The sequence below is a fragment of the Uloborus diversus genome, chromosome 2 (genome assembly GCF_026930045.1).
Source record: "Uloborus diversus isolate 005 chromosome 2, Udiv.v.3.1, whole genome shotgun sequence".
NCBI lineage: Eukaryota > Metazoa > Arthropoda > Arachnida > Araneae > Uloboridae > Uloborus > Uloborus diversus.
This window is the reverse complement of record NC_072732.1, coordinates 212,999,926-213,120,558: the sequence shown is the minus strand read 5'-3', so window position 1 is coordinate 213,120,558 and position 120,633 is coordinate 212,999,926. Positions and strand designations below refer to the sequence as shown.

At 32.6% G+C, this 120,633-nt stretch overlaps 3 protein-coding genes across 3 annotated transcripts; 2 read left to right on the top strand and 1 right to left on the bottom strand.

Annotated features, from left to right (window-relative positions):
• Positions 1-25,052: 25,052 nt before the first annotated feature.
• Positions 25,053-61,095, top strand: LOC129216264 (ATP-binding cassette sub-family F member 1-like). The gene is made up of 19 exons (XM_054850466.1): positions 25,053-25,269; positions 27,060-27,245; positions 28,394-28,458; positions 30,465-30,584; positions 32,378-32,478; positions 32,616-32,701; positions 34,352-34,491; positions 37,201-37,349; positions 39,147-39,230; positions 43,108-43,232; positions 43,466-43,578; positions 43,732-43,909; positions 46,929-47,003; positions 47,735-47,805; positions 47,943-47,975; positions 50,528-50,599; positions 50,808-50,969; positions 59,788-59,860; positions 60,854-61,095. Exons 1-19 carry the CDS (start codon positions 25,125-25,127, stop codon positions 61,045-61,047), a joined length of 2,172 nt encoding a protein of 723 aa, XP_054706441.1. The 5' UTR covers positions 25,053-25,124; the 3' UTR covers positions 61,048-61,095.
• Positions 61,096-70,017: 8,922 nt separating this feature from the next.
• On the bottom strand, positions 70,018-71,753 carry LOC129217664 (RNA/RNP complex-1-interacting phosphatase-like). Its single transcript, XM_054851992.1, has one exon. It carries the CDS (start codon positions 71,683-71,685, stop codon positions 71,137-71,139), a length of 549 nt encoding a protein of 182 aa, XP_054707967.1. The 5' UTR covers positions 71,686-71,753; the 3' UTR covers positions 70,018-71,136.
• A 261-nt stretch (positions 71,754-72,014) lies between these two features.
• LOC129217663 (cytoplasmic tRNA 2-thiolation protein 1-like) lies at positions 72,015-102,452 on the top strand. The gene is made up of 14 exons (XM_054851991.1): positions 72,015-72,212; positions 75,086-75,209; positions 78,950-79,068; positions 80,664-80,720; positions 81,223-81,280; positions 83,820-83,897; positions 86,960-87,001; positions 88,583-88,632; positions 89,678-89,808; positions 91,921-91,979; positions 94,465-94,524; positions 96,727-96,814; positions 98,510-98,546; positions 102,357-102,452. Exons 1-14 carry the CDS (start codon positions 72,153-72,155, stop codon positions 102,411-102,413), a joined length of 1,020 nt encoding a protein of 339 aa, XP_054707966.1. The 5' UTR covers positions 72,015-72,152; the 3' UTR covers positions 102,414-102,452.
• The last annotated feature ends 18,181 nt before the right edge of the window (positions 102,453-120,633 follow it).

Genomic DNA, 120,633 nt, shown 5'->3' with positions numbered 1-120,633 from the left:
TCGGCCCCTTTAACTTCGCTACAAACGAAGGCGAATGTATGTAAAGCAAATGTCAAATGAATAACTTTTTCTCCCCTCACCACTTTTTCGAACAAATTGAGATTACAGACTCGGCATTACATATGAGAAAGATATATTGGCCCCTTGGGGAAGCTCTCCGTTTCGAGGAAGGAATGTCACCAGATCGTACTGTTATCACGTGCCGAAGGTCACGCCAATCCATCAGCGTGTTTGAAAGAAATTGGAACGCGAGATCAAAAGCGTAGGTGGCTGGTGTTCTATGTGTGCAGAGGACGCAGCTGGGAAGATTCGTGGTCCCTCATGTCGCTTGATGTGAGCAGGCGCAGAAACTTTCTGAACTTAGAAATGAGGTTACTTCATTTTTGAGCATGGTTGCCAGTCGTCCCGGATTTCAAGGGACAGTCCCGTATTTTTTAAAATTGTCCCGCGTCCCGGGGAACTTCCACTTTATCCGTGCTAATCACGGATATCCGTGCGTAGCCGAAAAATCATTTAAGGAATATGCAGGGTAACTATTTAAGGGGAAATTAGAAAAAACTAAATAATATATATATATATATATATATATATATATATATATATATATATATATATATATATATATATATATATATATATATATATACTCACACAAACCAGGAACTTTTTTTCGAAATTTATTGCTTAAAAAAATTGGTGATACATTTTTGTTTTCTTTGTTTGTTTAAATTGTTGCGTATGTCCGTACGAATTTCTCTTACTGCAATTATTTCTCCGTAATCGTAACCTCTTTCACTCATGTAATCCAACAAATGTTTCACAGATTGTAGAGCAGTAGAATGAAATTGTATTTTCTTCATATTCTTCATCTTCGTTTTCGGTATCATCATTTGCGTTTGATTCAGTAACAAGTTCAATGATATTTTCGTCAGTTAGACATTGAAATCCTGATTCACCTTCGTCGCTTTAAAACCACTCTTCGACATTTTCAGCGTCACGTGTCCGATTTGACCTCTGTGCACGGATAGTAGGGTACGCTTCGTATTACCTTGATTTTAGCGCCTGAAAGAAGCTTTAAAAAAGTGTGATTCCGAAATGAGGCACGGATAATCCGCAAACCGGTTAATCCGCACACGGATAATCGGGAGTATACTGTACTCTGTAATCGTCCTCAAGAATATTCGACGGGCGTCGCACCGTCGCGTTGCTTCTGCTATCGGGGTCACATCTACAGAGCCCGAGAGAGAGAAAGGGTTGGGTACCGCTCTATTTTAGAAATGCACTTTTAACCTTTTAATCATGAGCAACGTGTGTCACAACAGAGGGATTGATTTATTCCCCAAATGTGTTGAAACAAGAAGATGCCTTTAACTTCACGGTTTAACTTACGTGAAAAGATCAAGTTTTCAAATTTTTATGTTATAAAAATGATCTATTTAACCCAGTGATGCCCAACCTACGGCCCGTTGAATGGACTGACCCGTATGGCCTGTTCTTCTGTTCAATGTTAAAAAATGAAAACCACCGTTAGTCGCAATGGAATAAGAAGCCAAACGTTTTGAAATTGGATCTGGAAAATAAATGCTGACTTTGCTACAAAAACATAAGTACCAAATAATAATAATAACAAATCTGTTAGAAATTTTCTTTCATTCTCTATTTTTTCCATTGCCACCTAGAACAAATTAAAATTATTTTTTAATTTTCCATGTGTTCTGGCTCGCGAAAATCATCTTAAGGGTTCAACCTTCGGTTAAAAAAGGTTTGACATATTTAATGAAGCTTTTTTTTTAAAAATATCTTTTTCACCCACAGTTTTAGTTGTCTGCATATTTCATAACAGAGTATCTTTCATAACAGAGAAATCCAAGCATCGTCATTTCTTAAATGCGTAACCGTCTAAGTGGAAAAACTCTAGCCAGCAAACCGAAACAAAATTTTGCAGAAGGTTCTGTGGAATCGTCAAAAAAACCGGACTCACGCTTTCTGATGAAAGGAGAAAACTACTACTTGAATAAAATGTTCCACAAAAATCAAGGGTGCCGCCCGAGAAACACAGATAATTTCTTCTCAACCTTGGCCTTCGTCTGCTCGAGTTGTTCCATTCCGTCTAGTTATTGTGTTCCTTTTTTCTTCCCCAAACACAATTTGGCGGATTAAGCTTTTAATTTATTAGCCTTTGATAATTCGGTGGCATTTTACGTCAACTTATCGCCACGTTTGGCTGTTTATGAGCTCATTTGGCGGAGTGATGTTACTCTGGAAATATCAGTTCCATTTTTCCTCTATTCCTTCACTTCCTCTCTCCCCTCCGCCAACTCTCAGAATCCTTGGCGTGAACCTCATTGGCAAATCAAGCATGTTAATATGTCGCTCAATGGAGACAATAGCGACACGTCTTTTTTTTTTAATTTTAAAATCATAAAAAATAAATTTTTGCGACAATGCTCGAACAAAATAGGTTTACACAAATGGTGCATGGTGGCATGCAGGCAGTACCGTCAATAGTGGCACATTTTTAAAATTTCCCAATCAGGAAGAAATGTTTCTGAATTTTAATTTTACATGTTAGTTTATACCATGGATACCATGGATACTAATAAAGAAATCATAGCATGACATAAAATTTTTGAGCATACCATTGTTGCATTTGAGTACTAGCGGTACCCGCACGGCTTTGCAGGTAGTAGAAATTTAAAAGGTCATTTGGTTCGCCTGTATATTTACAAGTAATGGATGATGAATTTCTGACTAATTTGCTATGTTCATTTGCTCGCCCATGTTATGGTAGTTTGCTTGTCCACATTATGATAATTTGCTCGTCTACGTTATGGTAATTTGCTCGTCCATGTTATGATAATTTGCTGGGTAGAATGTTCTTAAAATTGGAATAAAAAAGGAACAAAATCAAATTTTCGAAAAATCGCTTCGAGGTGCACACCCCCATGCTACAAGCTAATTGTGCGCCGAATTTCATAAAAATCGACCGAACGGTCTAGGCGCTGTGCGCGTCACAGATATCCAGACAGAGATCCAGACATTCAGCTTTATTAAACCTTGATTTTTTCTGATGCTACATTTTGACAAATGTACAAATAAGAATTGTTCTGTCTAAACAAACCCCACCAGAAAAAAAAAAGTAATAAAAAAGAGCCGATCTCTCTCTCGCTCTCCCTCTTTCTCTCACTCGGAATAATCTTGAAGAGAACGCGAAGACCTGCCATGTGACAATGAAAGATGTGACAGGTCTTCGCTGCGATTTTTTCGTGATATACCAAAAGGGACAATTATCTGTATTCGTATTACATTCTTTAGTTAAGCTTGAAACAGACACCTCCCCCCCCGCCAAGGTCTTTAAGTGATTCTCAAAGTTTACACATTCAACAATTAACTGAAAATGTTTCAAACTTGCTAGTTCGCTAAAAGCCTCCTGTACTGTCTGACCACGGATTGTATGGAAAGACAAACATCCGTTTTACAGCCGGAAATGGACGAATCTATTATTTTTTTTACCGATGTCAGCTTTTGCAGAAGCAGAGTCTCTTTCAAATGAGCGGAATATGCGTACCAAATTTTTACTTTTACCCCTTATTCACATAGATTCGGCTTATCTGGACGTTTGAAAATTCCATGCAATCCGTGATTGGACAGTATACTTTCTAATAACGTATAACGTCTATTTTTAGATCGAAAAAAAAAAATAATAAAAAATAAAAAACATTGTTGATGAATTTTTTCCCAACAGTATATTTAATTATCAATTTAGATGACGATGATTGAAGTTTTGATTTGATCAGCTGGGATTCTTGCACGCTGATTTTTGCTGATAACTGATTCTCTGCCGGTCTTGTTGATTTTTCTCATCACGTATCGCTTGATCTTGTCAACCACTTCCGTTTGAGGCTTCATTTTACTGTGCGCAAACAGGCTGTTAAAACTCGACACCTTTCACAACAATCGTCTAGGAAGAGAATCGTTCTTTTAATTGCTGTTCCTGCTACTTCCATTGTTATTTCCTGCGACAGGCGCTTTCTTTATTTCAAACTACTGTCGATAAATAAATTAATTTGATTGGTGACAGTATTAAAATGGGTTATTTATTTGTGATCTTTCGATGAATGATAAATTAAATTTCAAATGCAGTATTTTCGAAAATTAGGTCAAATCTAATTTTAAAACTGTAGGTAAACATTTCATAGTCCAGGTTCAAGGCTTAACTTCCAATAGAAAAAGAGCAAGAACAGGGGCGTCTCCAGGTCTAAGCAATCTGGCGACTGCCCAGAAACCCTGCATCAGCTTATTATGTATGACTAGCGTCAGGGGCGTGTACAAGGGGGGGGGGGGAGAAGGGACACCTGTTGGCCCGACACGAGCCTGAAGGGAGCAAAATATTTTCAAAACTAGGCATGAAATATAGGGGTAAAAAATATAGAGGAGGGCTCGGAAAAGCCATTTGTGACCATTGAGCATGTTTGTGATGGGCCCCAAAATTTCTGTGCACGCCCCTGACTAGCGTATTCTATTGAGAAATAGTATTGTTGATTTGTTCGTCTTTAGAAAGTAAATTTGATTTACTTCATAACAAGACTCCATTGAGGACAGAGCTAATTATAAGAGCTGATTTGAATCTTACTACTATATTATATATGCGAATGTTTGTCTGTATGGATGGATGTTTGTTACTCTTTCACGCAAAAACTACTGAATGAATTTTAATGAAACTTTACAATATTATAGCTTACGCATTAGAATAACACATAGGGTAGTTTTCGTCCCGTTATGGGGGGCAAAGCCCCCCATAGGGGGTAATAAAACACGATTTTCATACAAATTCTCTATAATGTGGTGAAAAAATGTTTGCACATAGTACTAACATTATATGTTCATCGAAAGTTCTGATTTTTCTTCTAAAGATGGCACCTGTTCGAAATTTTTAAGTAGAATGAAAAACGAGTTATAAGCTTTTTAGTTCCATGTTCGAAGGCTTTCCTCAACTCAATACAGTATTCAGTGTATCATCTCAACTCCCCGTCGATAGCTACAATAAAGTACGAGTTGTATCGTTGAATATTTTTGCTTTTCGTCTGACTGTTCAAGGCTTTTCTCAAGTTAAATCTTAAACAACATTTTCGCACAAGATTGGCAAATAATAAATAGATTTGGCTGATCATTTTTCATTTTAATGTAACTTTGATGCAGTGTTGATTGGACGCTAACTCATTATCAAAGCGACCAGCAGGAATCTCGCCAAATTTTTTTGCGGACATATTTTAATAGCTAAGGCAGATTTTTTCAACTGTCGCTGTTTTTGAAGCTAAAGATACGTAATACTGTTTCTTGGTTTTCACCATGTAACCAAAATATCGCCATTAAATGAATCTTTAAAACTTTTGTCAAAATGTAAATAATCCGCCAACTAAATTTAGCAAATCCATAAGCAGCACAAAAACTTCCATTCATTTGTCTTTCTGCGCAATTTCAAACAATCGCCAAATTTTACTTCGTATTTTAGAAAAATTTCTGATAAAAATGTTTACTGTCCAGCTCTAGCTTAGACTACAATGTTCAAATAAAAAAATAATAACAATAACTGATAAATCTTTTTCAACATGTGAAGTATAATTTCATATTTTGGAAATTCCTCAAAATTTATGTATGCTCAAATATCGTTTTTTCGTTTCTAAAAGAAAACTATTTTGTTCTTCATACTTATTGCCATTTTACTTTTATGTATGAGAACAAACTCGATTTTAATCATGTCAAAGCGGTATGTTTTGAGTTCTTTCAGTTAAAGCAGAAAACGAAGGAAAGTAGCGATTGTTTCTCATAATTATTACTGACCCCAGGCAACGCCGGGTATTTTTGCTAGTGGCAAATTTTTGTGTTTATTAGAAGCCAATATGGTTAAGTGCATTTTTCGACAATTTTGGTTTTTGAAAATTTTAATGGAATATATTGTAACTGTTAAATCTATCTCACATCGCTAAAAAACTAAATAATCGGTACTAATGATACAAAATTGTTTCGAGCTCGAGAAGTTTGCTCCTTGGAACATTTTAAAAAAAAATTTACTTCAAATCATTTTTTACATCAATTTTTTAAGCTAAAATTTCCCCTAAAGTGCCTTATTAAGGGATTAAAGATTTACCACACTCCATAGGCGGCTCGTACGGGGGGGGGGGGGGTCAAGTGGGAAAACTGTCCCCTCACTCCTAAAAGTAAATGGGCCTTGCCTCTCCCCCCTCACTTTTTAGAGTTAAAAAATAATGATGGATTGAATAATGAATTTTATAGGGTAAATTGATTGATTTCACGAAAGTAAAAACTAAAAATTCCAAATAAATTGCTTTTCTCATCTTATTTCGTATGAATTGCACTTTGAAATGGAAGTGAAAAGTCTACGGTGGCCATCCGTCCCGATTTTGGATGCGATATTCCACATTTTTGAAAGTTATTCAGTCAACAAAAAAAGTCAGTAATATAGCCCAATTTTACAGGAAAAAAAACAGCTTCATGGGCCACGCCCCTTTACCCCCACACTTCTTTGACTCCTTACGTTTTTGGTGCACCAGCCGCCTATGCGCACCCCCCCCTAACATTCTATGTCACTTGAAAGAACTTTTTGCTGCATCAGATTAAGCTTTCTCGAATTTTCTTAAATAATTAGGACAGCGGGCAGCAGATATAACTGTTTCTATTTTAGCAAAAGTACTCTAGGCCTCAATTCGAGCATCGAACAACCAAACAGCAAAATGTTACTGGAGACTATATATTTGAAAAACTATTTTTCAAACGTACAAAACTTACATTTTTCAATGTTCTGACCCTTAGTACCTTAGCTGCGCAAGTTGGTACAAGTTAGTTTAAAACCAGTAACAAAAGGTGCTCTTCTAAGCTTATTTATTATTTTTTTTAATGACTTGGTTATTAAAATTTCCAAAAAGTTCTTGTTGTCTTTGGGTGAGAGCGTGTTTTTTAGATATTATTCCAATTATAATGAGCTCTGTACTTAAAGTCTACTTTCTGTGAAAGAAGGTAGCGGATTTTCCTTTTTACTTTCTTCTATATCTAATGCACAGAAGAAAGTATTGGTGTCGTGCGAATTGTCGAATTTTGACGGATTCAAATACATGAAATATAGAGTATAATACTTTCAAATTAAAAGAATTGGGATTTTTTTGTTTGCGCCTGAGGTCTGAAATTACAACAATAGTAACAATAAGAATAACAAAATCTAACCGACTTTATAATAAGTCGAATTCAAGAAATTGCACACAAAGGGATTCTTCGTTTAGAAAAAATGATAAATGAAAATTACAGTTACAAGAATATCAACAATGAAATTTCGAATTGTTTTCCGACACATTGAAGTGTTTTTGATGGAAGATTGTCTCGCCAAGTGTCGCCAATTGAACTCGATGAATTCTGTAAAAGTTGTTTCCCTGCCTATGTGGTGTTACTGCAGAGAAGAAAAAGTATGGCATCGGTAGAATATGTACCCCATGAACGTTTTATAATATATATTAGCTGATTAAAAAACTGACATTTCTGAAAAGTGTATAATATTTTCTTGTACCGATGTACCTATGCATTGTACAGGTGCAGCAAAGTTTGCAAAAATTTTCTGTATGTAACAATAATTTCCTTTTTTAAATGATATTGAAAATAATATACGTTTTTTTTTTACAGAAAAAATATTAAAATGCATTTTAAAAAAGTTTTGAAATTTTTTGGAGAGGATTTGAAACCTATTCGCAACTCCAACGAACTATAGGGGGCACTGCAGTCACTGTCTAATGGCCGACTTAAAAACTAAAACAAACGCATGTGGTAACGAAGTAAATGCTAAAAGTGTTGTGATTTTTGTTCGTATGTATGATATTTTTCGCTTTATTCTTTTTAAATTAATTTTCAAAGTCTTGTGGATATTCTGGCCCACGTAGAAAGAAATGAGAATTCAAGAAGCATTACTAAACGTCAAAGATTAATGCAAACTACGTAGTTCGTAGTTCTAAGCAGCCATTTCCACGATGTTGAATTCGATATTTATCAATTCTTGATAAAACTAAATAATAATTGTGGCCTGGCAAGAACAACAATTAATGCTAGAAAATTCAATATGACATTACAAATTATTATCGAAAGCAGATGATACTTCTTTGCCTTGCTTGGCTAGCGCTTATTGTTTTGCATTTGTTTCTGAGTTATTTCTCCCGAATTCCCGAATCGGTTAATTTAAAATTTTTCTGTTTCGATTTTTCTAATTTCTGAGTTACGATTTAATTATGTCAAGTTATGCAAATATATCTACAGAAGTCTTACGGATATATGGTGGTAGTTTTCTTTTCAGTTGATTAACCATTATTTCTTTTTACTTATCGAATTCTGTAATCTTACTACCATTTTATTCCACTCATGATAAAAATTAAAAATGGTTTAACTAAAAACGCGAAATCTCGCCAAAGCTACTTTGCTCGCACAATACTAAAACTATAACCCTAAACAAATTTGGCGAAACCTTTCAGCTGAGAATAAAAGGAATAAAGTAAATTCTTTCTCGGTGAAACATTTTTCATTTTGTTCTACGATAATATATTCAAGAAAATATTTTGCATACGTCCATTCCAACTAAATGCTGCTGTAGAAGATGGTTAGTTAAATTAATTTAAGATTAAAAAAAACTCATAGTCTTACAAATTCATACAAAACAATAAATTTTTTTACCTTGTATAACGTTATCCAAGTTTGTTAATCCAGTTTTCGCTTTCACCATTTTCAATCACTCATATTTTAGAAGGAAATAAGAAAAACTAACATTATTTTGAGAAGCTCGAAAATACTACTAAGGGACGAATTAATTTCTGTAGCTGAAAGCAAACTAAGACTCATCGATTGCGTTAATAAATACTCAGAACAAACCGCCTGTGTTTACGTCAACAGACACACGTGGAACGCAACGTGGCAATGTTTTAGTTTCATCGGCAGTTTTGTAAATCACCGCAAGGTAGCGTATTCGAGCGCTGGAGTTCCGAATAATATATTATACCCTTTCATACTGCTCTGAAATAACGATATGTTTAATTCGCAACTCCAGCACTCGAATACGCTACCTTGCGGTGATTTATAAAATTAAAGAAAAAGGAAAAACATTGCGTTCCACGTGTGTCTGTTTGTAAACATAGGCAATTTTTTTACGAGTGTTAATTAACGCATTCGATGTGTCTTAGATTGCTTTCAGCAACAGAAATTGTTTCGTCCCTTACTGGTATTCTCGAGCTTCTTAAAATAATGTTAGTTTTCATTTGTTCCCTCTAAAAAGTGAGTTGATTGTCGTAAATGGCGAAAGCGTACATACAAGAAAACTCTGGATTAACAAACTTTGTATTCGTCTGTTCTATATATATATATATATATATATATATATATATATATATATATATATATATATATATATATATATATATATATATATATATATATATATATATATATATATATATATATATATATATTTTTTTTTTGAAAGAGGACAACGTTATACCGAGTTTTTCTTTCTTTCTTTTTTTTTTTATTGTTTCGTGTGAATTTGTTAGAATATGTTTTTTTTTTTAACTAACCTCGTTTTACTGCAGCATTTAGTTGGAATGGACAGTATGCAAAATATTTTCTTTAATATATTATTGTAGAACGAAATGAAAATGTTTAACGCTGAGAATTTTCATCACCGAAATAGTGCGATTATAGTTTAGGGTTATAGTTTTAGTATTGTGCGAGCAAGAACACTTGGCGAGATTTAGCATGTCAGTTGCAAACCATTTCTATTTATCATATGTGGATTAAAATGGTAGAAAGAACACAGATTTCGATAAATTTAAAGAAATAATGGAAGATCAATGAAAAAGAAAACTACCGCCATGTATCCGTGAAAATTTCATTGATGATGCATGACAGAATTAAATCATAATTCAGAAATGAGAAACATACGAAACAGAAAAAATTAAAATTAACCGATTCGGCAATTTGATAAATAACTCAGCTACAAATGTAAAACAATTAGCGCTAGCCAAACAACACAAAGAAGTACCATCTTCCTCTTTTGATAACACTGGTAAACAAAGGTTTTGTTACATGAAATATTTTTAGTGTTCCTATGGCCACAATGAAAATGTAGTTCCATCAAGAATTGATAAATATCGAATTCAACGGGGAAATGGCTGCTTACAGCTACAAACTGCGAAATTTGCATTAATTTCTAACGTTTAGTAATGTTTCTTGAATTTTCATTTCTTTCAACGTGAGCCAGAATATCCACAAGACTTTAAAAACTTATTTAAAAAGAATAAAACAAAAAAGTCATGCATTCAAACCAAAATTACTAGGCTTATTTGCATTTTCTACGCTACGGCGTGCGTTTGTTTTACCTTTTTCATTCGCCATTAGACGGTGGCTGCTGTGCCCCCTATAGTTTGTTGGAGTTGCGAATTGTGTAGTATAAGCCTGTTGGCTAACAAAATTTAAAATGAACAAACGAACAAGTTGAATACTTTCAGTGAAATAAATTCATGTTTTTTCCCTCTTTTTTTTTTTTGGTTCATTATTTATCTTCATTGCTGCTAACGCTAGCCGATTTTCTTATAAAAACAATTTTTTTAGAGTTTTTTTCCGTTTTTTTCTGGAAATTAATGGACGATTTTCTCGCCAAGTGTCGCCAATTGAACCTCAATGAATTCTGTAAAAGTTGTTTCCCTGCCTATGTAGTGTCGATGCAGAGAAGAAAAAGTACGGCATCGGTACATAATGTATCCCATGAACGTTTTATAATATATAGATATGAAGCGATACATATCGAATTATGATATTGTTTTTAATTTGATAAATAAATATTTTTATAAAAATAAAGGGCTCCTGTTTCCTTAGGATACACCACTCTCATTCGACCATGGGAGGAAGGAGGGGATTTTCATAAAGAAAAGAAACACTACGTCAAATTTTTACCACTCCCAAAAAGGAGTGTATGTATAAAAAAAAACAAATCTTCTAATTTTATTATAGAACCGTTTTGTCTTTTTACCTTAAAAACAATGCATGTTTAGTAATATTAATATCAAACTAATATCAGCCTTATAAGTTAAGATTAAAGGACTTTCGAAGGAAGTATGTTTGACCTAACCTATGATCACTACTTCATGGTTTAGTTTCTAACAAGTGCAGGATCCCTATATAGCCTCATGTTAAAACTTGCACAAAATTTATTTAAAAAAAAAAGGGGGGGGGGGCAAAAGCTCAGCTCCCGTGCGTTCCTAAACGCTACTTTACCTCATCTTACTCAAGTTGTTCTAAAAAAAAATACAGTGTACTGTATAAATAGAGATTTTTTTTTTTGTGTGTGTGTATATCATTCTATACAAATACCCAGCTTAAGTCGGATTTTGCCAAATTTGGCAAAGGAGTTCCTCTCTGCTCAAGAATTGTCAGAGGGAAAAGGGGGGGGGGGGATCGCCTCCCAAAGGGGTATGGAGCGTTTCTTATACAAATCCATTATTCCTCGGATCTTTGCTAAATTTGGTAGTCCTTTGACGCTCTGAAATTCACATAGCGTGTTTTCACCCCCATGGGGAAGAACCCTTCCCTCCAGGTGGTTTTTGTCAGAAAATCCGTGAAACGGACTGTTTATGTCTATTAATAGCAATGACTGAATCTTCAGAATTTTAATGAAATCCATATATGTCTAGTTTTAAATTTTGAGCCATAAAAGGTTACATGCTCTTTTCTACATGTTTATACGTTGATGGGAAATTTTACATGCGCTACTTGGCACAACTTTTATTTTCGAGGTAGCTGCGCAGCGCCGGTTGATGTAGTTACCATTAAAAGAAATGAATCCGGCTTAAATGTTGATAAGAAAGTCTTCTTGAGGTATGTAGAAAGCTTTTTGTGCACATCAATCAATTTTAAAGAACAAAATATCACTGTGACGTTTTTATAAAGGTGCATATATGTTTTTTAAATGTTTCATAGGCAAACGAAACAACTTTTTTTTCAATTAAAATATTTCCGGTGATAAAATTTTGAATTTAAATCTTGATTCTTAATTGTTAAAATCTAAAATAAAAATTTTTTACTCATTCCTTCATTCATTTCAAAAGTATAGCATTTTATCAAACGTTTGACAGGGGTGCTCAACTAATGGGGGGAAAGGTCATGGCGCAGACAGCGCTATTGAACTTTTTAGGGAGGGTTGTTTTGAAGGGTGTTTTTCTCATTTGGGGAGGGGAGCTCTTGCTTTGGGGGTGTGGGTCTCCGTAATATTTGGGGGATACGCCCTTGCCCTTAGGGAGGTGGGCACCCCTGCGTTTGACCATTAAGCATTAACCATTTCACCCCATTGAACACTTTACCCCTTCTGACCCTAAAGCATAAGCATGTATTAGAACACATAAGACGCGTTTATTAGAACAAGCTCAACGAAGGTCTACAGAGTAACATGATTTACTGTAATCGTCGACCACCCTGTAGAAAAGTGAAAAAATACTGCTAAGTTTTCTCTAAGAACATCTATGGATAATATACAGTTTAAGCCTTTTAAATTAATGAATTTATTATTATTATTATTATTATTTTTTTCAAGATAACTAAGAAATAAGTGCATTTATTAAAGCTAAAAGCCGATTTGTTTCACCGGTAATGAAAAGGACATATTCGCCAAATTTCCAGCCAAATATGTCGTTTCCCACCAGAAGACCAATATTATTAATTTTCTCATTGGTTTAAAACAGTCCATGTCTTTTTTGTCCCGAAACCATTTGGTGTTCCAACGAATTCTTCAAATCTAGCGCCATGATAAATGCAGCTCGTGTATACCCTTTCCCTCCCCTTCCTCAGAGAACATATTCGTAACACATTAATAACGCCATAAAAGCTCGATTCAGAAAATGTTCCTGATAGTTCGGGTTAAAAGAGTTGACCTACATAGTAAAAAAATCATTCCAGCTTCATTGTATCCTATTATAGAAGTAGCAACTTTGTACACGAAGCAAAAAAAGAAACGGTGTAGATGTTTAGAAAACGTTAATGGGGGGAAAAAACGCGGAACATGAAAATCTGCTATGTGGGAAAATAGCTTTACTTATGGCCAACTAAAGTCAACCGCTTGTCCCGCACGTGACGGTTCATATATTTCATTGAAAAGTAATAATTTTAAAGAGTAATGTCGAAATTTCTTGCTTAAGTTGTGTATCATATAAGTTTGACATTTGTTAAACAGAAAAAAATTGTTCATTAATATTTTTAAGTATTATTTTTAATGACATTTATGAGGCGTCACGTGCGGCACAAAATGACCGTGTGAACCGTCCGTGTGAATGCCGTGGAATGGCCCCATAACTGAAAATAAATGGAAGTGAATGTTCATCATTGACTTTATACAAAGCTGATATGGAATTTACAAGAAAAAAGGGAGATAGAACAGAAATTCTGGTTCCCTCCCCCACCCCCACAAGTATTAAAATAGTTCTAAAAGTCACAGCGAAAGGATCTTTTTTTTTGAATTTACTGTCTGTGAAAACCACAACGTTAAAACTCCATTAAAAGTTTTTTTTTTAAGTTGAAAAAGAGGTGCCTTGTAACCTTGAAACACGTGTTTGAGTTTCGAATGCTATTCGTACAATTTTAACATACTTGTGGTATATTTAGTCGCACAAAAGTAAATTTTTATGAACTCTGCCTTAATAAGATTGATTAAATTTAGATACCTATTATTTTTAAGAAAAGTATATCTCAACCTCCACACAAAGCAAAAGAAAAAAAAAAAAAATACAGATGAACACAAACTTAAAAAATGTACGTCTAGTGTAGAACTTCTAACAGAAATTAGTTGTAGTAGGGGCAAAGACCATATTATCTTTGGTAGGGGTGCCCACCTCCCAAGGGTGGTGGCGCATCCTTTTTAAATACTGTGGAATACTTCCTAAAAAAAGCCCCCTCCCCTCAAAGAGAAAGAAATTAGAACAAAATGTGATTTACATAACAGTACACAACAATCCGGATATTTGGGGAAAATATATAAAATTGTAGTTTTATTTTGGTATTTATTTGGTACACATGCTTGTAAGTGATGTCGCAGAATTCGGAAGATAATTATGTGACTTAAATATGAATGTGAAGCAAGATGAAAAGCTGACACGTTAGACTACAGATCGTCTTGCTTAAATGGATTGTGGCAGAAATTTGAAACCATAATGCTCTTTCATGAGTGAAGAAAAAGTAATACTTTTCTACTTTTGTTGGAAAACTAAATTTGATATGAAAGATCCTTTTCTTTGCAATGGTGGGCGCCTTGTGAGTAAAAAATAAATTGAACAGTTATATTCGAATAAAAAGTAAGGGCGTAGAATAGGGATATACTGGCGCTTGGCGGCTTGCTTAATTTCTACTTTGGTGAAAGCAAAAAGGTCACTTACGTCGCCGCCAGGTTTGCGCCTCATGCTTTAATTTATATTTTAACGGAACTTTTAATTTCCCTGAATTGCTTGATAGTTATTTGGTGGGTTATTAAAACTTTCTGGGTTGGACGATGAGGCTTTTTAATAAATTAAAGTGGTCTTTTATGAAAAATTTTATGTAAATACTGTAGAATCTATTTTATTATTTTTTAGAAATGGAGAAAAAAGTTGAAAAGCTACTATTTCATGGACTAATAAGAACATAAAGAGATAAAAAGTTACGAAATTTCTTTACGTTGCGTGAGTTTTTATTGCATTAAAATCTTTATTATATTAAAAATAAAAAAGGGCAGAAAATGTTCAACATACATTAACAACAATAAAATACTCGTAATAGTAAAAAATAAGTTGGACATATTTTCCTAATTATATTTTAATATTAAAATCAAACCCCACAATGCTCAAAAATTACCCCCCCCCCCCTCTTTTTATGTACGATATTCCTCGAATTACTGCACGTTTGAGAGTTAATTGACTTTTGGACTGTTCCGTTAAAAAAATTAAAAAAATTAAAAAAAAAAAAAACTCATTTCGTTTGATAAATTTATGTTTTCGGAGTTTAACGCTGAAAATAATGCGATTTCTGAGATTTGTTTCACAATCTTCTGCCGAATGATTCCAGTTATTCCTGTTGTTACTTTCTACGTTTATTAGTTTGTTTCGCAAATATTGATTTAGTCGAAAAATAATTCAAAGAATTTTCAAAGAATTAATTAGTGTACTATTAAATAATTATAGCTGTTTCATAACACTTTTATTAAGAATGTAAGTAAATATTAATAGTGAACTTTAGACTGTTAGAATTTACGTTTATCAAAAACATGTAAATAAACTTTAAAATGATATACATTAAAAAAAATATCTAAACTGATAGTTGAATAGACTAGGTCTATGTCATGCAAATCATTTATTTTCGAAGTGCATGACACTCAATTGATTTCAGATATGCTTAATCTGTATTTTGTGAATTCTGAAAAGTGAAATTTTTATTTTCGGTCCATAAAATAAATAACTAATTTTTTACTTTCTTTCAAAAGAAAAAATGTCAGATGATTTTATTTTTAATACAATTGATTTTTGGAATGTTGCTCTTTCTCTTTTTAGTTTTCAATTTCGCTATAATTGGTTTTTTTTTTTTCCTTTTTAGATTTAGGCTTCTAAAACCATTCACAGAATAAAATAAAATAAAATAAATTATTTTTACTGCTTTTGAATTACGTACGATTCGCAATTCAAATAAACTATAGTTGGCGCTGAAGTCTCTAGTAAATGGCGACTGAAAGAGGTAAACCCTAAGGCGACCCTGACCTGTCCTTACAAGACATTCGCCTTAGTCCACGAAAAATTTAAATGTTTTAATCTCTTCTGCTAATTTCTTAAATCACCGGAAGGAGGCGTATACGAGCTCTAGAACTGTGAATTGAAGTGCATTTAGTTTTTATTTTTGCTTATCCACTTGTTTTTAGATTTTGCTTAATATTTGTATAGAGTGTTGGTACTGAGACTTAAAATTTTACTTTTTGCTTGTATCACTGTTTTCAATACCGAATTTTTCAGTTTTACTCATACAATTAAAAAAAAAAAAAAAAATCCGTCACTTTTTTTTTCCTTATAATTCTTCACATCTTCCTTAAAATTTGCTAGCTAAAACTTTTGCTATAATTCAATGTCTGATTTAGAATTTGATATTTTTGTATTAACTTTTACTTTGTTTAAAAACCTCTATTTTCTTTTTAAAAATTATCTTCGCATGTGATTTAAAAAAAAAAAGAGCTAGGATGTAGGCACACAGAAAGTAGGCTCTCTTTGCTAGATGTTGCTTCCATATCAACGAACTTTTAATGCATCGAAGATGTTGAACTTCAGCTTGAAATGTTGCAAATGTTACGCAAATTTGTATGGAGTTACTCAGACAATCGTCCGAATTATTCATGTTTGTAAACTGTCCGCTGACTTTGTCCATGTTCATAAAAAAATATAAAAAAATCAATAAATAGAATAAAAGAATAAGGTCAGAACGCGACAGACTTTAACATAGTTTGTCTGAACAATCCATTTTGGAATGCGGAATGAAATATTCTTTATGAAAGGACAATAATTCTAACCGCATTTGATCGTCTGCGTCATTGCATGCCCGGATCTGGCAATATCCTGCGAGAGACATGATTACTTCTGCAATAGGGAAATCACGCATCACGAATCTAATATGCATTACTTGCGTTTACTCCGTTGTTGCGGTATATGTACGCTGAGAAATCAATGCCTTAATTAAGCGTGCGTGACATTTTGTTAGATAGAGGGCATATTAAATTGCTTTAGAATTGTAAATTTTGAAATAGAAGATGCTCTTTTGCGACTACTAGTTAGTTTTGCAAGATAAAATGACAAATTCGGGCTACATTCATGGAAAATAGTACTAGAACTTTTCATTTGTACATATTTTTAATAAGAGTAGACATAATGTAAAACCGCATTTACATATTAAAAATGTTAGAATAATTACAATATGTTTTGATGATTTTCATTTAGGGGCTGGCCACAAATGATGTCACGCTTTGAGGAATTCCAGAAATTGGGTTCGCGTCCCTGAAATTGTGACAGTTTTTTTTTGCAAGGATATTTTTATGAAAAATAGCGTGACATGTGACAAAGGAGTAGGGTCAAAAATCTTGAAAAAGATGTGTGGCATCATTTATGGACAGCCCCTTATACAAGGGCGCCCATATGCAAAATTTTAAGGGGCTCAGATATTTTCCCCATGGTTTAGCAGGATAATTTCCCCATAGAAACCGATTTCAGTACAGATTAGAGATATTAAAATTTGACATTTTTAATAACTTATTCATTAATGGCTGTACATTTTTGCAAAGAAAAAAGTACTAAAAGCAAAGAAGTTTTAATTTCAAAAGGGGGGGGGGCTTGAATCCCCCTTCCCTCTGAATGGGTGCTTTTGCCCTTATACAATTGGAGAATTGCAATTGAAAGATTTTTGATTTGTTTGCAATTGAAATGGAAGTTCTGAACTGCCATTTTTTATTTTCTTTATCTTTTTATTTTATTTTATTTTATTAATAATAAAGCTGAAAGTCTCTCTGTCTGGAGGATGTCTGGATCTCTGTTACGCGCACAGCGCCTAGAACGTTCGGCCGATTTTCATGAAATTAAGCACAAAGTTAGTTTGTAGCATGGAGGTGTGCACGTCAGAGCGATTTCTCGAAAATTCGATTTTGTTCCTTTTCTCATCCAGTTTTAAGAACATTTTCCCGAGAAAAATTATCATAAGATGGACGAGTAAATTACCAAGTTATCATAACGTGGAACCGTAACATCGGCAAGCCAATTGGCGAGAAATTCACCATACACTATTTGTAAATATACAGGTGAACCAAAAGACTTTTAATTTTCCTACTACGGGCAAAGCCGTGCGGGTACCTCTAGTGTTTAATAAAACGCGTTTAGAATCAGTTTATAGCCAAAGGAGAAACCGGGACCGGGGACAATCTTATAGCTAATGTTCTTGTTGTTTGATATTGTGTTACTTCAGCTTTCACTCCTAGCATGCGCCAATCCAGCATGCCACCCAGCAAGCTCTCTTTCCTTTTTTCCTTCAAAACGAGCTGATGTGTGCATCACAGGACTTCCTTTTACTCCAACTTAATATCATTTTCCCATTATTGGCAGATTTAATGTGATTTAATAGTTTACTTTCTAAATGTCACCAACAGTGACCAATTGAAACCAGATTAAAAAAAAAAAAAAAATAATAAAAACAATCGCCAAATTTGTCGCCAAGTTGGCGACAAAACTTGGCGACCAAAAGATTGGCGATATATCGCCAAGTGTCCGCCAAATTATAACACCACTTGAGTTTACATCGAAATTAACGATTTCCCCCCAAAAAGGGGCAAAAGATCCCCTTTGGAGCATCCGAATGCAACCAAAAGGGAGGTTCACAACTAAACCCCACTAGGAGTCTAAGTACCAAATTTCAACTTTTTAGGACACTCCGTTCTTGAGTTATGTGACATACATACACACATACACACATATGTACATACGCACATACATACGTACATACAGACGTCACGAGAAAACTCGTCGTAATTAACTCGGGGATCGTTGAAATGGATATTTCGGGTGTCTGTACGTTCCTAGGCATACATCCACGTGTGGTCGGGTTGAAAAATAAACTCAACATTCATTCGGGAGTGAGCAAAATAGAAATTAAGGCCGATTTTTCTTCTTTGGAAGCCAGGAAGAAGGAGAAGAAAAGGGGAAAGAGTAATTGATGTTTATTTGGTTTAATGCCTCTATCATCTTAGAATTACATTGCTTCTAAAATCTTGGAGGGAGGGGAGGCAATAGACCAATGTCCCATTGAAAAGTTAGGTAAAAGAACTTTACTCCTTTCACGGCTGCGAAAATAAAAATTTCTTTTTTTTTTTTCTGCGTTATAAATGAGTGAAGAAGGACGATTGTTACGCGTCAAATACCATTTATTTTTTGAACCAAATGTGTGAAACACCTTTCCGATTGTGGGATAAAATGAATGCCGCCAGATAATGGAAGTTTTTTGTTATTTCGTTTGTGAGGACCGATATGTTGATTATTTTAAACTGACCCATTTTCAGAAAAAAAAATGCTTTTAGAGCTTTTTTTTTTTTTAAAGCCTATCGCAATAACTAACAGACTCACAAAGCATAACAAAACAGGAATGCTACTGTTCTGAGTTTTTTTTTTTTTTTTTGGCATTTATACTTACTGCTTAGAGCAAAAAACGAATTTAAAAAAAAAAGGAACGAAAGAAAGGAAGAAAATAAAATCTACTTTGGAAATGAAAATTAAAAAATAAAAATAAAAATAATAATAATAAATAAATTTATTGAAACATAAATTTTTAAAAATGATTGTATGCGTGTGCATGGTACACGTTTATTTGTCGGAATCCCTGGTGGTCAAACAACTTTTACTCCTTTCTTTCCTTTTTCCCTTTAAAAAAAGGTTTTTTTTACTGCTCAATCTCTGATGTCAGTTAGTGCATCATACAGTTTCGGCAGCGACAAAATTATCGCAAATAGGTTCACCAGCAGGCATATTCGGGGGAGGGGGAGGCAGCTGCATCCCTCCCCTTCCAAAAAAAATTTAAACAAAACCAAGGGAAAAAATCCGTTAAATTGATAGTTGCTTCAATTTCAAAAGTTATCAATGAGTGATTTATCAATGAGTTCGGCTATTGTAAATTTGTCACTGAGTTTTAAAGAACATGTATATCTTCTTTGGCAGCTGGGAAGAAGGGGGAAGTAATTTGGGCTCATTTGGCTTAATAGAATTACATTGCTTCTAAAATCTTGGAGGGTGGGGAGGCAATAAGCTAGTCCCCTAATTGCCCAAATGATGAACCTGCCCAGGGGGTCCCAAACTTAAATTTTTGGGAGACCGGAAACTCTTAATTTTCCTACTAGAACTCCAAATTTCGCCGAATGATGACATTTTTGCAGAATCGTCAGAAAAATATGCTGAATAAGAAAAATTTTGGGATGTCACAGAGACCTCCCGCGACTTCCCATAGGGACTCCCCCTGGGACTGCCCCTTCTTTCCGTGTTGAACTGGATATGCCCTTCGACAGCACTGACTTCATTTTATGGATTCTGTGTGCAGCACCAATAGGGAAGTTGCAACCTATTAAATGTTCATATTTTGGCTATTGGATATTGTTAATTGACCCTCAAAACTAAAAAATTCACCATCGCCGAATTTTAAAACACCGTGGTTGATTTTTAATGAATTTTTAAAAATCCACGCGCAAAAGTGCGTGCTTCTGAAACGTCACTAGCCTATGTCACAGGGCGCGAATGGGCATCCTTCCGCCGAAGATCCCTTGTTTTCGCGAGGAACATTTTGAGCGCACTGATATTTTTATTTTTTAGAAATTCAATAATCCTTTTGAACACACTATGGAGACCAGATTCGTTAGAGCACAATCTAAATAATCTTCCTCATGTAACATCAATGAGGATATTCGAATATTTCCGAGAGGATGAGAGATGTTCCAGAAACGCGAGGAGTTAAATGCGAGGAGATAAGCCTTTTACGTTTCGTCTTCGAAGTCGAATGCGTGACCTTCGGCTTCTCCCCTACCGGAAGAGCGCACGACGTCACTTCCTATGCCATCTGACGTCACAGGCGCATGAACTTTAAAAATTAATTAAAAAAAAACTACTTATCGTATCGCAAAAATTTTTTCACCTATGATGTTCATACACGTTACTCTATCATATAAAAATAAAATTGAAAAATCGAAAACTTCCCTATTCAAGTCACGCATACTGAATTTCGAAACAAAATGAAGAAATTCATCTTATATTAATGTATTGAATAAAAAATCATCATTTGTTGATTGTCTACGTTTTTTCGGAAACTCATTTATAAATTGCTCATAATTAATGTTTTTTTAAGTCATCGGAGCGGTTTAGCAATCCATGTTTCAACACTTTCAATGCATTCCGGATTTCAACATTTGTAGAAAGTGGCTCATCATCAAGTCATTCTTTACCTGACTCTTTTAATCATCTTCGTGTTTTTCTTCAATAGTCCGGCAAACTTCTGAGTATGTATGTTGAAATGAAAGCAATGAGGAAATTTTAAGTAATTTCCATTCATGACCACGATTTCCAAGTGAAAATTTAAGAAAATATCCAAACGGCTCCGTGAAATTAACCAAAAATAGTCAACTTGTACGAAAATCGCCCTCCTTTCTAAATATTTTTAGCTTTCCCATATTACTAAGCGTAATAAAAACTCTCGAGATCATTGAAGAACAAAATTATGAAAATGAAAAGCGAAGAAAGGGTGAACTAAGACTATTACGTTTGATAACCTGTTTAAAGCGCTACTTGTAGAATACTATCGATTTCAAAGTTGTGAATACGCTCTGAAAACCAGTTTCGTTAGGCAACCCTTAAAACAGGTGATTAAAAATTTGAGCCTTTTCTTATTTTCGGGACGTTAATTTTTCCATGTAATGATGATTATTAAGTAAAAATGTAGATGTTCGCTTTAAAAATTACACGAAGATGAAGCTATTTTTCTTTTGAATGTTAAAACATTTGTAATTTTTTTTAAAAATTGTATTTGTAAAATTTTCAAGAAAAAATGTTTGGCTAAAAAGTAGCCAAACACATACCGGTAACTGGCAGTTATTTAAGTTTCAAATAAGTTAAGTAAGACCAACATTTTTTGCAAAATCTTGAGTAGTCGAAGCGATTTCTGATCGTTTCAATAGAAATCTTATTCTGATTCGAAAACTGAGAGCGTTAAACGATGTAATGACCGCACAAAGTGATAATTTTGACCTACAAATGAATGCAAAAAATCGAGACCGTGTGATTTTTGATAACAATAAGCGAATGATGCCTTAAACCGCAATCACATTAAGCGGCGACTACTGACCAGTAATTTGACGCAGGAAAATTCCGAAGATTTGTCACCCATAAAACAACCCAAAAGTCTCAATTTTTATTATTATTTTTTTTTCAGAAATTGAATTAATGGGGCAATGAATGTATTTTCAAAACACCCTAGTCTATCACGTCAACCACACCTATCAAGGTCACCCTGGATATGCAAAATTTCTATACCTCAGTCCTTTTGTTCTTTTTGAAACTAGCTCTGAAATGTGTGTTTGAACGCAATTTCTAATTTTGGATGGTTAATCCCTAAAAAGGTAAAACAATTGCATGACACTTTACTAAAAATTGACTTAAAAAAATCCTGGTCACATGGGGCAGGTTAAATGGGGGCACATGTGTAAAATTTTAAGGGGGAGGGAGGAAGCTCACATATTTTACCCATGGTTTAGCAGGATATTTTCCCCGTGGAAACCCATTTCATTACAGATCAGAATTATTAAAATTGGACATTTTCAATAACTTATTCATTAATGGCTGGAGAAGATATGGATTTTACATTTTTGCAAAGAAAAAAGTACTAAAAGAAGAAATTTCTGATTTCTAAGGGGGGGGGGGGGGGGGCTTGAGCCCCCACTTGCCCCCTATATGGGCACCTAAGGGTGGACACACGGGAAATTTTTTGTGGTCACAGGGTTGGGGATCCTCTCCCCCCTCTCTGTGCTCAAAATCGCAGGTTTAAACCCGACTCCAGTCGGTTGATTTCATGATACAGGAAATGGGTGGCGTCTTATGATCATGCAGCCGGTAAAAGATTCCCTGAGCCTAAAGTATTCGTTTGGCTTTAAGTACTCTTAGCGAAATTAAATTCTTAGTATAGTTTCGCTTCTAAGAGAGCCTATGTCACCATCTGGTAGGGAAAATGCGGAGCCGCCTCTAGTAGTTTTGCAGCTCCAGACGATGTTGACAAGTGCCACTCCCTGGTCCCCATAATATATATGCATTTTTTTTTCTTAATTCATCAAACATACTCTTATGTGATGCTGCAATTTGAGCTGCAAAAAAAAAAAAAAAAAAAAAAAAAATGTATGCCAAAATTATCGTGGTATTCGCGTCGATAATAGTCGAAATCGATAGCTGTGCCACATGAAAGAATGTATGCCAGAAAAATGTTGCTCCATTATAACACAACTTAGTACTAGTGATGTGCCGGATCGTTAAAAAAGTAGATCCGCGGATACGGATCATTAATGTCAATATCCGCGGATACGGATACGGACCTCAAATTTTTTTTTCCCCAAATCAACTACCCAAGTGTAAAATTTGCTAAGGAAGGTATCCCGTCAGGGTAATGGCACTGTTTCTTCAAAACATGTCATGTACGGCGAAAATATAATCAAGACTATGATTTGCTCTTTAAAGAAATCTCCGTTAAAATTGAAGGAGAGAGTTGGAAGGAATGAGTCAGCTTTGCATTAATGCTTAGATAGAATGTGAAAAATTATTTTTAGCTTGCTCGTTAAATGTAGGATACAGGAGCAAGAGTGTAAAGCTGCTTCTGGACATGCTAGAAATATTCTTTTTGCATTTTCTTTCAGTATAAATGCAGCGTTGACGCATTCCAACCAACTTACCCGGACCGACGAAATAACAGAGCCGGGCCAAACCAAAATGAAGAATAACACAAATCCCAAATACAAAACTAAAACCAAATATTAAATTTAAAAAAAAAGAAAAAAACATGTCCTGAGGGCCGACCTCATATGAAGATGAATTTCGCGGGTTGACACACATTGTTAACAAATATGAACTGACAGCAGATAGAAATTTTAAATCATTGAGCTTTTTCGTCTTGTTTTCCGACTATGAAAACGCTACCAATCACGCGTGTAAAGACTTAGAATTGCATTTAGAACTTACTTTTAACAAGATTATAGCTCCTGCTGGTATATAACTTGGAAATGCCAAATAAATATAAAACGCAGAAAACTTCGTTCTTTCAATCAGCACCAATATTTTTAACGTACGGGTAAGTTTTTACAACCATAATTGTGAAAAACGTTAAGTCGGCTTTTAATTAATATCTCCGGCACTCCGGTAGTTAAAGTTCTACAAAAACGAGGCTAATCTAAGCACACTTTCTTTCAAGTCAGCTTTTGAGCGAAAAAAAATAAAAACTATCAAAATCGGTTTATCTGTTTAGGAGCTACGAAGCCACAAATCGACGCACATATACACATTTTAAAAACTTATTATACCTTCCTTTTTGCGACCGGGGGGTACAAATTGGCCTCGGAAATAATATCTTATAATTTAAATAGGGAATAAAACCTAATTGAAACGGAATTTAATAGTCTTTTATTCAAATATTTAAGAATTTTTAGAATAGAAAAGATCCGTTTAAGATCCGTTAAAAAAGAAATGGATCCGGATCCGGATACAGATCTTTATTTTCCCTCGGATATCCGCGGATACGGATACGGATATCCGGAACATCACTACTTCCTATTAATATTCAGAGTCACAACTGACTACAACTGCATTTATGTCGAGGACTGCATACTAAGTGCCTTGCCTCCATTATTTCATATACCGATAGATGGCAGCACCATCAAAGGATCGAACAGTTAATGAGAATTTAGAACTAGTCCAGGAGCTAATAGCTACCTGCTGGTGCTAGCACCCGGTCCCCTTTAATGACGACGGTGGGTCTTCGACCATCGAGGTTCGAACTCAGGACCCTCCGGCCCCGAATCCGACACTCTACCGATCGGGCTAAACATCACTACTTAGTACGCCATTTGCCTTTCTCGTTTCTGAAAGAAGCACTGGAATTCGTATCTGTGTCATGTATCTAACAATAATTTATGGTTTTTTTTTTATTTTGACTCTGGGTGAAGATAGAGCACTGAGACAGAGTCCCTCTATGGAAACACTATGTTAAAGCAGCTCCCAAAATGAAGAGTGACAAAACGATGTTCTCAAAAATTAAATTCGCTGAAAATTCAAATCTAGAAATTTTAAACTAATTTTTGTAAACGTTGTTGTGTGGAAACTTTTAACTCTGTGCTGCCATTCACTGCTATAGTCAAGCCTTGTAAAGTAAAATCATTTTGTATAAGTTTACCATAACTGTCACTCTCTTTTCTCTTGACATCCAATGTTGACGAGATTTTAATTTCCATGTGTTATTAGATTCTTAATTAATAGTAAACAATGCCGAAGAAAAAAGGAAATGTTTCAAAAAAGAATGCTGAAGAAAACGGTTTAGATTCTAGTTCCAAAAAGATTGATTTAGATGATGAAACAAATGAAAACTTCAAGAAAAATTTAGTCTTGGATGACAGTCCTGACGAAAAAGGTTGCTTGCGTATTAAAAATTAGCTCTTTACGGAATTTAAAATGTGTTAATGTTACATCTACTTATAGCAATGGTGAATGATCTTTCTGAAATGGAAAACATAAATTAAAAACATGCTGAATATGACCTAATTTTTGGTCGTGGCAGTAAGAAATCAAAGAAGTAGGACGTTTGTTTTCCTTGTTTCAAATCTTATTTGTTTCATTATGCTTCCCTAATACATTACGAGTTCATAAGTTATTAATCGGGCTTTAATCAAAAATACATTGATACATAAATTAATGTACTTGCAATTTTTCGATTAAAAAAACAACAAAAAAACCCCCTGACATTAGGTATTTTTGATGCACTACACGATATAATATTTGATACAGCCATTTTTGAAGTTAACTGTTAATTACGTATGTTTTCAGGGTTATAGTATTGAAAGCATGTTATATCAAACACAACAAATATCGCTTTCACTTATCCATGTAACATAGGAAGATTATAACATATTTTTACGTATTTCACGCTTGCAGGAACATCGCATAAGTGCCGATTTTTTTTTTTGTTGCAAATTTAGCAGATTCTGTGTAAACTGATCCCTCTAATTTAACTTTAAAAAAGATTCTAAAAGTTATTGGATTTAAACTCTGAAATATTTGCTCTTATTTAAGATTTGCTCTTTCAATAAACAATTTGTGAAAGATCTGTTTTTGTTTATCAGAATTTTGTGAAGGGTCTGTTTTGGTTGATCGGGATTTTGTGAAAGTTCGGTTTTGGTTGATCGGATTTTTGTGAAGATTCGTCAATGGACCCAAACGTTCTCTGGTCAAACATCTGATATGGGTACATTTAATTGACCAACAGTTTTCATTATTTGGTCTTAAGAACTATTTAAGTTGATATTTTATATATATATATTAACGTATGCAACCGGTTATGTATATTAATGTAGTTACCGGTTCAAATGCCCTTCTTGCAATTGGGACATAATAAATCCAGGGATGCCCCCCCCCCTCAAGGACAATGGTGTACACTCCTCAAATGCTTTGAAGTATCCCCTAAAATAAAAGCTCTCCCCCACATACAAAAAAGAAAAGAAAAAAAGATCAAAACCCTATCAAATTAATTCCTCTAAAAATTTCAATGTCGCAGTCTGCACCATGGACTCCACTGTTGTACTACCTGATCAGTCTGTCACTACTTGTGGAATGAAGTCTGATAACATACACCCAAAAAACAAATTAAGGGTTTTTTAGGAATACAGTGAAATATTTTTAACACAAAAGATCTTAACATGAAAAATCGGTTTACGCAAACTGGCATAGCCATCCGGATTGTATACTGCGCACTTAAATATAAATCTTTTAACACAACATTCGTTTTAACATGAAATTTTTTTTTCCGGTCCTTTCAGCTTTGTGTTAAACCTTTTCCACTGTAATTTCTTGTGAAAAAAGAAGTCGGTGACTTGTTTTTCCACTGAGAAATTTTATTTGTTAATTGAATATGTTATCAGATAAAAAGGGCTAGCATATTATAATTCAGCTGCACAGGTCAAATCTCAATTTAAAGTTAAGTTTAAACTGTGCTTCAAAACCATGTATATTTATATGTTTTTAACTGTAAAATTGTTTTTTATAATATTAAAATAATGTACCCAGTGCTGTAATTTTTTTTTATGCCTCTTAAATAGTTAAGAAACTCCTAAATTATATTGTTTTCTCTTGAAAACATAACCATTGATAAAATTTGTTGACACAGAATGAAATTCTGGTACCTGACTTCTTCATTTTTCATGGCAGGTGGTGGTGAAGCAGATAAAGCTGAAACAAAGAAGAAATCCAATAAGAAGAAAGAAAAAGGTCCAAAGAAGAAAGTGCCAGAGCCTTCGAAAAGAGCAGAAAGTCCTTCTCAAGAAGATTTTGAAGCAGATGAGGATATAGAGGACCTTGATGAAAATGAAAATTTGTCAGCTGATGAAAATGATGGTAAGTGAAATGTGATAAGAATACATGTTTCCTAAATTTCTCTGTTATGCATTTGCATAGCTTGGTGCACCTCCTCGCAAGAAAATCTGTAAATTTTCAAATTAGATATTGTATACTAAAAAAAAAATCAAGCATTTATACCTAAATATTGTTCAGCAATCCTATTAAAATGTACATTGAAATTGTTGTAATGTGAGATGTGCAGAAAAGAAAAAAAAAGATGATAAAGGAAAAACGACATTTATGCTCATTTTGGTGCCTCTAAAATTAAGGTACTCAGGTTTACAGACCCGTGAGGCTGGTTTAATCCGACTACACATTTAAGCTAGTACACATTTAAGATATGTTAATTTTTGATATGTTGTCCCTCTTCTAAAATTAGACAGGGTAAAAATGTGTTTGATATAAAAAAATAAGTATTGAAAGTTTGGCAATGTAAGAGTACCATACTTAGTCTGGTTAATTAATTACTTCCAGATGAATGCATGCTGAGTAACATTTTTTAAAATAGGGAAATAAGTAATTGATTCCTATCAGATTTTGCTAAAATAAAAAATATTTGTTTACCTAAAGTTAATGAATATTAGTTAAAGGGTGCAAAGTAAAAATAACGGAAGACTTTGAAGAAAAAAAATAGGATAATATTTTAACTTGAAAATCAGCCAGATGTTTTTGCATTATCTTTATTTGCTCCCCCTCCCCTATCATACCATAACACAGAATGCCATTTTCTAATTTTTCCTTGAATGACTCCTTTTTTTTTACTTCGTTTATTTTCCTCTATCAATTAACATGCTCTTCTGGTATTATTGAATTATTGATAGTTTTAATATTATTCAATGGTAAAGTTATGAATCTGTTTGAATGCTTTTCATCTTTGTGATTTTATTGTTTTAAAGCTAACTATTTATTACTCATTACATTCCAGTTATTCCTTTCACATTTGTACTTTTTATCATCATGCAGTGATTGTTTTATATGTTAAAATTTGAAACTGAGGGATTAATGTGAGTAAAAACTGATCAGGAAAAAAGGGTTGACACATGCAAATCAATTTATTGTGCTCTTAATTTATTTTGCTTTATTAAATTTAGAATAAACATCATAGCTTCCTGCTTCACTCCCTGCTTTTTGTTTCTTTATTTTAGGAAAAGAAGAAGCAAAACCAAAACCTAAACTTACCCACAAAGAAAAGAAAAAGATGAAGAAGCAGGTAAATTGTTCAAATAACTGATAATTTATTTTATCAATATGTGAAGTGGCAGTACTTTGTTTTATTGTTTTTTGTTACAAAATGGAGGTGTTGTTTCTTTTCAATTAAAAATACAACATTTTTTACACATGTGAAATGTATTTGTTTGCTTTTTGTTTTAGAACATTTTTAAAGTCTTTTCAAATTTTATTGAGTTGAAATACTTCTCCTTGTGCATGTAGTTGTGCCTCTGATCATGTTTCTATATTTAATTTTACTATGCTGCAGTTTTTTATTCTATAATTATGAATCTATGAAGCTTGAAATTTCAAGTTGAGTGTAGAGAGTTTTCAAGCCCTAAAGAAAGTCTCATTATCATATTAGTGTTTTTTTTTTTTTGAAAAAATTGTATAATTTTTGTTATTTTTACAAAAGCATTTAATTTGTCTTTGAATTTGTATGCTGTTTAATGTATTTATTTTATGTTACAGTTGGGGAGAGGGAGATTCCAATTTCGCAGTCCTAAAATCTGAAAGACCCAAAAGCCGGAACTTTCCCCCTTAGATTGAAAAAAAAAAATAAATAAATAAAAATAAATAAATAAATAAATTTAAAAAAAAACCCCACCCTCCCCCTATTTTTTTTTTTTTTAATTTTAAAAGTTTATAATTGCTGTACGGCAATTATTGCAAACACAGTACTTTCAGTTCAGCTTTTTTTAAAAAAAAGTTTTTTCAATCTCACTTGTTATGCATAAATAAGGGTTTTGCTGTGATTGTGCATCAATCTTTCAACATCCACTTGCAGTTAACCATAATTCTTTTTTTTGCTTCTTGTTACAAAGCCTATTGAACAAAAATACAAAAATACTTTCAGCAAAAATGTGATTTATTTAACAGCACATTGTAAAATAATAGAAAGCAATTTCCCTGGATTACATGCTGCTGCAAATTACCTCTGACTTTTGTTTTAGCATAATGAAGTATGCTTTTATTCAGATTGATCAAAAAACAAAAGAAATTTACCCCGAACATTAGTGAAACCAGGAAAAATGCGACAAATACTGCATCACAGGCAGGGTTGGTAAGTTTCTGCCGAGGCGGTTAAAACCACTGGTAGAAACCGGTTAAAACCGGCATGGCAAAAACCACTTTCTTCCACTCTGAAGCAGAAACTGGCAAAAACTCACAAAATAAAAAATTAATTCTTGGTATACAACTGAAAATGCATGGAAAAATAATTAATTGTTAACCAAAGTACTGTAATTTTATTACAAAATTATCTATCACAATTCAAAATCAAATGTTACATTGTTTGGACCCTGCAATTGCCTCTTAGAAAAGGTGGTTTCAAAAATCAGGTCTCAATTTACTACTCACAAATGATAAATTTTAGAATATTCTTAAAACAGAAGAGGTAGCAGACAATACACCAAGGAGCAAGCAATATTCGTGAAACTTTCATCTATTGTATAACTGGTCTACCATGTAGTAACTGGGGTTGTGGTAAAAATTTGACTGGAAAAAAAAGTTTTGAGAAATGGGGCCAGTTGGTTTTGAAAAGCTGCCTGTTTCCTAAGCACCCCTGTATGATTTATCCTTTATTAAATTAATCCAAATACTACACGCCTCTGCAATTGGAAAGTTCCCTTTCTGAACTAAATCAAGGGCACTAGCATGGGATTTTATTTTATTAAATGATGAAATGATGTTTAATTTTTTAGTTTACTTAACCAAATATCATTTACTAATTACTTGAGTTATTAAAGACATTTTCAAGTTTTTGCCAGTTTCTGCCGGTTTTCACCGGTTATAACCAGTTTCTGCCACTGTCACGGCAAAAACTAGTTTCTGTCGGCAGAAAGCCAACCCTGATCACAGGAGAGTTTTTGCTATTTTTTGTGTCAGAATCCAAAATCCGGAAAGATTATGGTCCCGAGCATTCCGGATTTGGGGTTCCACTCTGTATTGCAATGTTGTTAACTTTTATGCAGTGTTTTAACTTTAATTTTCATTTCAAAATTTCAGATGGACTATCAAAAACAAGTAGAGCTGCTTGCAGGCAAAGCAGATGAACAATTCACTGTATCGCAGGCAGAAAAATCTGCTGCCCAACAACTTCAGCTGGAGAATGCTGTAGATATCAAGGTAATAAATTATGCATTTCATGCCGTAGTTTAGATTTTTTATAGTTTTGTTTTGAAAATATAACTGATTGATACCTGTTTGGTTAAAAAGCTGAAATGAAATAACAGTATGGAATGAAAATATGTAATGAAATGTGGTGGTAGTGCTTTTACTGCACTGCTTGTATTGCCTATAATAGCTTAATTGCAATTAAGTTTAACCCTGTAAAGCAGTAGTTTCCAAACTTTTTATTCCTGCAACCCCCTTTTTTCAAACAGAGCTTGTTATGTAATTTTAATACCCCCCCCCCCCCATTTCAATTTTGTATTATAATCCCAATTTTTTTAAATGCTATCCAGGGGCAATATAAAATACCATGGGGGGGGGGGATATGCTGAAAAATGACCCCTCCCCCCTCCAGTAACTGGACCCTTGGTTTTGGGTACGAAAAATTTGAGATTTTTTTTTGTTTTAAATTATATAAAACAAATCAAATGGTGAAGCTTTTGTTATGCATATCAACATGTTTTCATTAACAATCGATTTTTTCTCTATTGGTTTGAGAAGTTGAAGCCATTATATTTTCTGAGTTTCTATCTTTTTATCCAGTTTTAATGATTTTTAGTGGAACATGAAATTTGTTGTTTGTGCAAAGAAATGTAAAACACAAAGTGCACTAGAAAATAATGATGTGTTTGTGGTTTTAGATAGTCATGTGTGTTCACTTTTAATGTGTTTAATGTTCCGTTTTTCACTAGGCTGTTCAAACTTTGCCAGTCCATGGCATTCAACGTGTTAAATAAAGTTGGGAAAAACAACTACACGTTAAGCATTGGTTTTAGGTTGTCATGTATATTAGCTTTCAATGCCTTAAATGTCATGCCGGTCACTAGGCTGTAATTTCCATTCAGACTTTGCTGGTCCGTGTTGTTTAACGTGTTAAATAAAATTGAAGAGGAGAAAAAAGAAAAAAACTATGCATCAAGCATTTACAATGTAGAAGAACATAAGACTAATAACAAAACAAAATTGCTGTTTTTTCTAGCTCCCAAAGGTTTCAATCTCCTTCAAACTTAAAACTTTGAAAAGAATCTTAAAAAATCGATTATTACTTCCTTTTACAAAAAAAGAAGTATTGTACTCAAAAATTGACCTTAATTTCCATTTTGCTCACCCTCGAATGAATGTTGAGTTTTTTTTTCAACTCGACCACACATGGATAAGTGCCTAAGAACATATAAACACGCGAAATATCCATTTTGACGATTCCAGAGTTAGTTACAACGAGTTTTCTCGTGATGTCTGTATGTACATATATATGTATGTGCGTATGTATGTCGCATAACTCAAGAATGGTATGTCCTAGAAAGATAAAATTTGGTACATAGGCTTCTAGTGGGGTCTAGTTGTGCACCTCCCCTTTTGGTTGCATTCGGGTGTTTTTAAGGGGGTCTTTTGCCCGTTTTTTGGGGGGAAATCATTGTTAATTTTGATGTACTCTAGTGGTGTTACAATTTGGCGGACACTTGGCGATATATCGCCAGTCTTTTGGTCGCCAACTTGGTGACAAATTTGTCGATTTTTTTTTTGAATTTTTAAATCTGGTTTCAATTTGGCCACTGTTGGTAATATTTAGAGAGTAAACTATTGAATCACATTAAAATTACCAATAGTAGGAAAATAACATTAAATTGGAGTAAAAGGAAGTCATGTGAGGCACACATCAGCTCGTTTTTTCCCTATTTTAGCATAACTCACAAAATACTGTAGTTTTTAGATGCATGAGTATTAATTATTATTTTTTAAATTTACAGGTGGAAAATTTTTCTATATCAGCCAGAGGAAAAGATTTATTTATCAATGCTAGTCTGCATATCACAGCAGGAAGGAGATATGGTCTAGTTGGTCCCAATGGGTAAGCAAAAGCTTTTCAGTTGAGGGAAAATTGTTCACTTATCAATTTTCTTATATAAAGTTGAATAATAATTATAAAATATACTATATTAATTACATTATGATCAAGATGAAACTTTAAAAACTTCTTTTTTGTAGGCATGGTAAAACTACATTATTGAAACACATTGCCAATCGTTCCCTAAACATTCCTCCAACAATCGATGTCTTGCTGTGTGAGCAAGGTTTGTCATTTTTTAAATTTGTCTAGAATTTGCTTGTTGCTTTTCTGTATGGTTGTTTTTGTTTTAGTCTTTAAAATATATTTACTGTTTTTACTCCTTTGATTATGATTTCTAGTCGTTTCATCCAAAATACTGTGAAGCTTGTTGATATCAATGAGTACATCTGAAATATATTAATGAATTTGTTTCTTTGCAATTAGTACATAAGGTAAAGGTTCCCTAAGCATAAAATTTATTTTCCAATGTCTCCATTTTTTAAGAAAGAAATTTTCTTAAATATTAAAGTAATTATGTTCATCTTTTATTGCATTTTTTGCCTTAATGCTTTGCTCAACATAAAGTCTATGAATGTTTTTTCCCTAAAAGCTCAAACCCAGTGGTTGGAAAAACTACATTTTTTTCGTAGCGAACTACAACTACAGCTACTTTGTTACAAATGTAGTTAACTACAACTACAACTACTTTGTTCAAAATGTAGCAACTACAAACTACTTTTGAAATGTAGTCGCTACTTCGCTACTTTTCAAAAAATAAGTAAATAAACAGCATACTTATTCAAATTATTGTTTATTTGGCATTGCCATAGTTACGTCTTTTAGATTCGTTTGTCTCTGTTTTCTTATTCACAAATTTTAAGGGTTTCGATTTTTAAAGGAAAATCTTAGGCTCAACTCAATTCCAGCTCCGAGCTAAAAAGCAAAATATATTCCTAGAGACCACGAATTTGAAAGCGACTATTCAAACGTACAAAACTGCAGTTTTGCAATGCTCAGGAGCCCCTTAGCATTTACAGCTCTGCAAGTTTGTATAAGTTATTTTGAAACCCGGGGAAGAAGTGCTTTTTGTTCTAAAGGGAGCTCATAATGCGTTCTTAATTTGTTTCTATTTAATTGACGATTTAAATCTTTGCGAATCAAATAAGGTTGCAATCTTGGGGGGTTGGTAAGCGTCAACGAGCAGAGGGAAAAGCCCCCTAGTCGTTAAAATAAATGCTTTTACAGTATTGGAACAACAATCTCTTTGAAATCTAAAACGTTCATCCACGGGACATTCTCGGCAGCCAGAAAAAACAAAGGAGTCACTAAATTGGGGGTTTTCGTAAATTCATTACTCTTCTTTTTCAGTCAAACTCTATTCGAAAAAAATATTGGCGAAATATGAAAATTACGATGGCAAACAAACTAATGGTGCCAACAGATAGAACGTATGGCGTCAAAATGATATGCTTGAGGTGAGCTCGTGTTCTTATGAGTCTTATTTCTCTTTGCATCCATTGTACTTGTGTAAAATTCTCTTGAACCTTGCTTTTTTTTTAAACGTTTATTTAAAAGTAGTTTCCATAAATCGCTACAAACTACTTTTTTTTGTATCGAACTAATCGCTACACTATTTTTTTTAAAAAGTAGTGCGCTACACTACAAACTACTAAAAAATGTAGCTACTACAGTAGCGTCGCTACTTGTAGCACGCTACTTCCAACCACTGCTCAAACCTAAATAATTATTTATTTTGTAGCACTCTTCGTCTTTTTACACAGGTTTCTGATACATCAAAAATACTTATTTCAGCATGTTAATTTCCAAAACATGTCTTCAAATTATTTTTAAAGGCTGTGGTTTGATATTGATTTTTTTTTATTATTATTCTTAGAGGTTGTGGCTGATGAAACTCCTGCCGTTGAGGTGGTTCTTCGGTCAGATACAAGACGTTGCCAACTCATGGACGAAATGCGAGCATTAGAAGCTGAAATGGCAAAAGGAAACATAAAAAAACAAGACAGACTTAATCAGGTGTGGATTTATATAAATCTCTGGATCATTTGCATTGTTTTGCATATTAAGTATCAATTTTATTGTAATCGAGTTGCCCAGATTAAGACTCTCATTGGTTGAGTTGTTTATTAGAAGTTCAAACAAATTTGAACTTCCTGTTTCTTTTTCCTATTTCAAGAAACATTAATGATTATGAAATTGTGCGCAATAAAGCATAAATTATCCATATACATTAGCATACAATTAGCATGCCATGTATAAGTTCTGGTATTCTTGATCTTTGTAAAATTGAGCTAAACAATTCTGTGTTGTTTGTGATACTTGTTGTGTAAAAAATTTACAGTTTTGTGTTAGTCTCTTAATATCATGTTGCTTTTATGTTATTATTAATTTTTTAACGTAATTATTTATGTGAAAAAAAGTTTCCCAAACACTCCCAGACACCTGCTGTTTTGGATACTTTATGTTCTAATATATTATAAATTGAGCTTGTCAAACCATATTGAAATCCCCCCAATCAATTTGAATCATGATTTATAATGACATTTGGCCTGGGTTGTTCTGTTTTTTTTTTCTACTTTGGAGAAAACTTGGTAAAAGCCATCCCAGAGAAAAAATCATTTTGTCCATTTTTTTTTCAGTACTTTAAAAGTTATGACTTAAAAATGCTGAACTTTCTCAATAAGGGTTAATAAATATGTTGATTATTTCAATTTAAGAAACATTTTAAAATTTAGCATACATATCTTAGTGTTATTTTTTAATACTAAGGCTACTATACTTTAAGTGAAAATAAGAAGAAAAAATAGCTTTTTATAGTAACATCCTAAGATGTTTATTAATAAAAGAATTATTGTTATTCAGTTAAAATAAATTAAATAACAATTAATAAAACATGTACATTTGCTGCAAATTTTTAAAAATTTCATTTATTAATTGGTAATTTCATTGTCAGTGCTTCAACGAAATTAAAACGAGTTAAACTTCATGAAGTTTTTAAGCTTAGAAACTAATTAAAATTTATGTCAGATTATTTGTTTTTAATTAATAAATTTCTTAATGTTTTTTATTTACTTTCAAATATTTATCTTAATTCTTTCCTTTTCTAATAATATGCAATAATATTGTATTGCAACTTAGTTCAGCTGCTTCATTTTGTTTAATTTGATTACTTTTATAGGAAAAAAATGTCTAAAACTAGTTGTACCATAGTATAATTAGAATTGTTTTTTGTACATTTATTAGGTTATGATTAATATAAAGTAAATTTATTTTAATTATATGATTAATTAAAAAATATTTTGCTATTTATTATAAAATATTAAGTACTGCAAATAAAATTATTTAACTGAATCATGTAACAGCTCTGTTGCATCATAGCAATAATTTTGCACATTAAACATGTGAAAAGTCAGTGGATTTTATTATTTTTTTCAATATATTGTCCATTTTGGCCAATTTCTTCTTCCGTCTTGGACCTTTTACAAAAACATGGACAAAACACCAGCCCCGATTAAAGTACCAGTCTCTATAAAAACTTTGCTCCAGATTGGCTTTTTTTGAGCTAAATTCAAAAATTGTCTTTTTTGAAATTTGACTTGAAAAAAATTGTGACTTCTTGACTTTTTGTATTTTTGGTCTTTTTTGGATTTAGAATAATTTTAAACTGTCTTTTGATAAAAGATAAAGTTTTTTAGATTGAGATTTGTTTTAAATTTTTCATAACTTTTTAAAAATTTTATTTTTATTTTTTATTTTTTTAAACTGTGCTTCAGCTTGCTGTTGACATTTTGATGACGAATGTTTTTATCTTCATGATGGTGATTGTCGTCACGATGGCTTTAGGTCAATGGAGTATGTATTATTCCAAGATGGTCGATAGCTGTTTTCTATCGTGGAATGCTGATCTTTGATATTAATATGCAAATACTTTAGAAAGGTTTCCCACCTCCATAAGCACTGGCGCAGGTGTACTTTCCAAATGAGAATAAAGGCTTTTAAAGGTCCACGCAGCTAAAAATTTCAATGTCGGAGTCAGTGCCACTTAGACTCCTCCCCCTCCCTCCTGCTGTTCACTCATACTGTAACTATTATTATTAGAAATACATTGGTTCTTTTAAAAACAACTCACGCAATACCTTTTTTGATTTTGTTATGGAATATTTTGCTGCTAATGAACTAAAAATGGAATTCATTACTAAATGAAATGTAAAATTAAATGAAGCATTTGCTTTTAAAATCTCTAAACTTGGTGGTATTTTAGTAGTATTTTATAACGCAAGATATTTTCGACCCGAGTTTCAGTCATTATTAGTTTTCTTAACATGTTGCTAATATGCATTTCCAATATATTTTTGTAATTAAATTTTGTGTATTACATGTTTTTTTGCTGCACAAAAAGAAAATGTTCCATTCAACATGCCAGTTACTAGAATCAACACACTTTTATCGGAAAACAGATATGCTACAAACAAATATTATGAAGAAATGTAATAATATGAAGACAATTGGACATTTCAGTTGCTTGGGCCACCCCACGTGCCTGCACCTGTATAATATTCCTCCTCTTAGTTAAATAATTTTATTTTGCAACTCATTGATTTAAATCGAAAAAATGGAAAGAGGGAAAACATTTTTACCTTGAGCTCTCACTTTCACAACAGTTCTTCTTGCTGTTTTCATTGCTGATTCATTGTCTGAGCATTTTTGTTTCCTTTAATTTTTCAGGTGTATGAAGAGTGGCGAATAATTGGTGCAGACTCTGCTGAAGCTCGTGCAAGGCGTATCTTGTCCGGTTTGGGGTTCACTCGAGAAATGCAAGACAGACAGACACGCTACTTCTCTGGAGGATGGAGAATGAGAGTGTCGCTTGCAAGGTATGCAACATGCAATAAGGATAATAAGATATGGTGCATTGCACTTAGAGTTTTATTTGACTGTACGTTATGTTACACAAAAGTCTTACTTGTGTGATCAGTGCAGCAAACTATTGAAACACAAATGCAGTAACCTCTCAGCAGTGGTTCCCACTTGTGGGGGTTGGGGGGGGGTTGAGGGTGTTTTTCTCTCTTTTTTGAGGAGTCTGTGTGGTACAGGAATGGGGGTTTAACTTTTCTTTGTGTGGTGGTGAGGGAGGGGGGCCTACCCCTGCTCAGGGGCATGCACAGAAATTTTAGGTCCTGTCACAAATGACTTTTCTGGGCCCTCCTCCATATTGTTTGCCATTATATTTCACACTAAGTTTTAAAAATATTGGGCCCCTTTCAAGCTCGAGCCCGGGTCAACAGGTGTCCCTCCTATGACCACCCCTGCCTCTCAATATATCGTCCTTATCAAGAGACAACCTAAAAGTGCAATATATCCAAAAACGTAAAATAACCAAGGCAATAAAAATTAATGATAAAATTAACGTACAAATAAATGACATGTGCACTTAAAAAATATTAGTTTATTATTGTTTTAAGATAATTTTCTTAACAAAAACAAAAGAAAATTAGTCCACCATTTTTTCTTTAATGAATAAATAATATTCATTTCTCATATATCATAAATATTTTTATTGTTTTATGATGGAGCTCAAGTGGAAAGTTTCAACTTAAACTGCATCTAATAAGTTTATAGAAAAATGTCAGTTTTGTTCATTGATTAAAAAGAGAAGAAAATAGTTTATCCAAGAAACATAAAATTCGTTTTTCCATGATGTCAAATGCACAGCAACATTAAAAACAAAACAAAAATCAGGAGACAACAGAAAAGCGCGATGTATCCTAATGAATGATATAAAGAGGGACAATGTAACAAGGGGTTACTGTATTTGCTAAAACAGTTTGCTCAGTTAAAGTTTAAGTAACTAATACTACTTTTCTTTGAATCTTCATTGAGTGCACTTCTAGTTTTGTTCTCAAAACATCAAGATTTTAAAGCTAATATTAATTATGGCTCAAAAAATGAGTTATTTCATGCTGCTATTTCATTTTTGTACAGCTTATGTATATAGTGTTTAAATAAATTAGGTGTATATTCATAGGTGCATGTTTGAAGTGATAGTTAAGTCTTCATCTTCAGTTAAAATGAGTAAATTTTAACATGAAAAAGAATATTGAGCACACAAGATTAGTTTTTATCCGGAATATGAGGACAATAAATGTGTGGGTTTCTATATGGTTCATACTTCTTTGTTTGTTAGGTGCTAATTGTTGCTATAATAAAGTAAAGAGAAAAAAATTAGCTTTTGAATTTATTATTAACTAGTAGTACCCGCACGACTTTGCCCGTAATAGAAAATTAAAAGGTCTTTTGGTTCGCCTGTTTATTTACAAATAATGTATGGTGAATTTTCTCGCCAATTGGCTTGTACCCATGTTACGGTCCCACGTTATGATAATTTCTTAATTTACTCGTCCATCTTATGATATTTTTGTTCTTAAATTTGGATTAGAAAAAGAACCACATCGAATTTTCGAAAAATCGCTTCGAGGTGCACACCCCCATGGTACAAACTAACTTTGTGCCAAATTTCATGAAAATCGGCCGAACGGTCTAGGCGCTATGCGCGTCACAGAGATCCTGACAGACAGAGATCCGAACTGACAGAGGGACATTCAGCTTTATTATTAGTAAAGAAAAGTTATTATTGTTTTATAGCTTTTTAAAATATTAAACTATCATTGCAGAGCCCTTTTCATGGAGCCTACTTTACTTCTACTTGATGAACCTACAAATCATTTAGATCTAAATGCTGTCATTTGGTTGGATAAGTAAGTATTGAACAGTTATTGCTTCATTTTTCTATGGATAAAAAGGAAATATTACTGCTTTCATTTTTCATGAGTTATTTATTTTTGTAGCTTTGCTGTCAGGAAAATTCTGAATTTCCGGCATTCAAAAATCACTCTCAAGAAATCAGCACACTCCTATAACTAATAAAACTAGTAAAAAATGTCACAAATTATTGCAAACGAAATCATTCAAAATCCCTGATGATACTGAAATGTCTGAGTATTTGCAACTTCTTAGCATGTCTTTGTGGTATAGGAGAGTCTGTTAAGTAATGCAATTAATTCATCTAGGAAAGTGATTTCGTATTCAAACATAACTATTTTTTTTCAATTTAATATATATGTAGAATTTCCTGTAATGCCAGTGATAGCATTGAAGACAGCTGAAAATATTGATGCCTTTTGCTCCAGTTGAAAACCCTCATTTCATCTGGAAATTCAAATGACCTTTAAAAAACTTTTGTTTTGAGTATCCAGCATGTTTCATTTGGAAAAATAGTGATTTGTGCTGCGCATGGCTTCATAAATCTTGCTAAATAGTCTTGACTGGAGAAAACGAGAATTGGCAAAATAAAGTTTTTTTGAAGCTTCATCAAGAACTTTCCTCAAGTCATATGGTATTTATTTGCGATGCAAAACACTGTGAAGACTACTACTTCAATCTGGAGTGGCATTTTGGATCCTTGATATTTTTTATTTGATTTTTCTTGAAACTAGTGGAAAATAAATTTATGCAATGGTTGACTCATGACAAAACCCTTCTTATACTTCCGCGGAACACACTTTGGGAATCGCTGACCTATACCATGAAACTTTTCTGGTTTTATGAGCTTCAGCATTTTCTAAACAATTCACAAACCTTTGAGGATAACAACTTGACTGTGGATTCATCTTCTGATGTTGAGGAAGAAACAGTAGATATTAGTCCTGGACCTCCAATTTCTGATCCAAAGGCAGCTGTCAATGTTTTTTTATTTTTTGCTACTGAAACTATAGATCAAAATATTGCAGATTTGTTTTCAATATTTGACTAAAACTTGGCAAAATTCATTTTAAATGAAAAAGCTTGCAACCGAAAATAATTTCTTTCCATCCTACACAAATTTTTTAAAGAAATTTTTTACAGCAGGATTATTATAGAGTACAATATAATTCATACACTTCTCTTCATTGCTTTAATTACAAAAAGAAACATTGTGTATTTGAGATGTTCTTTATAGAAATATTTGTGTGAATTTAGACTTTTTTTTTTTTGAAAAATCGGATGTGGCGAACCCTTGACTGTAGCAATTCCTCAAGTCTATCAGTTGAGGGTTCGTTATAGTGGGGTCATTCCATGTCAAGTGATCCAAAATTTGGGAAATTTTTTCCCTCACCCTTTTGTATTTCTTTGAAATTTGGCTCATCGATTGTACCTTTCAAGGTAATCAAAAGTCCAAATTTTTAGATTTTTATCTCTATTATTTTTTTATTTATGACACTTTGATTTTTCGAAAAACCCTCTTTTTTCATGGATGTTTGAACATAAAATGGACGATAACTCAGCACCAAATATAGATAGAAAGATTTGGTAAAAAGCATTTTAAAGTACATTAGTTGCTGTTTAATTGGATATGCAACATGACTAATTTCAAAAAAATTTTAATTTTTGAAAAATGAAATTTAAATTTTAAATTTAAATTTCTCAGAAAAGGTATAATGAATTTTTTAAAAAAATTCTCAAAAATTTGTGTGTATTTTATCTTTATTTGTGCGAAGTTTCAAGTTGGGATCTCAATGGGATCATATTTTTATGAATTTTTAAATAAAATTTGACTTATGAAATAATGACATTTTTCAGATTCTAACTAGTTAAATATGGGGTTTTCTTATTGGGGATGGTCTAGTAAGTAGTAATTGATCATGATTATGCTTGAAATGAGCTAACATGAATTTGTAGATTGGTAAGCCCCCCCCCCCCCCCCCCCACCATTTTTAATTTTTTTTTCAAAACATTTCGAAAATTTAAATTAAATAAATAAATAAATAAAACAAAATAAATAGTAAACTTATTAAAAGTTGGTAAATAATCTTCTTTAAAACAACAAAAAGCCCCCTCCCCCCAGCACCACACTTTTTTTTTCAAAACTATTTTCAAAACGCAAAAAATAAATTAATTAATAAAATAAAACAAAATGAATAGAAAGCATATAAAAAGCTGGTAAATGTTCTTCTTTAAAGCAAGACGAAGTACATTCCCCCCCCCCACCCATACATACGATTAACCCTATAATAGTATGACGCCTCACCTGACGCTTTTTTTTTTCGGACCAAGTGTTTCTTTTTCAATCCGAACTTCACAAAATTTACTTGATTAATTCACTATCTGATAAGGAAAGTTATGATTCATTTCATCCCCTACCCCTGCGCCAACTTTCAATTTTGGAGGGAGGAAAGAAATAGTTTGCCCCAAGATCATAGCAAAATAGGAGTGTTTCCCCCCATTTTATTTCATTCTTTTCACACTAAACTAAAAATCAATCTAAATATCAGATCATATGTCTGTCCGCATAAAACTAAACGTCTTTCCACACATTTAGAGTGCAGCTGTTTTTTTTTTCTTTGCTTTAATGCTAGCTTTCTTTTAATTTCAGTTGTAAAAGAGAGCCTATATGTATCTCCGCATAAAACTGTCTTTCTACAACATTTGGAGTGCGGCGGTCTTCTTTTCTTTAATGCTAGTTTTCTTTTTAGTTTCAGTTGTAAAGGAGAGCAATGCAGCGAGATCTATTTATGCATATAATAAAAGCAGTTATAGATCAAACAAATTTTGCTAGTTTGAGCATAACCTTCCATGTTGTTAAGCTTCATTCCAGATTGCTCTTCCCCCTCCCTTTCCCCCTCCCCCTATCGTCCCACTTTTCGAAAGAAAAAAGCTGCAAATGAGTGGTTCTATTTGTCTGTTAAAGTTTTTCTGACTTTAAGTTTTTATGACCCCCCTCCCCCCCATTTATAGGCCTTAGTCACTGCTGATGTTTAGCAGCGTGCATCCCAGTTTATTATGATTATAACTCTTACGTGCCAGCTTTTTTTTTTTTTTAAATACAGTTTTGAAAAAAAAAAAAAGATAAAAAGTGGTTGTGTGGCAGGGAGGGGGGGTACCAATCTACAAATTCATGTCAGCTCATTTCAAGCATAGTCATGATCAATTACTACTTACTAGACCATCCTTAGTAAGAGAATCCTATATTTAACTAGTTAGAATCTGAAAAATGACATTATTTCATAAGTCAAATTTTATTTAAAAATGCATAAAAATATGATCCCATTGAGATCCCAACTTGAAACTTTGCACAAATGAAGATAAAATACACACAAATTTTTGAGAATTTTTTAAAAAAAATTCATTATACCTTTTTTAAGAAATTTAAATTTAAAATTTAAATTTCATTTTTTAAAAATTAAAAATTTTCTGAAATTAGTCATGTTGCATATCCAATTAAACAGCAACTAGTGTACTTTAAAATGCTTTTTACCAAATCTTTCAATCTATATTTGGTGCTGAGTTATCGTCCATTTTGTGTTCAAACATCCATGAAAAAAAGCGGGTTTTTCGAAAAATCAAAGTGTCATAAATAAAAAAATAATAGAGATAAAAATCTAAAAATTTGGACTTTTGATTACCTCAAAGGGTACAATTGATGAGCCAAATTTCAAAGAAATACAAAAAGGTGAGGGAAAAAACTTTGGATCACTTGATATGGAATGACCCAGTGGAGTTTATTGTAAATATACTTATATATTTAAAAAAAAACCTCCTATAGTTTTACTTTGTAAAGAAATAGTACAATGTGAAAGTAATGTCGTTTCTGTTTAGTTATTTGCAATGCTGGAAAAAGACTCTTTTAGTGGTGTCTCACGATCAGAGTTTCTTAGACAATGTATGCACAGATATCATTCATTTGGATAATCTGAAGCTCTTTTACTACAGAGGAAATTACAGTAAGTTCTTTTTTCCTAAGCTATTTCAACTTTTGTCATAATGAAATTCATCTTAGTTTTTTCTTAAACTCACATCTTGTTAACAGCAAAGTTAGATTATTTTTATTTAAATTAAGTATTGAAGCAAGCTATTAAAATCTAGGCTAATATTTTTTGTTATTTTTTTTTTTTTTTTGAATTTTGTCATTGTGTGCCAACTTCATAAGAATCAATGCTCTCTTGTGTGTTTTCAGGTCAGTTCAAGAAAATGTATGTACAGAAACGAAAAGAATTGGTCAAAGAGTATGAGAAACAGGAAAAACGGCTGAAAGAAATGAAAGCTTCCGGCAAATCTACAAAAGTTGCCGTGAGTATTGCATTTCATACTTTGACTGATTCTGTATGTACATATATGTGTGCATGTATATACATTTCTTTGGTTTTATTTTTGATCACATACTGAAATAAATAAATTTTATTTCAAATGGAAGTAAAAATCTGTCATGAATTCTTATTACAGGAAAAAGCAACTAAAGATGCACTTACCCGTAAGCAGGGCAAAGGTCAAAAGAAGGCTTCCCAGGGAGGGGATCCAGATGCAGGACCCCAAGAGCTCATCAAGAGACCAAAGGAGTATCTTGTCAAATTCAGATTTCCAAATCCTCCACCCCTTAATCCACCCATCATGGGCTTGCATAGTAAGGAAAATTTTCACATGAACCAAATTTATTGACAATTGATTCTGTCTTTTGTTACTACAACTTTCATATTTTCGGCAGTGTTTCGTGGCATTGCTTGCTTTGTTGCCAAACAATCTCAAAGAAATTATGATCTTTTTAAAATTTATCTCTGGGCTGGCTCTAGGATGCGAGATTGCACGATGCACGCATTGCTTTCTAAAATCCCACTCAATACCAATCCCTTTGCGGACTGTTCCTGCTGGTCACCATTAGCACATTTTTCTGTTTTAAATATTTCTTTTAACCCTTAAGTACTTTTCGTATTTCCCTTCAGTGGGTCGATAAAATGAGTACCAATTGTGCTTGGGAACTAAACCCTGGGGGTTCCATGTTCGACTGAACACTAAACCAAAACATTTGCCTAGCACCTCGGAGCCCTTGGTCAGGAAGACTGAGATGGGCACAGTAGGCCTTGGCCCTCACGGGCTGTCGTGCCACTGTGTTTGGTTTTTAATTGCATATTGATCTTTTCCCCATTGTTATATATTTTGCTCTGCCGCACCATCCATTTTTTTGGGGGGGGGGGGGGCTTGAATTTTTTCTCTCCTTGCCATTTTTTATAGTGGTGAAATCCGTAACTTATAGTATACTCCTCTGAGACTCTCTCCAATCCCCCCCTCCCTTTATCAATTGGACACCCAGTACATTTAAAAAGAGTACCACGAGAACTTGATTCTCGTTCTCAACAAAACTAAGTATGCTGCTCACAGTTTGACCATTTGTGGTGATTTAAAGGTTATCTCCATGCTTCTTTGTCAACAAAACGAATACACAAAGTATCCGTACTTCACTCGTGAACAGCCGCGATAAGGCTCAACATTGAAGCAAAAATGACTGGCTGAAAAGACAGAATCTCGAACTAGGCACCAAGAGTGTGATTCGAAAAGGCTTAATGTACAGATTTTATTTTTACTATTAACCAAAAGGATTGACCTTTCATTCGCCAAAATAAATAGTAACTGATCGTATAGCTTCCTTGTTTTCCAGTCCGACAACCCAGATCAAAATTCTTTCATTTCTCATAACTAAACAATTCTTCCAGATAGAGCAAATATGGTGTCACGTGTTCCAAGACCAGTAATCTAATTACATCGGGTGATAAAAACATGAGATAAAAATTCAATCTAGTTGTTCCATATTCATCCCAATCTAAAGAATTAAATGTTATTGTAATTTTTACCAAATGGAGGAAATATCACGTGACACATAACTTAACAAACTCTCATCAAGAAAAAGAAATTTGATTAGCAGAGATATATGTCGCGTTACACACTGGTTATTATTCATAACAAAACTTAATTAATGCATGAGTGGTCACGCAGATAAATTAGAAAGTTCAAACACTTACAGTACATGTATCGAATACTCGTCGTAGTGGGGCCCCAATTTAGCACAAGGAATCCTCGGACGGCTGGTATTGGTACCACGTGGTGCTGGACATCTGCGGAGTCATGAAGGAGAAATACTGAAGTAATGCTATTCGGTCAAGTAAAATCTCTTATGAATTCCTGTAGCAGGCATCTTGCTTCACATCCTCCTTTTCAGGTAGGGAAACCATGCCAAAGATCGAAGGATCATCAATCGCTTTCAGATAAATGGAGCGTTGGGGCCATCTCACCTTTTTTTCATCTGTTCAACCCCTTTGTCCACTCACCACTGCCCGGCACACAACAATTTTCTCTCGTCCACTGGCCTCCGCCTTTTCCCCCCTTTCATGCCGGGGTCCCGGGGTTTCATCACCCCTCTATAATGTTCTTCAAGCACATGGCGCCCTCTTGCATTAGTAAAATGCATTGAAAGTTCTTTGAATCGAAAGTTCTTATTTTATTCAAGTCCTAAGAGTGACTCGTTTTAAAGGTGACCAATCTCATGTTATTTTCTGTCGTTTATTTATTTATTCACTTGCAGAAAATCATCTGTACATTAAGAAAAAAGTTTCATTACCACCACTGATATAAAACTGGGTTTATTGAAGCAATTTGTCAAAGCTATACCAAATAATGGTGAGTGCATCTAGGGGCCAATCCAGGATCAATTTCTCACTACCTATTTTTGTGAAAGCGATTCTTTTTCAGCATCGTTTTTGTAATTTTTGAAAAGGCACATTCTAATTTTTATGAAAGAGTTATATTTTTTATCACAAACGGAGGCAGCTCCTGTAGTATGAAAGCAATGATTTTCATTCATTTACACTAATAAAAAAATGATTTATTGCTAAGGAATCAAAGTGAATCAATAAGAATAGATTATTTTATATATATTTAAATTTGAAAAAAAAAATGTGTTGCCAGTTACAGTGGCAGCTGCTTATATGAATCAGGTTTGTTATAAACAATTTTGATTCCTGAAATACATCGCCAGCTCAGTCAATTCCAGCCGAGGACAACAGCCTCGGCTGGAATTGACTGAGCTGGCGATGTATTTCATGTATTTCTGCCGTAGCCCTGGCTATAGGGCAGTAATTTACTGAATTTTGATTCCGTTTAGTGGCTGATTAAAAAAAGCAGCAATTCAATAAAGCTGGATTTTGTTCTGTTTTTGACAAGTTAATTCATTAAATCGGTTAAAAAAATTAACCACTGATTCAAGTAACCGGCGTCCACTGTACTACGGGCAAAATTGGCCAAGAGAGTTATTTTTGAAGCAGAATTGAAGGAAAAATAAAAATCAATTTTACAAAAAATCCTGACCTAATAGAAAAAAAATTAAGGTCATTTTTGAAATCAAGAGACAAATAACATTAAGATCAGCCAAAGCTCATTTTGTCTTTTCCAAAACTTTAATTTTGCAGGGTTGTGTTATTAATTAAATTTATTAATTTAGTCCAGTCCATCCTCAGGTACAAAATGTTAAACTGGTAAAAGTTGCTTAACTTGTAGCAGAAAAATCTTGTGAATTGGTTAATAGTTTATCAGCTGCAAAATGTATGTTTAACTTGTATATATGCTACTGTAACATTTATCTTTTTAAATTCTAGATGTTGATTTTGCATACCCTGACAAACCCTTCCTTTTTAAAAATGTAGACTTTGGCATAGATATGTCTTCCAGAGGTATGTTGTGAGTCTTTAACATTCCTTTTATAACCTTTGTCAAGAAATTGAATTTGATTACATGAAAAACATCTTAATTCTAAAATTATCAGTTTTAGTTTGTAATAACTAGTTACTTTGATTAATATGAATATAATTTTCAGTGGTTAGTGATAATATTATTTATTATGGAAACTTTAATTTAAATTTAAATACATTGCAGGGCAAAAATATTTAAAAAAAAAAAAGTTTTACTCTTTGTTTAAAATGAATGATTAACCTATCATTGTAACTTATTATCCAACACTTATTGTGATATAGAGGCAAACTTATAATCGTATTGAGCAAGGTATTTCATGTAAAATAGTTTTCTAGACTTTTGTCATTTATCATTTCATGTCATAAAGCACCTACCTGCATTGCAAACGAAAAAGTGAGGGAAGTTAACACTTTTGAAATACAATGTAGTAAAACCTTTATAAGACCACTGCCATTAGCTCTTACCTTAATGTAAATGGTGTGATATTGTAAAATTCCTTTTTGTAGAAAAAACTGATTGCTTCCATCGCTATATTTTCCTTTCTTTTCTTTAAATGTAAAACTGAATTACTTATGTAGGTGTACAATTTTATTTTCTTTTGAAAAAATATTGCAAAAATTGATGACATTAGCATCTTATTTCTTCATTCTGTTTTGTATGTTTGTCTGTTTTTCCTGCTTGTTTTGTGATTCCTTTTTAAAATTACTTTTAGTGGCAATTGTTGGACCCAATGGAGTTGGCAAAACAACCTTTTTAAGACTGTTAACTGGTGACTTGACCCCAGTATGTATTTTTTATTTGTTAACATGAGAAGTAATAGTGAAGATGTCCTTTGTTCAATTTTACTTTATAATAAAGTTGGCTGCATCTTTTTCTTTGATAAAAATTCAAAAGTTAATTTCCTCTTTTTTGCTTTGCAGACTCGTGGCGAACAAAGACAAAATCACCGCTTAGTAAGTAGGCTTTCTGTATTTTTGTAGCCAGGTTTATTACATACATTGTTTGGCTGATCTAGCATAGTAATCGTTGCAAAACCTATCAAATTTATTGTTTAGTTTTATAAAGTACTAGTGGTACCCGCACGGCTTTGGCTGTAATAGAAAAATTAAAAGGTCTTTTGGTTTCCCTGTATATTTACAAATAATGTATGGTGAATTTTCTCACCAATTGGCTTGTGCCCATGTTACTGTTCCACGTTATGATAATTTCGTATCTAGCCAATTTGCTTGTGCCCCTGTTTCGGTTCCACGTTACAAAATTTTGCAATTTACTCGTCCATTTTATGATAGTTTTGTTCTTGAAATTGGAATAGAAAAGGACCACATTGAATTTTTGAAAAATCCCTTCGAGGTGTACACCCCTATGCTACAAACTAACTTTGTGCCAAATTTCATGAAAATCGGCTGAACGGTCTCGGCGCTTTGCGCATCACAGAGATCCAGACATCCAAACATCCTCCGGACATCCAGACAGAGAGACTTTCAGCTTTGTTATTAGTAAAGATTAAGTCCAAAACTCAACACATTTAAGCAGCTTTAAAATGTATAAGGTAACTTTTCTTTTTTGAACCCCTACTATGGAACTGAAATTTCATTAAAAAGAGTTTAGTCTTTAAGTGATTAAAATAAATGAAATGAACGATTTAAGCCCACAACAATTATGTATCTTTTATTTTGGCTTAAACGATATTGCTTGCAGGCTTATTTTAACTTTTGTACTCAATCCATGAGCTGCACAAAAGTACAGGTGCATGAAAGTTGAAGAATCTTCAAACAAATTCTTAAAATATTTATCTTAAATGTGTAATATTCACTCATGATTTTATGAACCCCTAAGCAGTTTCGAAAACTTACATTGAAAGTAAAATTTGATTTCATAAACAATATCTTGCAAATTATTCATAAAATCGAGCACCAACTGTATATCTTAAGTATTTCTGTAAAATAGCCTTTCATGTGTTACATCTATATATTGATGTCTGTTCTTTGTTATGCAATTTTATCAAGAGAGAGTTGATTTTAGTGTTTTTTTTCTTCTCTTAAATTTTTTTTTGCTCTGTTGTCCTTTTATTTTGCACTTGGTGTGTGATTATCTATGTTTGGATTTTGAAATACTGTAACCCCCTCTTACATGGTGCCTATATTGTATCACTCCTTCCGATCATCATCACTATAGCCATTTTTGTCTGACTAGTACCAGAAAAATTTCAAGAACTAAAAGAAAGAAAAGATATAATAGAGTATATAAATGTAACAGGGGGAAATGATAGGGTGCAGTAAGTCTTTAAGAATATATTTCTTCTGTTCTCATTTCAATTTTCCTCCCTAATATTGTAATGGTACTTCACACGCAAGGAGATCATTTTCACAAGGATATTAAACAGAGAGAAACATTATTAAGGTATGTGGAATGCAAAAATGATAGGGAATTACTCTTGGTTTGTAATTCAAAAGGGGTTTAACAACTCACACTAGCAGGTGTTCCATTTTTCTACTATTCAATACTTAAACCCTGCATTTTTTTTGTTCACAATTTATGTATAGGTTTATAGTACCACTATATGAACATAAAGGTGGTTAAAATTTTTTTTTTTTGATCTAAAGTCCGGACCACCCTCTATTTTTTTTAGACTTACTAATAGAATTATATTGCAAAAGTTTTAGCTTCTTACTCAAATTTTAAGAGGATGCTCAGTGACCCCTTAATTTAACTTAAGCCGTAGTATAAAAATACCATAAGTTTAGAATCGTTTAATTTCTTTAGCTGTTTTTTGTAAATTATTTTATTGCAGTGTATATATATATTACTAGTGTAGATTATAATATGCAGCATTGTTTTTTCAGTTCAAAGTATTTTTTTAACCACCCTTTCCATACATAAAAAGTTTGAGGGAGGGAGTTGAGTACCCTCTTTCAGTTGAAATAGGAGGCTAAAAACTTTCCAGTGTGAAACTGTGTAAGTTGACCACTTGCAGTGCACTACTTTAGTGATCAACTTAAACAGGTTGTCAACATATAGAGGTTGAATTATATGGTATAGATCTAATTCTGTTTCTAAAAATAGCGGTCAACTTACAAGGGTGGTCAACTTTACAGGTTTTAATGTATTACTATCCACAAGTCTAAAAATATTGAGGGTGGTCTGTCATCTAGGAGAAACTTTTTTTTACATGTATTTTTGAACCACCCTAAAGAACATGTTTAGACTTGATTTGAAAATTTTAATGTAAATTCATTTATTTTATGAAAATTAAATTTATTACAACTTTAAAATGGTACATGTTGCAAGAATTAAATTTATATATTCTTATCTAACGGATCCAACATGACAGAAATCAGCGATTCAGCTCAATATTATAAAACAAAAGGAAATTCTTGCCACACTATTATTTGAGAGCCTTTCTCTCAAACGTTACAATTTTCATTATTTTTAGCTTTATTCAAGCATAAAATTTTAAGTGTTGTTAAATGTTTATCAAATACTAAGCTGGTATTTTTTTAAATAGAGAATTGGAAAGTTTGATCAGCATTCTGGAGAGCAACTAAATCTTGAAGAGTCACCTGTAGAATACTTGCAAGTAAAGTACCTTGATTTTATTCGACATTTTGGTGAAAACTTCTTTTGAATTCAATATGTCTTGTCATAAAATGCCGTTTTTTAAAAAATCATGTGACTGGTTTTGCTGGTGCAACAACAATATATTCATTTGAGACAACATTAAAAAAACTTCAAGACTGTATTGTAATAACTAAAAGTTCTCACCGAGTTTTATTCTTTTTGATCAGCGCCTATTCAACTTGCCTTATCAAGAAGCTCGCAAACAGCTCGGGAGTTCGGGTCTTGTAGGACATGCCCACACGATCCCTAATCGAGACTTATCTGGAGGACAGAAAGCACGTGTTGCTCTTGCTGAACTCTCGCTAAGAGCTCCTGATGTGCTCGTTCTTGTAAGTGTTCTCTTTTTTTTATTGTTTTATTGATAACTAGCTGTACCCAACACGCGTTGCTACGCCAACAAAAAAATACATCATTGTACTGATTTTCATGACAATCGGTTGAATGGGGCAGAAGTTGTTACTCTGCAGTGCCACCTAGTGGCGAGTGGCTTCAATGAGCATATTATGCACCTTCTCCGTGGAAAAATACACATATATATAGTAGTTTTCATAATAATCGGTCCAGGTATCAAGTAAAGCCGTGACTATACTCAAATTTTGTACTCACGCAGTTTGCAAGATCAATCAATCGCTAAAAATATCAAACAGAAAAAGTTTTAAATCCCCCCGTTGCATGAAAAGCCATAAAACAATAAAGAAAGAATTTATTTGTTCAAACTCAAGAAAAATGGCAACAGCTAACTTCTTATCAATGAGATCTTTCACACGAATTAATTTCTGCAGCCGATAATTTTATTCGTATTTATCCAATGGATTGTGACTTAAATTGGAATTAAAAATCGGATTTTTTTCGAACTGGTCTATAAACATTCCCAGTACCAAAAATAACAAACGGTGAAAGTTTCAGCCAAATCTGACGGGTAGTTTTTGAGTTCATGGATGACATACAGACAAACATTCATTTTTATATATATAGACTAGCAGTACCCCATGGCTTTGCCCGTAGTGGAAAATTAAAAGGTCATTTGGTTCGCCTGTATATTTACAAATAATGGATGATGAATTTCTCACCAATCTGCTATATTAATTTAAACATCCATGTTATGATAACTAACTCGTCCATGTTAGTTTAATTTTTTTGTCCATGTTATGGTAATTCACTCAGTAAAATATTCTTAAAATTGGAATAAAAAAAGAACAAAATCGAATTTTTGAAAAATCGTTTTGAGATGCTCATCTTTATGCTACGAACTAATTTTGCGCCCAATTTCATAAAAATCGGCCCAACGGTCTAGGTACTGTGCGCGTAACAGACAAACTGTTAGATTTTTAATTTAAACCTTCACAAAAAGTGAAAGAATCACTTAATTTCAAAAAAAAAAAAAAAAAATCATTAAAAATACGTTTTTGCATTATGCAGAATCAATCCCTTTTCGATGTAAACATTGCATCACGTTGTGACGTCATGTGTGCGATCGGTTGCAATGACTCAGTAAAGAGAATGAACTTTTGGGTGAACCGAGTCACCAGTTCATTGTATCTTATAACCGCGTGAATTTTTTTGTAGATTGAGTTACTTTTTGATTGGCAACATATCTTTAACTTTCTTGCATTGGCAACACATCTTGTATTTTGCATATTCTTAATTTGAATGCCATGTGAAGACCTTTAAATACTTCGAGCGATCTTTTTCGCTCTCTCTCTCACCTCACATAGCCGCAAAATGTGTTGTACGTAATTTCGTGATGTCTGCCAGTGCTCTTTACTCCTGGCAGGGCGTTATACAACGTGATGTCAATTTTAAAGTCATAAAACGCCTTTAGGCCTATTTTTGTATGTTACGTTAATGCCTTATATTCCTTGGAATCAGCATGTTCGTAAACTTAATGTTTCGTTGTAAATTAGCGGCTAATCTTTGTCTATTTTTCTAAATGTTTTTTAAATATCAATGAAGATGTTGTTCGTCAACTTAAGAAATCCTTTGAGGATAACAAATACAGATTTTCCATGAGGAAAAATGCTTCAAGTGTTTTTTTCTCCAACTTCAGGCTGTGGACATTTTCTTTGCAAATTCACTTCTACTAGCGGTGTAGTAAGTCTAAATTTCACTACACATAATGCTCACAAGTGGTTATGGGCCCAGGTCACCTGGACTTTGCAATTCCTGGCCATAACCTGAAGAACTTGGAAAATTTGAATTTTTTTGCTCTGAAGAATTTTTAAAACATCGTGAAATTTTTGAAAGTATGGAAGTCCCTACAATACCTTTACTAAATGCCAATAATTGGAATACTTGGAAGAGAAACATACAAGTTGTCCTGCGTCATTCGGGCAGCTGGGAATTCATCGAAGCTGACGAAAAAGAAAAGAAACTTGAAGAAGAAAAATTGACGTTCCGAGATAAAGCGGAAATGAATCTTAGAAGAACTCGAGCTTATACTACCATTTATCAGTTCCTGTCAGAAGAATTCAAGCCTCTCATCGAATGCACTACTGAAGGAAAGATAGCTTGGGAAATCTTGTGCAAGTATTTTGAACCTGACACCCGTGCCAGATTAATATCCCTGTTGGATAAATTTTTTCAAGTCAAGTTTCAAGAAGGCGAAACTGTTGGTCTTTTCATCTGCCGAGTGAAAGCAGCTGCGTCACAATTAAAAGAAGTTGGCCATGCTATGTCCGACCTTTACATAGGTTTCCAGTATATCCGGAGTTTACCCCCTGAATTTGCATCCATAGTACAGCAAATCTACAGATGGTCTGACGTGGACTTTACCCCATTGAAAATAGAACAAGAACTGTTGCTCGAAGCAAATAGAATTTCTGAAATGAACATTCCACTACAGACACCTGCTGAACAGACACCGTTCCGAATTCGCTACCTGCCGGTAAGATCCATCCTTGTAAAAGTAGTCGTAAACCTGTGTCAAATTTTAGTAAAAATAGATTTAAAGGGAAATGTAATTTTTGTGGGATTTTTGGGCATAAAAAGGTTGATTGTTTTAAATTTAAGGCAAAGTTAAATTCTAAAAATTTATCTCAAGGGTCTTCTAATTCTCAACATAATGTGAGTGAAATTAATGAGTCAGAAGCTTTGAATATTACTTCATCTGATTCAGATATAACGTGGATTGCCGATTCTGGAGCTACGTCACATGTCACTAAAAATAAAAATCTTTTCTCTGATTTTAGGCCAGTTAATAATTTAAAAATGTCTATGGCTGTTGACGGTAAACAAAGCAATATCTTAGGGATTGGTACAATTCAATTGTTGGTCAAAATTAATGGTAGACATAGGAAAATTATCTTGAAAGATGTTCTGTACAATCCTGAAATCCGTCGTAATTTATTGTCATTATCTAAATTGGAACAGGAAGGTAACAAATTTGTTGGTCATAATACCATTCTTAAAGTTTATGACAAAAATTGGAATCAATTATTTTATGCAAAGCGTAGAAATGACATAAATTTATATTTCTTTAAGCCTAATAGATATTTGTATTTGAAAAATAGTGAACATTGTGATAATTCTGAGCCTGTTTGTAACATTTCTGAAAAAATTGGTAAAATTTCACCTGAAGATTTATGGCACAAGAGATATTGTCACATTAATTATGAATATATTTCTAGAACTAGCAAAAACAATAGTGTTAGAGGTCTTCCTGAATTGAATAAAAATGTTAACTATTGTGAAATTTGTAAATATACTAAAGCTAGGAGTATTTCTTTTAAATCGATTGGGGCCGTGAGATCTTCTAAACCTTTAGAGCTTATACACATGGATGTAGGTGAAGTCCCAAATTTAACTTTGAGGGGAGAGAAATATTATTTATCCATTATGGACGATTTTTCAAAACGCGTTGCTGTATACCCTATGAAATTGAAGTCTGATGTTTTCAATATTTTTGTAAGATTTTTAAATCGTAATGAAAGGCTTTTAGGGAGGAAAATTAAATCAATTCGTACAGATGGGGGGAAAGAATTTTGCAATCAAAATTTTGAAATTTTCTTGAATAACCGTGGCATTAGGCATGAGAAAACTAATCCCTACACACCAATGATGAATGGCATAATTGAACGGTTTAACCAGACATTAATGGGGGGAGTTAGAGCACTTTTAAAAGACAGTAACTTACCTTCGAAATTCTGGGGGGAAGCTGCATTTTGTTTTTCTTATGTTTGGAATAGGTCTTGTCATGGGAGCAATCATACCCCGTTTGAACTGTTTTTCAATAAAAAGCCTAACGTGAAACATCTTAGAACTTTTGGCTGTTTAACTTTTGTAAATGTTCCAAGTCAGAAAAGAAAGAAATTGGACGATAAATCTAAACCAGGAATTTTGTTAGGTTACGCTCAAAGTACTAGAGGTTATCGTGTCTGGCTGGAAGACGAACAAAGAATCATAGAAACATGTAATGTCAGTTTTGATGAGGGAACTAAAGGGGCAGATGTTGTACTAGGTTCTGGATCAAGTAGTCCAAAGGTTATGAAATACTTACCTGACAATTTTGATTATGAATATCCTGTAACTTCAAATCAGGGAGTGGATGAGCTTTCCAGTGATAGTCCTAGTGATGAATTAAAACCTTGTTCCGAAATTAATTGGTTGCGTCAAGCTGTTCCTAGACCATCAGGTGATAGAACTGATATTTACTATAGGATTGAAGGTTCAAATATTCGCTTGCGTTCTTTAAATGAAGTTATTAAATATTGTAATGATAACAAAATTGAATTTGATGAATCATATTTTGACTTTTCGGGCAAAAATTTAAAAGAGGGAAAGGTAATAGAAATTTTAGAGGGAAATCTTGCTGAAATTAAACTTCCATTAAATTTTAAAGAAGCCATTAATTCTAGGGAATCTAAACATTGGATTAACGCGATGGATCAGGAAATACAAACCATATATAATCGCGGTGTATGGGAGTTAGTGGATCCACCTGAACATAGTAAAATTTTGGGAAATCGGTGGGTATATACGGTAAAAGAAGATCAGCAAGGGAATATTGTGAAATACCGCGCTCGATTATGTGCCCAAGGTTATCTTCAGGAAGCTGGAGAATCATTCCAAGAAGTTTTTAGCCCAGTCATTGATTTTTCTATAATCAGATTGTTTTTCTGTATTTTTGTATGTCTTTTTAAATGGTGTCATCTGCATGTAGACATAAATAACGCTTATTTGTATGCTAATTTGGATACTAATGTATATATGAAACAACCTAGTGGATATGTACTAGAGCCTGGTAAAGTTTGTTTGTTAAAGAAAGCTTTGTACGGTTTACACCAAAGTGGTAGAATGTGGTACTATCAACTCCATGAAACACTTTTGAAAATGAACTTTACTAGTTTAGATTGGTGTAATTGTTGTTACATATATAAAAATAAGGTTATTCTTCTTTTTTATGTTGATGATATCATACTTTTTGGCAAACTAAAATCTGATTTGAATGAAATTGTAAAATTTTTAAGAAATCATTTTGAATTAAAAATTTTGGGTGAAATAAGAAAACTTCTGGGTGTTGAATTTCAAAACATTGATGGTAATTGGTATATTCATTAGACAACGTATATTAATAAAATTGTCGAGTTGTATTCTAGTTATAATATTCCAATTAGTAATGTTCCTATTTCGGTTGGGGTGGTTTATTCAAAAATTGATTCGCCTACTAGTAAGTTAGAAATAGATAAATGTAATTCTTTACCATATCGAAATTTAATTGGCTGTTTATCCTTTTTGGCTAGTAGAACTCGTCCCGACATAACATATGCTCTGAATATATTTTCCCAATTTCAATCTAATTATGGTGAAAAACATTGGCATGGTTTACTTCGTCTTCTTGGTTATGTTTTGTATACGAAAAATCTTAAATTGAAGTTATCAAATATTTCAAATTTAAATATTAAATGTTATTCTGATTCAGATTGGGCAGCTAGTAGAGATGATAGGGTTTCAATGGGAGGTTACATCATTTTGCTAGATAATGCACCTATCATGTGGAAAACCTTTAAGCATAAATGTATTGCTCTTTCTACTATGGAAGCCGAATATGTCACTTTGACAGAGGCTGCTAAAGAATTTGTCTGGATCATGAAAATTTTAAAAAATGAAAATTTGAATTTAATTTTGAAAAATTGTGAAATATTTTGTGACAACATTGCTGCAATAGATTTTTCCAAAAGTCCTATACAAAATCAAAGAAGTAAACATATTGATATCAAGTATCATTTTTTGAGAAATTTAGTAAATGAAAAATTGTTTAAATTAATGTATGTGAGTTCTAAATTAAATTTAGCTCATGCTTTGACAAAACCTTATACCAAATATCAACTTGGACATTTTTGTGACATTATTTTTGGGGGGAAAAATATATAAACTAAATTTGAACTTCTTGGGTGTGTAAAATTTTTGTGAAATTCAATGGTGACTTTGTCAATTTGAATTTATTGTGAATTTTTCTGATTGTTGTGCATGTTGCAAAAATGGGGCTGCTTGTTAGATTTTTAATTTAAACTTTCACAAAAAGTGAAAGAATCACTTAATTTCAAAAAAAAAAAAAAAAACATTAAAAATACGTTTTTGCATCATGCAGAATCAATGCCTTTTCGATGTAAACATTGCATCACGTTGTGACGTCATGTGTGCGATCGGTTGCAATGACTCAGTAAAGAGAATGAACTTTTGGGTGAACCGAGTCACCAGTTCATTGTATCTTATAACCGCGAGAATTTTTTTGTAGATTGAGTTACTTTTTGATTGGCAACATATCTTTAACTTTCTTGCATTGGCAACACATCTTGTATTTTGCATATTCTTAATTTGAATGCCATGTGAAGACCTTTAAATACTTCGAGCGATCTTTTTCGCTCTCTCTCTCACCTCACATAGTTGCAAAATGTGTTGTACGTGATTTCGTGATGTCTCTGCCAGTGCTCTTTACTCCTGGCAGGGCGTTATACAACGTGATGTCAATTTTAAAGTCATAAAACGCCTTTAGGCCTATTTTTGTATGTTACGTTAATGCCTTATATTCCTTGGAATCAGCATGTTCGTAAACTTAATGTTTCGTTGTAAATTAGCGGCTAATCTTTGTCTATTTTTCTAAATGTTTTTTAAATATCAATGAAGATGTTGTTCGTCAACTTAAGAAATCCTTTGAGGATAATAAATACAGATTTTCCATGCGGAAAAATGCTTCAAGTGTTTTTTTTCTCCAACTTCAGGCTGTGGACATTTTCTTTGCAAATTCACTTCTACTAGCGGTGTAGTAAGTCTAAATTTCACTACACATAATGCTCACACAAACTCTCAGCTTTATTATTAGTAAAGATGTTTGTTACTATTATTGAGGATAACCAAACCTGCATTGTGAAGACTTCTTACATCCTAATCACAGCATTAAGATGCTACCAGGTGAGCTTTGCCCCAATTATAGTTGGCTAAAATGTTTTCAAGTTCTTATTCTTTTATTTGATTAGGCATCTAACGAAAAGATCATGAGAAGCATAAATTGTTTTATTCCTCAATTTTATAGCTCAAAAAATCTTTCTCTTTGCGGTTAATGAAAATTATTTTTATTTTGCTAATGATTTTACATGAAAAAAAAGGGTCTTTCTGTATAGTATGAACTTGGAATGTGTGCATAGTGTGAAATTAATTAATAAATTTTGTGAACTTATGAAAGAAAAATCATTTTAAAACTTAGTTGTAGAAAATTTGAAGTATTTTTAGTAAATGTTTAAAATAATAGTCAGAGTGTAACAAGCTGTCTTCCTAGTTGTTTCCTGTTTATACAATTCAGTGAACTAATGTAATCAGAATTGTATACTAAGGGGGGAAGGGGGCAAACAGCTCTAATGAAGAAAGATACTTTACCATACTATTACTGGGAATAAGGCTTAAAAACTATGAGTTAATTCTCAAAGCCTCTCCCTCACTGCATATAATCTACAATATTAGCATTGAGCAGTATTCTGCAATGGGCAGGTTAAAAGGGCAGTAAAAGCCACTCCCCATATGGGCACCCATGGGGCGGCAGTAACTGCAAATGTTTCATTTTTTTGGCATTTTTGGCATCTAATATACTTTAGTATTGTACAAACTTGCTTATTTGGTTTCAGCTGAAAATAAAACATGAAAAAAAAAAACATCGAATTTCAATATTTCCCTATTGTTAATATGGAATCCAAAATGCATTTCTTCAAATTTCTCAGAACCTCATTTCTGTAGATACTACCCTTTACCTTCCCCCATCAGTATTGATGAGTCAATCATAAGAAGGCACATGATATCCATGATAGGATGGTAGACTTGAGCACCATCTCATTGTTATAATATAACTTGAGTTTATTGTGTATAGTTTATTTTTATGTGTATTATATTTACAGAAGTTTGCATCCAAACCGCATGCTTCTTTATCTCAAGCATTTTTACTTCCTTTTATAAAAAAGGAAGTATTGTATTCAGGAAAACATTTTCACTCAAAACCTTAATTTCCATTTTGCTCACCCTAGAATGAATGTTGAGTTTTTTTTTCGACTCGACCACACTTGGATAAGTGCCTAAGAACTCATAGACGTGAGAAATAACCATTTTGATGATTCCCAAGAAAAAAAACAAGTTTTCTCGTGACGTCTGTATGTACGTATGTATGTGCGTACGTATGTCACATAACTCAAGAACGGAATGTCCTACAAAGTTGAAATTTCGTACGTAGACTCCTAGTGGGGTCTAGGTGTGCACCTCTCTTTTTGGTTGCATTGGGATGCTCCAAATGGGGTCTTTTTGGGGGGAAATCATTGTTAATTTCGATGTAAACTCAAGTGCTGTTATAATTTGGCGGACACTTGGAGAAAAATCGCCAATTTTTGTCGCCAACTTGCCGATTAAAAAAAACATTTTTTAAAAGTTTTTTAATTATTTTTTTTTTAAATTTTTAAATCTGTTTTCAATTTGGCCACTGTTGGTTATATTTTGAGAGTAAACTATTGAATCACATTAAAACTGCCAATAATGAGAAAATGACTTTAAATTGGAGTAAAAGGAAGTCATGTGATGCACACATCAGCTCGTTTTTCCTAAAGTAAGCATCTGCATTAACATATATTTTCAATCCAGCATTGAAATTACTAATTTCTAAATTTTGTTCTCCAGGATGAACCTACAAATAACTTAGACATTGAATCTATTGATGCATTGGCAGAAGCTGTCAATGAATTTGAAGGAGGTGAGCAATATTTTCAGCCTGAAACATTCTGTCAAATTGTGCACTTTAAAATAAATTATTCTCTCCTTTTAAGGTTAACATTTAAAAAATATGTTTTTATGTAATATTGCAACTGTGCACGTTTTTTACCACATAAATAAGTTTCATGTATTGTGTTATAACTTTTAATTTATTACGAGTTATTACTCTTTTTGTATGATACAACATGCATGAATAAAAATCTGAAAGATAGAATGAAATTTGTAACTTTTAGAAACATAAGCAAGCATAGAAATTAAGAAAAAATAAAGTAGAAATAAACCAATTATACAGCAAGATAAATAAATAAAAATGAATGAATAAATAAATAAAATACACAGCCTAAAACCTAGCTGTAATCCTTAATTGCAAAAGCTTCAACTTGTCAGAAACAAATTCATTTCCTTCCTTTTATATATTTTTCCTTATTGAATGTAAAACAAGTTTGTATTTGAAGCTTATTCACAAGAATAGCATTGGTTGCAACTTTTTGTGGCAAATGTATATTTATTGTCGTCGCCTTAGAACAACAGTTGGATTTTAAGTGTGTTTTTTAAGTTTAGATGTTATACTGTTACTCTGAGGCGACTATGAAGACTCTTTCTGTGAAATATCTTGAAAGTGCAGTATGTTAAACATTTAAAACTTTTGCATAACTAACTATTGGGTTGACTTTTTTTAGTGTTTAAAAATCACACATGCTAAATAAATAATAATAATAATTATAAAAAACTATTTACTATGCTGTATAATAAGTTAGCAAAAATTAGTTCAGATTTTAATAGCTCTTTTAACAAAAAAAAAGAAAAAAAAAGTGTATGTCGGCAGATACATTGTGTATCATTGTATTAATTTTTAAAAAGTATTTTATTTTGTATATTTAAATATTTACCATACAAAAATTTTTTTTTTCTTACTGCATGAAATGTGATTTTGCAGTTTTCTATTAATGTTAATGCTTCTTCATGTTTACAGGAGTGGTGATTGTGACCCACGACGAACGATTAATCAGAGAAACAAATTGTCAATTGTGGATAATTGAAAATCAGAACATTGATGAAATTGATGGTGACTTTGATGATTACAGAAAGGAACTGCTCGAATCTTTAGGAGAGACCATTAACAATCCAAGTATAGCAGCACAACAAGCTATGAAACAAGTTGAATGACATTAATAACACTATAGGCAATCTAATAAAATTAATTTCCAAATTCTATTTTCTGAAGTCTTGAGATTCTTTATTACATATTTGCCGGGAAATAGGAGTAGAATACATAAACAATCTGTACACAGGTTCACGTACCTTATAACCCCACATTAGCCGGCCTTTTGCAAAATTCGGGGATCACCAGATTTTCAATAACACTGTCTTTTCTGGCATGCTGGAAAAATTGAGGTTAGGAAAAAAGAATGTACTATATAAAAAATATATGTTCAGCTTTAAAATGAATAAAGTTTCTATACATATCTTATTAGTATTAATAAATAGTTTAATTTTGTAACAATATTTACTAACAATATCATTTGTTTTTTTTTAACAAAAACAATATTGTTTAATAACGAATAGTTTCATAAAAATTAAATTAAAACTAAGCAAACATTTAAGCAGTAAGTTACCGTCCCTGAACCAATACTAAAGAATTTACCATAGCTATTTAATAAATAAAAATTAAACTTGCCTCTCGAAAAGGAATCAAAAATAATTTTAAAAAAATTATGAACAAATTGCAGCTACAATGATTGTTTCTGGATCGATTCCTTTATTGGCACATAATTAAATCTGTTAATAATGACCTATCATAAATAACAAGTACATATTATATGCAGTACACAATTTTTTTTTTTTTTTTGAAAAAAGGTTAATTTCGGGATTTTTAATTTTTTTTCCTTACAGTAGTTTGCTTTCTGATTGGAACTGAATAGGGAAATTTACTTTTGTTTTGTTGCAAAATAAACCTCAAATTATCGGGCATGCTGAAAAATTCGAATTTCCCGATCCCGGCTAATGCGGGGTGATACGGTATATTTGTTCATACAGGTGTCATTAATAAATATATTTTTAAAATTTAATCATTGTAATGAATGATGTATAGATGTTAAAGTGCAATATGTGCATTTGTGTGCTTAAGGGAAAACGTTTGAGGTGGATTTATCTTAACCACTACTATTTGCGCCAGTACATTTAATGTATTTGTTTTAAACTGTACAAGTTTATAAATTATCAAATTAAAGGAATTAAGAAAAAATAACGTATCAGTAATAAATATTTATTTATTAAGAATGTAAACATCCTTCCTAATTTGTTTAAAAACTTAAATTGTGTTTATATTAATTAATTTTGTAATTTTTTATTCTTTTTTGTAACTTTTCTTTTGAGGAAAAGATGTTTTAACTTTGAATGATAAATATAAAACGCTTTAAAGTTAAGTAATAGTGAAAAGTATTTTCTTTTAAATCTATCCGTGTTGTTAGGGCAACGTAAGAACTTTAGTTAAATTCTATTATAACTGCTTTTGGTTTCACATTATTACTTTAAAAAATGTTAAGTGAATGTACAAATAATTCCTTGTTATGTTTGCTCTAATAAATAAATAAGTAATTACAGAATTATTAATGTTCTGAATTAATTGCAGTTGGGAAATTTTCATGGTTATTTAATATAAAAATTCTAAGAAGATGCTAGTAAAATATTTCAAAAATAAATGTTATTTGTTTATTTATTTAAGCATACAACATGAGCAATTTTGGCCTTACAATCTTAGCAGAGTTTGGTATGCATTCATTTTTTAACATTATTTTGCCATAAAACTATCTGAAATCCTACATAAGTTTAATTGTTAATGATGAAGTTTGGTTTTACTTATGAACTATGATACAATTTAAATCGGGCAAGCTTCTTGGCCTTTCTACGAGAAGAGATAAATTTAAAAAAGTCCCGTGCCAGTCAATTTGCTTTATCTAAGAGCGGTTCTTCCATACACTCTCTAGTGCAGCTAACATTTTTCTCATTATACCTAAGATCGATAATTGTTTTTCTGAGCACCTTTTCCCCACCCTTGATTAAATATTTAATTAATTTACTTATTGAACATTATCATCTCTTTGAAGTGATTTTGCTCTTATGGGGGGGGGGGCACATTTGCCTTGTTGCTTCTCTTCAACTGACTCAGTGTGCAGGCTCAGATCCAGAGAGATAGAGGAGATGGGGGGGGGGAGGTCATGAGTGGTTATAGTTTCCAAAGATAGCATAAAGCTGCATTTTATATTTAAAAAGATTCGCCTCAGATTCCCTCTACATGCTCAAAAAGGACTTTTAACGCTCTCCAAAACCAGAAGCTGGATCGGCACTTGCTTGTGTGTGCTTGTTTTATGCATTCATAGCTCCTAAACTCCATCTGTAACTGCTCTCAAACTTTGCCCTTGACCCTCTCTGCATAATCAAAAATGACTTTTATGACCCCCCCCCCCCTCCTTCAAAACCAGAAGCTGTACCTGCCCTTGCCTGTGTGAGTGTTTTTTTTTTTTTCATTCACAGTTCCTTAACTCCACCCCTGATTGCTCTGTCTGAAACCAAACTTTTTGGAAATTTCCTTTATGCCTTAGATATGATCACTTAAAATTATAATTATTACCAAAAGGTGGTAACTTGCTGCTTAATAACCAAACTTTGCTTTCTAAACTAGTTCAACCGCACCATGTCTAGGGAATCTCAGTGATGTGATAAATTACTTTATCTAACAGTTTTTTTTGTCATTCTCAGCTTCAATGACATGACATCTGCCTCTAGTTCGGTTATTCCACTGCAGTCTCTGGATGGGATAACTGGGCTGTCGGTGTATTGCATGGCTTTGGGGCGGTAACTTACTGCTTAATTACATAAAGTTGCTTAAAAAATAGAAAAATTTAACATTTTTGGGTACTTATGTCGTAATAGGCATTTTCATTTTTTTAGCGATTGTCATGGCACTATTAAAAACTAAAAATTTAAATTTTGCAGTCAGTTCTCAATTATTCAAAGTCCCAAGAAAATGACTAAAACCTTTGAGTTCCTGACTGAAACCTTTAAAAATTCCCACAGCCTTCCCAAGAGTTTGGGATCTTATGAAAACCTCGAAATAAAGGAATATTCAAGTTATCATGAGTTGACATTTAACAACTTCATGGCAAACGATAGTACTTGCATCTAGACATTACTCATGTTGAAAAATCATGTATTTTGTTTTTTAAAATTATTTGTAAAACAAAACAAGTCTTATTAAAATGAACTAGAAGTAAAATAATTCGCCAAAATTGTGCCATATTATATTGTCAAATTACAAAGTGATTGACAAATTACAATTTTAAAATGTTCAAACTATGAGATAATACGAGGACAATCAATTTAGTTGTTGGGATATAACAAAATTCAATAGAAAGATGCTTAGTTTATTTCTTTTAACGGCATCAGAAAGATTGTTCATTTTTATAAATAATGGATTAAAGAAGGGGATTTACCGGAAAATGAGCAGGTAGCTGACCAAAAAAAAACAGAGGTGCTATATTTGCTATTGGGAATGAATCACACCACCACAGTGGACTGGAATATGTATGTCTGAGAAGTTAGTGCAAATGATTTATCATCCCACTCCTAAGTTAAAATCATGACGCTAACCCAATCACTGAAATTGAGAAGAGTTTATTTATGGGTTTTCAGAGGTTTGTGCCACAAAACAAAAGAAAGTTTCCTTGTGGTAAAAATGAGTCATTCTGCGCACCTTTGTTGTCTGTCATAAAACAATATTTCGGATGGTAAAAACTACTAGATATTTTGTTAGGCACAACTGCTGGATTCCATCACTTCATAGTAAATCACTCATAAAACTTCATTGATCTGCTGACTCGGTGCCAAGCATAGTTCGTAGAACAAAATAGGATGGCAGTAAATAACTTATGAAAAGGCAAAAGGGTACACTCACCTTCATTTGGCTTGTTATTTAATAGAATTTGTACGGCACTGTATAAATTTACCTGAAAGTAGATGTTTCTACGTTTAATGCAGTTTCTAAATCTAGTGTTGAAGATTTTCTTGATGTCTATATCTGTTATTTAATATGAAATAAATCTTATTATTTTTTGGGTCATGTTTTGATTATAACTATCAATACAGAGGGGTCCAACCTTCTTGCCAATTCTACTTTTAAAAGCTTCTTATTAAATTCTTCAAAAATTTATTCAGTGTTATCTTCTAATGAGAGTATAGAATAAAGTGAATGTGCCTAAGACAGGACTCTGAGAATGAACTGAAACCAGATCAAAGACTTATGAAATCATCTTTGATTTACACTTTCATTATCATCTATTTCATTCCCATAAAATGATTTTAAAATTTAATTCCTAAAATCAAATAGCATCATATCAAGAAAAGTTTTTGGAACTGGTAAGCTGTTCATAAAATCAAGCATCTACTGTATATACATGTGTTTCTAATTGATCAAGTTATAATTATAAAACAACCAGTTTCTTGTCATCTAGTTGAGGATGGGGAGTGGAAGTTGTTCAAAGTATAAAACTAATATCCATTTAACTTGGTTATTTCATCGTAAATTATTAATAATCATCAAAAAAAAGAGAAGTAAATACTATTAGAATAATGATAGTTTTGAATTGCAAAAAGTAAAATATCGCAATAATGATATCAACTTTATAAACACCTTTACAAGGAACTTATTGGAGACTGAAGTAGTCCTTTTTGATGAAAGTTCAGTTTATGAGAAAAGATACAAGTTCTACATTTCCTGGTTTGAAGAGTTTTTTTAATTTTCAGAGCGTTCAATTTTTTCATGAGTATGTTCATGCGTTGTCAGCTGAGTACAACAACTAAGTAATTGCAAGTGTGGAAAACATAAAATGCTCAACTTTTGTTCGAAAGAAGACATATTATATATATATATATTTATATACGTCTAATTAAATAAAGTTGGAAATTATAGTTGAATACAGCGTGTGTCGAAATGATAAGTCCACTTGTAAAATCAAAAATTATGTCGGTAAAAAAGATTTATTGTGTACAAAGTACTATTTTATAAACTAAATTGCTTCATTCAATGCAAAATAATACATGAAGAGTAGACAAATAATAGGAATAATGTGTCGAACAAAATTTACATGAAACAGCTGTTCCAAAAAGATAGGTCCATTGAGCCAAACATCAAATTAATACTGAATTAATAAGAAATTTAGTACCTTTTTTCTGAATAAGCTCATAAATCCTATTCGGCATAATTTCTACAAGTTTTTGCATATAATTTGTCTCGATTTTTGACCATTCGGTGGAAATAGCCTTTTTCAAGTCTGCAATACTGTTGTACTGCATTCCGCCTGCATACATCGTTTGTGCGCGTATACCCCACGTTTGCTACCAGATTCAGGTCGGGGCTGCAAGGTGGCCAATTGATGATACGTACGCTATTATCCAGAAACCATCATTCGAATGGCCCTTACCATAATGGAACCACCACCAGTTTGCCTCTTCAAGAACATCCGTCTATCGTTATGCAGATCATGCCAGTAATACTGGCCAGCCATCTGGACCATCCAGGTTGAACTTCTTTTCATCACTGAATATCACAGAATGCCAATCTTGTTTCCAGGCCATCACTTCCTTTGCGAAATTCAATCTCTTTTCTTTGTGCTTTTTAGTCAATTTTGGAGCCGCTTTCCTCTTCACGTAAACTAAATTGGCGAACTTCTTTAGTACTCTATGGTCTGTAGATTTTGATATTGGAGGGTTTTGTTGTCTGCGTAAAGTGAATAAGCTAATATTTCCTGATTTTAAGTCTTTTACGACAGTCCTTTGTCGGGCTGTCACTTTTGATAGGTGTTCACTTGCCAGAGGATTTTTTACTACTATAAGAAGTTCTAAGTCGCAAAACATTATTCACGACATTATACAAATACAAAAGTGACGACCAGCAACAGGCTCTTGGCTCAGCTAGACTGGTCCTAGTCAATTTACAATCCCCAGTGAAGATCAATGGCCCTCTTAAAACTGTCTACTCCTTTGCTCATTACCACCTCTTCTGGTAAGCTGTTCCAAGGTTCCACTACCCTGCTAATATAATAATTTTTCCTAATATCCATGTTAACCTGAGATTTAAATAGCTTAAAACAATGACCCCTTGTCCTGTTTTCAGTGCTAAACTTTAGCCCCGTGACATCTTTCGTTTTAATAAATTTAAACAGCTGAATCATGTCCCCTTGGTCTCTTCTTTGCTCAAGACTGTACATTTTTAGCCTTCTAAGCCCAGAATCATAATCTAATTGGGAAAGTCCACTTATCAGCCTTGTAGCCCGCCTTTGAACCCTTTCCAATACATTAATGTCTTAAGATAAGGAGATCAAAACTGAACAGCATACTCCAAATAGGGCCTTACCAAACTTCTATATAAGGGCAGAAGAACTTCTTTAGATTTGTTTGAAATAGATCTATTGATAAACCGAAGCATCTTATTGGCCTTGTTACTAGCAATGCTGCACTGTTGGCTAAACTTTAAATCCTGACTTATTAAGACCCCCAGATCAGTAACTTTGTCTGCCTGACTAATGACTGAACCTTGCAAATAATAACTTGTACACTTATTCTACTATACGATCTATTTAAAAGCTAGCCTATTTCTCTATTCGATTTCCCACACTTTTTAAATGCTTGTATTTCCCCTTGCTCAACCAGCGAAAGGCTGCAATGACGACCCATTTCGTTTGCTTACAATGTGATGCTTAAATCTGTTTAAATACCTCCACAGCAGTCAGCATAATCTCGCAGTAAGACTAGGCAAAGAGATTTATGCAAATTTTTTGAAAATAAACATGGTTAGAGCAAAATTTCTGAAGGTGAACCTATCTTTTCAAAACGGTCTAAAAATGAAAATTTGCATAAAATAAAAAGGAATTATTTATTTTTGTGAAATTTCTTCATAAATAGTTATTATAGCAATTACTGATTAATTATCTGTACCAAAAAAAAATTTTGAAAAAAAATAGAACCGACTTCAAAATTGCTCTAAAAAGTGAAAAATAATTTTATTCTTTAAACACCATCGATAATGCTTTTAAACATAATTTTTGAAGTTGGCGCAAAAACAAAACGTAAAATCCAGTATAACCATGCTTCGTTCATATTTTTTTTTTCAGAAAAGCATCCAAAGTTACGAACGAAACATTTATATCGCTATTCAAATATGCTGTCATCAATGCATAATGTATGTGATAGTGAAGAAAAACCAACTTCAAAAATTATGTTTAAAAGCATTATCGATGGTGTTTAAAGAATAAAATTATTTTTCACTTTTTAGAGCAATTTTGAAGTCGGTTCTATTTTTTTTCAAAATTTTTTTATTTCATTCTTTTTAGTGTAAATGTAGGTATTTCAGAAATAATAAGAAGTTACCATCACGAAACTTCACATTTTTTTCTTAAAAATGCTCCATACTAAAAAAAAAAACTATTGACACGCGTTAAACTTTAAGCGATTGGCACTAAAAACTTATCTTTGTTCCTCTCTGGAAATCATGCGTAGTTAATTTAATTATAACCATTTAAGTATTACGTTTTTCCTAACTAATTTACATTCCACAGCATCTAAGTTGCTCATGATGCAATCCTGTATTTTCTTACTTAGCCCCGATCATCTGTTATCGGCATAGATGATAACGATAAAAATACTACAGAGTAGTTGAGTCAAACCTAATGGTAGCTTGTGAAGGCTAAACAGATCCTAATCACTGCATCACCTCGCTTCCAGGTTAGGTTTACCCCTACTATGCAGCAGTAGCACTGAAGAAAGGAAGATTTTGATAATTCACATAGGGTTTCTATAAATCAGCAGGGTTACTAAAATAAAATTATTTACGCCAAAAATGAGACGACAGCGTCAGATTCCCCATTATCGAAATATCCCTTGAAGAAATTTGATGCTTGCTTCAGAGAAGCCTTCATTCAAAATTATCATTACAATTACTATTAATGTTACTGTTATATGGCACCAAACTTTTATAACAATGAGTTTCCTATTGTCACGTAGATGAAGATAGCGAAGACAATGTGAAAGTCAAATAAAGCGAATACTCGTTAGTCTCAACTAGAGATCTTTATTCAGAACCTCAAATGAACGTTACATCTCCTTATATACAACTTGAGAAATTGCTGGAACTTTCCAGACTTGGAAAGATAGATACAGAAATTAATAGAAGATTCGAGAAAATACGGGAAACAGTAGAAACGAAATTTTAGTAAAATTAACTTTGTCCTAGTCGGGATTTGAACCCGGGTCACTCGTGTGGGAGGCGAGAATTCTACCACTGAGCCACCGTTATCCACAGATGACAATTGCGAACTTCGCTACAAAATCATTTAATAGGGAAATTGCATAAAATTTACTGTTTTTTGCCCATAACTTTTTTTCTAAAGAACAAATATGGTCAAACAAAGTAATGGGACCTAAGTTGAGCCACCCCCTATACATTAAAAAAAGAATCATCAAAATCGGTTCACTAGGTGAGACGCTATGAGTGGACAAACAAAAAAAAAAAACATACATACGGTATGAATTGATAACCGCCTCCTTTTTGAAGTCGGTTAAAAAGTGATTCCAATTCTCAATTAAGAGTCTGAAAAAAGAGTTCTGAAAAATGCGGGTGGACCTATCATTTTGATATGTAATGTAGGTTTTAAATTGCCTTCACATTCACTAAAATTATTCAAAAAAAAAAAAAAAAAAAAAAAAAAAAAAAAAAAAAACATTACTTTGTTGAGTTTTTTTCAAAGTATGGAAAAAAAAAAATATTTTAGAAAGGAAAGGGATAGTTTTGAATCTTTAAGATGAATTATAGCCCGCAATCAAGTTAGTAAAAATTTCCCTTTAAAACAAAGATGATTGTGAGACATTTCATTTGGGGAAAGTACTTAGATTAATACAATTACATTTGACTCGGTTACATACATTTATTGAGATTTAATTCACTACTCTTTGAATAAGAATACTTTTTAATAGTATGTCTGATGAGAAAAGGAATAAGTTTTGCATCAAATGGTTTGAAAATAGTTTTAATTTTGAGAATGCACTATTTTTTTTGATGTAAACATGATGTTACTACTGCCATGATTTCATGCATATATGTAAATACAAGTTATAAAACACTTGAAGTTAAATAAAGCACTTCAATTAGATAAAAAATCTAAAATGCCAATTAGGCATATAATATTGTTTTTTAAATTGATTTTTGTTCGTCTGTGTTTGCTTCATTTATTTTGCCCCATTTGGCTTACTACACAGTCTTCCTATCTGACAATATCTATCTATAAAATGTTCAGGTTCGATAATTTTCAAATGAAGTAATAGAAATAGTATTTGTTCCAGAAATCACTTAATATAAAAATTTATTTCATATTTAATACAATATTCTAATTGATAAAACATGCCATTAGGTGAAAAAGTATGAAAAAGGCACTTTTTGTTTTCACAAAGACCATAATTTTGATCACAAAAACTTTAAATTTGATGAAAAAAGAAGGAATAATCATGCAGCATGAATTGTTGAAATAATGTAAAACTGAAAAGCAATTCCTCAGCTAAAGGTCAAATTAAGTCGCAAGTCCACTTTTATTTTTTGCTGCATTCCAATTTTAGCGGTTGTAATGTTTTCAACCAAAACATCCAGCTGTTCAAAATATGTTCAATTTTTAAGAAATTTGTTTAGCTGTACAGCATTATGCAGTTTCATGTGATTTTGACTTTTCCACTATAGGTATGCTTTTAGCTTGGGGACTTGCTAGATTTTCAATCTTGGCAAAAATAGAAAAATAACATTAACGCATGCGTCAATATTGTTTCCTTTTCTTATTTTACACATTAATGTTTGTCGATGTCTGAATAGAGTTAAGGAGATTTTTTGCATCTTTTAGCCTGTGTTTGTTTGTGACTAAAGTATTTTATTCTAAAGTTTTAGTTTAATTCTTTTTTTTATAAAAAAAAAAAAAGAATGAAAATACAAAAGAGGGTATTGACAAGTAATTTCTATATAATTCCGGCGAAACAAAGTGGCAATAAATTAAAATAATTACCAAGTCATAAAATGCGTGCATACCTATAATGGAAAAATACAATGATTTTCTAAAGTATAAAAGTCAACTCGACAATTTTTTACTCAAATACCGTCTCTGTTCACAAAATTTTAACACCATTACAAATGCCATTCATAAATTTTCTAATGGTATAGCACTGTCATGCTTTGTAGGCATCATATATAGCTTGTCGATAGTTCTCTCTTTCCACAGGATAACCTCTACTTGAAGCAAATTCCTCGAGTGCATCACCTGGCTTGTACCTCAGCTTCTCCACCATATATCTACAAATCATATATCCCGTACGATTCACACCATGAGTACAATGTACGCCTATAACTAGATCATTCCGAGAGTTTCGCATCACGAAATTTTTAACGACATCACAAAACGTATAATAACACTCGTCGCTAGGAACGTGGTGACCCACGACACCAATTTTTTCATAAGCTATATTAGCATCTAGAAATTCGTTGGGTTCGTAATATGCAGGGAATTTATAAGTTAAATCTATCACTAAAGCGATATTTGGGATGCGTAACATGACATCTTCGGGAGTCCATTTGTGTTGCTGCATATCTTCCGTGATGAATCGACGATAAGGCAAGGGACATTTAAAAGGAATAAGTCGAACGCCAGGAATTTCGTTTTTTACTGGATCATAATCAAACCATCCGTCTGGATAATTTTTATTTTTCTTTCCTCCCATCGTTTATATTTTCTGAACTAAAAAGCTGCAGACTTTAGTACCAGGAGCTCAGAAGTTTTGCTTTCGGCCAGCTGGTGAGTGACAGCAGTCGGGGTTACAGTTGATGGATACTGTTCTCACATATAACCTGCTTTAATAATTTACCTCCTAATAATTTACTTTCAAGTCAAAATTTTCATTTCTGTACTGTATGACTAGACTGAAGAAGTGAAATCTGCTAGTGTTCTAGACAAACTTTAAGAAAAAAAAAGAAAAATTCTAAAAATGAAGTTAAAAAATTTAACTATGACCGTCATAGCATATATGTAAACAATTGAAATTGTAAACAATCATAGGAGGGGAACTTAAGTCTATGGATCTAATATGGATTAGTTACATAATTATTTTTGTAACAAGTTCAATTTGATTCCAATATATTTAATAACTATTTCTATATCAAAGTTTAATTCATGATTTGAACGTTTACCATGCCAGTAAATTGCTCGAAATGTGAAACAAATAGGGCCACGGTGAAACGTCCTAAAACTGTAAGTGAATTTTTTTGGGAATCAAAGAATTGTATCACTGCTGTTGAAATGCTTGGTATTCATAATTATCTTACATTTAAAAGAATGCTATTTTAAAGTATTTGCTGTTTAAATAAAACTTTTAACAATTTTGGACTTGAATAAATTGGAGAACGTTTTAGAACTAGACATCATCTTTCCCTCTGGTTTCCAGTCGCTTTTACACTGTCATGAGTAGTTAAAGGGCAGTAACCTTCAAATTTTTAACTTTTTGCAATTTGTCATATGTTATATGTTGGCTTTATTGTACAAGCTTGTTCAGGGGTCTGGCCAGAGGATATTTGGGTCCGTTAACGGACCCTTCACAAAAATCCGATCAACCAAAACGGACCTTTCACAAAATCCCGATCAAACAAAACGGACCTTTCACAAAATTCTGATAAACAAGATCGGATCTTTCACAAATTGTTAATTGAAAGAGCAAATCTGAAAGCAAAACAATGCATATTTCTGTGTATAAACCGATAATTTTTGGAACCTTTTTTGAAGTCAAATTAGAAGGATCAGCTTATACAAAATCGGCTAATTTTGAAAGAAAAAAATCGGCACTCTTGCGATGCTCCTGCAAGCGATAAATAATTGCTACTGCCAAATAAATATAATGGTTGTTTGTTTGTTTTATCACAGCTAATTAGCAGCGGTGTTGTTGTAAACTTTTCTGAAAAGGCATTGGTAAGTACTTTTCTCCCCGCTCATGTTTTAATAAACAATAATAATATATATCTGCGAAATGAACGTAGAACTGCAAAAGGATAGTAAGGGTGGGGAAAAAATATGATCGCTTCAGATAGGGTTACCAACTTCAAAATTATCACTACTTAGCATCTGGCGTTGAACCTTTATAATGACTTGATTAGAAAATATTCTCATTTTACTAGCTTGTCAATATTTGCGTTTTACAGTGCGGTGCGATGTTTAATTGTTATTTCGGGAGAAAATTATATGGGTTTTGATTTTTCGATGCTAACTAGGATGATTAACTTTGAATAAACTCTTTTAATTACTGTTTTTTTCCCTTTAGATGTCTACATTTTGAAAAATGCAATCTTTTAACATCCGATATGAGAATCATATTTTGTTCTTTTTTCATGCTAACTTCGCTTTATTAGGATTCAAATAAATGAAAAGTCTCTTTATTTCTGTTAGAACTCTCCTTTCAAGTTTTTAAAGCAAAATTCCATTTTCTGTTATGAGTCAAACATTAAAATGCTGAATAGATGGTTTATTTTATTTTTTTGGGTCAACTGTGTCCACAGATATTAATGATATGTTTATCATAGGACTGCAAAATGCAATTTTAAAATAATTTTATCAAAAACATTTCTTTTACAAGCCGTTTTTATACTTTTGATGCCTTCACTTTGAGAATTGCGATCTCTTTGCATCCGCTATGGGAATCCGATTTTACGAAATTTTGATGATTATTACGCTTTGTTAAGAGGTAAAAAATTGAAATATCTTTTTTTTTGTTAAAAATCACGGAATTTATAAGTTTTAAACGAAATTCTGTGCTTTTTAAGAGTGTCTTGGGTCAAAAGAATGCTGAACCCTATTCTGAATTTTATTTATTCATATTTTTGTTACAATTATTTTAAGTACTGTACAGAAATATATCTAGTATAATTTAACATAATGTAGAATGGTAGATAAATATTGATACTTGAAACAGCGATGCCTCCCTCTCCCCCCCGCCAAATATCAGAAAAAAAATCCAGAATGATTTTCTCGACGTAGAATAGGAAAACACTCAACTTTAAGTTTAATTGTTGCAGTTTGTGCCATCTCTAAATTCTAAAATTTTGTTTAAATTTTTTTTTTGCGAAATTTTTTGATTTTTCACAAAATTAATTCATTTTTCACAAAATTATTTGATTTTTCACAAAAAACGGACCCTGTGAAAAATCCTGGACAGACCCCTGTTGTTTGTTTGGTTTCCACTGAAAAAAAAAAAAAAAAGTCTAATCCCAACATTCCATTGTTGTTAGTGCCTATTGAATCCAAAACGTATTTTTTCAAATACATCTAAAACTCATTTCTGCAGATACAGCCATTTATCCGCCCATGGCAGAACATGTATTATTGAAAGAATCAGGTTCAGTTTTCTTTGAATAATAACTACATTTATCCTCATGTTCTATATAATGTAGGAAATTAGTACTTTTCCATTGAAGGTCCAAACCAAGGCTACTTGATTTGGCAACTTGTTTAGTTTCTACATTGCCGGCAATAGAAGAACTGCTTAAAATGATTGGCAATATCTACCAAGTATATGGGAACTATGAAATATTTAGTTTATAATAGCGATTAAAAAAATTTAAATAGTCAAAAATATAAAAATTTGTCGTGTGGTTAACCTTTAACTGCTTAATTAACTGCTGAATTAACCTTTAATGGATAAATCCTGGGAATTATTTTTGAATTTGCTCAATTTTGTGCAGTGAAAATTTTTATCCAAAACAATTTTTATTAAGCCTGAAATAAATTAGTCTTCCATTATTTCAACATTATTTTACGAGTTAAATAGCCTTTTAAGGCTTTTTATGAGTTTAAATGTTCGAAAAGGAAAGTTGTATTTTGTGTTTGTGTACTTAAAATATAAATATTTAGATATTTTTGATATTGGAAATCTTTGCAATCTTGAAAAATTGCCAAGACTTTGCCATTGTTGGTATAGCTTCCATATTTGATTGCCAATTGGAGCATGAATCAGTTATTAGAACATTTAAATATTTATAGCCAGATTTATATATGGTGAGTTTTATCTATCAGTTTTAAAATGTAGCTTAGAATTAATTAGAATTCAGTTGCAAATATTGTTATCACTATCTTTAAAGGGTCATGCTGTGTGCCGTGAATGCTTCTTCGCTGTATTTGAAGAAGAAGTTCATGAAACCATCACTAGGGGGAACCTCTTTCAGCAAGGAGAATATGTAGCCATTGCTGCATCTGGAGGGAAAGGTATGTAACAGTCATTAATGTCTTTATTTGTGTTGCTGCTATCATAAATCATGTTGAATTAGAGCCAGCAAAGAAACTAAATTTCTAAACTTATATTTTTGGAAAATTTAATAGTTTAAAACTGTTAAAAACATTTATGTATGTAAAAAAAAAAAATTTTTGGGAACCCCTTAGTGGGCTTTTCGGGCATACACTTAATTCAGACCCTGAATGTGTTGGCTTCAGAGGAAAAAAGAAAAGCAAACAAACTAAATAATTAAAATATTGCATTAATAAAATTTTTCTGCTGAAATTCTTTTTTTAGTTGTAAGGTGAGGTGGGGCACATTGGTTCGCTTTTTTACTTATCATTTTTTATCTCATCAAAAAATTTAATGAGCATTTCAATTTTCTACAATAAGTTTTATTAAACACTTCTCAACATCACAGATTTTTTTGGAAGTGTTGAATTGATAATCTTTTTCTATATTAATTTTTTAATGGAACCTCGTAAAGTGGACCAACGTGCCCCACGGGTGGGGTATGTTGGTCCACCTGGTGGGGCACGTTAGACTGCATAACTCAAGCAACATTTGTTATAATTTTAGTGATAAATACAATCAGACTTTGTAAATACCTTATTCTCTGTTGTGTGTGTGTAGAGTGAAAAATATAAAGTTTGCAGATCAATATAACATATTAAATTGATTTTAGGTGATAAATCATCTCTATTTAAAAACATTAATAAGCATTCACCATTTGTACACCATTATTTCTTAAAAGTCAAAAGAAAAATCAATTTTTGAATATTCCTGAGACAATAAATGCAGATTAAAGTTAACTGAAGATGCGTTAAATGATATCTGGGGATATCAAAGTGCTACTTCTTGAGCTTTGGAAGTAGCCCTTTTATTGAACTGTTTTGGAAGGATAAGTTATATGTTGCTTTTGTGCAAAGTTACATCAATATTTGTTAGGGAAGAAAAGCGCTTTTTTTTCTTTATTGCATTGCATGAAACAATTCCAAAATGTAAAGAATCCTGTTATACTAATACCATATATTTTAAAGAAAAAGTATAAAAAAAAAATGACAGCTTTGGGTTAGCATATCTTTGTGTTCTAAAATCAAAATTAGATAATCTTAAGTAAAAGTATATTTTTGTATTCCTTTAATCAATTATTTGGGCTCTCCTCTGATATGCCCCCCTCTTGGCGAGATTTTAATTTTTCGCTCGATACGAAAATCGCCAATAAGGCGATAACTTGGCAACCCTGGTTTTGCAACTTGAACGCTGGAAAGTAGTTTCTCGAAGTCTGTCTTTTTTCACGTGTCTGTGTGGTAGGAGGTAGGTGCTCATATGTTCCGCTCTTAGGGAGATTTTAAGTTGAATACTCTAAAATAAAGTTTCAATTCAAACTTTATTTTAGAGTATTCTTTTTCTTGTTGTTTTTTAATGTTAATTTAGTTGAATTTTCTATTTTAATTATGAGTTCGGTTTGTGATGTTGTCCAAATGTATCAATTGAAATTTTTGAATGAATCTTCTTTTTCTCTTTCGTCAGGTCGTCCAACGTTTGGACGTACCGGAGTCGTCCGGTGAATACAAAAATGAGGATATGTTTGTAAAGTTTTTGGAAATAATTCGCGAAATTAATTGGGTGGAGTACAAAATACAAGTAAAATAAGGTTGTTTTTTTTTGGAATTTTTTTTGTCAAAACAAACATAATTTAAATATTTTTGTAAAGTAATGATAATAAAAAATGGGATAATTTCCCTAAGAGTGGAACATATGTGCACTGCCTCACGTGAGGAAGTAAAAGAAAAGTAAAAAAGGTAAGTGAACATATTTTGAATTATTGTGTTTTTAGTGTGTTTCTGGTAGTTTGTATTTTGGTCTGGTTGGCATTTTTGTAGCACAAAAATGGTGTTAATTTCACATAAAATCTGTGACTTTATTGTATACTGAACGGAGGAGATCTGTGACTTATATCCGACTGTGATGTATATTAAAAGTCGGAGGGATAACGGACCGAGCGGCAGCGAGGTCCTGGCGAGCCCGAGGTCTCATAGTACTTTCGTAATGAGACCGAGGCAGGGCCGGCGAGCCGAGGTCTCATTACGAAAGTACTATGAGACCGAGGGCTCGTATCCCGGAGAAACAACGCAAAAAAATTAATGCATTAATTTCATTAAATAATTAATGACATAATTTGAATTTTTCCTGTTGGCGCTAAAAAAGCATCGCTAAGAACGATGTATGACATATGACGTCATACATAGTTTTCTTGGCGACGCTTTTTTGGCGCCAACAGGAAAAAGTCGCCAAGAGGGGGGTATATCAGATTTGTTCCATTATTTGTTTTATTTTGTTTCTATGTAGGAATGCTTGTTTAGCAAAAAACAAATTGTTTAATACAGAAACTTTATTATATAGCATGTATTGCATAGAAAGCAGTTAGAAAACTCTTAAAAAACAGTTGTCTGCAAAAATTTAAGTATATTTGAAAATATAAATAACAAAAAATTGCAGAAATGAAATACATCTTTTGGTAAAATTACTTAATATAATTTTTGTTAAATAATTATGAAATATATCTATCTTTGCTTTTTGCCGTAAGTTTTTATTTTATTTTTTTGAACATGAAATGAAATAAATTATACAAGCAATTAGAATATTATTATAATTATTGTCATTTAAGAGAAAAAAAAGGTTTTAAATTATGTGGGGTAGGTTGGTCTGGTCCAACATGCTCACTCCACAGAGAGTAGACCAACCTAGTACCCCACATTCTTCATCTGAAAAAGTGCTGTCGTAATTTTTTTTCTTTTTGACAAAAAAATGAAAAAAAAAATCGCCTATTGTTATGAACTAATTGAACTTACTTTAAGAAAGGAGTTCAATTTTTTCCCAGCAATCTTGAGGAAAACCATTGAAAAAATAAACTTACAGTTTTCTGAAAATTACTCAGGATTACTGAAATAACATTTTCTGGAAATAAATTTGTTCAATACTACTGTACCACGTGATTTCAATATATGATTTGTAGGACCATAGGTCATATTTGTTGGTCATAAAATAAAATAAAAAATATTAATAGTATTAAAATAATTGAGACCGGCCCAACTAACCCCATTCCCCCCTACTTTCTTTGTTTTATTTATTAAGATGAGTTGTATTTTACCCATTATATTTTAAGTAGTACAATCTCATAGTAATTTGATTAATAATATCTGATTTTTCATCCCTCATTCCCCCCCCTACTTTCTTTGTTTTATTTATTAAGATGAGTTGTATTTTACCCATTATATTTTAAGTAGTACAATCTCATAGTAATTTGATTAATAATATCTGATTTTTCAGTTTTTCACATCTTTTAGAAAATAATGATATGAAACTGGCCCTTTGTAAATAATTATGGCACATTTAAGTGAAACTCGTTAAAGGAGCCAAGCCTTAAAAACTTAAAATATTTTAAATTTGATTACTTACTTGATCTAATATTTTTGATTCATTTAACTCGATCATATTAATTCTTTTATTAATTGATTTCTTCTTCTTTTTACATTATTCTTATGATCTATGCATTTTTAATCTCTTGAGCAAAGAAAATTAGAGTAAATGTCAAAAAGTTAATCTCATTTTGTCAAAAATATTTAAAAATTGTAGAAAAAAAAAAGAACCACGGCTAAAATTTTTAGATGTATCCCTGTGTAATTGTAGTTCACATGATGGTAATTGGTTGTTATTCATATTTGATTAGATTCAACAGTGCTGGCATACGTTTTAAAACGTTTGAACGAACGCTATAACTATGGTTTACGTCTGGTACTTTTGTCCATTGATGAGGGTATCACAGGCTACAGAGATGACTCTTTGGAGGTAATACTTTTATAAATTGTTGAAAGATTTTGATGTTTATGTGTAAGGTCCCCTGAGGGCTGTCCATAAATGATACCCCACTTTTATTCAAATAAAATTGACTCAATTGTCACACTTCACCTAACCCTGTCCTCCCTTTGTCACATGTCTTGTTACCCCATCCCTCCTCCTTGTCATGATCTGTTATAATTTTATGAACCCCACTCAAAGCATGACATCATTTGTTAAAGGCCTCTAACACAAGAGTGCTAATTTGAATTTTGTTTTTAAAAACACATTTAATCAGAAAATCAAAATTATAAATTAAAAAATATGAGAATTCGATTTTTGTTAAAAGGGCACACGTCAACACTGCTTTTTAGTGCTCCCTTTTGACAAGAACAATTCTGTTAACTTTGATAGATAAGTACTAATTTGTATAAAACTGAATTACTTACTACCTGAAGCTTACAATTAATTTTATGTTTTCATAAAAGTGTTGAAATATTTAAACCTATGCGTTTTCAATGTTACTTTGTTGTTTGGGGTTTATTAACATTTATTTGTTGACTTTGTGTTTCTGCACAAATGGCAAGCATTTTAAGTCTGAAACATAGATCTATCCAAGGGCGCCTATATGAAGGAGGGGGGGGGGGAGGACAAGAGGGGGCTCAAGCCCCCCTTAGAATTTAGAATTTCCTTGCTTTTAGAACTTTTTTCTTTGCAAAATGTAAAAGCATTTCTTCTTCAGCTGTTAATGAATAAGTTACTAAAAATGTCAAATTTTAATAACTCTAATCTGCACTGAAATCAGTTTCCGTGGGGAAAATATCTTGCTATTTTGCATATGGGCGCCCTTGGATTTATCTGTGTCACAATGTGTCACACTTTGCCTTAACCCTTTTCCCTTTGTCACAGGTTTTTTTTTTCAAAAACATTTTGTTGTATAAAATGCATGATTTCACACTTCTTATCACCCCTTCCTTCCCCCTCTTCATAGACTCACAATTACATGAACCCCTCCCCCTCAAAGTGGGACATCACTTGACACATCATTACAACCCCTCACCAATTAGTCTTTATTCAACTGTTAAGGAGTTAGAAACCATTTAATTAAATCTTTGTTTTTAATTTGCACGTTTTTCATTAATTTTTCTCTCTGGTTTGTTTAACTTTTGTTTTTTCGGTGATAAATATTCCTTTAACCCTTTCTAATCTGATTGCTCTTTTTTTTGGTGAAATTTCCCATATTATTTGCAAAAGTTTCCTGCTTTGCTTTTTAAATGCTTACATTAAATATTACATTTTCTTAAAACTAGTTTGTTTTCTTGTTGAAAATGTAAAGTAGCAAATATCATAAAACTGCTCCTCAATTTTTCAGAAATGCTTCTCAATACCAGACTTTGAGGAGTAGAACTGCTTTTCAAAATGGAATACATATTTGCCACACTGTTTTAGACATATCTTTGTTTTACAAAATTACTCTTTTTACAATGAAAAAATTAGTAAATTGAGTAAATGTTTTATTACTTTGTATTTGTTAACATTTCGACTAAAATAACTCTTAACATATATTATGTAGTTTTTTTCTAATTGTTTATTTCTTTATTTTTCAGTCAGTGAAAAGAAATGAGACAGATTATGGCATCCCATTGAAAATCTTATCTTATAATGTGAATATTTTTTTGATTATGTATTTTTTATCTGTTACTAAAAAGTGAACTACCATATTGCATGTGAGATAAAAAAAATTGTAATTCATAGAATAGGAAAATTAATTATGTACACATATTTTGGGGTTACAGGGAGCCCCTTTACCAACATGACAACAAGTGGTTGCTATTTATTTAGCAAGTTTGTGTGCCTTAACCATGCTTTTTATTTCTGCACCCTGCACCAAAGATAAATATTTAATGCATAAACTATCATATGTTTGAACTGGCAGCTTTAAATGCATTTTTATTCCTTTAAAAATTTTATTAGGCAAGCAGTAGTTAAATAGTTTAAAATTTAAAGTAGCTGTTTCAAATAATTTTAGGAATAAGTTGAAAGCATTTAAGCACATAGGAAAATTGAGTGAATATTTCATTTATTATTTTTTTTACACAGATTATTTTGATTTGACTTTTATGTTTTTTTTTCTTTTCTTTTCGTTCTACATTCTTGCAACAATAGGAGCTTTATGGTTGGACTATGGATAAGATTGTGAAAGAAGTTGGCCGTAAGAATAATTGTAAGTGCTGTTTCTACTTTATTTACAGTATTTTATTATTTTTTTTCGAATGCCACACACTAAAAATAGCACTTATGTCATTAGTGCACATTCTGTCCAGTACTTTTCTTTACTAATAATAAAGCTGAAAGTCTGTCAGGATCTCTGTCCGGATCTCTGTCTGTCAGGATCTTTGTGACGCGCATAGCGCCTAGGCCATTCGGCTGATTTTCATGAAATTTGGCACAAAGTTAGTTTGTAGCATGGGGGTGTGCACCTCAAAGCGATTTTTTGAAAATTCGATGTGGTTCTTTTTCTATTCCAATTTTAAGAACAAAATTCTCATTAGATGGACGAGAAAAAAACGAAATTATCATTACGTGAAACCGTAACCAAGCCAATTGGCGAGAAAATTCACCATACATTATATGTAAATATACAGGCGAACCAAAAAACCTTTTTAATTTTCTAATACGGGCAAAGCCGTGCGGGTACCACTAGTCAACAATAAAACTAAAACCACTAACTGCAGTGCACACGTCTAAATCTTCTGCGGTCACAGCCAGACCGGAGTCAGTCTTGTCTTGTTAACAGTATGAAGGTAGCCACAGCCGCCCTCTGGGGGCTTCAGGGACACAAGAAGGGTTTTTGTTTACAACTGCCCAGGACTTTCCCCTTGATATCTTCAGAGCATCCTGTTTAAAATTATATTTAAATGTCATGTTGGTTAATAGCTTCAATGAATGAAAGTTGAAACTTTTTTGGATCTTTGGGCCACATGGGCTCCTTTTTATTTAAAATATAATTTGTGTTTGTTGGAATCTGTCTAAAATTTCTTGTGCGTACAGTCAAAATTTTCTTATACACATCATCAAACGCTTTTCTTCAGGGTTAAAATTTTTGATATTAAATTGAATAGTTTTCTCTTCAATCTGAATTCTTTGGTGCCTATTGGTTGCCTAATGGTGTATTTTAAATCACAATTAGTATTTATGTGCTAATAAAAGTAATACCTTTGTTGAAATTAAACTGTATGGGCCAATGAGAAGCCATTTCAGCCAAGTCCGAAACTACTGGCCCATCCCTTGGGTGGGCCCGACAACAGAGTTGGCCGGATTGGACCCAATTGGGTTGGACCCAATGGTTTTTTTTTGAAAAAACCCATTATTTAGCCCACTTTTGGGTTTTTAAAAATTTTTGTAGAAGTTTTTAAAAAAATTAATTAATTTAAATACTTTCACAATTTAAACTTCTTTTTTATTTGTTCTTACCACACACAATGGACATAAAAAATGAATTTGAACTTTAATAGTATTTCTTAACTCTTAACGGCATTAAAAAAATACTTATTTTTAAATAAATATATTTAGCTTTTTTCTTTAACTGGTCAATAAATAACTCAAATTATCTTGACTAAGTCATGTCACGTCTGATTTTCTCAATATTTGTTGATTGTACAAAAGAAACTACTCTAGCTAAAAGGTTTTCATGTGAATTATTTTCTGCAAACCAACACATCACAAATCTCGAATAAACAAAGTATATTTTTTAGAAATTAACAGGTTTTACAAACGGTCGGACAGAAAACAGAATAGGATGTACAGTATTTTCATTATCTTACAAAAAAGTTTAATATTTCTTACTCTGTACACAGAAATAGAAAAACAGGCAACATAAAATTCAAAGAAATGTCTTGATTAAGCTAGAATTCAGTAAAAAGGGATTTAAACTACTTGAGATTCTACAGTAGTTTTGCATAACAAATTGAAATACAATTAAATAAAATGCAAAAAAAAAAAAAAAAAATGTAGTAATTAAAAATGAACAATAGATTTTATCACTCGCGAAGTAACTTTGCCCTAACTGTTAGTAACCATGGAAACTAAAAAATCTGAAACTTCACCATTCTTGGGTTTCGTCGTCTTTTTTACTTTTCTTCAGAAAACGCTGAATATTCCACCTTTTTTTACCCCAAGACAATTTTTGTGCTTTTTCCATATACTTACGCTACAATGTGCAACAAGCACCCCACATTTTCCCTAAAAAAAACATTTAAAAAAAACCCAGCTTTACTTGGGTTTTATTTAAAAAAACCCAAAAAACCTTGGGTCCATGGGCTTTTTTGAAAAAGCCCAGGTTTTTGCCAACTCTGCCCGACAAGGAATCAGAACAGTATAAGTTTAATAATATTTTGGGGGAAGGAGACCCAGAGACCAAACTGACAAGGGGCTCTTCTGCCTTGGCACCCGGCTACCCTGATTGTGCCCTATGTAGTGTACATAGTTGTAATTGGGGATTTTATATCAATTGATTCCTTTAGAGTTGAGAAGTAATCTGAAAGAGGTTTAATAATAATAATTGTAACAATATCAATAGTAATAACAAATCACTAACTCAGTAATTTAATGGCATAAACAAGTTATAATAAAAACACGATTAATGAAATCAAATTTATTGCTGTTATGTGTTTAAAAAAGCTTTATTTAGAATGTGATATTATGATATTTATTTCAGGAATGATCACATTTTCATAATTTGGCTTAAAATGTTTACTTTACAGGTACATTTTGTGGTGTGTTTCGCCGGCAGGCCTTAGATCGAGGGGCAGAAGTCCTGGGAGTCGATAAGTTGGTCACAGGTATTATCATCTACATATTGTGAAAATATTTATTATTTCTGAATTGCATTTGTTGGAGAGGGGAAGAGTCAAAAAGGATACAGTCATTCACTAACTTTGAAGCATGTTTATGTTGGTTAACTTCCAACACTTTATGGTTTTTAGTACAGTTGAACCTCCATATATCAAACTTACATATATCAAAATTTTCTATCTATTGAAATCCCAGCAAACTTTCATGTCCATTACATAGAAAAATTGTTTCTATATATCGAAAAATTCTCCATATATCGAAAAAAATTTCGAAACATTCATAGATTTTTTTTCCACTTTAGAATGTTTGTTTCATGAAAAAGGAAGGTTAGGGAAGAAAATTATGTTCACTAAAGATAGCTACAAAGCTCATAAGGAATCTCTGGTTGAGGGGTGTGTAGATAAGTCATTGTTCTGTAGTTCTTAAATTCCCTCAAGTTTATTTAAAATCTTAGTTGTAACCAGTAATACAGTAAAATCAGTTTCAAGTTATCCCTTTTGTCTGTTTATTATCATTCCTAGTCTTTTTAGCTTTGGTGAAAATCATTAAAGTTAAGTAGATTGATATATTTTTTACTTTTCTCTCTCAATTACTATCGTCAAAATGAAAATACCCTAATGTTGCGGATGAAGTTGTATTGCCGAAGAATGAAGATGTCTGAAGGGGCAAAAATGTGTCATTTCTAGTAAATTTAGTATTTCCGCAAGCAGAGTGCCTGCTGTTATGAGAAATTGGAAAGTCATAATAGAAGTACTGAAACTTACAGAAAACTTTAACTCAAAAACATGAAACAACATTAAAGTTGGTTTTTTAGAAACAATGCAGTGCTCAGTAAATGTTTCACATTTAATTTTTTAATTATTAACTTTTATTTAATCAGATGCTCGTATAAATTAGGAATTGGGTTTCATACATGAAAATTAGCTTTAATGTTTTGGGAAATTTTTATGATTAACTAAGATCGTTTCTATGTATCGAAATTTCTATATATCGAATTTTTTTCCGGCAATTTGCTACTTACTATATGGAGATCCGACTGTATATTGAACTTCAATAGAAACTACAGAAGGATCAACGCTGCACTCTTCTGACAAGATTATAAAATCAGTTTTCAACTTTTTATTTTTCAAAATAACTCAGAAACATTGAACACAAATCAATGCATAATGCATTAATTCTAGGGTTGCTGTTCGGAATTTTTTTTTTTTAAAGTTGAAACGGCTCTACCTACTTTACAATATTCCATGCAATATAGCAAATAATAGAAATCTTGTGATGCTGTGAAGTAACAATGGAGAGTTTTTTGAACATTTTGTTATTTTATTTCTCTGACTCAAAGTTGCTATATTTTTTTAACTAATTTATTTTACACCCTTTTTTACTTTCTTCTATATCTAATATATAGAAGAAAGTATTGGATTCGTGCAAATTTTCGAATTTCGAATTTTAATGGATTCGAACGTTTTGAGGTGTATTGAGTCCATTTCGACTATTTTTGGAAAATGTCTGTCTGTCTGTGTCTATGTGTGTGTGTGTGTATGTGTGTATATGTGTGTATGTGTGTCACGTCTGTGTGTGACCAGTTTTTTGTGGCCGCTCTACAGCAAAAACTACCGCATGAAATCGAACGAAATTTGGTACACATATCTGCCGCTATGTGAACTTGTGCCCATTGGTGTTTGGCGCGAATTCCTCCAAGGGGGGTGGAGCAATGGGACGTTTTTTGAGTTGCGCGTGCTTGCTATTCCTCAGGAAGTAACTGGCGGAATCAAACAAAATTTGGTCCATATGTTGCCATTAACAGGAACAGGTGCTGATTCAATTTTGGTGTCAATAACTCAAACGGGGGTTGAGCTATAGAACATTTTTTTGTCGTCAATTGTGACTGCTGTATCTCAAGAAATAATGAACGGAATGAAAGAAAAATTTATCAGCAAGTAGCCCTTAGTGGGTATAAGAGCTGATTTTATTTTGGTGTCAACAGCTAAAAAGGGGATAGCGCAATTGCCCGTTCTTTTTTTCCATTGTGAGTGCCCTATCTCAAGAAGTAATGCTACGTTCTGGTTGAAATTTGAAATATATGTGAATCCATATGTAAACAGGCTTTGGTTCAATTTTGACGCCAATCGCTACAAGAGGTGTTGATTTTTTTTTTTTGAATAAAAATAGCTTTATTAATGCAACAATAAGAAAGATAAATCGTAATAGATTGTCGTCTGCGTATTTTTCGTGATTTTAATTGTATGGAAATGATCGGAAATATTATCTCAATGATTTAAAATTTTTAACTGTTGCCATCTTATGTTTGTTAACAAATAAAATATTTGTAATTCAAGCAAGGCTTTTAAAATAACTTTCAATTTTCACTCTTTGCTTTGCTTTTGCAATAATTCAGACATTGGGATGGTCGTCAAGTTTTTGCATGTGTAATTTTGTTTTTGTTGGGAATATTTCTTCCTCGTCAAGCATGGGGAGGGATCAGAAAAAAAAAAGAAAAATATAGAAGAAAGTTTCGTGATGGCCACAACATACTAGTTTCTCATTGTTGAAAGTGACTGAATAGTAGGCTAACTTTGAACCTGGTTAACAAATATTTTAAAATGCTTTTGTTAATTATTATATCTTAGTTTCGGACAACAATGCAAAATTTGAGGAGTCTTTTTTTTTGATCAGTTTTGTGCCAATTTTAATACTACAGTTGGCTCTCTGTTTAACCACTCTCAAGGCACCACAAAAAATCGTCCTTAAGTAGAAAGCGTCCTTAAATAGAATGCTTTTAACACTGTAGTGGACCAACTGGGACCGTGAAAAGCCATCTTTAAATAGAGATAGTCTAATAGAGCATCGTTAAACAAAGAGCCTACTGTATTAAAATTTGAGTAAGGCAATTATAAATAGAAATTGTAAACCTTAGTTAGCCTACCCTGAATGACCATATTTCAGTTCAGAGATCATATTAAATATTAGTTAGCTGTTCTACTGTTTTTTCTCTATACATTTTTCTTCATTAATTTACACAATGTCACAATTTTTTTTCTTATATTTCTAGGCCACAATGCTGATGATGTTGCAGAGACTGTTTTAATGAATGGTAAATTTCAATGCAATTTTCAGTAGGGGCTCATCTATAGGTGTAAAATACCCAGGTTTTTATAATTTAGGAGAAATAATCCAAAATTCCTAAATAGCTGACTATTTATGAATTCAATTAAAAGTTCAATAATTATGTTGTTTTTTTTAGTATTTCAAAAGTATTGCTGTTGATTCGTTATCCAAAAAAAAAAAAAAAAAAAAAAAACCTTTAGTTGAACATGTAAATTATTGAAATCATTACTTTTATGTTTTTTACTTGATAGCTTATTTAATCTCTCAAGAGTTCACGTTTCAGCAAGGTTTTATTAACATTGGAATGTTTGTACACTGAAGCCCAGTAGCTTAGTAGCAGGGCTTTGGGCTCCTCTGTCACAGGCCCAGGTTCTATTCCCAGGTCAGGCATGGTTGACTCAGCCATTCATCCCTTCAGTGGGTCGATAAAATGATTATCAAGCGTGCTTGGGAACCAAACACTGGGGGTTCTGTGTTAGGCTGACTGCCTAACCGGAATATCTGCCTTGCACCCCAGAGCCCCTGGTTTGGAAAACTCAGTTGGGCACAGTAGGCCTTGGCCCCCACGAGCTGTCCTGCCACAGGGTTTGGTTTTATGTTTGTACACTTTGGAACACTGTTAACACTCTTTTCGGTAATTTTTCTGCTAAAAAATTCTTAAGTATGACTCTTTTTTTTCATGCTTAGAAAAAAGTTCAAAAAATGTTTCAAAAAGTATTCGTTCTAAACATTGTTTTCTATGTTTGTGCCAAGCAAAGAATGGAAAATCTATTTTCTGAAAACAGATTAACACAATAAAAACAGCTTTGAAATCCATCAAGGTTTAGCATTTGCAGGAGTAATTGCTAGAATAGAGCAGAGAGAGCAATTTCAATGTTATTTAGTTTAACAAACAAAATGTGTGGGACTGCAATAGACTAATTGCAGCTTCTAAAGTTCTTGTGTTTTGGCAACCGTCCAATAGTAGAATGTTGGAAAATAATATTAGCCTCAGAAAATTTCAGTTTGTGATCAGTATTCCAATCATGTTTAGCTGTTTTATATTTTATACTAGAAGATCGCCCATCAAGGTATGACAGGTGAAAACTGCTTCTACATTTGAACGAAGCAATTGCCTGTTTGGTGGTATTTTCAGAATAACCCTCAGAGTATCTCCAGTAGATAGCGTTCATTGTTGACCACTTTTTCATTTCTTCATTCTCTTAAAATGAGTCTTGCCAGTAAAACAGTTGAGTTGACGGATCTAATTCAGCCTTGTCAAAATAAAGCATTTCCCTGCATATTAAATTTTACCAAAAAATATTATCAAAATATAAAGGCATGTCGCGAGTTTCATTGTTGGTGACAACAGCATTACTCGATCAGTGAAATTGCTATTATACGTATGAAGATTTATGACAATTTTCCTTTGTTGTTTGGTGAATTGAAAACTGAGTCGAATTACGCAGTTTTCATGTTATTGCATTTTATTGTTCGGTTGTATGTCTCAACTCATTAAAGATACAATTGCTGAATGTATCTCCCACACATGTAACATATGTACTTTTAAAAATGATTTTTATTTCAGTACTTCGAGGTGATATTGCTAGGTTGCAACGATGCACAAATTTGGTTACAGTAAGTGATTTTTTGTTTTATTTTAATGTAGCTATAACACGTTGATGCTTGCCAATGTGTCTTTCCAGATCAAATTTATGTACAGCTTAAATTAAACTTCTTAACTGTTTTCAGGTTTAAAAAATGCAATATGCAGGAAAAAAATTCAATTTTTTTTACTGGCTCTACTTACATGTTACATTAAACCAGTTTAACAAGTCATGGACATAGTTAGTGTATTTATTTTCTAATTAAAAGTATCAAACTATTGTATTTAATAAAATGAATAAAATGAAATTGAACAATTATGTATAGATACTCGAAATTTTTTAAAAATAAAGATAAGAAAAAAAAAAAAAAAACAAACTCCTCTGTGCCACTATTTCTAAATCTTTTTTTTTTTTTTTTTGGTTGATTTTTGTCTAGCACAATATGTTCTAATTATGCATTTAGTTAACTAGTTCTAAGAAAAAAAAAGCATTAAACGTCTAATGATTTTCGAGTGAATTATTCTTGTTTCCCCCTAAATTAAAGTTCCTCTTCAAATTCTAAAACCTCTTCTGTCTAGAACAAATACTGTTTATAAGACCAGTGTTTAAATTTGTGTCTAAAAGAAGCATTAAAAAAAAAGCAATGTTTTTATCTACAGTCAACTAACCCTTGATAACTCGAGTCCCAAGGGCTAAAACGTTCGAGTTACTGGTAGTTTGAGTTATGGGAAGTTTCCACAACAGTCTCAAGAGTTTGGGACCCGATGAAAGCTTTGAGATAGAGGAATATTTGAGTTATAAGCTTCGAGTTATCGAGATTCGACTGTAATTATTCAATTACATTAGCGAGAAAAAAACTTCATTACTGAAGTGGAGGACAATTGATTAGGTTCTTAAAATGCGTATCATAATGTTTAAAAAATAGGAATTCCTGCTCTATGGCATTATCTACTCTATTTGCTGTTATTACTTTTATTTTTGTAGTTTAAAGTGGTGTAGTTTTCAAGGGAAAAAACAACAGCTAAGAATTTTTATTTCTAAGAGCAGAAGCTAAAAAATTGTTCTTCGTCTTTCAGGATTCAGAGGGTCTCATTCCACGCTGCAAGCCATTCAAGTACACATATGAGAAAGAAATTGTGATGTATGCATATTTCAAGGGATTAGACTATTTTTCTACCGAATGTATTTATTCCCCCAATGCTTACAGGTAGATTATTTTAATTTTTTTCCAATAATTCAATCATAACTGCTACAATGTAGATGATTATTTTTTACATGCATGAAAGTATTGGCAGAATAATGTGTTCTGTTGACAGTGTGAAATTAGTCCAAAAAAAAAAAAAAAAAAAAAAAAGAAGCCTGACTTTCATTTAACTTTGATTTCTTGAATTAAAACTTTGTTTTTATCAACTGTGGTAGGACCCTACTTGTTAGGTTTCTTTTTTTTGAAAGTGGCTCCTTTTGCAATCATAATTACGAAAAACATAATTTGAATTCTGGACTTCAAAATTCAAATTAATGCCTGGAGCTGGATGCTGGATGTCTAAACAGGATTGTGTCAAGTCGAGAGTGTCGGGTATAAATAAAGTAATTGAGTCTGGGTAACATGGATGCCACTGCCCAAGAGTTGGGACATGCTTGCAGAGACCAGTGGACCACAGGAGTTTGCACTGAAGTTAAATCAAAGGAACATCAATTATGTTCTAGTGAAAACAAGGAGCAATCGTGTTTGCTCAAAAGAACAGAAAAAAATAGACTAAAAATTATAAATTTACCCTGGCAATTGCACCAAAAATTGTGCCTTATGATTTCACTCTTTACATGTATGCTATTTCTTGTTCTTGCTCTTGGTGACAGTTGACACCTTATGTAATGGGAAAGAAAAAAATGGCCATACAATTTAACAATATGAAATTAGGAACGTTGCTCTAAGTTGCACTAAGCCACCAATTATTTCACATGATGAATAAAAAGAAAGTTCCTTGGAAACAAATACGACTAAAAATGTTTTGTATTGCTTTTTCACAGTTTATTACATGCTCTTATGCAAGGAGTACTTTTTATGTAAAAAAGGTACTTTTGCGTAAAAAAAGGTACTTTTTATGTAAAAAAAGTACTGGTTTTATTTAAAAATAATTTTTAATGAAGCTCTGTTTTAAAATTAAAAAACCACAAATGTACTTGATTTTAGCAATTTTATTTTTACCTGAAAGCTTATGCTCCAGCATTATCTTCAAATAATTTTTTTAACCAAATTAAGGCTCTAGTTGTATCGTGCAATCAGCTTTTGAGAGTCACTCTCATAGAAATCTGCAGTCTGATTAGATAGCCACTATGATATGAACTTCGCATCATCAGCAACATAATGGCTTTGATCACCAAGATGTCCAATTTCATCCCTTCAATGTTCTATTTATTGCTTTTGACTGATATGCAAATAATGAATGTGCATTTCACAGTCAGAGGAATTTTTAGTTGATTGAAGCTTTTTAAACACTGACTAACTGAAGTAATGCTCAGTCCCAGTACTGCAGCTGTCCTTCAAAACTAAACTTTTAAAATCATACTTTGTACAGGTGTCCCTCATATGACGCGGTTAATTCGTTCCATGTAGTATCTAAACTGTGTTATAAGAGACTTTTTTAAAAATAACAGTTTTACTTATTTTTAATACTAATTATGTATGTGCATGAGAAAAATCAAGTATATTGAGATGTATTGTCTTGTGGTATATCGAAACTGAGAAATAATGTAAATCAAGGGATGTGTATCGTGTTATATCGAAACCAAGTTTCATAAAAACAAAGTAAAAACTTATTAGAGTTATCAACCATTAACAGAATGTATTAAACAAAAATGAAATTCCATCTTTTTTAAATATAACATTCGAGTTATTTCAAAACCATGAAGTATTAAATTCTAGTTTCGTACTGTGTAGTATCGAAACTGTGTTGTAGAAGTACCGTGTTATATGAGGGACGCCTGTACATTGTATTTTTCTAACATGCTAATTTAATTATTTATAAATTCTTTAAAAATGCATTAAATTGCATTGGTTTAGATTTTTTTATCAATTAATTATATAAAGTACTATGAGTTTTGATGGTAGAAAGTGATGGAAAATTATCAGACCAGGACAATAAAATATTTGTAGATTTAAAAAAAAAAAAAAAAGATAATAACAAGCTAAGTGCAGAAATTTCTAAACTTTGGAAATAATAAGCAACCATTCTTATTTTGCATATTTCAAATGGCACTATAGATTTTTCTTACTAACTTTTGTCAGTTATTACAACCATTAAATATATGTTGTTTCTAGGGGCCATGCAAGAGCTTATTTAAAAGACTTGGAGGCTATACAACCATCTGTCATACTTGGTAATATAGTTCTGTGTTATTATTTGTATTTTTATGCTCTTTGAAAGCTTGACATATGAGGCAGTGAGAAGCAAAGGGATGTAAGTGGCAAAATTAAAAATTTGGAGATAACCAGCCCAAATGGTGGATGAACCTCTCCTCTGTCTTGGGGCAGGAGATGGTGCTAGTAGCCCTGGTAGGTGCTGCTGTACAGCATGATTTAGGGAAAAAAATCAATGAAAGCCTACCTACGATGTAAACTTTATACGAGTTTTACTCAAAACTTGAAAATGCCCACTTACATCCCTTTGCTTCTCACTTCCTCATATCAAAAGGAAAATCAGTAATGTTTATTCTATCAGTATAAATGTCAAATATATCATCAAAAAATAAAAAAGTAACATGTTTAGTGTTTTTCATTGCCAGTTTGGCCTCTCTCTCTCTCTCAAAAAAGAAAAAACTAAATGAAAAAAAATGTACCAAATGTAGCCCTGGTAGGTGCTGCTGTACAGCATGATTTAGGGAAAAAAATCAATGAAAGCCTACCTACGATGTAAACTTTATACGTGTAAACTTTATACGTAAACTTTATACCTCTTACCATGCTTAACTTCTAACAAAAGAAGTTTGGGAGCCTTTGAGTCTGCAGACCTTTTCTTAGTTTTGAGAGAAAGGAAACCTAACATTTTTAGAGGAAACAAATCTTAAGCTTCGACTAATAAAGATTCATACTTTCCTGCATTTTTCGAACGTAATCCATCAGTAGCATGTATTTTTATAAGCATCTTATTTTTAGGCATTTGTCAGTGTTGGTTCATCTCACAGACTATTTTTTGATTTTCATTCTGCATTCCAAACCACTGAAAAAAGGTCTGATGTTTGGTATCTAATGTGTGAAAATCTACATAAAATTCAAACAACATGCAGAAATTTAGCTCCTGAAAGTTAAGTCTTGCCGAGTACAGTTAGTTTTCTGAAATAAACATCCAATCCGCAAAAACTTCTGCTTCCTACTTGGACAGTTTAATGCAAAGAAATTGAAATTTAGGATAAAATAATGGAAGGGGAAAATGTAGCAGCATTTTTGTTTAACATAGTCTAATGTTCACACATAAACATGCATTGCATAAAAAATATAACTTACATCTCAACATAGCTAGATAATATAGATGCACGCATGCACAGATACATTTCATGCTGTGTAGAGATATTTGCTGTAGATATGTGAATTGGCTGAAAATTGTTGATAATATTCATATTAAACACTAATTATCTTCAAAATTTAAAGATAATTAATGAAAAATGTTCATTATTGCTTTCAAGAATATATGATTAAGAGCAAAAGCCATTTTCTTACTAAAAATTTCATCTACCCACTGCATTTTGATTTTCATTCCTGTGGATAGTTTTCAGCTATGTGCTCAGACACTTTATACTTTTATCTTACTATGCATCTGAATTCATCTACAACAGCAACATTAAAAAAAAAAGAAAAACAGGTTGAGAATTATTAAATTGGAAAACTGTTCCTGATTCATGTTTTAAAGTTGGAAACTCTTTTAAAAAGTGAAAATGTTTTGAGCTTCCATTTCTAAACTGTTTAACATCAGAAGTGGTGACCGAATGCTGCTTAACATTGGAAATTCAAAACTTTTCTTCACTGAAAAAGGGGTGTTTTGCAACCTCAAAACATGTATCTACAATAGTTAAAGTTAGGTATTTATTCCAGTTTAGTTTTGTAGGACATAATAAAGTACCTTCTTTTTTTTTTGAGAACTGCTTTGTTTTAAAATTTTCAACCATGCATTTCTTTTCTTGTTTGTAGCTTTCTTTTGATTTGTTTTGCATCATTGAAGGGACAACAAATTTACTTCAAATGTTCTAACACTTTTGCTATTTGATAACCAAATGTTATTTTGTGTTATTTAATTTCATAGACTTAGTTAAAAATTTTGAACTTGATAAAATAAGTAACAATTATTAAACATTTTGTTTTATTTAGAGGCATTTTTTTGAAAAAATAATTCAAAAAATGCATCAATTCAGGCATGTGAAATATTTTCTCAAAGACAGGAATTTTGTGAACTACAGTATAACTTTGATTTAACGATACCCGATTTAATGGTTTCCTCGATTTAATAATGCATTTCACTGATCCCGATTTGACAGCATTGAATGTCTATGCTACCCTGTTTAACGATATCCTTGATTTTAAGATAACTTTTTCCAGTTTCTTGACAATCGTTAAATCGGGTTTATACTGTATTGTGTTTTAATTCTTGTTTATGTCTATCCTTTGTTATTTATGTTGCTTCCACACATTTATTTGAATAAGTAAATAAGTTATAAAATTACTAAAAGAGAAACTTAGTTTGTACATGTATTGTATGAGTAAATTTAATTAATAATGTAGTTTTTGCTGTAACTCTAATAAATGCATTTCTGAAATATAACTGCTTGAATATTCTTTAAAACTTTATATTAACCTTGACTTATTATTTTGTAGATATTATTCACTCTGGTGAATGCATGAAGTTGAAAGAAGACATCAAGTTGCCTTCTCAAGGTGCAACAACATTATCTTTATTTTTAATATTAACTACAGTCTATATTTGTGATAATTGAAATGTTATTTGTTTATTATTATCATTATTATTTTTTTTGTAAGGCATGTCTGTAAAATAGATGTTTTAAACATATTTTATGAAATAGTCGCACAAATGCACTAAAATTGCCACTCCAGGAAAATTTGAACATAACAAAATGATTCAAAATGTATATTATTGCAGGAAGGATAAGTGAGTAATGTTTCGTCAAATCAGGAGGTATAGATCCTGAAAAATGAGCGTTCAAAGAGCCATCTCTGGTAACAACTGTAGCTTTTATTCACCTTAACATGGAGTTGAACAGAGATTAAATGACATGTATGGATAGAGTGGCATGTCAGTAACTTAGCAACCATCGACCAAACGTTTTCAATGTGTAACATATCGGTATCCTCAGAGAAAAGTTGAACATGTTCTGCATCAAAAAAGGATCGGACAGCATGCATGCTATCCTGCACTGTCCTGCTGAAACATAGTATTGAGAAGCCCACAAAGCTAGGGCACAGCACTGGATCATAATACATTCGAAATGTAATGGCTGCTTTTCAATGTGCTGGTAACAAATACAAATATGACGACCTGCAGCAGGTACTGGGCCTAGCTAGGTTGGTCCTAGTCTCCAATGAAGATCAATGGCCCGCTTAAAGCTATCCTCCCCCTTGCTCATTAACGCCTCTTCTGGTAAGCTGTTCCAAGTGCCCACAACACAATTCTAAAGTAATAATTTTTCCTAATTTCCAGATTAGCCTGAGATTTGAATAGCTTAAAACAAGGATCCCTCGTTCTGCTTTCATGCAAAAATTTAATCCATTGACATCTTTTATATTGATAAATTTAAACAACTGAATCATGCCCCTCTGACTCTCCTTTGCTACAGGCTATGCATATTAAGTCTTTTGAGTCTGGCATCATAGTCCAAATCTGAAAGTGCCCTTACTAATCTAGTAGCCATTCTTTGAACCCTTTCCAATACAAAAATATTTTTCTTCAGATAAGGAGACCAAGTCCTTCAGATAATGTAACACGACAGGTAACTAATGGCACCCCTTATTATCTTGATGCTGCACACTGAACTGGGACTTGCCTGAGGGGATGACAATAATTTTGAGTTCTGCTCTCATGAATCCTCTCCTGCTTCAAAATTTATCATTGATGAAACCAATGGTTGAAGGCGCACTTATCTGTAATGTGAACTCATTGTACGTCTACGATTCATGCGTATGCACCAATTCTACCTTGATACGCTACAATCCCACCCTCAATAAAGTTATTACACATGCTGCTACACCCTTCTCATATGAGGCATAGCAACTTTTGTACCAGAAAACAATGTTCAAATCCAATTTCTTCATGCAAAGTGCTCTGTCGAATATCTGCCTTCATACACTCAAGGTAGTACTAGTGCTATTTGATTTGCGTGAGTGTGTTGAAGAGATAATCATTTGCATGTCGCAGCCTGCTCTACCTGCCATAGAACTTTCACTTGTCTGTTGTATGGCATGCTGCCTTCCTGGTGTAGCTATAGGGATGGTCAGAGGTTCAAATTGTGTATTAACTTTTTAAAAATTGTTGCGTTTCTTTTTTGAACTTTGTTTAATAAAGTATCAACAAAACTTCAAGGAAAAAATCGGGTATGAAACAGAAAAACTACAATCAAAAGCAAACTTAAAGTCATCAGAATGTGTTGTGTCAGCATAAAGACAATGCAAAAAGTAATGAGCTTATGGATGAAAGGTCATCTGACAAAAGTTTTGTCGGGTTGTAAGCTTTTTGTATTGAAAAAGGCGTTTCTTGTAATGCCGAAACACGTGTCTGCAGTAATCTGCAACTTGTGCTCTCTGACATTGTTATTTCTTACTTTACTAAGCAAAATTTTTTAAAGAATTTGCAGAATGTACAGAAACATTCATATACTATGATGATTAAAAGTTCTCATAGTTGGTTTCAAATTGCATGCTGAAGTTTGCATTCATACAGGATTCATCACGATTCATACAGAAGAAACGTACAGTGTCTTGACTAACAAAAACTGCTTTGATCTCTGAGGAGACTTTTGTATGTAATATTCTTGTTATGTAAGAGGTATTTGTTAAAATAACTTGCTTTTATGCACAACTTTTGCAAATAAAATGTTAACTTACAACTAAATTTTTATTTTGCAGGAGTATGTGAAAAATGTGGTCTTGTTTCTAGTCAGTCTATTTGTAAGGCATGTCTCTTGTTAGAAGGTCTGAACACAGGAGTTCCTGGGTGAGTTCTTAGCCTTTTTTTTTCTCCAGGTTTTCAGTTTAGGAGGTGCAAAATTTAAACTCTCGTAGGGGCTTTACATTTTTATTCAATTTATAATCATAAATTTTATTTTTCTTGAAAGTAAATTATTGTAAAAATTTTCCATAAAGTTTTATGAGGTTCCTGTTCACATGAATGTTTTTTAGTGGGAAATTTTGCCAAGGAAGGGAAAAAATAAAAAGAATAAAAAGTGAGAATTTTTCTAAAATTCTTCAAAACTTTTAATTACATTGTGTCTACTATAATATATACCAATGTATAGGTAGTGTAGTGTATAAATTGAATCCATAACTTCTTAGCCAGAAAGTTGGAAAAGATTCAATTTCCGTGAAAAAGTTGACACTATAACTTCTGAGCTGAAAATAAGGAAAAATTAAATTTTCATATTTATGTTAAATAATAATTAATTTCCTCATTTTTTTTAAGAAATAAATTTTTGATTCTTGTGAACGTCCAAAACTAGTACATAGTCAGATAGTGAAGCAGTAATCCTCACTTTTGGTAAGTTTTAGCGAAAAATTTCAATTTTCGAAGGAAATCAAGAAAATTTGAGAATTCAGGAACTTTTTATTTAATTATTTGTGGTTCTTAAATATCGGCGTTTTGGGATCTTTTTACTGCTACTATCCTTTTAAGGAATCAGCTGTCCTCTTTTCAAGGTCAAATTTTGTCAAAAATATTTCAACTCACTCACAAACATGTACGTTTTTAAGTTTTATAGTTTCATAATTATGTAAAATTTAAGTATAAGATGCATGCATTGTCCTGTGCTTCTTAAAATCCTTCATAAGCTCTGTTTAAGAGTGGAGTTGTCTTTTTTCTTTTAAACATGAATTTTCACTCAGTTACCGCATTATCTCTCATTATCCGGCGTGCCGCAAAATTCGGAGGTCACCTGATTTTCAATAACACTTCCTGGTCCTTTCCAGCATGCCGGAAAAATCGAGGTTAGGAAAAAAAAAATACTATAAAAAATGTGTTCAGCTTAAAAATTAATATAAGTTATATGCATATCTTAGTATTATTAATAAAGAGTTTAATTTTGTAAAAAATGCTTACGAACAATGTCATTTGTTATTTTAACAAGAAAAATATTTTTAATAACGAATAATTTTACAAAAACTAAATTAAAACTAAGTAAGCAAACATTTAAGCACTAAGCTACCGCCACTAAACTAGTGCTAAAGAATTTATTATATTGAATGAATAATTATTAAACTTTCCTCTCTAAAAGGAACCTAAATTAATTTATTAAAAAGAATATGAACAAATCTCTGCAACAATAATTGCTTCTGAATTGATTACTTTATTGGCATATAATTAAATTCATTAATAATGACCTACGATAAGTAACAAGCACATATTATATGCAATACACATATTTTTTGAAAGAAGGTTACTTTTGGGATTTATTAATTCTTTTCCTTACAGTGGTTTGCTCTCTGATTAGAACTGAATGGGGAAATTTACTTTTGTTTTGTTGCAAAATAAACTTAAAATTTTTCGGCATGCCGGAAAATTCAAATTTCCCGGCATGCTGAGCAACCTCACTTTTTTCCCGCATGCCGGATAATGCGGGGTAATACAGTATTTTTTTAATGACATTTGAATGAACATGGGAAAATTTAACCTTGTTTCTCTTTGGACTTTTTTTAGGCTTGGTGTAAAGAAAAGCAGCAAAATCAAGAGGAGGGTGAGTATTGCATAAGACAGTTAAATATTCTATTTGCTAATTGAGTTAAAAAGCGTCAGATGTTAGCAAGTTTCATGCGTTTGAAAAATAATAAATTTTTTTTGTTGAGACGGAAAAACATTTGTTTTTTTAAGTAGTACATAATTGAATAAAATGCCACTTGTTCCAAATGTGCTAATATATTTTCGTGCAAGAAGTAAACACGTTTTGTGCAAAATATAAAGCAAAAACGATTTAAAACCTTTTTTAAAACTCAAAAGAAGTACAAAAAAATATTCAGCTTTACCAACTTACAATTTTTAAAAAAGTGAGATTTTTCTTTTTGAAATTTCAATATCCTTAACTTTTTAAATGTTTTTTTTCTTTTTTTGTATTAATTTTGAACTTTTGAATTCCTTGAATACAACAGACTGTATCGTTAGCTAAGTTATTTTAAAATATACAGAGTTTGTTTTTATCTAGAATTCTCCCATCTTTAAGCATTTTTCATCAAACATAAGGAATGAGAACTCATTACTTTTTTCTTACTCAATTTCTTTTTTAAAGTGACATTATTTTATCTAGGGCAAGTACTTTTTGTTTCCTCATTCTATTTCTACGGTTGGACACGGTCGTGCTTTGCAACATGTAAAAATAGTTATTTTGTAAATACTGTAAAAGCACTTATTTTCACGAGCCTTAATTTTCATGAAAATTAAGATATCGGTGATTTTGTGAGCTGAAAATTGCGTGATTATATAGCATAAATAGAAAAATTATATATAAATAGAACAAAAGTAAAAAATACACCACGAAAAATAATTCGCAAGGTTTAAATTTTTGTGATTGCAATGGGCTCTCAAAAATTAAAGACTCTACAAAAAAAACTCTGTAGAAAGTTGATGCTTCATACTATGATGCATAATAGTTTCTCATATTCCAAAATACCACAATTAAAAACCTAAGTTTGAAATACTGGGAAGAAATTTGAAATATGTGTGTAAAAACGTTGCATGTGTGCAAATAGAATGAGCATTCTTTTTTTGTTAAAAATCTCTTGTTGGTATAGGTAAAATTAAATCCGAATAATAATAATACTAATAGAAAATTTCGGGCATACAGAAAGTTTCAGTGTAAAATGCAATTTAATGGGAAAACAAATGAACTTGACTGAATTAAAATGTTTCAGATAACTAAGTCCAATTTTATTTCATTATTTAGAAATTATTTTCCATTAAGTAACACCATAAGGAGTATGATGGACTATGTACCAGGCAACTAGGTGGTGATTAGTAGAAGATCAGCAGTTGTTTTTTACAGAGTCTTGTACCTCCATGAAATTTAGATCTTATTTGATGTCTCATTTATACTTAATGTTACAGCAAAATTATGCAAATTAGAGTTCAAAAGAAAGGGAAAAAAGTATTTGACTTTTGTTTGTGTAGCATTAAAACGTTACTGATCAAGGTATCGTAATAAATCAGGATTTCAAGTTTAGTCAACAGTGCAGCATTGCAAGTAACAAAGCCAACAAAATGCTTGGGTTTATCAATACATCTAATTTCAATTCATCTAATACATTTCAAACAAATCTAAGAAGCTTCTTCGGCCGTTAAATAGGTGTTTAGTAAGACCTCATTTGAAGTATGCTGTTCAGTTTTGGTCTCCTTATCTCAGGAAAGATATTTTTGTATTGGAAAGGGTTCAAAGAAGGGTTACTAGACTAGAAAGAGGACTTTCAGATTTAGACTGTAACAGACTTAATAGGTTTAATATGTATAGCCTGAAGCAAAGGAGGATCAGAGGGGACATGATTCAGTTGTTTAAATTTATCAAAATGAAAGATTTTAACAGGTTAAATTTTCTCACAGAAAGCGAGACAAAGGGTCATTTTTTTAAAGCTATTAAAATCTTAGACTAACCTGTAAATGAGGAAAAATTACTTCTTTAGTAGGGTCCTGGGCACTTGGAACAGCTTACCGGAAGAGAGGGTAATGAGCAAGGTTGGTGGATAGCTTTAACCGGGCCATTGATCTTCAATGGGGACTTATAAACTGACTAGGACCAGCCAAGCTGGGCCCAGAGCCTATTGCTGGTCGTCACATTTGTATTTGTACAAAATATGAACTATAATATTTTATCACAAGTCATTTTTTAATGACATGACAGTCCCCCCCCCTCCTGCCCCCAAGATTTCAAAGTGATCACTAAAATTGATACTGCTGTTGACATTCATCTTATCACACAACTGAGTTATGAAGTTAAATATTATTCAAGTGATATAGGAGGTGAATTTATTTAAAAAAAATGTGATTGAAGTACACCTATATCTGGTTTATAAGGGGAGCACCTTTATAGCCGATTCAGTTATACAATGATTGCCAAACTACCGTTACACTGATACCCATTGTAGCCACTATGGCATAAGTGTAATTCAGACATCATCCGCACATCACGTTCAACTCGTAAAGTGGACAGACAAGCGTTTTCTGAAAAGGGAGAAGACTTCATGCATTGCAAATGCACGTAAAGCGCCAGTCGGTACTCTCACCCAATAGAGAGAACGCGCTCATCGCATGGAGACCAATGAACCGCGACTCCCAGCTGTACGGATGTCAAATATGTAGCTTCTCATCATGTTGATGGGTCCTGTACAATACGGCTTGCTGTCATAGCAACTTCGCCAACCAAAACTGGATTTTGGGTGGAAAAGCGTCTTTTACATTCCATACAGACAACGTTTGAATGTTGCTATAGTTGGATCGGTACATTGGTTTGAATACTGTGATATAGCTATCATATTAACTACTGAGAATGATAGCTCATGCTTATATCTTGTTTTGCAATTGCAGGTAGCAGAAATCTGTCTAATAGCCAAATATCTTAGCAGAAATATGTAGGGGATGTGGGTCAAATTGAAATGGTGAAATATTTACTCTGCTTTTAGCACCACCCATCTACTCTCTAATGTTTTAATTATTTACTATCACATTTAGTCTATTCCAGTCAAGAAAAAATTACCTCTCAAAATCAAAAATGTGATAATACAATCAATTTTCAAAAATTGATACTCATATTGTAATATTTTGGTGTAAGTCAAAAATTATTTTTGTTATTATGAAATGATAAAGTTCTTGTTAACATTTTAAGTATTAATTGAGACTTACTAATATTCAGTGCACTATTTATATGTTTAACATTAAACTTATTTGTATTTTAAATGCTCTGTAGAGTTAGTCAAGTGCATGCAAGGCAAAGTGGATGGAGCAAAGTGAAATAGTATATTTTATTTACTTATTTAATCTTTTGTCAAATCACTTAGGTATTCAAGTATTAAGTATTTCATTTACATTCCTTCATTTAATAATTCTCTTATGTTTATTCATTCATTCACTTATTTTCTTATTCGTTCACTATTTTGTTAACTGATTTTTCTCTCCCATTTATTAACATATTTATTATTATTATTTTTTGTTGTTTATTGTTTCATTACCGTTTCATTTATTCATTCATTCTTTTATTGACTCTTTTCTTTGATCAAAAATACTTTCAATGATTGAATAGAAAAGATTTCGTAAGAAAAATAACTTATTTTTCACTTTGCCCGATGAAAAAAGAAGTTAAAAATTTCCACCAAAAATAAAAAATAATGCTTCAATGCAAGTTATACTGTAAATTATATTCTTCTATCTTTTTGTACGGTAATTTCAAAACAAATTTCCAACTTGTTCATTTCAAAAAATGTAAGTTATCTTAACCATTTTACTTTGCCCCACATTTCCCTACTAACAGTATTTTGAAATGTCATTAAATTTTTTTTCATTTTTTCAGAACCCCAATGCACCTACGGGTTGTAAAGGCAGTTGTCAGTCTGGATGCAAAACTTGACAATGTATATTCTGTGTGAATAAATGTTTTATTAAATTATCTTTTGGTGTTTTTCAGCCATGACTTTAAGACAAAGTGTGATTGAGATATAAGAAATACTGGTTGGTATATTAGGCTGACTATTAAGTTTAATGTCCTCAATAGGTTATATTATGCCAAATGGATGACGACAAAGAAGTATTGACATGCATAAAAATGAAGAAAAATGGAAAAACTTATGTGGTTTTGTGCTAGTTTTTCTTTTCTTTTTTTAGGTAAAAAGGGGGGGGGGGGCGCTAAAAGACAAAGGGGAAAAAAGTGCAGCAACGCAGTCAGTAAACCCATATAAACGGTGGAAAAACCAGATCCCGAAGAGTTCCTATTTTTCCTACTTTTTCCTACTTTTTAGAGCTCTCTCCTTATTTTCCTACTTTTTCCTTTTTTTTCCTACTTTTTCTTTCTTTAGTATAGCACTTCTAATACTTCTAATTGTGCATTGATTCTTATTTTTACAATGCCGCGCCGATAATTTTCTGCATGTTTTGATTTTGAAAAGTAAAAGAAACAAGCGGATCCTTAGCTTTTCATTGAATGACTAAACTATAGTAATTTCTGGAAGGAACGCCGCGGCGTTTGTGTGTTTAAAAGTAAATTTTCGTAAGTGACTTTTTTTGCCGTTGCGGCGTTTATGATCGACTTTTCTTTTTATCGCTTTGACTTCAGTTCTACTGTATTAACGAAACTAAAAAAAATATATACTGGCACATTCTGATGCAATTATATATTATTTACCCATCAATTAGAAGCTTTAATTAAAGTAAACGGCCGACTGTTCAAAAAATGCGGGAAAAACCGAATTTCCTATTCGCCAATTTTTTGTATGATTACAAGTGAAATGGAGCTCTATTTAAACAGAAAGGCAATGTAAAACCTTAAAAGGACATAAGGAAGCAAAAACTGAAAAACTTGTATACTGTACATATTTTATTGATGTTAGTACAACATAAAAGCGACATCTAACAGAAATTCGCAAAAACGGACCACTTCAAAAATAATCGCGGAAACTTTTTTCGTACATAAATATGATTATTGTTCATTCTAAATCGTAAACATGATTATAAAATTTATAAAATTTCATTTTCTTTCCTTGCAAAGAGTGTATTTGCAAAAAAAAAAAAAAAAAAAAAAAAAAAAAAAAAAATAAATAAATAAATAAATAAATAAATAAATAAATAAAAAATAAAATAAAGCGGCAAAACCTGGATGGGCAAAACGTTCCCGATTTTTGGAGAAAAATCGGAAATCAATTTAAATGCAATATTTTGTTTTTATTTCTTCTCATTTTTAAAAGTTGGGGGATAGAGCTACAAATTAATATGTATTTTTTTTCTTTTTAATGGGTATTTTCTACTCTGATATATCATCAATATCGAGGAGTTGCTCATCATTTTTATGTGCTGTGTTTCTGGCAATGCGACATTTCTGAGCATTTAAAATTTTTTTGACAGACTCTTAACTCTTTTCGGGGTGCGGCAATTATACCGATGCGGCGTATCTACTGTAAGTTATTGTACTTATTGCGCCTGATCAAAGGGAGGGGGGAGAAAGAGATATATTCATCTATTTGATGCCAAGTGCTTCCCCCCCCTCACTCTCAATTTCGTGAACAATTTCCGAATGAATATTTTTGTTGTATGGTGAGGATTGAGATAAACTATTTGCCTTCCCTTTTATGTACATAGAAACATTAGTAACTGATCTTTGTCTTTGATAAAAATGTTATGTTTACCATGCATGGATGTTTCCTTTCATTTTCGTGCCAAAAAATTTTGGAACAAGAAGGAGGTAAAAATCATCAAACCATTAAAACAATATTCGTTTTTATTGCTTGATTAAAATTAGAACTGACTCATCACTTTGATTCCCTCCCCCGAACCCCCCCCCCCCGGAGGTGGCTAGCGAAGGATGTATACTGAATGCAAATTTTATCTGCAAACAAAAAAACCCACACAAACATGTATAGCTAAGCATTAATTTTCCAAAGCCAGGGAGGCGAGAAATTGACCCCCATAAATGACGTGCCTGAAACAAAAATGTATGTTGAATGCTAAAAATACATAACATAGTACAAACCCTTTAGTTGACTTATTTCGTTATTTATTTAGTTTAATTATTTTGTTATAAATTTTATGCCCCATATTTAAGAACACATTTATTTTAGTTCTGTATTTTCAGTCGTTTTCCTTTTTTTTTTTCAAATTCAAACATCTGCCTCTGATTATGCAAGAATGCATGTCAACTGCTGATTATTTTTGACTAAAACTAATTTAATATTTGCTTTGCTTTTGTATCATAGTTTATGATAACAGGAGCTGAAAGTGATAGTATTTTTAAATGATAAATGGATGCTCTTGAAGGAATGTTTCGTTTTTGACAAAACAAATCTGAAACAAAAATGGTTTTATTGAACCAAAATAGGAGTTTTATTATTATTATTATTATTTATTTATTTATTTATTTTTTTGTGATCGCTATATTGCATTTTATTCTTTCACACTTAAAAATTTTATTACTGTATTGGTGAAAGGTGTTTCTTTGTTTAGATTTTATTTTCATATTTTTGTAATTACTATCTTTGTTTCCACTAGTTTATTTTCCATACTAATGATTGTCAGTCGTCTTGACGTGAGTGTAGTCCTATCTCTTCCTATTTTTTCCTACTTTTTTAAGCGATTTTTTCCCTACCTTTTTAAGCGATTTTTTTTCCTACTTTTCCTACTTTTTTAATTTTTGATTCCTTATTTCCTACTTTTTCCCCTCAAAAAACCACTTCGGGGTCTGAAAAACAAAGTTTTCTTGTCGTTTGCTTTCTGAAAGAAGTATTGTATCGGAGGAAATAGGATTTCATGGAAGGAATATTTTGTTTCCTATTCATCCAAGAAGAAAATTAATAAAGTTTAATTAAGAAAAAAAACTTTTAATTTACTGCGGTGTATTTATTCAGTAGTTGAACTACCTTCCAAATTTTATTTCTTGTCAATGACTGGTTTATTTTTCAAAATTAACTCTGTAGAACGTGTTTTGCTGCTAGAGTAGCTTCAATGCAGGGAAAACAACTTGCTGTTTGTGTATGTAGATCGGAGGTTCCGAAACTTGTTTGTTTTATGGACTTTTTGCAAAGTTTTTCTGCTTTTCGTTAAGCCCCTACCTAGGGCTAGTTCAAAATTAGAAAGATAGTGTAATATTAGCATATTTGAGCATTTTAAAACAGTGTAAATCGGTAGATTAATTTTCTTCCAAAGTGTTCTAGAATCATCAGATAAAAATAGGATACATGGAAATGTCACAGGGCAAATTAATATTTTTCCTAACCATGTAAAAGTTTATGTTGAGAGTTTTGGAATGCATGTAATATTTTGTTTCACAATCAACTTCAAACATATTTGATAGCTGGCTAAGAAACACAGTTTAAAAGAGTTTACTGCACAGTGGGAAATTAAAAGAAAAAAGAAACAACTTTTTGTTCATACTTTTCCAATTTAGCGGAACAGAATGCAATTCTGCTAATATTACTACATTAAATAAGTGTAAAAAAATGATGATACTCTCAAAAGTAGGAAACGAATTCTCTTTATGAGTAGGGAAAGGGTGGAGCAAATAAGGTAACTTTTTTCAAAATGAACAAACAGGAACTTTGTTTTGAAAATTACAGTACATAAAGAAGAAATAATTTATTTTGTAATAAAACTTTCATTGAATATTACTTTTTTTTGACCGGAAATTTCCACTTTCTTAACCCCCCCCCCCCTAAAATTTTGACTTTACTGCATGCACAGGACAAAGTGAAAAATCAAACATTTTTCTAATTGAAATGTTTTGTATTTGATTATTAAAAATATTTTTCATTAAATGAAGTAATAAATAGTGGAACAATAAACGAATAAAAAGCATAGTACGTGCGGCCTAAAACCACATATAACTTATTAAATAATGAAGTCATAAAGGGATGAACCTTTGTTCCGTGTGTTTGTAATAGTTTGAAGTTTGCAAATGAATAATAAAAAAAAAAAAAAAAAAAAAAAAAATCGAATGTAAGATAATTTTTTTGGTAACCCTAATTTCAAAATCTTCTCGTTCAAGTGCTCTGTTGTGAGCAACGTTGTACATTATGGCACAAATGAATATTGATTGAAGGAGGGGTGACGAAAAAAGAAAAAACCACAGAAAGAGAGTGAAAAGAACTTGATTTTCTTCAACTTTACTATATGGTGTAAAACTTATTTTGGCATAGTTCATTTATCTGTTATGTAAAATATAAGTACATACGTTAAAGGTTCTGTTTGTTTCACTTTCGCATTAAATCTACATTTAAATGATTACATGCTTAAATGACACAGACACACACACACACACACATATGTATATATAGGGTGTTCCGTTTTAATCTGCAAATACCTCTATTTTCGCAACCGTTAGTTTTAGATGCATACTTTAACTAGCAAAAATGTTTGAAATCAGATGCAGAGTTAAGATATTGAAAGTTTGAAGCAAAAATAAAAATGAGCCAAAAAATACAAAACTTGAATTTTTATACGGGCCTTACCTAGGTTCCCGAATTTATATTTAGGTAAATAATCACCATTGATAAACAATTCCAACACAAAAAGTTTGACATTAGTATGACCAATAGAGCAGCGTTTTGTGACTTACACCACTTTTCACTTGCCGTCAATAACACCTTTTGGGGGAAAATATAGCGGTTCACAAGTGTTTAAAATTATGTGTGTATAGAGTGTGGTTTTTCAAGTTGTTCGATTTTTTTGGAGTGTGTTTTGCATATCACAGCGTAGCATTTGCATTTATTTTTGAATAGCAATGAAAAATATAAATACCTTGCTTTTCTTACTTTGACGACCTGTCATTCTTCTGAAAGGGCGATAAGTTCCAATCTCATCTTCTGTATGGTCCTTTAAAACTTTAAACTAGAATATCTCCTTGAGTTTTGGTTGCACAAATGTCAAATGTTTTGTGTCAGTAATAGTTTTCAATGGAGATTATTTCTCTAAATATTAGTTAGGGAACCTAATGTGGTATAAAAAGTTAAATTTTGTATTTTTTGACTCATTTTTATTTTTGCTTCAAACTTTCAATATCTTATCTAATACTCTGCATCTGATTTTGAACATTTTTGCAATTGGAAGCATCTAGGACTAACGGTTGCGAAAGTAAAGGTCTTGCAGGTTAAAACGAAACACCCTATACAGTGAACTCTCAACAGTTTGGGACCCGATGAAAACGTCAAGTTAAAAGAATATTAGAGTAAGCTTTGTGTTATCGAGATTTGACTGTATATATAATATGTACAATTCTCTGGAAAAGTGTAATTTCTTGTCCCAGGCTCATAACAACCTTAAAAAAGTGTTTTCTATTTATTTTATCATTATTATTTGTTTGTTACCACCTAAAGATCAAAATAACAGGCATTAAATAATACTTGTTTATGTGGAGGCTTAATGTAAGTACTAAAATGTCATTACCCTGCACTGTCCTTAATCAAAATTTCTGTCTTGAATGGTCTGAGTGAAAAAAAAAAATCTTTAAAACATACTTTTACAATGTTTCAAGTATCTTAATTTAAAATTGAGTTTATTTTTTGCTTGATTACATGCATTAATATGTTCCTTGCATAGTTAAATCTTGTCCCCAGCATTTTGTGCTTCATTACCACCAAGTTTTTATAAGCTTTTATAACCACTAGGTGCTGCTTGCAGCTTTAATAATTTTCAGTTTTAGTAGCTGCCATCATAACTTATTTGATAAAATAGGAATTCTTTGTGTAAAAGTTTCTGAACTTTCTGACCATTCTTATACAAATACAAATGTGACGACCAGCAACAGGTTCTGGGCCCAGCTAGGCTGGTCCTAGTCAGTTTATAAGTCCCCAATGAAGATAAATGCCCCGCTAAAGCTGCACCCCCTTGCTCACTACCACCTTTTCCGGTAAGCTGTTCCAAGTGCCCAGGACCCTACTAAAGAAGTAATTTTTTCTCATTTCCAGGTTAGCCTGAGATTTGAATAGCTTAAAACAATGACCCTTGTCTTGCTTTCCGTGAGAAAATTTAATCCGTTAGCGTCTTTCATTTTGATAAATTCAAACAACCGAATCATGTCCCCTCTGGCTCTCCTTTGCTCCAGGCTATACATATTAAGCCTATTAAGCCTGTTATCATAGTCTAAATCTGAAAGTCCCCTTACTAGTCTAGTTACCCTTCTTTGAATCCTTTCCAATACAGAAATATCTTTCCTGAGATACGGAGACCAAAACTCCGCATACTCCAAATGAGGTCTTATTAAATTCCTATATAACAGCAGAAGAACCTTCTTAAATTTATTTGAAATAAATCTATTGATAAACCCAAGCATTCTGTTGACTTTGTTACTTACAATTCTGCACTGGTGACTATACTTGAAATCCTGACTTATTAAGATACCCAAATCAATAACGTTTTCTGCCGGACTAATGACCAAACCCTGTAAATAATAACTTGTGCGCTGATTTGATGATATTCTTACTCATAATGAGTTACTTTGACATTATTGTGCAATTTTGTTATTTTTATGCTTATATTCTGTGAACCTTTGTTCAAATTATGTAAAATTTTAACAAAGGTAGCCATGTTTCATGACTAGTCAGATGGAGTACGGTAAAATGTCACTCATTACCCATCCAACGCAAAAAGTATAAACATATGGATGGTAAGGTAGACTGGTCATAAAATCATACAAAATTAATTATTTCTAATGGTTTAGATGCTTGATTTTTCAAAATTTAATTTTTCAAACTCTGGCTGTGTTATTCCATAAATTTAATTGAAACTTCTTAGAGAGATTAGTTGATAAGTATTTTAAAATTTAGCATTTTTTGTTTATTTATTTTGATTTTAGATAATAAATTTAATGAAGTATTAATTGAGGACTAATTTATTAAAAGGAAACATATCCATTTTCCAAAAATATTCAGAAAGTGAGAAAAACGAACTAGGGTAAGAGCAAAATAGTTTTATCAACTTCTCTATGAACAGAATTAAGCACAAAAGCACTGCAAATCATGGGCCAGAGTAAAAAAAGTTTGTGTAAAAAAAAATAAGGAGATGTCGCCATCTAAGTTTTGGATATGTGCCCTTTTGAACGAAAACCTTAATGTTAAAAATTCCAATTTTACCAAAACTCTAATATTTCACCTTCTCATATTCTCTTATCGAAGTACATGAACCTAAAAGTAGTGGATTAAAATTTGAGGATTTTGGATGCGTTTCTTTGGATCTAAAAGTCTTCGTACTACTGGTTCTTTCAGGATATGTCCCCTTTCGTTCAAAATAAAACGTGTAGAGGACGGATTTGTTACCTTTAGATCAAAAAATCACACTTTATTCTTAAATAAAATAGGATTTTCCACGTTTAGACTTCTTGAGAGTGAGTGATTTGATAAAGGTCATCTAAAAGTTTTAGAAAATGTCATGAAATGAATTTTTCTAAAAAGTGGATATGTTCCCTTTTGATAAACTACTCCTCAATTAATCAATTGACTCATGAATAAACTAATCAAAAGAAACTAAGGAAAAAACCCTATATTCATTAAAATTTGTCAAACTTACAAATTGAACCTTCAATTTCTCTAAAATAAATAAAGATGTTTTGCGAATTTTTGCAATTTTCCAAAAATACATAATTTGTCCTTCCAATTAATTCTCTTTTAAACGTTGAAATTTTGAAAAAATGGAGTGCAAAATAACATTTTCTAGAGAAGTGCCCTAGTAACATTCCTTGAGAAAGCTGGGGCCTAAATCATCACAAGCATACAATAAGAGGAACGACGATTACAAATCTTTTATCCGGATGTAGTTATTCCATAAGTTTAATCGAAACTCATCAGAAAGATTAGTTGATGAGTATTTTAGAATTTAATCAATACTTTAGTAGGATTTACAGCAATACATTTAATGAAGTATTTATTAATCAATTGATTCATGAATCAAAATCAAGAGAAACCAAAGAAAAAAAAAATTTGAATTTTGACCTCTTGAATTCAAATTATGTTTTTCGCAATCACGAGTGTGTGTGGTGGGGGGTATGTGTGTTTGTGTGTAGGGTGGGAATGTGTATGTGTGTGTAGGCATGTGTGTTTGTGTCTGTGTGCAGGTATGAGTGTGTGGGTAGTTATGTGTATGAGTGTTTGTGTGTGGGGGAATGTGTATGTGTGTGTAGGCATATGTGTTTGTGTCTGTGTGGTGGCATAAGTGTGTGGGTAGTTGTGTGTGTATATGTGTTTGTGTGTATGTGTTCGCGACGGTTTTCGCTAGAGGAGCAGCACCGTGAGGCGGCCGGTCGACGGTGATGCTGCAGAGGGTGCTGGCGGGAAAATAAAATAATAGGACCTCAAAGCAGACAAATGAAAGCAATAAGCAATCGTGATTGCTCAAAAGAAAAAAATAAAAACTGTATTCATAAAAACTTATCAAATTTAAATTTAACCTTCAGGATCTCTAAAATGAATAAAGATGCTTTGCCAACTTTTGCAATTTTCCAAAAATACATATTTTGTCCTTCTAAAAAATTCCAAGCTTCACCCCTCAAGAAACGTTGAAACTTTGAAAAACTGGAGTACAAAATAACACTTTTCTAGAGAATTGCCCATGTAACATTCTTTGAGAAAGCTGGGGACTAAATCATCACAAGCATGCGATAAGAGGGACGACGATTACAAATCTTTTCCGGATGTTTGAGTGACCTATCAGTAGTTGTACCCAGACGGTGATTGACGGTGCTAGCGATCGCCGCCCGAGAGCCCAGATAAGGGATTCAATAATTGCAATGATTCCTCCTTACCTGCAGGTACAACAAAGAAGAGATTGACTGGGGGTACATCTTATAGACACTATTGCGGCAAGAGATATGTCAGGAGTGAGACATGGAAAAGAAGACCCTGGTATATTGGACAGTTGTGGGATACTAGTGCAGATTTTAGTCCGTATTTCTTTGTCGTTTAGGATATTAGTTATTCGTCTTTTATTTTTAAAGCACTAAATTACCACATTTCACAAATGATTGTAAATAAAATTCATACTTACATATCATTTAGAATTGTAATTTTCATAATTTCTGTTGAAGATCGTCTTTATCATTTTTGCGCTTCGTAATTAACGCTCTCAGTAATAACCAATAGCATAACAATACTGTGCTTTCGATAGCTTTGGTTTTTGAGAAAATTTTCCAAAGAATTATCTTTGAACGCATCTACAAACATATTTGGGAAATGCGCCTCAAAACTTTTGTCAGGGTTATATACTCTCTCCGATTTTGAAAATTTAACATCGTACAAAATAGGATGTGAAAATCAACTGGAATCTTCAAAATAGATTACGTTTGAATTACGTCCTGTTATTTTTTTAAGTATGAAATGTCAAACATTCTAACCGTTAAAAATCAAAATATCCCGCATCTTTTCTTTCCCTACCCTCTTCTTTTTTGACCCCCCGTCAAAACAAGGAAGGAGGTTATAAGTTGGAAGTGTCTGTGTGCACTTATACTTACGTGTCTGTTTGTTGTACAATAGTGTCTAGAAGGAGGAATTCTAGGCACTATAGTCGTACCGTAGCTCCTAAATGGATGAACCGATTTTGAGAACTATTTATTTGTTCGAAAGGCGACTGGATCAAGAGTGTTCTTATCTGAGGTAGGTTTCATCTTTGTATGACTGTAATTACCGAAAATATTAATTCGAAACCTTGAAAAGTAGCCTCTTTTTGGGCTATTTTGGTAGGGAAAACACTTGCACTTAAGAAATATTTGTACCAATCGACAGAACGAATTTTCTTGCGCTTGATGAAATTTGTTCGGAACTTCTAAGTTTTATAGAATTCGAATCTCAACTATTTTCAGCAGATTTTAAATACTATTCTAAGACTTTTTTCACGCCATTGGTAACGATATTATTGTTGGCACACAAGGTGAAAAATCGCTATGATTTATAATGCTTTTAATGGTTATCTGTCGCCAATTCCTATTTGTTGAGAAATTAAATACAGGCGTCCCTCGTATAACACGGTATTGTACAACACGGTTTCGATATTACACGGTACGAAACTTGAATTTAATAATTCATGGTTTTCATATAGCATGAAAGTTATGTTTAAAAAAGATGGAATTTCATTTTTGTTAAATACATTTTGCTAATGTTTGATAATAACTTTAATAAGTTTTAATTTGTTTTTGTGAAACTTGGTTTCGATATAACACGAAACGCGGTTTCAATACAACACGATACCTATTGACATGATTTTTACTTCGTACATGATTAACTAGTGTAAAAGTTTAAAAGTTATTTTTTAAAACGTCTCGTATAACACGATTTCGATACTACACGGAACGAATTTACCGTGGAACGCACTTGCAATTCATTTTAATGGGAATTTAAAAAAAATATTTAATATTTCCCTTTGATTTTGCTTCCACGACTAGCATTTTTAGCTGATGTGACTCTTTTTTCTTCCCATACTTCTCCTTTCTCGTGTTTTCTAGAAAAAAATTTAAATGCATTTTACATTTATATGTGTTCTCATCTTAATATGAAATCGGCAATCAGAGCCAGATTTTTTTTTTTTTTTTTTTTTAACACAGTTGCCCCCGCTTATATGGATCACGTTTGTTCTAAACAGTTTTGATTCCTCAAAGTGGATAATATAATATTAGTATAATGTGGGATTCAATAAACCGGCGTCCACTGTGTTTTTAATTGAACATTAGTTCTTGTCATATTCAAAAAGTAAGTGTTTTTTGGAACTGACCACTCTTGTAGGCTTCACTGTTTTCGCATATTTCACACCTCCGAAATAAATTGCTCTCTTCTGAAAAATTTCAAGGTATTTCACGCGTTGAGAAAACCCTAATTATGCCTCTAACTATAAACCATTGTAGTTTTGTGTTAATGAAACACTCCTTTTGGAAAAAAGTCTCTAAACTACTTTATTTTCACAGTATCTGAGAAAAAAAAAAGAAAAAAAAAGCAACTTACTCTATCGAATAAATAAAAAAAAATGCCCGAACTTCTGTCTTTGGAGCGTTCCATTAATCGACAGTTTTGTCTCAGCAAGGTGGTTTGGGGGCGGCGGGGGGGGGGGGGGGAGGTCCACCCCCCTACGCAGTAACGAAGATGGATATCTGCCCCTAAATCCGGAAGATAAATGAATTAAGATGGTTCGGAGGCTCCTCTTCTTCCTCGGAAATGGGGATTCGGGGGCTGTAATAGATAGTCGAGGTCCTGCTTGCGAATAAATGGAATTTTTATGTTCCGGAGGTCGCAGTTAAGCAATCCCCGCGATCGGGTTTGCTATTCAGATAACGACGGAGGACAATTTTGTGGAAATTTCTTCTCGGATGGAGGCTGGGTTGGTGCGTTTTCAAAAGGATTGGATCAGCTTTTGATTTAATTTCTTGTTTGGAGTAGCATACTTAAGGTATTTCTGGATTTGTGGTTGTTTTTACATTAAAGGAAACTAAAAATGCCACGGATTTGAAGATTTTGAAGCAAACACGTCGAATTTCTCAAAAGAAATTCCCTCCTTCGTAGATTTAAAATTGATAATGAATTCACAAACAGAGAAAGAAATGTTCTTTTTACTTTCTTTAACAAACGAGCTGCTGTGTGAATCACATGACTTCCTTTTACTCCAATTTATTGTAATTTTCTCATTATTGACAGTTTTAATGTGATTCAATAGTTTACTCTCTAAATATCACCAACAGTGGCCAAACTGAAACCAGATTAAAAAAAAAAATATCGCCAAATTTGTTGCCAATTTGGCGACAAAACTTGGCGACCAAAAGACTAGCGATATATCGCCAAGTGTCCGCCAAATTATAACACCACTTGAGATTACATCGAAATTAACAATGATTGCTGACCAAAAAGGTTTAAAAGACCCCCTTTGGAACATCCGAATGCAACCAAAAAGGAAGGTGCTCAACTAGACCCCACCAGGAGTCTAAGTACCAAATTTCAACGTTCTAGGACATTCCGTTCTTGAGTTCACTCAAAAATCGGCTTTAATTTCCATTTTGCTCACCCCTGAATAAATGTTGAGTTTATTTTTCAACCCGACCACACGTAGATATATGCCTAGGAACCTACAGACACTCGAAATATCAATTTTGACGATCCCCTAGTTAATTACACAGAGTTTTCTCGTGACGTCTGTATGTACGCATGTATGTGCGTATGTGTGTATGTACGTCGCATAACTCAAGAACGGAATGTCCTAGAAAGTTGAAATTTCGTACGTAGACTCCTAGTGGGGTCTAGCTGTGCACCTTCCTTTTTGGTTGCATTCGGATGCTCCAAAGGGTGTCTTTTGTCCCTTTTTGGGGGAAAATTATTGTTAATTTCGATGTAAACTCAAGTGGTGTTATAATTTGGCAGACACTTGGCGATGTATCGCTAGTCTTTTGGTTGCCAAGTTTTGTCGCCAAGTTGTTTGCTTTATCAACTTCTCTATGAACAGAATTAAGCACAAAAGCACTGCAAATCATGGGCCAGAGTAAAAAAAGTTTGTGTAAAAAAAAATAAGGAGATGTCGCCATCTAAGTTTTGGATATGTGCCCTTTTGAACGAAAACCTTAATGTTAAAAATTCCAATTTTACCAAAACTCTAATATTTCACCTTCTCATATTCTCTTATCGAAGTACATGAACCTAAAAGTAGTGGATTAAAATTTGAGGATTTTGGATGCGTTTCTTTGGATCTAAAAGTCTTCGTACTACTGGTTCTTTCAGGATATGTCCCCTTTCGTTCAAAATAAAACGTGTAGAGGACGGATTTGTTACCTTTAGATCAAAAAATCACACTTTATTCTTAAATAAAATAGGATTTTCCACGTTTAGACTTCTTGAGAGTGAGTGATTTGATAAAGGTCATCTAAAAGTTTTAGAAAATGTCATGAAATGAATTTTTCTAAAAAGTGGATATGTTCCCTTTTGATAAACTACTCCTCAATTAATCAATTGACTCATGAATAAACTAATCAAAAGAAACTAAGGAAAAAACCCTATATTCATTAAAATTTGTCAAACTTACAAATTGAACCTTCAATTTCTCTAAAATAAATAAAGATGTTTTGCGAATTTTTGCAATTTTCCAAAAATACATAATTTGTCCTTCCAATTAATTCTCTTTTAAACGTTGAAATTTTGAAAAAATGGAGTGCAAAATAACATTTTCTAGAGAAGTGCCCTAGTAACATTCCTTGAGAAAGCTGGGGCCTAAATCATCACAAGCATACAATAAGAGGAACGACGATTACAAATCTTTTATCCGGATGTAGTTATTCCATAAGTTTAATCGAAACTCATCAGAAAGATTAGTTGATGAGTATTTTAGAATTTAATCAATACTTTAGTAGGATTTACAGCAATACATTTAATGAAGTATTTATTAATCAATTGATTCATGAATCAAAATCAAGAGAAACCAAAGAAAAAAAAAATTTGAATTTTGACCTCTTGAATTCAAATTATGTTTTTCGCAATCACGAGTGTGTGTGGTGGGGGGTATGTGTGTTTGTGTGTAGGGTGGGAATGTGTATGTGTGTGTAGGCATGTGTGTTTGTGTCTGTGTGCAGGTATGAGTGTGTGGGTAGTTATGTGTATGAGTGTTTGTGTGTGGGGGAATGTGTATGTGTGTGTAGGCATATGTGTTTGTGTCTGTGTGGTGGCATAAGTGTGTGGGTAGTTGTGTGTGTATATGTGTTTGTGTGTATGTGTTCGCGACGGTTTTCGCTAGAGGAGCAGCACCGTGAGGCGGCCGGTCGACGGTGATGCTGCAGAGGGTGCTGGCGGGAAAATAAAATAATAGGACCTCAAAGCAGACAAATGAAAGCAATAAGCAATCGTGATTGCTCAAAAGAAAAAAATAAAAACTGTATTCATAAAAACTTATCAAATTTAAATTTAACCTTCAGGATCTCTAAAATGAATAAAGATGCTTTGCCAACTTTTGCAATTTTCCAAAAATACATATTTTGTCCTTCTAAAAAATTCCAAGCTTCACCCCTCAAGAAACGTTGAAACTTTGAAAAACTGGAGTACAAAATAACACTTTTCTAGAGAATTGCCCATGTAACATTCTTTGAGAAAGCTGGGGACTAAATCATCACAAGCATGCGATAAGAGGGACGACGATTACAAATCTTTTCCGGATGTTTGAGTGACCTATCAGTAGTTGTACCCAGACGGTGATTGACGGTGCTAGCGATCGCCGCCCGAGAGCCCAGATAAGGGATTCAATAATTGCAATGATTCCTCCTTACCTGCAGGTACAACAAAGAAGAGATTGACTGGGGGTACATCTTATAGACACTATTGCGGCAAGAGATATGTCAGGAGTGAGACATGGAAAAGAAGACCCTGGTATATTGGACAGTTGTGGGATACTAGTGCAGATTTTAGTCCGTATTTCTTTGTCGTTTAGGATATTAGTTATTCGTCTTTTATTTTTAAAGCACTAAATTACCACATTTCACAAATGATTGTAAATAAAATTCATACTTACATATCATTTAGAATTGTAATTTTCATAATTTCTGTTGAAGATCGTCTTTATCATTTTTGCGCTTCGTAATTAACGCTCTCAGTAATAACCAATAGCATAACAATACTGTGCTTTCGATAGCTTTGGTTTTTGAGAAAATTTTCCAAAGAATTATCTTTGAACGCATCTACAAACATATTTGGGAAATGCGCCTCAAAACTTTTGTCAGGGTTATATACTCTCTCCGATTTTGAAAATTTAACATCGTACAAAATAGGATGTGAAAATCAACTGGAATCTTCAAAATAGATTACGTTTGAATTACGTCCTGTTATTTTTTTAAGTATGAAATGTCAAACATTCTAACCGTTAAAAATCAAAATATCCCGCATCTTTTCTTTCCCTACCCTCTTCTTTTTTGACCCCCCGTCAAAACAAGGAAGGAGGTTATAAGTTGGAAGTGTCTGTGTGCACTTATACTTACGTGTCTGTTTGTTGTACAATAGTGTCTAGAAGGAGGAATTCTAGGCACTATAGTCGTACCGTAGCTCCTAAATGGATGAACCGATTTTGAGAACTATTTATTTGTTCGAAAGGCGACTGGATCAAGAGTGTTCTTATCTGAGGTAGGTTTCATCTTTGTATGACTGTAATTACCGAAAATATTAATTCGAAACCTTGAAAAGTAGCCTCTTTTTGGGCTATTTTGGTAGGGAAAACACTTGCACTTAAGAAATATTTGTACCAATCGACAGAACGAATTTTCTTGCGCTTGATGAAATTTGTTCGGAACTTCTAAGTTTTATAGAATTCGAATCTCAACTATTTTCAGCAGATTTTAAATACTATTCTAAGACTTTTTTCACGCCATTGGTAACGATATTATTGTTGGCACACAAGGTGAAAAATCGCTATGATTTATAATGCTTTTAATGGTTATCTGTCGCCAATTCCTATTTGTTGAGAAATTAAATACAGGCGTCCCTCGTATAACACGGTATTGTACAACACGGTTTCGATATTACACGGTACGAAACTTGAATTTAATAATTCATGGTTTTCATATAGCATGAAAGTTATGTTTAAAAAAGATGGAATTTCATTTTTGTTAAATACATTTTGCTAATGTTTGATAATAACTTTAATAAGTTTTAATTTGTTTTTGTGAAACTTGGTTTCGATATAACACGAAACGCGGTTTCAATACAACACGATACCTATTGACATGATTTTTACTTCGTACATGATTAACTAGTGTAAAAGTTTAAAAGTTATTTTTTAAAACGTCTCGTATAACACGATTTCGATACTACACGGAACGAATTTACCGTGGAACGCACTTGCAATTCATTTTAATGGGAATTTAAAAAAAATATTTAATATTTCCCTTTGATTTTGCTTCCACGACTAGCATTTTTAGCTGATGTGACTCTTTTTTCTTCCCATACTTCTCCTTTCTCGTGTTTTCTAGAAAAAAATTTAAATGCATTTTACATTTATATGTGTTCTCATCTTAATATGAAATCGGCAATCAGAGCCAGATTTTTTTTTTTTTTTTTTTTAACACAGTTGCCCCCGCTTATATGGATCACGTTTGTTCTAAACAGTTTTGATTCCTCAAAGTGGATAATATAATATTAGTATAATGTGGGATTCAATAAACCGGCGTCCACTGTGTTTTTAATTGAACATTAGTTCTTGTCATATTCAAAAAGTAAGTGTTTTTTGGAACTGACCACTCTTGTAGGCTTCACTGTTTTCGCATATTTCACACCTCCGAAATAAATTGCTCTCTTCTGAAAAATTTCAAGGTATTTCACGCGTTGAGAAAACCCTAATTATGCCTCTAACTATAAACCATTGTAGTTTTGTGTTAATGAAACACTCCTTTTGGAAAAAAGTCTCTAAACTACTTTATTTTCACAGTATCTGAGAAAAAAAAAAGAAAAAAAAAGCAACTTACTCTATCGAATAAATAAAAAAAAATGCCCGAACTTCTGTCTTTGGAGCGTTCCATTAATCGACAGTTTTGTCTCAGCAAGGTGGTTTGGGGGCGGCGGGGGGGGGGGGGGGGGAGGTCCACCCCCCTACGCAGTAACGAAGATGGATATCTGCCCCTAAATCCGGAAGATAAATGAATTAAGATGGTTCGGAGGCTCCTCTTCTTCCTCGGAAATGGGGATTCGGGGGCTGTAATAGATAGTCGAGGTCCTGCTTGCGAATAAATGGAATTTTTATGTTCCGGAGGTCGCAGTTAAGCAATCCCCGCGATCGGGTTTGCTATTCAGATAACGACGGAGGACAATTTTGTGGAAATTTCTTCTCGGATGGAGGCTGGGTTGGTGCGTTTTCAAAAGGATTGGATCAGCTTTTGATTTAATTTCTTGTTTGGAGTAGCATACTTAAGGTATTTCTGGATTTGTGGTTGTTTTTACATTAAAGGAAACTAAAAATGCCACGGATTTGAAGATTTTGAAGCAAACACGTCGAATTTCTCAAAAGAAATTCCCTCCTTCGTAGATTTAAAATTGATAATGAATTCACAAACAGAGAAAGAAATGTTCTTTTTACTTTCTTTAACAAACGAGCTGCTGTGTGAATCACATGACTTCCTTTTACTCCAATTTATTGTAATTTTCTCATTATTGACAGTTTTAATGTGATTCAATAGTTTACTCTCTAAATATCACCAACAGTGGCCAAACTGAAACCAGATTAAAAAAAAAAATATCGCCAAATTTGTTGCCAATTTGGCGACAAAACTTGGCGACCAAAAGACTAGCGATATATCGCCAAGTGTCCGCCAAATTATAACACCACTTGAGATTACATCGAAATTAACAATGATTGCTGACCAAAAAGGTTTAAAAGACCCCCTTTGGAACATCCGAATGCAACCAAAAAGGAAGGTGCTCAACTAGACCCCACCAGGAGTCTAAGTACCAAATTTCAACGTTCTAGGACATTCCGTTCTTGAGTTCACTCAAAAATCGGCTTTAATTTCCATTTTGCTCACCCCTGAATAAATGTTGAGTTTATTTTTCAACCCGACCACACGTAGATATATGCCTAGGAACCTACAGACACTCGAAATATCAATTTTGACGATCCCCTAGTTAATTACACAGAGTTTTCTCGTGACGTCTGTATGTACGCATGTATGTGCGTATGTGTGTATGTACGTCGCATAACTCAAGAACGGAATGTCCTAGAAAGTTGAAATTTCGTACGTAGACTCCTAGTGGGGTCTAGCTGTGCACCTTCCTTTTTGGTTGCCTTCGGATGCTCCAAAGGGGGTCTTTTGCCCCTTTTTGGGGGAAAATCATAGTTAATTTCGATGTAAACTCAAGTGGTGTTATATTTTGGCGAACACTTGGCGATATATCGCCAGTCTTTTGGTCGCCAAGCTTTGTCGCCAACTTGGCGATAAATTTGGCGATTAAAAAAAATTAATCTGGTTTCAATTTGGCCACTGTTGGTGATATTTAGAGAGTAAACTATTGAACCACATTAAAACTGCCAATAAGAAATTGACCTTAAATTGGAGCAAAAGGAAGTCATGTGATGCACACATCAGCTCGTTTTTTACTTAAATCGATTGCAAAAGTACAAAATATTTCATCAATACTGTATGACACTTGCTTTTTAAGTCCTACTTA

Coding starts and splice junctions, on each gene's coding strand:
- LOC129216264 (XM_054850466.1), top strand. CDS start 25,125: ATGCCGAAGAAAAAAGGAAATGTTTCAAAAAAGAATGCTGAAGAAAAC. Junction 43,579..43,731: donor GCAAATCTACAAAAGTTGCC/GTGAGTATTGCA, acceptor TTCTTATTACAG/GAAAAAGCAACTAAAGATGC. Junction 47,976..50,527: donor AAAGACAAAATCACCGCTTA/GTAAGTAGGCTT, acceptor TTTTTTAAATAG/AGAATTGGAAAGTTTGATCA.
- LOC129217663 (XM_054851991.1), top strand. CDS start 72,153: ATGCCAGTAAATTGCTCGAAATGTGAAACAAATAGGGCCACGGTGAAA. Junction 89,809..91,920: donor TATTCCCCCAATGCTTACAG/GTAGATTATTTT, acceptor TGTTGTTTCTAG/GGGCCATGCAAGAGCTTATT. Junction 96,815..98,509: donor CTGAACACAGGAGTTCCTGG/GTGAGTTCTTAG, acceptor GACTTTTTTTAG/GCTTGGTGTAAAGAAAAGCA.
- LOC129217664 (XM_054851992.1), bottom strand. CDS start 71,685: ATGGGAGGAAAGAAAAATAAAAATTATCCAGACGGATGGTTTGATTAT.